The 144,179-nt window shown below is 45.8% G+C and overlaps 2 protein-coding genes, 3 long non-coding RNA genes and 1 pseudogene across 24 annotated transcripts; 4 read left to right on the forward strand and 2 right to left on the reverse strand.

Moving 5' to 3' along the window:
* Nucleotides 1-283: 283 nt before the first annotated feature.
* Nucleotides 284-6,194, forward strand: LOC144113860 (uncharacterized). Its single transcript, XR_013310892.1, has 2 exons — nucleotides 284-4,150; nucleotides 5,559-6,194. It is a non-coding gene; the product is annotated as an uncharacterized LOC144113860 (long non-coding RNA).
* Nucleotides 5,478-24,696, reverse strand: LOC144113855 (uncharacterized). 13 transcript variants are annotated; one of them, XM_077647211.1, is made up of 5 exons: nucleotides 24,405-24,696; nucleotides 11,761-11,826; nucleotides 11,406-11,538; nucleotides 9,970-10,172; nucleotides 5,478-9,422 (listed from the first exon to the last, which is right to left on the reverse strand). In XM_077647211.1, exons 2-5 carry the CDS (start codon nucleotides 11,770-11,772, stop codon nucleotides 9,405-9,407), a joined length of 366 nt encoding a protein of 121 aa, XP_077503337.1. In that variant the 5' UTR covers nucleotides 11,773-11,826; nucleotides 24,405-24,696; the 3' UTR covers nucleotides 5,478-9,404. The 13 variants fall into 13 exon arrangements, with proteins under 13 accessions (XP_077503337.1, XP_077503336.1, XP_077503328.1 ...); XM_077647210.1 differs by having other exon boundaries at nucleotides 24,428-24,695; XM_077647202.1 differs by having other exon boundaries at nucleotides 11,133-11,538; nucleotides 24,428-24,687.
* On the forward strand, nucleotides 6,281-8,411 carry LOC144114200 (uncharacterized; annotated as a pseudogene).
* On the forward strand, nucleotides 24,187-33,787 carry LOC144113853 (uncharacterized). 2 transcript variants are annotated; one of them, XM_077647197.1, is made up of 3 exons: nucleotides 24,187-24,326; nucleotides 25,264-25,311; nucleotides 25,370-33,787. In XM_077647197.1, exon 3 carries the CDS (start codon nucleotides 25,488-25,490, stop codon nucleotides 31,704-31,706), a length of 6,219 nt encoding a protein of 2,072 aa, XP_077503323.1. In that variant the 5' UTR covers nucleotides 24,187-24,326; nucleotides 25,264-25,311; nucleotides 25,370-25,487; the 3' UTR covers nucleotides 31,707-33,787. The 2 variants fall into 2 exon arrangements, with proteins under 2 accessions (XP_077503323.1, XP_077503324.1); XM_077647198.1 differs by lacking the exon at nucleotides 24,187-24,326 and adding an exon at nucleotides 24,943-25,080.
* Nucleotides 33,788-43,647: 9,860 nt separating this feature from the next.
* LOC144113861 (uncharacterized) lies at nucleotides 43,648-66,234 on the reverse strand. Of its 7 annotated transcripts, none has more exons than XR_013310898.1 (5): nucleotides 66,213-66,234; nucleotides 57,095-57,194; nucleotides 54,049-54,092; nucleotides 49,769-49,945; nucleotides 43,648-44,933 (listed from the first exon to the last, which is right to left on the reverse strand). It is a non-coding gene; the product is annotated as an uncharacterized LOC144113861 (long non-coding RNA). The 7 variants fall into 7 exon arrangements; XR_013310899.1 differs by having other exon boundaries at nucleotides 57,095-57,201; nucleotides 66,213-66,227; XR_013310893.1 differs by lacking the exon at nucleotides 66,213-66,234 and adding an exon at nucleotides 59,990-60,129.
* Nucleotides 66,235-98,957: 32,723 nt separating this feature from the next.
* LOC144113862 (uncharacterized) lies at nucleotides 98,958-103,956 on the forward strand. Its single transcript, XR_013310900.1, has 4 exons — nucleotides 98,958-99,440; nucleotides 100,383-100,444; nucleotides 100,811-101,028; nucleotides 101,297-103,956. It is a non-coding gene; the product is annotated as an uncharacterized LOC144113862 (long non-coding RNA).
* Nucleotides 103,957-144,179: the final 40,223 nt, after the last annotated feature.

Genomic DNA, 144,179 nt, shown 5'->3' on the forward strand with positions numbered 1-144,179 from the left:
GGATAGATAGATAGATAGATAGATAGATAGATAGATAGATAGATAGATAGATAGATAGATAGATAGATAGATAGATAGATAGATAGATAGATAGATAGATAGATAGATAGATAGATAGATAGACAGACAGACAGACAGACAGACAGACAGACAGACAGACGGACGGGTGGGTGGATGGATGGATGGATGGATGGATGGATGGATGGATGGATGGATGGATGGATGGATGGATGGATGGATGGATGGATGGATGGATGGATGGATGGATGGATAGATAGATACTTGAGGCCTTGCCCTTTGTAACGGGTGGGCACCACTAGGTTGGGCACCCGGACCAAAAACAAAAAACAAAAAAACAAGATGGAAGCGCACAAAGACAGAAAGATAAAACGCACAAAAAGGAAAAAAGAAGAAAAAACAAAAACACGCAAGGGCTAAAGTCAGGAGGTGGGGGGTTCGCTCATCGGCCTCGTTCACTTCCGACTCTGCGGTTTCGCGCTTTTATACACAGTGCTCCACCAAAGTGTTAGTCGACGCTTGGTTCGCAGCACCCCCTCGCTCTTGACCTTGGAGCTGTCTCCTTCGTCGTCCACTGCAGGACCGTGAAACACGAGCGCCTGTGGGAATGTGGTGCCCTCTGTCGGCATCGGATGGAGTCTGGCACGACATCACCAGGTGCTCGATGGTCTCCTCCGCGTCGCCACACGCTCGGCATATTGCTGCCTGTGCTTCAGATGTTGCATCGAAGCGACGGCGGTACACCAGTGTTCGCAGCGCTCCGGCACGGGCCTCACACAGCAATGCGCTACCCAGGCCGTTGTCAAAAATCTTTTCGGGTCCGATGCTGTTTTTGCACTCGCGGTACACAGCCAGTGTCGGTTTTTCCGCGAGCGCCTGCAGCCATTGGCGATTCTCTTTTTCCTGGACCCGTCTCCTTGCATCCTGTTTCCATGCGTTGCCGATTCGGCACTTATGGATGTCTGGAAAAGTCCATACTTGCCTTCTATCTTGTGAAGGCGCTTCACCTATGTAGTGCGTAGGCATGTCGCAGCGAGGTATTCAAAGACCCGCCTTGCCCATCGGTTGCGGCTCATGAACTGCAGTCGACCGCGGTACTCCAGCTTGCTGCAAGCCTCCATTGCCTCAAAACTAGACCATCCCAGGTCGCCTTGAATGGCTGCATTGGCCACCCGTCCATGACATCCGACTGCAGTGCGGCCGACCTCTGTTTGTCTGCGCTCTAACCAATTTCCGGTGGCTGATGGGAGGCAGACCACCGCGTTGGCGAATGTGAGTCCTGGCACGTGCGCGAGCTTCCAGAGGTCGCGGACTATGGTGTACTGGTGGCACCCCCACAGGCACCGACGTCGGAGGATGCATTGCGCTCGAAGTGCAGATTGACGGACCTTGGCCTCGTGCAGTCTGAACATGTCAGTCTCAGCACACAAATTTATGCCCAGGTATTTATACGATCTGTCGACTGTCAGGGTCTCTTCATTCAACATCAGCGATAGCTGATCAGTCGCCTCGCCTGCCAGCTGAACAACCTGGCATTTTCGCTGGTTGAACTTGATGCCAAGGCTTCGCAGCTACGCGGCACAAATGTCTAGCATTTTTTGGACATCCTCCGTGTTTTCTCCCATAATTACCAAATCATCAGCAAAGGCAAGACCCGGCAGTCGGCTGGAGTTGTCAATTCCTGTGGTGCTGTGCTTAAGGCCGAATCCCAGGTTTGCCTGCAGGAGTGCCTTTTCCAGTCCGGACACATACAGGAGGTAGAGGAGGGGAGACAATGGGCATCCATGCCGAAGCCCCCTGTGTACGTAGACCCGTTCCGAATGCACATTGCCAAAAACGGCTGTGACTACGTTTTCCCTGTACAACCTCTTTATCGTCTCGAGAAGTGGTGGTGCCATTCCCAGAGAACCAAGAGTTTCGTGGATGGATGGATGGATGGATGGATGGATGGATGGATGGATGGATGGATGGATGGATGGATGGATGGATGGATGGATGGATGGATGGATGGATACGCCTGAACCCTTTACATCGGGCGGTGGCTCAAGCCACCTAGCCATGTCTTGTGGAATTTTACTCCTGTCTTGCTGTCTTGCTCAAGCCACCAATCAGATAACCTTCGCTTGGTTACTTCTAACCTCTTAAAATCCACTTTCCCTTCACTATCCCTAAACCCCAATGTCTTGGGTAAGTCAGCCCCGCTGATTTCCACTGTAGGGTGAAGCCCTTTACAGAAAAGTATCAATTGTTCAGCCGTTTCCTCCTCCTCTCCGCACGCAATGCACAAAGTGTCTTATCTCCTGGTACCTGACTCCATACGTCTTAGTCCGCAAAACTCCAGTCCTGGCCTCAAACAACAAAGAGCTTCCCCTACAATTATCATAGGTATTTTCTTTGACAATTTCCTGTTTAAAGGTCCGGTATGTTCCCAGTGCCGATTTCGTCAGCATCCCTGTTTTCCGCAAAGCTCTGTTTCTTTAACCTTTTTCTTAACCGATAATTGCTGATTTGCCCCCTTACTGCTGTCCAGATATTTGCCTGTCAATTTTCTAGTTCGCTTTCTCCATTGGATGGATGGATGGATGGATGGATGGATGGATGGATGGATGGATGGATGGATGGATGGATGGATGGATGGATGGATGGATGGATGGATGGATGGATACAGCTGAACCCTTTACATCGGGCGGTGGCTCAAGCCACCTAGCCATGTCTTGTGGAATTTTACTCCTGTCTTGCTTTTAGCCACCAATCAGATAACCTTCGCTTGGTTACTTCTAACCTCTTAAAATCCACTTTCCCTTCACTATCCCTAAACCCCAATGCCTTGGGTAAGTCAGCCCCGCTGCTTTCCACTGTAGGGTGAAGCCCTTTACAGAAAAGTATCAATTGTTCAGCCGTTTCTTCCTCCTCTCCGCACGCAATGCACAAAGTGTCTTATCTCCTGGTACCTGACTCCATACGTCTTAGTCCGCAAAACTCCAGTCCTAGCCTCAAACAACAAAGAGCTTCCCCTACAATTATCATAGGTATTTTCTTTGACAATTTCCTGTTTAAAGGTCCGGTATGTTCCTAGTGCCGATTTCGTCAGCATCCCTGTTTTCCGCAAAGCTCTGTTTCTTTAACCTTTTTCTTAACCGATAATTGCTGATTTGCCCCCTTACTGCTGTCCACATATTTGCCTGTCAATTTTCTAGTTCGCTTTCTCCATTGGATGGATGGATGGATGGATGGATGGATGGATGGATGGATGGATGGATGGATGGATGGATGGATGGATGGATGGATGGATGGATGGATGGATGGATGGATGGATGGATGGATGGATGGATGGATACGGCTGAACCCTTTACATCGGGCGGTGGCTCAAGCCACCTAGCCATGTCTTGTGGAATTTTACTCCTGTCTTGCTTTTAGCCACCAATCAGATAACCTTCGCTTGGTTACTTCTAACCTCTTAAAATCCACTTTCCCTTCACTATCCCTAAACCCCAATGCCTTGGGTAAGTCAGCCCCGCTGCTTTCCACTGTAGGGTACGTGAAGCCCTTTACAGAAAAGTATCATTGTTCAGCCGTTTCCTCCTCCTCTCCGCACGCAATGCACAAAGTGTCTTATCTCCTGGTACCTGACTCTATACGTCTTAGTCCGCAAAACTCCAGTCCTGGCCTCAAACAACAAAGAGCTTCCCCTACAATTATCATAGGTATTTTCTTTGACAATTTCCTGTTTAAAGGTCCGGTATGTTCCCAGTGCCGATTTCGTCAGCATCCCTGTTTTCCGCAAAGCTCTCTCTGTTCCTTTTTCTTAACCAATAATTGCTGATTTGCCCCCTTACTGCTGTCCAGATATTTGCTTGTCAATTTCGTGTCAAATTTAGCGCCATCTGGCATGTGGCGCGCGAACTGCGGTGCCTTCGCCATTACTTGGGCTTACGCCTGCTGTACTGCGCTCGGGCCGCATTGAAAGGTACGGCGCCCAGCGTAGCCACAAGAAGCGCAATTTTCTTGTTTCTGTGTCCTAGACATCTTCCTTGACATTGGCTCTCTGCTCCAAGCTACAGTCGCGATGCCGGCATGCTGCTGTGTGCCCTTCTGCAGCCAGCGCTGCGTAAGAGACGCGCACGGAAACAAGGTGTGTATCCAGAGCACGGAGCGCATGAAACAGCTGCATGCTTGTTCCTTCTCGTCCGTGACCTGTTCGTTTTCACGTTAAAATAAATGGTGTAAGTATTGCAAGAGCAGCGAAAAGTTCCTTCTACCGTGTAGCCTTTCCGCTGTTTAGTGAGCACAAATATAAAGGTGCTACCTGCGGTGCACTCGAGCAGATGCATCGTTTCCGATGCTGGAGACTGTTTCGGCCCGACAGAAAATCAAAACGTTGCTCATACGCACTTCTTTTACATTCGCTAGCATCCGCGTCTCAACCATTCATAGTGAGTTCTTTGAGCGCGAGAAAAAGCACGACGATGTGGCGCGGCGAGGAGCGCCGTCGTTCTCTCCGTTGCGAACCTGCAGCAAACGACGCCGACATAAGCGGAGTGCAGCAGCTGCAGCGGTGTTTTCGTTGGGTCAGTGCCTGCGCACTCCGGCTTAGCAAACACTCCCGTAATCTGTCGCCTTGATCTGAAGTGAGCAAACCGCGAGTGATTTTGCACCGACGGCTAGGCGCACCGCATCTGCTGATCGAACGCCCGTACCCGGATCGACGCGCATTTCGCCCTGCAGTGCGCCTGCTCGTAGTCTAGTCCGCTCCAAGTGTTGTTAGCCTTCCTTTAACGGCAGTGCATTGATTTACTAAGTTAAGCTAAGTTTTGCAGCTCTGCCTCACAGTCACGGCAAAAGGAATATTTTCTCTACGGCAACTGCGCTGACCCAGTCCGGTCCGCTTGCTGAGGCGACGACAGATCATGGGGAGGAGCGCACAAACTGGAAGCCTTAAACAAAGCATAAGCGGCATGCATTTCTGGGCTACGGGCGAAATAGCGCGACAGCGCCGTTCATCGCTAGGGCCTTCGCTCGAAATTTCGTGTGCATAGAGCTCAGCCTTATTAGTGTGTTCAAAGTCGTCCCACTAGCTTAGCAGTAACTAACGGTACACGGGTGCGCTTAGGCACCTAACTCTGCTACCGCGCGACGGATAAACTTTTCCTGTGCATACGCATCCCCGGAGCTCTCTGCCAGACTGAAGCACATTCGCAGACAAAATATTATGGGCCACACTCTGTGGCTTCAACTCCACATTTATTAATGAACATGCGAAGGTTTTCTTCCTCTATGTGCAAGTGGACGTGACACTTGCAGAAGTATGAGACACTACATTAGTATTGCTAAATGGTGCTTAGACGAGCTTGATCGCACAAGCATGGTCCACATTATTTTGTCCAACTCTATGTACTGAAGAGGTGAAAATGTTCATTTTTCATTTCTTCACCTTGATGAATACACAAGAAGACATCTGATACGATTTTTCAAAGTGCATGTTTATTGATGCTTTTACATCTGCACCTTGACCAATTACTAAGTGGGCTGTACTCTTGCAGGTCTCTTTTCTAGGGTTGGTTCCCCACAAATCCTGGTTTGAAAAAAAAAAGAAAATGGATTGCCGCAATAAGGAGAGACGAGGGCAAGGAGTTCCGCATAAACAAGCACACAAAGGTGTGCTCAAAGCACTTCGCCGATGGTGACTTTTATGCAAACTGTGCTACCGGCACAAGGCGCCTCAAGGATGATGCAGTGCCAAGCATATTTAGTTTCGCACACAAGCAAAGAAAGGTGCAAAAGGAAGCCACCGAAAGAGCGTTGCGTGCAGAATGTTGCTGTGAATGGAGAAGTGACAACAGCCAGTGGAATGCGAGCAGACGACATTTGTGAACTTTCTGGAATGCCTCATGTACCAACAGCATGTCTGGATGCTGAAATGGACTTCAGCTCCTTGAAATCACAGCCGCCTCAATGTACACGGGATTGCACCGGACAAAAAGAAGCACAAGATCTGAGGCAATCACAACAGTGAAAAACGAGCTGAGTTATCGAAGAACAACTCCGACAGGCTCATGTCGAACTTCAAAGAGCTAAACAAAAAGCAAAAGAAAAGGAAGAAGAAATAAAATCAGTAAAAGAAGTGCTGTTTCGTACCAGCAGAGAACTGGAACTCACCAAAGCAACAGCAGAGAAGCTTGAAAAGAAAGCTGGAAGAGAGTTTCTATTGACCGATTAAAGCACAGTGATGATGACATGAGATTTTATAGCTGTCTGCCATCGTATGGAATGTTTAAAACAATTTGTTTTTTGTAATCCAGGGGAACAGGGAGAAAACATCAGACTCAAATCTTCATTACAAGCACACCCATCGCAGGCAGGTAGGCCAAGAAGCCTGGCAGTGGAAAAAGTTTTTCCTTTTTCTTGTAAGAATGCACCTTAGGCTTTTCGAAAAGGACCTTGCTGACAGGTTCTGTGTGTCAACTGCCACAGTATCAAGAATCTGTATTACCTGGGCCAGTTGCTTTCACTAAACTAACACAGATACCTCTGTGGATGTCAAAGGAACATGTTCAAAAGGAAATGCCACTTTCCGTCCAAGGAAAGTATTCTGCGACTCGAGTCATACTGGATGCAACAGAAATTATATGTCAGGCAGCCAGCTCACTTACACTGCAGTCGGCAACATTCTCATCGTACAAATCAGCGAACACCTTCAAAGGACTGATTGGCATCTCGCCCGATGGTACAGTGACCTTTGTCTCCAATTTGTTTTTAGGATCTATTTCTGACAAAGAATGTGTGAGCAAGAGTGGTTTCTTGGCCCTTCCTTTCAATGATGGTATGTCATGGGAGACAAAGGTTTCAAGATTGAAGAAATGCTCGAGACAATCAACGTGGCTTTGAATAACCCGCCTTTCCTCAGAAGAGGTCAGTTCAGTGAAGAGGAGATAAAAGAAACGGAAGAAATAGCATCCCTGCGGATACATGTTGAGCGACGAACACAGCGCATCAAAAGTTCTCATATCTTCGATAGGCTGGTACCGCTTTCTCTGGGCCCCATCATAAATGAAATGTGGATTGTATGTGCTATACAAACTACCAGTCTCCGCTGGTGCAACTACCTGATGTGTAAATGTTTGACAAATCTGCTCCTGCCATAATAAAAGGCAAGCTTTTCTCTCCATTTTCTAAGCCTTGATGTTATGTAGTATGTGACAGCAAATAAGTGATGCTTGAAAACTGACAATGGACTTTGTGAATAGGGTAGCTGTACAGCCCATTACCCATTTCCACACAACCATGACATTCTTTATTTACACAGACATGAAAGAGGAAGACAAAGACTACAGGATGCGATATACAGAATACAATGTGCACGCCAGAAAATTGAGTTATCAGTAAATGCACCATGCACCCAATACACATTACGACTTGACGAAGAACTGAGCAATATCAATGTCAGTGCTCGACTTCGTTATTCTCTCAGGTAAAGCAACAAGGTCTGAGTGGTCTCCTTCATCCCTTGTTGCTTGGCTACCAGAGAAGCACACTAAGGAAGTCTGGTGTGAAAAACCCAATTTGGCACACTAGCAGCTTTACGACATAACAGCACAACAATAAGCAAGAATAAATTGAAGGAGTAAGGTTGTAAAGACAGGCATATGAAGGTGGAAGTCACATCTGCCATAAAGAGAGGAATGAATGTCAGCAGTGACTTGTACACTCCAAACTGGTTGCTGGATATCCATCAAACCGACAGAACAAGTATTTGTGCACGCACGGGGCACCATTGAATATTTGTAGTGATTCCCGTGCATTTTCCAGTTTATTAAATATTTGTATGTATTTTCCAGTGTTCATTAAATATTGTGACATGCTTATCATCTCCTTTACATAACAAAAACTATTCTATTCCCTGCCACGTAAGACATGATGCCCCAAAGGAGTACAGACACAAACTTTAGTTTCTAGGCTTTCTTCATGGTTCGTAACACACTAGTAAATACAGACCATGCGGTATTTTCCAACTATTTCTGGCTGTTGAGGCAGGCTGCCTTTAGTGCTACAGTGAATGAAGATGACGAAGAAATTATGATGAAGTTTTCATGTCTCACAGGAGCTATACTTAACTCACACATGACAGAGGGGTAAAAAATTTAAAAAATTTGGAGTCTACCTTCCTTTAATGATATTGATACGGGCAGGCAAGCCAAATAACAGTACGACATGATGGCAGGCGAAATACAATTTTAATGGCTGTGTTGTAAGTGCCATCACTCAGTCCCGTGCCACTGCCCGCTTTTTCATTGTCGTCTTTTTAACAATATTGAGAGCAGAATCGTTGGTTTACAGGCACAAGGCATTCTTAAAGGTGTACTAAAGAGGAATCTGAACTCGTCTTTTTACCGCAGGAACTCTACACGTTCCGGGCATTCTTAGAAACTTCGAATTATTATCCTGGGCGGCCGATTGCCCTGATTAAATCGGGATAAACGTCCCAGCTCCCGCCTTTTTTTTTTTAACAACGCGGTAGGTAGGAGGAGTCAACCAACGCATCAACCAGTCCCGTGGCGGCTTGCCGCTCTGCCGTCGGTGGAGTGATACATAATTCAAAGAGCCCACATATATTTTTATTTCCGTGGGCCTAATTTGTGGTTATATTGCCTGTGACTGAATCTGTTTATTCACAGAAACCTAAAAAAACTAAATGAAAGTGAAGCCACCACTGGACTGGCTTAAAGGCACTCCACGAGTTGGTTGACTCCACCTACCTACCGCGTTCAGTTAAAAAAAAGACGGGAGCCGGGACGTTTCATCCGATTTAATTAGGGCAATCGGCCGCAAAGGATAATAATTCGAATCTTCTAAGAATGCCCGGAACGTGTAGATAGAGTTCCCGCGGTAAAAAGACAAGTTCAGATTTCTTTTTAGTGCATCTTTAAGGGCGTTTCGAGGCTATATATGGCAACAGCACAGTAAAAAAGAAATTGTCAAGTTTCTGTCTTGCAACAGCCCAATCTTCAGCAGAAAACTTGACACGGTCAATGATCAGGGGCCGATCAGAAAAAGAAAAAAAATCGGTCCAGGATATACCAGATAAAGCCATCCGGCCAAGGACCTGATAGTAGTAATCATGGCCACGGTCCAGCCTAAACGCACCCATGCTGTCCTTCTTGAGGCAGTGCCCATCCCCCATATCGTCGGGAGTTTTTCCCTTCAAACTGTATGGGCACTTCACCTCAAGAAGGCCATGTGAAGGAGTTTCGCACGGGTTGAAGATTAGACTGTCCGGTGAAGCTCCCAGCCATGGACACGAAGGGTCCACAACCAATCCGCTCCGAAGGGCCTCGACATCATGGTCCCTGGCTTTCATCACAGCCACGTACCGCTGCACAGCCGGCTGCTCATTCGTAATGCTGTACCTGCAATAACAGCATAAAAAAGGCAGGCACCTTCATCTCAAGAGGAACTTTCACTTAGAGCAGAGTTGGGTGTGCTCGCCTGGTCTACAGCAAATAAAGAACCGTTCGCATTGTATTGTAGGGCAGTCGGCTAATCAAAAAATGAAGATAAAGGAAAGAACACATACTGTTCTGAACCTGACTTGGTGCATATACACAGCAAAGAAGCAAATGTGGTGACACCATTTGACCTCTTTTTGAAAAGGTCTATAAAGGCAACGTTTTCTTTTTTTCAGACGTCCACATATTTTGCTGAAATTATGGTAAGCTCTCCAGGCAACGTTCTGCATGCCATGTCATATGCTCCACACTTGTTGATATTCATTCTTCAATTTCTGAGGGGGCAAAATTTTGACCTTTGGTCTTTCAAATAGTGATTAAATTTACCGCTTGTGGTCACCTGTTGAGCTATTCGACGTCCACATAGGAGGCTTCTCACCACTACCCATGACGCCATGTGTTGTTTGAAATTCATTTTCCGTACTTAGTAAAATAAGACCTCACTTACTGAACAGCCCTGACACGGGAAAGGTCTTTGTCTGCGGTCACGTTCTGCAGGCCTTTCTCTGTCCACGTAGGGCGCTTGACCGCAACCCCAAATGATGAAGCAGTCAATCGATGGACGTGGGCTCTCTTCCACATCTCGTTGCCAGACTGCTGCCTCGTGTTCTTTTCGTGGTTGATGGCCTCCTGGCTGGATACTTGCAAACCCTGGAAAGAAAACATATTTTATGTAGTTACTGATATGACAGCTGTTCACCTGTGTAACCTCTCGCCTCAGACTTACTTATATTGCCAAATTATGCATATTTTTAGCGCAACCAGGACAGGGACGCATAGAACAGAGATAAACACGACCACTCGCGTTTGTCTCTTTTCTTTGGTCCCTGTCCTTTTTGCGCTAAAGATGTGTATAATTTTTCACAAATCCAACTAGCCAAACATCTAACTCTTTTAAAGTATATTATATTGGCAGTGCTGTTTGCTATGGCTCTACCATTTTGTGCAGATAGCTTAAAAATTTCTCTAAAAAAAAAGACAACTTTTTCAGGCCCATATTACGCAAAGTGGTCTAGCAATCACACACGAAACTTTTTCTCGCCACCGAGGCAGTAGCCTGTATAAACAATTCGTTCAATATCTGAGTGACTATAATGATGCTCGAAGTCAAGGTTACTGTTCTGCAACTGAAATAATGAAATCGTTATAATGGACACCTGCTACTTAAACTACCAGCTGGTAGTTGTTGCTTTTTGTGTTCTTTTGTCATTCATAGGTGACCATCTATTTTTATTTCTTTCAGCACTTACGAAACAGACTGCTGTGCGGTTTGGGGCAGCTAGGTTTTCAACATGGAAGGTATGAAAGAAACAGCACGACACGGAAGCCACACTATAGTCGGATATAACTCAAGAAAAAAAGCAGCACTTCCCCTCAAATGACCCCCCCCCCCACACACACACACACACAAGCCGATGGTATCGACCAATTTTCATTGCAACGCGGCCAATCCGATTAAGTCATTGTTAACTGTCTTCCATCTGCCACTTCTCGCGATGACATTGAGGGAATGCCACCTAGAGCGTCTTCGGACTCATTGAGTCATGCAAAAGATGGATCAGCAGGCCATTTACTCGGTATCTTCAGCCTCCAGGTAAAACGTGCACATACCTTAAGGATGGCTGCTTCAGCGGCAGAGAAATCCCCATCTTGTATTTGCCACTTGCGACACGACTCATAAACAGTCGTGGTGGAGTCGGCATTTCTGCAGTGCCAGCATTTGTGCACACTATTTCTGGTGCCACATAACTTGAAATCCATGCGGCACGAGAGGCATCAAATACTGCAAAGCACTGCCGACTGGTGTTGGCCCAATTTTTGAAGCCGTTTCAACGAGTTGAGTGCTTTCAAGGTGTCTTGAAAATGGCGAAGGACACAGCTCACCAATGCTTGCCCCAAGTGTCCTTATTCTTGAAGAGAGGTCCTCAAATGGCTGGGCGTGCTGTCTTGCATCATAAAACCTGGTGGTGATCGGCTTTGAGAGGCCACCTTGTCGCACACTCCTCCAGTCCACAAACTGCAAAGGTAGCGGTGTAAGTGGGCTGCTACGAGGGCGCCTCCACTGCTGTGGCAGCTCGGTGCACGCTACTTCTGGTGGAGGTTCCTTACAGCCATTGCTCTTAAGTAGCAACACTAGCTTTAATGCGGCTGCAATGTGGCTACACACTCCACAGGCACCAGCTGGGCAATCGCATCTTGCAGACGCCACTGATCCACAGCTTTTCAAAGTAAGGCACACCTCATAGGGCATTGATGTGTTCTTCTGGCTCCGAAAACAAGTGCACTGACATGCACCTCATCAGGCCTGCAAAAAGGAAAAATTTCATGTCAACCATTTAGAGGAATTTTTGACCACTACAGCTCCATGCAACCTATTTGGTGAACTATAGACACGCCAAACAATTACATTCGCTTGAAACTGCATTACGATGACACGTGGAGCTCACAATATAGTTTTTTTTTTTCATGTACTAGTATCCTATGGTGCTCCTGCTACTCTTGTATGGCAGCAATGTCAATATACGTTTGTGGCGAGAGCCTCGTTCGCCAGACAGCATGAAACATGCTCTGAGCGTGCAGGTTCACCACAGAAGTGATTCTCGACAAAGGAAAACTAATTCTAAAGGATGTGCGGAGTCAAAGATATATATATATATATATATATATATATATATATATATATATATATATATATATATATATATATATATATATATATATATATATATATATATATATATATATATATCTCAAAGGGCAAAGCGGCTAGAGGTTTATGATGCTGCAGCGCGCCTTCCGTGACCGACGAGCGGCGCAGATAGGCGAGGCGTCTTGAGTTACCGAACACACGGCACCGGCGTGCTCGCGTCGCTTCCCTTTTGCTTCCTCTACACGCTTGTTCCAAGAGAACAGCCACGCAACACGCTTCAGTCATTGGCGCAGAACACTGTACAGACGCAGGCTTGTCTGGAGCGCCCGAACCGAGGCCCACGAAGCAAGAGATGAGAAATTTAAAAACAGGCGTTTTCACGGGTAATCCCAGCACGCAATCGCTGCAGCATAGCCAAACAAAGCATAAAAACAAAAGTGAAGTTCTCACACAAAGCAGCTGCGGTAAGATTTCTGGCTACTTGTGTAGCGCACCGATTCTGAGCTCTCTAGACCAGCGTGCAAACATCAACACGACTCAACACGAACATCAACACATCAACATTAAGTACGAGGTCGCGCTCGCATCGCATGTTCGCCCAACATGACGCCCGAGTTCAAGTCTGTGGATTAAAAAAAAGTTAAACACGCTGCGCTTATATTTTTCCTAGTGAGGAGACATACAGTATTGTGCGTTTTTATCGCTGACACTTTCAAAAATTTCCCCGCCTCATCCGCTGGCTCGTTTGCGGTGAAACTGCACACAGAGCTTGCGTATTATGGTCACTTTTGTATCGTAGGAAGTTTGACAACGGTACTTACTTAGTTGAGCCGTGCATGATGCGAAAACATAATCGTCTACGTAGAGATCGGCAACCAAAACCCGCACACGACGCTTTTTCGCTGAAGGGCGGCAGTGGCGCCATCTGTTTGCGGTAGCGCAAAGCGTCGCGACAAGGCCGTCGAGGAGAGCGTTGCAAGGAGCGCGGGCCGTTTGAATATGCCGTTCCTGTCGTTTCGTCTGCTTCTACTGAAGCGCTTACAACATTTTCGACTAATTAAGCGGAAAAATATCAGAACAAATGATTTAACGAGGCTTTACCTTTTAAAGAATATTGTTTGCAATGCTCGCTTCGGCGGCCTTGTCGTGACGGTTTCCACTGCCCAAAACAGATGGCGCCACTGCCGGTTCTCAGTGAGAAAGCGTCGTCTGCGGGTTTTGGTTTGCCGATCTCTCGTAGACGCTTACGTTTTCGCATCATGTGCGCCTGAACTAAGTAAGTACCATTGTCAAACTTGCTACGATACAAAAGTTACCATAATACGCAAGCTCTGCGTGCAGTTTCACCGCAAACGAGCCAGCGGTTGAGGCGGGGAAATTTTTGAAAGTGTCAGCGATAAAAACGCACAATACTGTATATGCTGCGGTTAGCAACTAAATTTAAACGCGTTCTCTGCCACTGACGTGCAGCGCGGACGCACTTCAGTGGTATGCACGGACGCAGCAGAAGCACCGAGAACGCGAATCTTTGCAAGTCCGCAAGAGAGGCACTAATACTGCACCTGCAGGATGACACGGCAACGCGCCCTGTCGACGGATCGCAGTAAGTCTCGCATACCAGCTTGTAGCTTCGCTGAGAGGTGCGGCCGGACGGACCGCGCACATCGTGGGCATCACAATAGGAGTCCAAAAGCCTTTCCGAAAATCCGCCCGGGATGACGGTCAGGTCCTTCGACCACTGCAAATTTTCCGCCATCGCTTTCACAAATGCAACCAAGGTATTGTAGACGCAACAAGGTGGAAACTGGTGCAATGGCTGAGTAGAGCCCCTGTGCGTCTTCTAGGTGCCCAAAATGTGGCGACGGCGCCGACGGAAGTTGCTGATGATACTTTTCTGTAAAGGGCTTCACCCTACAGTGGAAAGCAGCGGGGCTGACTTACCCAAGGCATTGGGGTTTAGGGAAAGTGGATTTTAAGAGGTTAGAAGTAACCAAGCGAAGGTTATCTGATTGGTGGCTAAAATCAAGACAGGAGTAAAATTTCACAAGGCATGGCTAGGTGGCTTGAGCCACCGCCCGATGCAAAGGGTTCAGCCGTATCCATCCATCCATCCATGATGACTGCCAAGTTGCCAGACTGAATTTTCTAAATGGTCTATTGTGGAAGGTACTCGCTTAATACCGGCATCTGTAACTTACATGCTCATAACAACTCATTGAAAACTGAGCATTTTGATATATTTGCCTGCCTGGTTGGGTTTGAAGACTTATAATAAACATTGCACATCGTGTTCGCACCCATGCTCTGAACACAAGAGGGGAGACCGCAATGCTGAATTTCTGGCCACCTGACGAGGCCGCACCCCCCCCCCCCCCCCCAGCCCCCAACGCTGTACCAACGCTCTTTCTTTACTTGTCGGTGGTGGTGATGGTGCCAGTGTCAAACGCCGGGCAGATAAGCGCGTACTTCAGAACCACGTGCGATGTAGTTTAAAGGAGTATACTCGGTACTGCAGAAATTTTGAGCCAAGCATATTCTTCTTAGAAAAATTGAAGAGCGAAGTCACGTACGATTAGTGATGTTGTTGTTAGCCTATCAAAAGATGGCACATACCCACTCTGGGGGATGTTATTGAAGTGTTATTGTTAGTGGTGTTATTGAAGGATATCAGCTCGCGCATATGTGATGTGCTTCGCTTTCTGCTGTGTCACCTGATCTGTTTGGTTTATCTGTGTTTGAAGTTTAAATTGGAAATAAATAAAAGGTTCGTATCACTTTCCAATGGCTGATGTGATGGCAATTTTGTAACCACAACTTTGGCTATTTTTTGGCTCTTAACTGTCTTGGCCTAGTTGCATGGCTGGCTATTTTTGGGCTACATTTTTTGTATACTTTGGCTATGCCACTCCGCGCTATCTGGCAACACTGCTTGGGCAGCGCTCGAAGGCCCTCGAAATCTCGATGGAGTTCCGCGCTGCTCCGTTGACTCGACAGACTGACTCGACGGCCATTGAAACTGCCTGTGTAGCAGCGCTCGATCGCCTTTGAGTCGATAGACTATGGGAGGGCCTTTGAAATGCCCGTCTGACAGGGGTATAAGTCGCAGAAATCAAGCGAGAGCGGAGCCATGCTGACCAATCACCCGTAATTTTTATATCACCACACAACAAAACTGGCTGCGCAGATAGGGTGCCACGATGCGCGCGGGGGGGAGCGTGCGCATCGAGGCGAACTATGCTGCTGATGATGACGATGCCGTGGTCATACCCTTTACAACGGGCGGAGCATTAAAAACGCCATCTCGCGGCTAAGCATTGTCCACAACGCTCAACTGGGCGAGCTAGAGTGGCGAAGAATGTGGCAGCACCATATGCTGTAAAAGTCTCGCTGAAAAACAAGATGCTTGTCAATAAATTTTCAGTTGCAAGTACCGCCCTGTGCTGTCGCCTGCCTCCGTGCTATGTCTGTTGCTGTTTTTAGCCGTTAGATTCGCCCCGCCACGCCGCACTAATCAGACTAAAACGGATGGGTACCGCTGGGCTACCGCGTAGCACACCTTAGCCTTCAGCGACGCTGTACTCTAGGCATGGCGACCAGTTGCCAGTGATGGTGTATCGGTTTAACGTCCCAAAGCGACTCAGGGCATGAGCGACGCTGCAGTGGAGGGCTGAGGATAATTTCGACCATCTGGGTTTTTTTAACCAGCACCGACATCGCACTGTACACGGGCCTCTGGCATTTCGCCTCCATCGAAATGCGACCGCCGCGGCAGGCACCGAACCCATCTTTCGGCTCAGCGGCCGAGCGCCAAAACCACTACGCAATCAGGGCGGCTTGCAAACCAAGTTCAACAGTGAAAGCAGCCATTAAAGCGCAAGCTCAGGCAGCGCACTCACGTGCTAATAGCGGGTGCGGCGACCCGTGCTCCGGCTGTCACCGAGTGTAATACGCATCGTTCAGTGCAAACCTTTGCAGCGGTAATGCATAACTACGAGGCGACAGCCTCAGCATATAATATGCTAAGAAACAGACGATCGGAGTGGCGAAGCAGCTTTCATGACATTTCAGTCAATTTTACCTCCTGTGTCCACGCAGCGGGAGACGTACACGTGGCATGCAGAGCCAAGTACCTTTGCATTCCTATTGTCTGGTAACATTCCCGAGTTTAGGGAGCGGAAAGAACTGGCTGCACAGTGGGTGCATAAATGTTAGACCCACGCCGTATGGCTCGTTATGCGTGAGTGTTCCAAGTCTCTCCAAGATCGGCGGAACTCTCCCTCCGACGGTTAGGACGCCCAACGGGAGACTGCCATGCGCAGCTCTCCACAAGGGTGTGGTAGCGCAAGTTCACGTCTTCAGCAGGAAATAATATTGGAGAAAATAAGCGCACCCAGCCTCTATGGATATTAGGGGAGCCATCAGCCCCCAGCATGGCGTGGCACTTGTGCATGCGTCGGCAACGTTATATGACCAACGTTCGGCTGGCCGCCGTCGTGCAATTAACCAGGCCGGAAAGTATGCCGTCGCCAGTGCACACTGATATATTTCCTCGTATTTGTGTACTGTGCGATGTCAGTGCACGTTAAAGAACCCCAGGTGGTCAAAATTCCCGGAGCCCTTCACTACGGCGCCCCTCATAGCCTGAGTCGCTTAAGGACGTTAAACCCCCATAAACCATAACCCATTTCCTCGTATTTGCATCCTGAAGGGGTGCCTCCCCGGAAGCTCGCGATCACCGAGAAAAGGTTATCAAAGCAACGGATGTCTATGCCACAGGAAGCCAACACTTTTTGCGCATTAGCAAATGACTGGGAGCAAACCAGCTCGGCTGCTATGTGGCCGAGAAAAGCGATCGCTCTTTTCAACATATCTACTCAAGGCTATCTCTGCGGGACACTGGACAACAATGGTTTCACAGATATAATAAGTCACCACGTCAAGAAAATGAGACCGGTGCCTAATACACTGACCCGCCGCGGTGGCTCAGTGGTTAGGGCGCTCGACTATACTGAGCCGGAGTTCCCGGGTTCGAACCCGACCGCGGCGGCTACGTTTTTATGGAGGAAAAACGCTAAGGTGCCCGTGTGCTGTGCGATGTCAGTGCACGTTAAAGATCCCCAGGTGGTCGAAATTATTCCGGAGCCCTCCACTACGGCACCTCTTTATTCCTTTCTTCTTTCACTCTCTCCTTTATCCCTTCCCTTACGGCGCGCTTCAGGTGTCCAAAGATATATGAGACAGATACTGCGCCATTTCCTTTCCCCCCAAAACCAATTATTATTGCCTGATACACTGCGGCGACGGATGTTTTAGCTTAGAGATGCAGCAACAGTGTCGTCAGGAAGATCAACCTGAAGTAAACACGCACGAGGCAGTGCATATGGATCGAGAGATGGTGTTTAAGGGTGCGTAGTCTGAAGCCTGGTGGACTTATAGAGTCGCTGAGACACGCGTTAAGCGATAAAAAACGGTGATCATGCGCGGTGAACTATTAGCATATGAAGCGCGATGTACGGTTCGGCAAACTCGCAACGGCAGGTTCAATCTGTGCTGCGCTGAGATGGGTGCTGGAGCCGTTTAAACGAGGCTGTTTAATCAACGCGCAAGCGGAGGTTAGACAGACGTAACTTTGAAGGTTCGCAAGCCGGGCTCCGTATCTTGGCCACTCGGATGCCTTACCACTGATGGAGCGGCTACCATGTTATCTCGACGGGTTCAGATGACAACAATAAGCTATTGTAAAATCTTAACCCGCAGCGAAGGCACAAGGTGGCGCGGTCGATGAAGGCGAAATGCAGAAACTCCCGAGTGTCTCGGCGCACGGTGAGAACCCCAGGTGGTCGAAATTAAAACCAGGGTCCTCCATCACCGCCGCCTTCAAGGCAGCCGTGTTTCCTCCACTACGGCGAGCCTCATAGCCCACCCGCGGCGTAGCTTTGACCCGTGAAAGTCATTATCCAATCACTAATCAACACCTGGCACGTAGAGACCTCAGGCAGAGTAGTAACCTCACTCGCCCCTTCACTATGAGCTGCAATACAAGCAGCCAACGCCAATGTCCGCAGCGCGAAAAGACGACATTCAAGATGAAGTGGGGGCGACAGGAGCACTGTTAGTCATGTTCCATCACTTGCAAGCAAGGCGCACGTGATAGCAGGCACGACCTGTGCATGCGCTGGCAGATGCGGTCAAGGCTCATCAAGAAATGCCACCTCGTCTCTGGTTAATTAGCGCCACGGAGGCCTGATTTGACGCGAGCTTCGCCGTGCAGATACTGTCTGCGAACTGCGCTGTGCTGCCACAGCAGACAGCTGTGCCAACCCGCGTATTGATCCGGGCCGACGCGCTGGGAATTCTTGGAGTCTGCCGTCGGTCGGCCGTGGGACACAGCGCAGCTGCACACACCCTTTCCTGTTTTCTTTGTTGCCTCGGGCGCTGTCACCACCGGTTATCGCGGCGGCCAGCTCGCGATAGCACACTCCGATCGGCGGCCAACCGTCGGGGGGGTCAGTGCGCCCCTGTCGCGCCGAGCAAAGGGCGCCCCTGCTGCGCGGCCAAACTCGCCAATCGATTGTGGCCCAAGAAGGAGTCATCGCAAGTCTCAGGCGGGGATTCCTGCCAGGACCGGTCGCCATGGCAACCTGACGTCAGAAGCGCGCCTCCGGGGCCAGCATGGCGCCCCGTCGAGGGCCTCTTCCCCAGCTGCTACCCTGAGCGCAAACTGGTTTCCTGCTCGGGCTGCAGCCGCCAGACCCGGAGCCGCTTTCCGGCCCATCACGTTCAATAAGGGGACCGCGAACCAAACCGCCGCTCTGAACACCCCATTTTCAGTGCGACGCAACAGCACAATTAGCCACCTGCAGCGCAGTGGCGCCTTGTGTCGGCGACAGTCAAACGCGAAGCCCAGCACTCGTTGGTGGCCGCTGGTCTCGTCGCGGAATGACGGACAAGAAGCACACAATGCGCACCGCAGCTCCACCCCACGGGCTTTGTGGCGCATTGTTTGTCCCCTGCCAGGGGCGTTCAGTCCGGTCAAGTATTTGCTCTAGACCCAGCTTTACTCAGTTTGCTAGTAAGACTCGTACGCTCATTGGAGAGCGCTGTAGTAAACAACAGTGCAGTTTTTAATAGGCACAGACGTTCACACACTGGTCTAGAGCGCTTGAATAGCGCGCTAATCTGCGGCAAATGACTGAACTCAATTTGGACGCGGCAACCCTCTAAAGGTAGCCTAGAAGATGCAGGACGCAATCATCTGCAACACCCCATTACATTTGCCACTGCCTCCTCAACTGGATATAGCATTTAAAGGCACTAAATGTAAACCACTATCCATACGAAAGTGCATGCACGATACTCTTTCGAGCCCTAGGCCACTTGTAAATGACGCAAGCATAATCAGCTGTGCACGTTCGCGAGTGTGCGAGCACTGTACGCTATTCCGACCGAGCACGAATCCAGCGCGGTGTGGCTGGCCTTCCGCTCCGAGATTTCCAAGCTGCCCTACAAGGCCGCCACACATTAATGAAATCAGGTGACCCGCCGCAGTGGCTCTGACGTTCGGCAGCTCATCCAAAGGTTGCTGGTTCGATCCAGGCCGCCGCGGCTGTATTTCGGGCCGAGGCCAAGTACAAAAACGTCGTGTGCTGTGCAATGGTCAACGCACGTTACAGAACCACCAGGTGGTTGTAAATTAATCGGAGCCCTCCACTACCGCGTCCTTCATAGCCCATGTGTCGAGTATTTTAATGAAACCAAGAAGCTAAACAGAACTCGTAAAATGAGCCTTCGAGAAGCGTGGCTTTTGCGTAAGCGATACCGTGGCCTGACTATGTAAATCGATGTGATCTCAACCGTCTGTTCTCCGGCTAATCATCCGCATATTAGACTCGGAATACAACGCTCAACGTCTTCACGTAGTGTTCACACGGGGAAAAATTCCAATCTGATCCTACGCAAAATAAAAAAAATACAAAGTTCGCATTTGAAAGACTGCTGGCGACTGGTCACACAAATACTTTCCGATGAGATTCATTCCCGCGCCGCGGCGGCTCGCGCAGCTGACGAAAGGCCGGGCGCCGCTGCTGCCAGGGCAGAGCAGCGCTTCCAAAGATGGCGGCAGCTCCCTCCCCGAGGCCAGGTGGGAGGCCGCGGCGCGCGTGCGGCAGATCATCTGGCCAAGGACGCCGCCTGCTTCCTCTTTCGAGCGCCGAGCAGGCCCCGGCTGGACAAGCCACGCGGCGGCGGCTGCAGCTATCGACCGGGGGATGTGTGCTCTCCGAGGAAGCCGCGAAAAGTGCCCGCGGTGTGGGGCGAAGCGACGCCACGTCAACAGACACACTGCATGCTTCTTGTGAATTTCTAGTCTGCATGTACGGTTTTGCAGGCGGCATGCTCAGTGCTGCAAGCGAGCTTCAAATTCCGGTGCGGAGAGGACTTACTGGCGGAAAGGGGGCGGCGATACGGAGGGAGGAGCGCGGGTACTCGTAACATCAATTCGAATGCCGCTGTTCCAGAAAAGCTCCCGAGTTGTGAGCTGAAGCCTACGCACTACCTTTATATGCCTATAGCTTATACGCTGTGATCGCAATGACTAACAGCACCGCTGTCCTGTGTATGCGGATTAACCGTCCGCACGCACAATTCTGTAGACGAAAGTTCGACACAATCGAACAGCGCGAATACACGGCCATGAAAAGAGCCATCTTCGCGCTAATCTTACCGAAACCAAAGCCGAATACGTCATTTCAACACGGCCCCAACCACTCCCATGAGAAAGTACCATCACATTTTCCACTACTTATAGCAACACCGCCTGTGTTTCAAAGCGTCCGGCCCTCGAACGATCACACGTTCATGGAATGCACAATACGCGCATATAGACACGAATAAAAACTCGCTCAGCTAGCTGACAATCTGCGAGCAAGCCGAGGGCTTCTAAAAAAAAAGGGGGGGGGGGGGGGGGTCGGTTCAATGCTGGCCTCGGGAATGCTGTTGCCAGCGGAACCAAGAAAATCGCAACGCACCGGTCACACCGTGTGTGAAAGGGCAACGCGTCTCGCCCGGCGCACGATCGAAGCAGCACGGGGTGCATCTAACAATGGCACCCCGCCGCCTTTTGGGGGGGGGGGGGGGGGGGGGGCATTCTCAGACGGCATATCGTGCCCGCCGCAAGTGAACTGCTAAGAAGCGGACGAACATGTGTCACTGCAGCTGCTCGACACTTGCGGTCGCCTAGCATGGTCGCCAGAGCGTCCTGCGGAGCCGCGCCCGCACGGGCGCCAACGCTAGCTGTTGCCGGGCGGCCCAGAAAAAACGTGCGCGGCCTCCTGCAGCATGGCGCGGAACACCGCCGCCATCACCATGCTGCTGCATCAGCCGGTCTCATAAAAACGGGGGCGGCATCTTACACTCGATAAGATAGTCGCCCATCTACACCCACCGGACCAGGGCTCTCCAAAACGCATGGGGGGGGGGGGGGGGGGGGGGGGCAAGGAAGAGAACACAGGAGAATGCTGGAGGGGGTGCAGGAAACACCCTTGCCCCCGACTCCCGCGCCCACTGCGGCTGTTCACGCTCACATTAAGCACGAACCCCTCGACCCCGGTCACTCAGTGAATGACAATGAAGCATGCCAATTATGCTTGCAGAGAGCAAATTCAGCAGCGAAAAATCGGTAACACTGGATTAGCAGAAATTGCTGCCGTTCAAACGGCACTGAAACTCGAAACGGGGCTGTATTAGAATGCAGGCAAGTCAGCGCTTGCAGCCGCTTCCCAGAGTGGAAGGACAAATAACGACGAAGTTTCTTGGCGGCCTTCCTGCCGAGACAGAAGCGAGAGCCGCAGAACGCCCCAGAGGCTCAAAATAAACGGCAGCTTAGCGCAGGGTATTCGGTCAATGGCGAAAAGCTTCAGCTGCTCCAGGCGGACCAAGTTGGTGATCCGTATTAATGAACAGCCACAGAAATAAACAGACGAAATGACGCTGCAGCCTGGGGGATATCTCGAATTGTAGGAACTACGAACTAGAGCCATTGTCAGGCGATTGCGTAGTAATCAGCAGGAACGATGCACGGATCACAACGGAGATTGTCGAGGCCACATAGATTTCGCTACGTTCGACCAAGAACTGCGCTATATCAATCGAGCGAAGCCAGCGGATTCATCAGCGGTCCGCACGATTTATACCAGCACGCAAACTAGTCTGCATGTAGTACGTCCTTCTCGGGTAACGATCTCCTCTCCTTTTTTTTATTTCCTATTTTGGCCATGAGTGATAAGCAGAAAGAACAGAATCCTGTCCGTGTCCTCCTTTTGCTTTTTCAGTAGAAGCGTTGGCCGATTTTTTTTTAGCGAAATTTATTGCAGCAGGGCATCAATAATTGGGTGAAGGTATGTGATCAAATATGTATCTAGCATTATGTAAAAAGCAGGAGCTCAACTCAGTTTACTGCGTCCGCGAGCATTCTAGCGCGATTGTTATGTTCAGTTCTTTCGTCTCGGAGATGCCACTCAGGCACACAAAAATTCTCCCGTACGCCACACTCAGTGCACGCCACAGCAAGGGATCCAAACCCTCCTTCATATGTCACTGACAGGCCGAATTCGAAAGACGGAAGGCCCCAAGTACTTGATATGATTCTTGAACTAAATGCTCACGCTGCGCAAGTGCGGTCATACAGGCAGTGCTCATAGCGGATAACAAAATTAAGAGCGCCGTAGAAGATTTGCAATACACTGTGAAACGAGCATCAATGGTGGCTCCATATCGTCCATATGATTTCGAAATGCACCACGTCTTAGCAGCGCTACAAGCAGATCATATGGCTACAGAAACTAACGCAAAGCATGGAACAGCAGAAAAAGCCGGCCTGCACAAAGCTAGAGGTCAGAGAAACAACAACAAAAAAAGATAAAAATGTGCCAGCCTAAAAACTTCCTTTCAGACCCCACTCTGTCCTCTTCGTTCCAGCTCATACATACACACGCAGGCTGCACTCTCAATTACACCCGCATGGTGGAATGAATTAGGTAAATATATCAGTTTCTCACATCAGAAACAAAACAGTTCAGCTACAAGAGCATGCCTAAACAAGCTGCTGCCACCTCAGCGGCTGAGCATTCTTTTGCTAATGTATGACCATACACTTGAAGAGGATTTTCACGATTAGACAATCACTACATAATAAATTTAACTCAAGTTATATGCCTGTGCTAGTAATCGTACTAAACTGCAAATGATTATGCGCAACCTCCGTCATAACTGTGGCTCAAATGGGTCAAGGTCACTACGTTTATAACTCCGTAAATGATACATTAGTGGTACCACTGCAAAAAAAAAAAAAAACATCCTTGTGAATAACACATCGTATGTACGTACGTACATACATCACGTTCAATAATCATTAATGAAGGTATGTATGCCAAGTAGGCCAGATATTAAAAGACTAATACACAGCATGCAAACGTCAGGCAGCATCAATTTACTTGCATGTTTGCTCGCTCCCGAGGTATTCGTAATGTGTGTTTGCTTAGTTTGTTTGTTTATTTTTATTTCCCCCTTTCAGAGGTCTTTCAACACTACAGTGGCCAATCGGCCCGCCTGTACGTCAGCTCACTGTCTTCACGGAGCTCAGCAATGACTACACTTCCCGGGGTCAGCGCTGATATATACAGGTCACTGTTGTTATTTACAATTGACCAAAACGCCAGGAAACACGCGTCAAAACAGGCTATGCAAGCGCGAAAGCATTACGGAGACGGACGGACGGAGACACCCACGTCTGCTGGCAGAGCCTCATGCGGAGCAGCCACAAGCACTAGGGCCGCTAGCAGGGCTGACCAGGAGAAGCGTCACGTGATCCTGCCAGAGCTACCAGAGCGGCAGCGCAGAGCGGAGTCAGGCCGGGCCCACAGCGGATCCTCGGACAGGTCGCTGCTAGCGATACGCACGCTTGCGTCGCGGAGGTTCGTTCACTCAGCGTCAAGAATATATACGGTGCGACTGGCTCACTAACAACACAAGAACCCTGCAGCCATCCGTTGGAAGTGCCGAAGATTCCTGCACTGTTGGCAAAGGCCAACATGGCGCCTCGGGCCTTGTCTGGCCAGCTACAAAAGTGACGCCGCTGCTCGCATTGACACCGGAATCAGGTGAGCGGTCCTTTCAGTCATTAGTGCACAGTTCAGAACTGAAAGTGGTAGCTACGCAGAGCGACCGTCAGTTCGTACCAATGTGTAGCCATGGTACCCACCGGTGCCGTGTACCGGAGGACGTCTGTGCTCGTCCGATCTTTGCGCTGGACGGGGAACCATGTTGGGAGGGCCGCCGAGTGATACCGACATGCCGTCCCGCTGCGGCACTGTGACACGTTGACGCTACGGGCATGTCCGTTGTCGAAGCATTACAGAATGTAATCGGAAGCGAGGAGCTGTACCGGGGCCACTATGAAGCTGCAAATCCGCCTTGGTGCATCGGCGAGAGGAGCTTGACGCTGTAGCGGGCAACACTGAGCGAGCTGCTACAGTTTTCTTTGTTTTTTGTTTCGTATTGTCGCTCGCGGCGATGGCGATCCGCCGGGGTTGGTCGGGAGCAGCTCTTTGCATCGGCAAGCGGTAGCAGACAACGTTGGACTCTGGGAGCATGCTCGGTACTCTTAAATAATGCGCCGTGAATGCGGCAAGCGTTTGCAAGCGCGTGCTGCAGCACTTTCAGTGATTTTTCGGCGTGGATTAACACAGCACGCAGCGGCTTCAGCGAGCGCACGTTCTGTCCGCGTCCGGATGGTCCAAGCAGCCTGCGTCCATGTCCATAACCACACCGCGCAGACCGGTGGTCTGTATATCGCTTCCGAGAAAAACAGTACCGCATGGCCATTGTCCGCTGCACTGCTGTGCTCATGAAACAGTAGGTTCATTCTCTGATAAGATAACGTAGCAGTCCTTGTGGCCTGCTGTGGGATATTTCGAGCCGTGGATGGGCATGCCTTCACCATTCGCGAATGATGCTGTGTGACTGAACTTAAATAATGAACTGCATTTTATTATTTCTTCTCCCTCCCCCCCCCCCCTTTTTTTCCTCTTATTGCAGTCCAAATTCAAGACTTGCTGGATTATGGAGCTCATCGTGAGATAAGCTGTGAGTCTTTACACTGGAAGTGGTTGACTTGTGCCTGACCTACCTGGCGTCCTTACAGGGTTGCAGAACACATCTTGCTGGCTGTTGTATCGTGAAGTGCAAGCCTGGCTGCACCAACAGTGAAGTTGACTGCTTTGTCCTATGTTGCTGTGGTTGGAGACAGGACAGCAAGCGACATGAAGCCTGGGTTCCTCACCATGCCTAGTTATAGGTGTGAAAGCTGCACGTTTGTTGGAAAGAACAGAAAACACCTAGCGAACCATGTAGCCTTAAACCACAGCAGCCGCGTGTATAGGTGCAGCCTTTGTGCGTTTGTTACTCGCTACCAGGCCAACTTTTACCGGCACAGACGGAGTATCCACAAGCTTAATAGTGCTAACGTTTGTGAAATGTGCGGCCAGCTGTGTGACAACCAAGATGAGCTTGTGGCGCATACGTCTAATGAACACCCGCAGTTCTTGGATGTGCTGCTGAGGAAGCTGGAAGCCAAGAGAGTGCGCTATGCGAAGTATGCTGCAAAAATGAACATGGAAGATGGAGACACTGCCCGTGCATCTGCTGAAAAAATAGTTGCAAACAACCTTGAGCCAGAATTGGTCACGGGTGATGTTAGTGATCAGATTCACCTGCAAAATGGTGTTCCTGAAGAGCAGAATGAAAGTGTTGAACAGTCAAAAAAGAGGCCTCGCGAGAGTTCGCCACCTGTGTCTAACAAAAAAGGGCGTACAGGAAGACGAACCTATACCTGTGCTGAATGCGACTTGGTAACCAAATGGCCACGAGAATTTCTCAGCCATAGGAGAGACGTTCATGGGGATCGCATTAGCATTCATGAATGCCCTTTTTGTGAGTATGCTTCCAAACAGCCACAGAAACTACAGAGGCACTGCAATATTGTCCACAAGGAGGAGATGTATGGTGAAAAGTCGCGGCATTTGGTCAAAACAGGACCACCTGCATCATCACCAGCCCCTTCTGCTGAAATCAAAGTGCACATTCAAGAGAAAGTGTTTAAGTGCAGCAGTTGTAACTTCCATGCAAAGAGCAAAATTCATGTGGAAGAACATGAAAAAACAGTGCATCTGAAGCGGCGGTTCTATCGTTGCCAGCAGTGTGGCTATGTGTGCCACGAAAAAGGTCGTTACACTCGCCATATGCGTTTTCACAGTTTACCAAAAATCAAATGCCAGTTCTGCAACTTCCAGACCTGCTACAAATGGAACATGGATCGGCACCTCAAGTACCATACTTCAGGTGGTGAGTTCCGTTGCAACAAGTGCGGTTTCATGACCATGTCTCGTAAAAGCCTTACTGCCCATTGCTTGCACCACCACAATGAACTTTTGAAGGATGCTACAGATAGTGAGGGAGAAAACACTGAGCTTGAAAATGTGGATGATGATGAGGACAGACTCATGATTGACGAAGATGCTGCTGAGGACTCCACCTCACCACCGCCACTCAAAATGACTCTGAAGCGAACTGGAGAGATTGCTGTGGTAGAAAACAGTGAAGGGACAATGCGGAAATGTCAATATTGTCCTCAGCAAGTCCTGTGGCCATCGGAGCTTAAACGACATGAGGCAACTCATTTTAAAATGAATAAGAAGCATGGATGCCCACTTTGTCATATTCGTTTTGACCAGCTTGATCACCTTGAGCATCATGTAATGCTAGACCACCAAGAAGAGGCGAGTGATAAAAGCAGTAGTGATGCTGTTGCTACTGGGACGACAAGTGCACCAATCATTATAGAGCTGGGCAAGAGTGATGATTCCACTTCCCGTGCTAACTATTCTGGCTCTACCCAAGCACTTGACATCTCTATCAAGAGCAAGCAGCCCATGCATGTTTGCCAACGCTGTGGCTATACTACGAGATGGATTTCAGAACTGAGAAAGCATGAGTTAATCCATGGAAACTTGAAACCCTTCAAGTGCACCTACTGCTCCTACACAAGCCGTTGGAAAGGTGACATGACGCGCCATGTTTTCCGAATGCACAAGGAGAACACTGGTGCAGCTGACACTAATTCCAATGAAGATCCAGAACATGCTAAGTCCAGCCATGTCTTGCGCTTCTTGCTGTCGCAACCTAAAAATGCTGATCATGACTATGACTCCAAGGCTGCAGAACCGTCCCTCAGCAAGGATAGTGAGGCATTGAGTGGGAAGTTTCTTCCAAAGCCTCCTGAAAGTCAGTGTTCATTCCAAGTTCCTGTGGGAATACCCAGGATCGTTCAGAAATACAAGTGTCCACAGTGTTCATTTCTGACCCGAACAGCATCGCGCTTTCATGTCCATATGATACAGCACCTCAATAAAAGACCCTTCATGTGCTCAGTTTGCAACTATCGCTCCAACTGGCAATGGGATGTCAACAAGCATATCAAAAGCAAGTCTGGCAATGACCCAAAGCACAAGAAGGCCGAGTTGGTAGTTATGGATGAAACCGGCTTCAAGAATTATGCTAAGTACAAGATTCATCTTGTGGATGTAGAGGAATCCTCAAAAGGTGACAAAGTTCTTCAGCCCGCACAGCCTTCCAGGCTGAATCAAGAGGAAGTGCAACTGATTCGTCCTGATGAGACTGAGAACATAGTGGTAACACCTGATATACTCTATGGAGACCAAGATTACCAGGATGATTTAGGAGCTCCTATCCCTGAATCAAGTTCTAACCAGCAGGTTCTATATTGTGGCCACTGCAACTTCAATCACACTGAACGCAAAGCAGTTCTGTCACATTTGGGCTCGCATGCGTCAGTGAAACCCTATCGTTGCCGTCTTTGCAACTTTGTTTCAAAGTGGTACCACATTGTCCTGATGCATGTCAGACATCGACATAACACAGGTCCAAAACACATAGAAAGTAATGTTTCTTTCGTAGAAGAAGGCAACACATTTCGTTTGAAAGAAGAAGAAGAACCTGCTGTACCTCCTGCACCGCAGAACGCTGAGCCAAAGATTTTCAAATGTAATACGTGTCCTTACCGATGCTCAAAGGTATGCCACATGGAGTTTCACATGAAGCAGCATGTGCCTAAAGAAGGGGCCATTTACAAGTGCAAGTATTGCCCATACTATGCCAATGTCAAAAAGACTTTGTCCCGTCACATGAAGCTGCACAAAGAAGAGCAACAGCCAGCCACAGAAGTCCTTCCTCGCTTGCTTGTGAAGGCAGATATGAAGAAACATGCTTGTGAGCATTGTCCATACACCTCTGATAATAAAACTCAGTACCTGTACCACAAGCAGTTCCATCGGCCCAACAAGAACGCCCCTCACAAATGCACCCATTGCAATTATTGGTCAACCCACAGCCACCTGATGGCCCAGCACCAAAAGATACACAGATCTGCAGATGGGAGGCCACTGGACGGGGCGCCATATAGTGGTGGAATCCAGACAATGACAACAATGGTGAATGGCACTGCCCACCGCATGTTCAAATGTCGATTCTGTCCCCTGACCAACAAGCGCAGGGCTAATGTGAAGATTCATGAACGCATGCATACTGCATCAAAGGGGGCCAAATTCCAGTGTGTTCTTTGTAGCTACCGATGCAACAACACTGGGGTTCTCGCCAGCCACATGAAGCTCCACAAAGCAGATAACCCATCGCTGGACTTGAGCCGTATGAAGACATTTTGTGAAAATCTCAATGCACTGCCTTCCAGGCCAGCAGTTGCCAAAAAGAGTGTTCCTGAGTCAGCAGCTGCAGCTGCACAGAGGTCAGAGATCTCGGCATTAAAGGACAAGCTGAAGACACCATCACGCAAGAAGATATTCAGCTACTTTTGTGACAAATGCCCTGCCATGTTCAAAAGCCACACTGACTTGGACACGCATAAGACTTACCACAATTCTGCTCACCTGTATCCATGTCACCTATGTGACTACAGAGCCAGACACAAGCCTCATCTGCACAAGCACCTTCTTGTCCATACACCAGAATATGCAGAACGCCAAAATGGCTTTACATTAGCTGAGATTCGCAGCCAAGATCGCAGCCAGCAGCCAGAGTCTGCCACCCCTCCTGCTGCTCCAGCTGCTGCTGATCAGATGTTACTTCTGGAGAAAGCCGAGACTCGTGCCTTTGTGGATGCTGGCTCTCAGAGCATGGGAGTCCAGTTGCATCGCTGCATTCGCTGCCCTGCAGCTTTTCAGAAAGCAGCAACGCTGGAGTATCACCTAAGTCTGCATGGTAGTGCTGGTGTCTATGCCTGCCACTTCTGCAACTATGCGGCCAACAGCGCAGCCAATGTTAGCGCACACACGCACCTTCACTACCGAGGTGCACTGAAGCAGAAACAACCTCCCAAGATGTTTCGCTGCGACAAATGCCCTGCATCATTTTCGAAGTACAATCGCTTTGAAAGTCACCTTACCCTTCATGGACGCAATGAACGATTTCGTTGCTCACACTGTGACTACTCTGTCAAGTTTGCAGCAAATCTCGTCAAGCATCGTAAGCTCCATGAAGTCCTTGTGCCCGAGTCGAAGCAGCCGAAAGTAGAGCCTCCTGCACCACTTACAGTTACAAGCACTCCTCAGCCACTTGAAAATGGCTCTGAGCCAAGTACTGCTGTGCCTTTGTCAGACAGTGCACCAAATGCTGCCACACCAGCAGTTGTTGAAGAAAAGCGTGTGTACATCTGCAGCAAATGTCCGTACGCATTCCATCGGCGTGAGACTGTTGTGAATCATCTTCAGCGCCACGGTACTTCAGAAGGACTGTGCTGTACTTTTTGCGATTACCGGTCAGTACACATGTCAACTTTACGAGACCATACAAGGTGTCATTTTCAGCCAATGCGTCACTACAAGCCTCAGGCTTATATGAAATGTGATTCGTTGGAGATTTGGAGTACTGCCAGTGATGGCACCAGGACACTGGTGTTTCGAGATGATGGAGATGAAAAGTATTTCCCTGAACTTGATGACTGTGATGATGCCGGTGAGGATGACACATTATCGAGCCCTGCTTCCACACCAGCCTCCTCTGGATCGTGTTCAGCTTCAACAGCTTCCAGCTCTCCTCAGCTACAATTGAACAATAAAGATCTCGAGCCTGCAGTTTTGAAGTCTGTCAAGCTTGAGACAGATGATGTGGTTCTAGCAAGCAAGGAAACGCTCGAGGAATTGGTGAGCAATGTTGTTGTGCTCAACGATGAAAAAGAAGAAATGCCTCCTGGTTGCAAGACGCAAGTAGTCAATATTGTAGTTTTAGATGGCACCAAGCAGTTGAATGAGGTTGGAGAAGTTGCACAAGCAGAACACAAGTCTGAAAGTGAAACTGACTTTAAAGATGATGGGGAGAGTGCACAGGATTTGTTCAATCGTATTTGCAATCCTGATTCCATGGAATACGAAGATTTGGAAGATGAGAAGGATGTGTACTGTGAAACACTCAGTGAAGATCCAGATGTTGCTGATGAAGTTGAATGTGAAACTGTGGAGGAGGATTCGATAGAGCCTGAAGCACTTGCAGCAGATGCTGATCCCATGCTGAAAGCTCCCAGTAAGCATGCTGGGCACACTGAATTTTTGGATATCACTGAAGCAGCTGATTGTGAAGTGTCTGCAGAGTGCAAGGGTATGTTTCTGCACAGTGTAGAGTGTGAAAGTGAACATATGACAGCAGATGTTCCTGATGGTGTAGCAACTTCATCTTTGGTCACTGATAAAAGCCTTGCAGCAGTAATAGAAACAGGCGTAACTTCTGAAAGTGATATTTCTTGTCAAGTAAAGAAATTCGAAGAGAGCAAGCCTGTGTGCTCAAGAATTGATTCAGAGGATCATCCAGTAGCAACATTTCTCAATGACAGCCCATGTGTTGGTCTAAAAGAAGCAGCTGTATCAAATTTGGCCAATAATTTTGAGCTGAAAGATTGTGGCGTTGAGGTTGCAGGGTACAATTTAGAGCCTGACACATGTAGCCGAGCTAAAACACAGGATGTCCATGATGATTTCTCTCAGCCTAATGTTCTGCAAAGCAGCTCAGGGTGCAGTTATATGCCAGTAAGCCAAGGTGTTATCAGCATAACTGTTTGTAAAAGCAGTGAAGATTCTTGTACAGCTGAAAATGATTGCACTCAGGATGGGGAAGGTACTCAAGTACTACACAGTGTGTCGTCAAGCTTGGGCGCCGATGCACATTGCCAGAGAGCAGTGGAAGAAATTGAAGCTGACGAGATCAGCAAGTGCAGATCAGACCCTGATGCAATGTCCTGCATTGTGCCAGACGATGTAGTTGAGATTGAAATTGGCTCATCACTGCCCACCATTAAAGCGGATCCTGGTGGTGATACTGTACTTGTACCGCAAGAGGTATTTGAAATGCAGTCTCCTACAGGGCTTCAGCGTAGCATTCTTGTCCCAGAGCTAGACTAAGAATGAAGAATTAAACATTTGTACAGGGCACTCCTACATCAGTGTTCCAGGTGTGCTGTTTGCAGATGTGTAATGTATCTGTGGAAGGGGAATTGCAGTGATCTTGCAAGGCATGTACGTTTTGTGTAGTAGTGCAGATTATGTGCAATGCTTTGTCACTTTACTGCCCTTTTTTTTTTCATTGTTGGCAAGATTTCATGCATTTTTTTCCTTTAGCACATTGAAGGAAGCGTGCACACTTTTTCTGAACATTTTATTATAGTGAAAAGTTAGTATTTTTTATCACGGTAAATATTTAGTGAAGCATTTTTTTGGCCTATTGTGCACAAATACAGTAATTTGTTGTTCAGTAACATTGTTTTGATGTTTTATAGTTCAGTTATGTGTGGCGGGATCACATTGTGTTGCACATTATCAGTTTGTTTTATATAGCATTGTTTTGGCCTTTTTATATGTGAAGTCTTTTTTGACACGTACATGCATGAAGGAAATGCATCCTTCAGTCTGGTCCTCTTTTTGGACCTTCACTCTGTGTTTACTCTCATCCTTGTATTTATATAACATTGTTTTGCTTTTTTATATGTTTTAGTGCTCATTGTCGTATACATTTATTGTGTGTATGTACAGAACAGTTTTGTAGTTACTGATTGTGTTGTGCCACAGCTCCTTTTGTAAGTTAATAACTTACTCTTTAATTTTCTGCAGCAAGTACGCTCTTTCATACTTCTTCATAGCACTGTGCCTCTTTGCATTTTAAAGTTGAATTGTGTAGCAATTTCTTTGTATGTTTCAAATGTTGAATTGGACAGTAACCTGCATATTTATCTTGATACCTATCAGAAGTTTTCTTCTGTACTACTAGCTTGTTTGTGCTTGAATTTCACAAACATTCATTTTCAAGCTCTACTTTGCATCGTAAGGCATTTTGTGTGGTACTTGCCTACTTTGTGTGGTAGAGTTGGGAAGCTCAGTCAGCCGAGTGAACTGGTGTTGCAGACTTTGGGGTGGGGAACAGAAGCTGCGAAGACTAGCGGCACTGTCGTTACAAGCAGTTGCCAGACCTTGCCAACAACAATAGTTTTCCATTCCCTGCTGTGTGAATCAATCTTGTACCCATTTCAAATGCATTACTGTTCAAAGCAGACCTCAATATGTGATCTATTCCGGAAGTTTGAAAGCGAACAAACTAGTGATATAGAAGGCAGAATTTACGATAGGTGTCAAGATGGATTTATTATGTAATACCCATTTCTTATTGTTTGTAGATTCAAAGTGCTTCTTTACAGCATCACTTCATAGTTATTCAATGTGCCACATCTCTCCCATATGTGCAGAAGCTGAATCCTGTTTTTTTTCCCTATTTATCTTCAGAGCACTTTTTTAAAAGCACTGTGCTGTACAACAGCTTAGCCTAACAAAATTGTCAACAGTACGACTGGAGACCTTCAGCCTCTTGAGCTTGCAAGTTTTTTTCTAGTCAAGTTGACCATATCTGGTATGTAGTAACAGGACTATGACATGAAACTTGTGGTTGTGGGTTAATGTGTGCGTTTGGTGCACAGTGTGTACATTTAAATATGCAGTTTGTACCCGAAGCATTCTGAATCTGCCCCCTTCCCGTTTTCTTTATTTAATCACCCTTATTTTGCTGTAGTGTTGACTGTAACAGCTGCCTGTCTTTATGTTGGTATTATAGGTACACCATAATACATGCACTGTATGTATAGTTATTACTGGCCTTGTGTGCACAGTGAGTGTACATGGGTATATGTGTAGCAGCGTTTCAAGTGAAAGATGGACCATTTGTTTTAGTCAACAGTTGTTGATTTATTACCTCACTTGATTTGTGCTTGCATCTAATAGCATGAAAAACTAAAGAGAGCAGCATAATTGCTTAAGATGTCACAAGTGCTGATGAACTTTAGTTTGGTGGCAGAAAGGACCTTGCCACTTTCAAGGGCTCAATATTTCATGGTGAAGCTGGTTCAACCAAATTTTTTGTGAAGACCAAAAACCTTGTAGACAAACTGTCACGACTGTGTGTTTCACAATTGATAATAAAGGCATCTTATTTCTTTTTATGTCACTTCGTGCAAAATATTGTAGCTTGGTACATAGGCAGCTTTCAGAGAGCATGCATTGATGTGACGTCCTTGTGTGCTTGGTGAGAGTTTACTGCGCTGCTGCCGCTAATGTTGCTGCTGGTAGTGCCGCATGCTTCTTGGAGAAGGATGTGCAGTTAACTGTGCAATACTTTTCACTATCTAAATTTACTGTTTCGATATTTGACCTGCCCACAGGCATGCAATTTCAATAATGTGCATTCATTTATATGCATGAACAGGTGCTGGCAGCAATTTTCATGGCTTGAATTCTGGAAGAAAGCTGAACTTCCTGGTAGCCAAATATGCAGCAGGGATACAGAGGGTGCTTTCTGCAATTGAGTGCGCAACCTGATTAGTGCACCTCTTAGCTACAGGATGTGTAACAAGAATAAGGAAATCCAGCTTTATTTGTGGCTTTTTCGTTGTGCAAACTTCTGGGGCTGCAAATAAGTCATCAGGTATAAATACACTGAGCATGTTGAGGCATGGACTCTGTGCATGCACTATGCAGCGAAATTTGGCGCATTTGTGCATGCATTATTACTGGTAGTGTCAAGCATGAGGCTGTCATGTCACCAGATTCCTTTTAGAAGACACGACTTACTGGGAGTGCAGTGTGTGCTGTGTTCACGTATGTCTGCAGGTGTGTGTAAAATTGGATAAACAAATAAGCAGTGTAGAAGCGGTAAACTGCAAGAATAAAGAAATCTGCCAGTGGGCTTACCTAGCCACTATTTGAATACTTCTGTAAAATATACTGCCACACAAATTTGGTCAGTGCTTTGTTTTTGGGTGCACAATTGGGTGTGCATGATTACTGCTAAACCCATCAAGGTGGGTTGTACACAATTGTGTAACTTCAAACTTGCAGCTCTTTCTTAGTATGTGTGCTCTACCTAGCACAAACTTCTCTGTTTCAGGCTAATTTAGCATCCTTCATCTAACAAAAAACTTTCCAAATATTCCTCAAAACAGTGAGCATGGTAGAATATCCACCACCATTTTCTTGCAGACAGATTTAACCCCCTGTACTAATCTCAATCTATTTCCTGAATTTCATGCCTTATGCATTTCTTCAAAATGGAAAATTTTAGAATTCTTCGGATAGCAGTTTCATAAACTTGTTTTATTTAGGGTTTCAAACAATTTTGAATGTTTGCAAGAAAGTTTGTATGCATGTGCAAAAAATTGACTACTGGCCTTTTCCTTTAGAAAACTGAAGTATGTTTTCTTGAGGCGTGGATATTCTATTGAGGTGGAAAAATTCTGATTTTGAATCGGAATCACGAATTGCTCTTGAAAAGCATGAAAGGTGCTGTCAGGTTTCACTGTGGGTAAAACACTACTTAGTACCTAGGGTGCCAGTCCATCTATAGTTGCCAAAAGTAGGTGTGAGCATGAAATGCTTTGCAGTTTTTAACTTTACACCACAATGATGCTGTGCTAAAGACACTACGCTGTGGTAGCTTAGCATCACCTGGCACTGTGCTAATGCGTCGTATCATTAGTATACTACAGGAGCTACCACGCCTATGCCGCTCGGTGGCTTTTGAGATATCAAGGTGACCAGATGCAGCTCGGTGTCTCAAAAGCCCATATAAGTAGTGTGGCTTCTGCCAAAAAATAGCCCAATGAACGCAGAAGTGTTTGTCAATTTGGTGGACAGTTTTGGTTAAAATTCCATGCTTATTGAAAAGTGCATGACCTGGAAACAAGGATGTGCTAATATATGTGCAAATTATGATGACCAAAATATTTTCAAAACGATTGAATTTGACTGAGCATTGGTTAGGACATCTAAATGTAAAATAAAAATGTGCCTTGTTACTCAAGCGTGCCTAAATCCAGAGACTGCGCTTAACCCTTTGACACGCTATGTACACAATTGTGTACAAAGCAAACCCGCAGCTTTTCTTGAGAGTGATTGCACCTAGCAGTGATTTGTTTATTTCAGATGAATTTTGCATCTTTCATGTGGTAAACGGTTGTTTTTTATGCTATAATAGGGATTTCAGTAAATAAAATTTCGCAAAACAGTGAGCACGGTAACACGTCATCCACCATTTTTGTGAAGACATATTTTGCCACCAATAGTAAGATCACTTTTTTTACACAATTTAAAAAATAATGTGCACATTTGAAACAGAAATTATTGCCACGATCCTTCGGGTGTTTACTTGATAGGTCATAGCATTTTGATGGCACTATTTTCATCAATTATGACACTTTGTATGAAAGCTTGCACATCCCTGCAGTAAAATAACTACTAGTATTTAGTGCTGGAAAACTAACAAATGATCTTTTTTAATGCCCGAATACACTATTTAGGCAGGAAAATGTTTCTTTTCAATGAAACAAAAAATGGCGTTTCAAAGGGTTAAGCCTGAGAACAGACTTGAGCAGTTGTAGAAAAGCTGCTTGAAAGTGACAGCTGCATCTATATGACTGGTTGTCTTTTGAACCGAAAACTTCACTACGCTAGGTAGCGAAGCCACTCTTCACGTGTCGTTAAATTTGAGCCAGAGGTCATGCTTTCGCAGGGTTGAGGTGTCCATCGAGATCTCGGAGCTAATGTGCCCTTTCCTTTCGTCAAATATGTTTCCTTCCCTCAAAACACATGCCTTCGCATTCCTCCACGTAAGCAGACTTAAGTACCCTCAGCTGCGTTTCGCCTCCATCGATACGCGGCCGCCGCGGTCGGGTTCGAAGACCGGGTACTCCGGCTCAGTAGACGAGCATCTTAACCAATGAGCCATCGCGGCGGGTATCTATCCAGTGTGTGGAATGCACTGAACGTTACAGACGCCAAGCTGCGTCTGTTTGCCTGGCACACTGCAGCTTTCGCTCTCTAACCAGGTTCACCGGTTTAACCGCGCCCAATTTTTCTGGTAACACACTTTTGAACACATGTACATAAGAATCGGTACTTGGAGTCAGTTGCACAGTGACATGATTGTCAATTAAAGAGCAAGCTCTGTATTTATTTGAATTACGCTTCTTCTACTGAATCAGTAAATGTTAAAAGCCTCCTAGAGAGTGAAAGTATGTTTTCAATGCCTAAATTACATCGATGCTAGCACTAGCTGGAAAGGCGCGACTGTGTGCACAGGATAGATGCAGCTACTGGGCTGCAACTTCTGGATAAGATTAGAAATACAAACATCCTAAGATTACGAGGGTGCTGTTGCAGGCTAGTCGGTTTGACAGGATTAACACCAGTGCCTGTGTTGTACGTTCCTCTCTTCTTCCCGTGTTTGCACTGTTCCCTTTTCAGCAGCATCCTAAGAACCATGACAAGTACCAAGAATTTTACTACAGATAACAAAAAAGCCCAAGTCCACTTATAAATGAAAGGGGCCATTCTGCCTGGCCTCCTTCAAGGTTATATTGCAGATCTGTAACTTGTTCACAGTCGTTTTACAACTCTAGATCGAAGTGGCAGATGCCCCTCAAACGAGGCCCTCCAGCGAATGGTGTCGACCGATTTTCATGACTCCGCGGTTAATCTGATTAAGCCATGGTTAATCCCTTTTAATTTGCCACCCCCTCTGATGTCTCACTAGCATGTCCTAGGGGATAATACATTGTCATGAGAATCGGTCCGCACCATTGGCTGGAGGGCCTCCTTTGAGGGGCACTTGCTGCATTGTTCTCGAGTTTTATCCAACTATAGTGGACTGTTTTTGCATACTTATTTTTGATAACCTCAAATTGTTTCTTATACATGGTTAGCCCCAGTGTCTAACCTAACCCACTCTGAACCAATATGGGTAATGGGAGAGGAGTTGGACCCACTGTCACTATTCTTGAACTGCCCATAAACATGTGACGACAGTTAACGTGCACAGTATGTACTCGGCATGGCCATGAATGTCTTGATCAAAAGGTACTTTCCTGTGTTATGCAGGGATTGTACAAATTGGTTAATAATAGTTATAATTGATTATGAGGAAAGAGAAAGTGCATTAACTGGTTCGCTCAGGGTGAGGACCAAAACTGCACTCAGGAGAGGGAGAAAGAGCCACTTCTGCATTAATTTCCACCTGGTGTTTTTAGCACGTGACCCGGGGGGGTCACTTCATTTATTCATGCTCTGGAGCCACGCATCCTGGGTAAAAGGATGAAGATATGGGCCAGATTTTAATGCGAGGCCTAAGAAGGACTATCTCACAGTAAAATTTGTCCTATGGCCTCATCCTGTGGCCCGGTATTTGTGGCTGCACAGCTTGAATAAATGACGAGATCCACCGGTGTCCACGACGGTGTGAACCTGTTAATGTGGGCTGACATTGCAATTCACAAATTGTTTAGAAAGCTGAGGAAAAGGCTGTGCACGCAATTTTTAGCTCGCGGCCATAATTTAATTACTTGATCAGGCAAAGTGGTCTGCTGCTAGAATACTGAGAAACATTGAAATCATATATTTGCTGCCATCAGCTAGCCAATTTCATGTAAAATGTTTCCCTAATTTCAAGGCCACATAAGGTTTCTTTACATAACTGTCCAGCCATACCACACAAAATTGCCAATATATTGCAGTGGTACCATTAATTGCAAGAAGTAATAAATTCAAATCTTTTATTATTCAATTATGTCTTGAAATGAACTTACTAACAACATGTACAGCACTTAATGTTGCATGGAGGCGAAATTCTAGAGGCTCGTGTACTGTGCGATGTCAGTGCACGTTAAAGAACCTCAGGCGGTTGAAATTTCCAGAGCCCTTCACTACGGCGTCCCTCATAAATGCCCATAAGCCAAACCAAACAATGTTGCTATTTAAAGCATGCCTACAATGACCATTTTCTGGATTTAGTGTCTGCAACATTGTTTTGTTGATTGTATACCCTGATCCTTGTCTTATTTATTCCAGAAATCAGTGTGAATACCCTGTAATGGTCTGGTTACAAGACTGCAGAAATTGCAAATAAAATAAGAAGTGTTGTCATCATTCCTTTAAACCTAGATAACCCTCTGTGCGTCAAAGCTGTTTGGAACATCAGGAAACTACCGCATGCTTAAGACAGTCAATTTAACAAAAGAACAAGCTTTGCAGAAAGAACAAACCATAAGCACATGACACATTGTGTGAAAGGACAGAATGAGGCTATCATGGCAGTGTCATTTCGAAAATAAATGTAATGTGGTAGTGCTTTTTTGGAAGTGCATTTCTGCGATTTCAGCAGAAGCAAGATGCAGAGAAGACAAGAGCAATGAAACTTCAAGCTGCTACAGCTTGCTGATATACAACATTTTAAATAGCTTTGGGGGAGACTTTTGCATAGTGCCTACCTAGAATACTGTAGAACTCCACTGTTATGTTTCTTGTTGCTTTATTTTATCACTTTTGTTGTGCAGCCAGGCTTTGTCTAGCTGCATTATTCAGACTTCCATGAAGTGAAATTTCTGTTCCTTCGTCATTCATCATTACAACTTAGTATTTTTTTATTTTTTGTAGCATGCAGGTCTTGAAAATACACTTGCATACAAGGAAAGTTGCAAAGGTCCATTCACTTTGATGCTAAGAATATTATGGCTCATTTTTCAGTGTTTCTTAACCAATATTCTAGCAGCTTGTTCCCGAATTTTGTAGGTTTGTAGTTGATCACACAAACATGATGCTAGTGTTGCTACTGTGCAGTTTCCTGATGGCAATGAACATGTGGTCATGCTTTACTATTTGCCATGAGGCTTTTGAGTTCTGAAAGCATTATGAAGCTGCATGCTGTCTTAGTGATGAAGCTGTCTTAGTGATGAAGCACCAGCTCGAAGAACTACTGACAGGTGGTTTGCTAAGTCAGAGATTACCTCTGACGATTGAAGAAGACCTCGGAGACTGACGATTGTAAACATCAAGCTTTGTTTGAAGCAGTTACCCGGGTCAAGAAAACTGCAATAAACACCCACAAAGCAGCCCCAAAAGGCTTGAAAAAATAATCATGATTGCAAAAAGAGGCCTCTATTTAGTCTGCGCCACAGAATTTGACTACACGAAAAAGTCTTCTCACTGCAGCGAGAATGCTGGTTGGTTGGTTAATGGGATTTAATGTCCCAAAGCGACTCAGGCTATGAGGGACACCATAGTGGAGGGCTTCCGAAAATTTTGACCACCTGGGGCTCTTCAACTTGCACCGACACCACACAGTACATGTGCCTCTATCATTTTACCTCCATCAAAGTGTGACTGCATCAGCTGGAATCGAACCCTCGTCTTTTGGGTCTGCAGCCGAGCATTATTAGCTGCGGGCTGCCGCAGTGGTTGCAGAGAAAAGGCGTTTGATAGAGGAAGAGATTGATGCTTGAATGCAATATGCAAAGAACTCCCTAAAAAAGCTGTGGAAAGTCACCAAATCTCAGAGAATATTGTAAATGGTGGTGAAGCCTTCTTCTTCACATTGGACCAAAAAGGCCAAAGCACACAGTATGTTTTGTTAAAATAAAGAATAGTTACTGCAAAAAAGCATGAAGGGTACAGTTCCCGAGCTAGGGGATATTCAAGAGCACAGACCTTTGGGTGAGTTGGTGCATTGCAGTCATGTACAAGCGCAAAAAACAGGAACAAAGAAGGACTGGACAACACGAGCGCTTTGTTGTCCAGTCCTTCTTTGTCAGTTTTTTGCGCTTGTTCATGATTGTAGGGGATATTGGCTTATGCTTTATTTTATGCTTCACCCAGAATCAAATTGTGACCACAATTTCACTACAAGAATGAGAGGCCATCACATTCAACATTTATTCAACAAAGTGCGTTGGAGGTTTTTTAGCAGCTGATAGGCCATTTGAAAACAAAGTACAGCCAATGGCTCTCACCATGACAACATGCTTCCCCATTGTTACATCGCCAGCTACTCAGCAGCAGGCACGCAGACACAGCTGGTGGCTAATGAACGTTTATTCTGGCAGCGCAGGCCAACATTTAAGCATAGGTGGAGAGGGAGAGAAGAGCAGAAAACGGCCATCACTCGAGCCATCCACAGAAACACAAAAGGGGGAAAGGAGGGCGGGGGGGTGAAAGATGCGCTGTTTGCAACACCCATCAAGTCACATGACTCTCTTCATCGCCTCCTCTGGGGCCAGTCTTCTACACTGCCTAACCTATTTATCTGATCTAGCCGATTGTGAATTGCAACACTTCCAAAGAAAGGAGTCCATCATGTGTGTGAATGCCTTTGAAAGCTAAGGAGATGCCATTTGAGCAGAAATCAAGGTAAGAAAAGACAGGTCTATGTTTTCAGGCGTTTTGTACAGCAACTCAACCATTTCCAAAAGTTCATTGATGTTAGTTACAATTATGCAAAGAAATGAAAAATAAACAAGCTCTTAAGGGAAATGACACATGATGCCAATTTTGCTCATTTTTCGAAACTATCCTCAGTGAAAAAAGCAAGTATAAAGATTTGAATTTCATTACACTATTTTTTCAGGCTGATAGTCTGTGCTAGGGTCATTATCAGGTGGTAATCACTATATAATTGCTTACCTGAAGGCAAGTATTCATACTGCAAAAAAGAGAGCCATTCCAAACCTTCACAGCTTTCTTCTTTCAGGCGTGTCTTCCAGCAGTTTCACAGCTCGAAAAAGAAACTCGAAGCTACCGTTTTCTTTTCCCCAAGACATGCATCGCTACTGTGGCTTTGAATAACTTGGAACACAATTTTCTTCATTTATCATTTTCATGCAACATCAGTGCCTGTGCACAAACAACACTCTAGCACTTAAGCTCGCTGCATCACAATGAAATCACAATGAAATTTGGTACAGGTATGCTTACTATATGCAGAATGCAGCTTGCTATTTTTATTGCAATTTGTAGCTGTGAAGGGGACTCAATTTTGTTACAGCCATTACAGTCTCATCAAAAAGAGACATTCCAACATGAACTTGTGGGCGAGTTGGTCAGACATAGTATCATGTGAAGCAGCACAACTGCCACAAGGCCAAGAAGAGACAAAGGGACAAACACAGCGCATGCATCGTGCCTCGTGCCACTTGTGCTGCTTCACTGAGACATTCTGAAGAGGAGCAATTTTTTTTTTAATTTTGAAATTTTTTCTCACTGCATAAAAGGAATCATAGTGAGCAAAATGTAAAATTTTTCAGTGCTGTCGTATGTATATACTGGTGACAAATAGGTGCATATAAACAACCCTATATTTGAAATTCTTGAGTTGAAAAAATTGAGCAAAAGGCAGGCAAAAATGGACAACACGTTTAAAAAAAAACTGGCAAAGATCTCTCAGTTGTGAAATTTTCAGTCACCTGGCACCAATATAAACAAAAATGTTTTGTTCTGGAGCATGTCCTCTTAAATCCATTTCAGAACTCCATACAATTCCATTTCCATGTGCATTTCGAATGTTGTTGCTAACTGCCATCACACATTTCTTGCCCCTTTCAGTAAAACGCAGATCGGGGTGTATTAGCACAGCATCTTAGTATTGTGTCGCTTTACCAAAGGTATCAATCTGATGCCTTGCCACCACATCAAGCACTACCACAAGCTGGCCAATGCTGTTGTCCCTTCCAAAGGACACCTGCAAGTTTGAGAGACTGTTTTCGTGCAAACGAAAACTCTGCGATGCCATCAAGGAAATGAAAATACTGCAAAAGCAGCACGGTAATGTATCAAAAGCAGCATGGGTTCAAAGGAATTTTCTTGGTAGATCTTGTGTGCAGCAATTCTGCACAGCTTATGTTCCTTTCACCAAGAGCCACAAACTATTTCAAAGATTCTAACTGCACGCGAAATATTAGCTCTAATAGCAACTGTGTTCTGCAACATCTATGCAGTTTACAACAAAGCAACAACTAACTGACACTGCAACTGGAGAAGAAGTGAAAAGTGCTCCCCTGCAAAGCAGAAGCATAAGAACACTACTTGAACCAATGAATGCCTTTCATATGCAGTACTAGTGCACAGTAAGCCACAAACATAATGAAAAAGAAAACTTCGAAACAGAAATAAATTCTATCAGTTTTTGTGTATACACTTACACCGAGACTGCTACACTACAAATTCCACCGGATGATGGCAGCAGACGGGTGTCCACAGTTGCTGGTTATGCTATCTTTCATAGCTCATCCAGAAAATCAAGCATCAATTAAGCATCTTATGTCCTGCAGCAATAATTGTTTATGAATAAAACTTTGTTTTGATAACCCCTCAAAAAATCCAAGTTATGCAAAACTTTCTGAATAAACCTAATTTTCAAGGAAAAAAATAACTGGCAGTTTAACATTGCTAAGCACGAAATACTGTGTCAAAGCATGGTTTTTTTGCAGGTGGAAGCCATTGCCACTTACCTCAAAGTGCGACCCAGGTGTCCACTGACCCATGGAGCCACTTATGTACCTTTCCTTTCCTCAAATCAACAGCCTAAACCTTCTGCTGGTTTTGAGAAAAGGAAAAGTACATAACTGCCTAAATTTACAGGTGGATGCCACCAACTACTCACAGCGCAATTGAGGTGTCCACTGACCCGGTGAGCTAATAGTTACACTTGCTACACAGAGGCTTCACACACATGCACAGACACGCAACACTGAAACCCGGTGACTGCAGCTAGAAGTGCTTTGGCACTAAAAATTTGCACTTATACCCCTTAAACTTAAAAAATATTATAAAAACTGAAAACTAAGGTTCCTACATCCAGGTTGTCAATCTTTGCAATACAATTAACAGCATGACATTTACAATTTCTCAGTAGAAAAAAGCTGTTACATAAAAGAAATGGATTACTTTTTATACTGTGGTGTATTATGAGAACTGCATGTATGGTGTAGATAAAGTACTCCTACGAATCATGTATGTTTGCTTACAATGCAGACAAAGGATATCAGAATACTGGCACTACCAGCTGAGAAATTTTATTTCATTTCTTTACAGAAAGAGATTACAGAAAACACTGCGCTTCATACACTACAGACCATTTCATCGGTCCAGGGGTAACCCATGGGAGAGAGAGACCAGCACAGACACTAATGTTGATTCGTCTCCCTACTGTGCTTGCCAACCTCTCCCGCAAGGATTTCGCCTTGCTCTATCGAGAACAAGCCTACACCTCTCTCTGGTGTGTGTGCAGCAAGCAAGATGGCAGCACTACACATGAAGAGATCTAATAAGTGAGAGCTCTACAAGACATTGTGCAGCAACATTTCTAAAAATTGGGAAATAGTCAATGATGCAAACGGCACCAAATTACTGGGAGCCTTTCAGTAAAGCTGTGAATAAACAAGAGGTGATACCAATTGTCTGCCTAAAAACTGTTCCACTCACAAGCAGTCAGCAACAAAACAAAAAATTCTAGAATGTTTATATTTTATTCAGTCAGCCTTGCAGTGGGCAGAGGTGTTGAAGCAAGGAGGTTACAGTGCTGAAGGTACATCCTTATTAAGACAGCACTCTTGCATATCTGTCAACCATCTATATTGTGCAATCATTTTGACAAACGAGGAGTTCATGTAACCGATAGTCCTGACATTGTCACAGGAAATAGAGCGAGTCCAGCATAAACTAGTTCGCATATTTTATGACTTAAACATTGGTAGGCAATATTTTTTTGATTATGACTCACTACTCTGTCATCTGCACCTTCTTTCTTTGGCTGCACACAGAGAAAAATGGGATATTGCTCTTTATAAGGAGCTGCACAGTAAAACTGAACGCCTTGAAATAGTATCAGCAGCTTTTATCAGAACGCCTTCACATACAGGCTTGGGACTACAAGCTGCTATTTACCCTAGATGCACTAGCCATGGTAATCCTATCAACAGTCCTCTGTCAGTACAACTCTAAGTACACAAGTTGCGATATTTTTTACCCAATTTGTTATAATGACTTTGCTCACGTGTGCACTGAATTGCTTTTTCCTTCGATGCCTGACTTGAGGTGGCTGCCTCTTATAATATTACATTTCAATTGCCATCTTTCTTTGTGTACATACTGTGTCCAGCGTGTCATCCATCTTCTTCTTCTCTGTATTGCAGCACTCTTTATTTAGGGTATTTATGCTTACAGCACCCTGCTGCTGCTATCATGCTACTATGTGTGCCCTGTTGGTAAGGTTCCCAAACACAAGCTGTCCTCTTTTAGTGATGTGCACCATCCTTGAAGGCTGCCATGCTGTTGGCGGGCATGTAAAAAAAGACCAAGAAATAAATAAATAAAATTCAGCACAGAAACTTAAGACTGCTTACGTGTGAGAATGTGAAAGCATTATATGCAGAACTGCACAAAGTTGATGAATAGATTAGTTTTCCGCATGCTTCCGATGCTGCCGTGCCCAGTGACTGCGAAGCCAGTGCGAGGCCCAATTATAGCTTGACTGCACTGTGCCGCCAGCTGGAGTCCCGGCGGACAGTACTCTGCGCATATTGACATAGAATGATGATGCAGGCACTGGAAAGGGTCAGACGCTGGTGGGGGAAAATCTTGACCCACATATCCAAGCAATGCATGGTGGTCATGCGCAGATGCATTGACCACAATGACGTGGCACCTAAATGTAATTCAGTGCCAAGTCAAAAAATGTTCCGACATGCTCCGAATTTCATGCCATGTATAGCAACAAACGGCAGACGGCAGCTTTTGTGCTAATGGGACATATAATGATTTTGCATTAATAAACAGCACTCACAAATCTTAAAACTGTGGTGCATGCACCTAGAAACATGCTAGGGGCTGTTTTAGATACCCATCTGTAATAATACCAGGCAATGGTTCCCACTTGTGCTTTCCTTTCATAGCAACTCGCTGTTTGTCCCATATTATTCCGAGATATATCAGGCGACGCAGTTCAGCATTTTTTAATGCAGGAATGTGTTATACATTTAATTATGTTTTCACTTTCCTGTGTCCGGAAATTTTTGTTTGTTCAAATGCCTGTCTGCCCAAACTCACCATAATAACAGTAAAGAGCATCCATGTCTCTATAAGTGTACACTATTACCATGTACAGCATACCCTGCATGCATGGCAGCACGGGTGGGAGGTTAGTGTGTCCACACTTTATCTAGGTGAGCTTGGAAGATGAAAAAGAGGAAGGAAAACAAAATTAAGAAGCAGATGACAGCCTTATTATAGGATGCATGGGCTTCTAAGGGAGCTCCCAGAGGAAGAAGAAGAGCAGAAGAAAGGCAGAATGACCCATCATGTCTGCACTTTTGTCCAAGCGAACTGGAAGACAGGAAATAGTACCTCTATTATCCAGGTGGGCTTGGAAGGTGGAGAACACAAGGAATAAGAAATAAAAGGCAAAGGAGATAAAGATAGCCTTGACAGAATAAAAGGGCTGTCATGGGAGCTCCCGTAAGGAGGACACTCGCTGTGGTGGATCACTGTTTATGGTGCTTTGCTAAGCCCAAGGACACTGAGTCCCAGTGGTGGCAGCCGTGTTTTGGTGGAGGTGAAACACAAGACACCCTTGGGTTGTGCAGTGCCAGCGCATGTTAAAGAACCCAAGCTGGTTGAAATTGTTCTGGAGCCCTCCATCATGGTGCCTCTTTCTCTCTCCTTTCAATCCCTCCTGCATCCCTTCCATCAAGGAAATATTAGTTGAGGTGTTGATGAGAGTGAGACATCACTGAAAATTTCCTTTCCTGAAAAACCAATTTTCCCATAAGGTGAATAGATTGTTGACATAATCATTATCTTAAGAACATTAAATGCATTTGTGCATTAGTCTAGTCTGGTATTTACCCAAAAAGACAACTAAAAGTTTTTTTTCAATGTGCTTAGTGAGCAGCCTGTATGAGGGGTCCCAGACAGTACAGCCACATCACAAAACAGGTCAATATTTTGTAATTTAGCATGTGACCATCTCAAATCCCGCTGAATTTCATTGCTCTGCTAGCCTTAACCCTTTCGGGCCCAGTGATTCAAATTGGAATCACCAAACTTAGGGGCCACCAGTCTTGAATTTAGCAAGAATGTCCTGCTGTTTTTGCGGCAGTTCCAACACTTAGCAATTCATCTAAATATTTTAGCAGCCTTTCACCCAGCTGACGTATGCTACTAGGTAGGAGAGAGATATAGGAACTGCATATGCTTTGCTGTCACTAATTGCCTGGTGCCACATCCTCCCCTGCACCATGCAGAAAAAAAAAAAAAACATTTTTGTTTTTCTATAATTTCGTGGAGTGGCACAAGTAAGCCTCACGCTACTCTTTCAAAATAAATTCTTTCGGCTAAGCACATTTACAAGTGTTAAAATATTTTGCGAATAACAATTATTCCACATGGAATCACTGGGACCTGGAGGCCCTATTGTAGAATAATCAGCGCGGTCATATTTGAGATACTTGAGACTGTTTGTGTCATGTAAATGTCGCCTCTTTCGCAGTCTATATGTAACAACAGACGTTTTTTCTGGAGAAGATGTACACGTTCAGCGCAAGCACTTTTCATATGGGAAGGAAGAAGTTTCAAGAGCAGCCCACCAGATGTGCTGAGGTGTCAATTCATCCGATGATGAAGAAATAGCATTTATCGCACGTAGATCAGGCCCAACAACAACCCAAAGGCAAGGCATAACACAAAAGCCATCTAGCTTTCAACCTCCGAAAAGCCGACCAACTCGCCCAACAGTTTTGTGCGACCAAAAAAGTCACCACAGAAAAATCCGGATTGTGAACGCAGCACGATACCGCTGAACAAGGCAGAAATCATGAATAGAAACCCCCAGTGAAAGGAGCATCTTCAGCGTAGGAATTCTTCAAACACTTCTGCATCGACTCAATCTTTCAGACTTTCGCATTGCAAATTTTAAGTCTTTACAGTAAGTAGATGCTGTGAGCTCGAGGCTGGAAATCTGGATACTGGCAGCTTGGTTGCCCTGCCTATTACACGGCATGTCTCAAAAGAACCAGTGCTTGTCTTCAACAAACTCAAGAATACCGCTTACATAGGAACACATACCGGCCCACACACACTGAGAAAATAACAGAGGTACAAGCTGTGTGTCATGTGATTCTCGTGTATTATTGGTAAGAACTGTGGAACCTTCTACTCCAGCAGAGACTAGTGTAGTTTCAAAGCAGATATGCGATTTATTTCAATTTTCAGTGAAATGACAAAAACTAAGCATTTCACACCCCCTAAGTTCCAGTGATTCCATTTGATATCATGCAAAAAAAACTTATAGGAACTGGCAAAACTGATTTTCTCATATTTTAGAATTATCTTCCTCCTGAACATGCTAGTTTTTGGATATCGATTTTCTCTACTGAACAGTTTGGGCTGGAAAGGGTTAACAACCAGGCCGTTAACATGCGAGTTTCAAAAACAATCAGAGAGTATGCGCTAATCTTAAATAAAATAACTCACCATAATTAAAATTGTACAGGAATGCAACACCTTTTTTTTTTTTTTCAGGTAAAGCAGGTGTGCACATAATTTTTAACATTTGGATTCACCTTCGAAGTAGAACACCGAGACTGAAAACAAAGTTAATCTCTCTGAATGTGTGGAATGACGAAGTTACTGCTAATTTTTTGACACACAACAAAATTGTTACTGAATAACTATACACCGAATATAAAACTACTCCTCAGATAGCTAATATAACCAAAAACAAAATAAAAAATGAGCCGTATGGGACTACTGATATATATGGCATGTAACGCATATATAAGTGCTATGCAGAAATATGTGTGCACGCGTGCGTGTGTCGCAATAAACACAAAGTGAGTTGTGCAAGACACCCCCTGGATGAGAACATGCTATATGCTATTCTGCTGCTAACTGTAAAGCATTCTTTGCTGTATGACTCCTTATTGTTGTACATAAAATACGCTCAAAGATTTTTAGTGCTACTGATGTTAATGATATTGGTTCGTAATTAATGGAATCTTTTTTGCAGCCACCTTTGTAAACAGGAACAACACAAGAAACTGCCCACACTTATGATAAAAATACCAGTAGCTAATGACTATTTAAAAAATTTTATAGCCCAGTTCAAGCAGTCTTTGTCAAGTGGAGATCCAAACTGGTCGCTCATTGTGGTTGCTGATACCAAGGTCGCAGGCTCGATCCCAGCCGCAAAGGCTGCATTTTGATGGAGGCAAAATGCAAAAATGCCCATGTGCTGTACGATTTCAACGCATGTTAAAGAAACCCAAGTGGTAAAAATTAATCTCGAGACCTCAACTACAGTGCCCCTCATAGCCCACGTGTCGCTTCGGGATGTTAAACTTCACACAACATACCAGATGTTTAACACTATACTATACCAGTTGAACAATGGTACCAATGGGACCCCAATTTGCACTATCGTATCCAGAGGGTTTTACCTGTTCCATTCAATTGGTCTTTTCCACTGAACTTATTGTATGCAGTGAAAAATCAAAATTGACAAAAATTTTAAACATACACTGCTGGCTCATATTTTGCAGGGATGCAGATTGTATAGAATACTTAGCGCTGGAGTCTGTAAGCAATGCCTGTAGCTGTATGCGCTGGAAAGGGTCCCATATATGAGATGCCAACACTCTTCGTATGCAGTATCTTTATGTGAGGACACATGGGTCTGTGCAGAAGACTCCTACAATACATGGCAGACAATTTTGTGGGCAGTGCTACCCCAGCAGTGAAAGGTAGAAAACAAGAAGGTGCAGCTGCATGCAAATGCTCCCTTCAACTACTAATATGATAAGCTGAATCCAAGGCAAGGGCAATGCCTTTAAGGTGGAAACTGAAGGTGCATTTTAAAATCAAAAATGTTATGGCAAATGTGGTATGCCTCACTCTGCCTGACATAACACAGTAACAGCTCTCCCATGTCGTACAGTAAACTAAATGATGATGTCTACTATGCACTACAATAGTGAGCATCTACATAAACATGAAAGTCTGCACTATCTTTTTTGGCCAACTGTACATGTATGCAGCTAGTACTTATTTTGCAAATGAAGCAATTGTAGCATCTGAAAAACAAAATTAATAGCACTGACAATTCTTACCTTGAAAAGGTCAATACAGTACAATACGCGAATTGGCCTGAGACTTCTAACAGTCCTAATGCTCAATGTCGTGGCCTTCAGTCTTACAACACAGACTCGGGTGCAACGTTCTTGCCAGTGCAGCATGTACAGCAGTTGACACACGCAGCAGCCAGTTGCCAGTTGGCAAGGATGCACCTGAAAATACAAGAAAATTAGAAAGAGATGCATAACATGCTATACTGAAAACATGCCCACGAGTTGCATCACTTAGGGCTCCCGATTACTCAAATCAGCCAGAGGTTAATAACATGCAGATCAGCCTCCAGCTGAACTAGACACTGCAGCCATGAATCCAACCAGTGACCTTAGAAATTGACACACTAAGTTTTAACAGATATGCAACCATGAAAGGCGAGAGAGTACTCGATCTGGAGGCACAAAAGCACATTTTGAAAGACCACCAACAGAAAATGCGCTACACTAGTTTCAGGCTTCAGAACTTTTCTTTTTCTTTCCATCAAACTCAAAAAAACGTGAAATCATGATGTCCCTCACAATGTAATCAATCTTTTTGGGCATGGATGACCTTTTCACCTGTCTGAGTTCGGCCCAGCATAAATTCCAAGTTTATGAGACCATGCACATCACTGCTACTTGTGCACATTACATCATTTACTGCATTGTAATTTTTATTTAATAAAAGCTTAGGGCAGCGTCTACGTCATCTTATTACTATGTGAAAAAACAATATTGTCTACAATGTACCAGCACCACAATTTATTGAAAGCACGTTTCCAAAGAATACTGCCATGGAGCCTTTATATTTTGCACTTAAACTCCCAAGGCATGCACTTCAACAAAAAGGGCTGGCAGAAGCAAATCTGTGTTCTGAAAGTTAGGGCGGCAGTATTTCCTCTTATTTTTATTTAGCGATTTACTATCAGCCCAATAATAGCGTACCTATGAGTGGCATCATATATCTAGGGGTTGGAAGCCTCGTTTTTTATTTTTTTTAATTCAGAGGATTGTTTTTGGTGTTTTTCAAAACGAAAAATTTTTTTTCTTCAGCGAATATTACTTCCCAAGGAAGAAGCTTGACCGCACAAGCGAAGCACAAATATTGACTGTCTGATTTAAAGCTTCATAAGAAAGCAACAAATGTTAGAGGCACAAATAGGACGGGCATAAAAGCGACATTATGTAGTATAGCTACTCAAAGAGATGTAAAAGCAACAAGATCTTAGTAATGAAAAGACCAATAAAGTGTTCATATGGTTCGTGTTTTATAGAGGTTTAACGTTCCAAAGCGACTCAGGCTATGAGGGACGCCGTAGTGGAGGGCTCTGGATAATTTTGACCACCTGGAGTTCTTTGATGTGCTCTGACATCGCAAAGTACACAGGCCTCTAGAATCTGACCTCCATCGAAATTTGACCGCCATGGCCGGGATTGAACCCACGTCTTTCAGGTCAGCAGCCGAACGCCGTAACCACTTAGCCACCTTGGTGGTTCTAAAGTGTTCATATAGCAATGAACACCCACATAAAGCATCCTCTCTATTTATTCAGCTGGATCGGTTGTTTCTATTGCATTGTTTCTAAGGCCGTGGGCTAACATACCAAAAAAAAAAAAGATGGCACACCATAACGCAGTTCGTGCCTAAGCATCATTCCCCTTCCAGCACTTGTGATAAGGCAAGCCAAGGAAGGCCCCAGAGGAAAAAATATGCATCAACTTTAGTAATTTGATCAATTGATCAGTCCAGCATCTTTTATTTTATAGTTTATTTAGTTTATTCAGAAATAATTGCAAATGCTATGTTTATAAAAAAGGTTACAAAAAGAGGTCCCAAAGTTTGGCACTGTAGTGGGACCTCTAAATAATGCACGAGTACAATAAATACAAGAAATATAAGGTGCTGCCTAACTAAAAAAATTCAGGGGGGCACTTTGTTGATGTAAAGTGCGGTAAGGCGAAAAGCCTTTAGAGCAGTGTTCCTGCTTGTGTCACTGATGTGTGGTTAGGATGTTGATTAAGTACACAACTGTTTTTGAATCTTAAATGCTGGAAACATTGGAGGGTGTTTGGGAGGCATCCTTCTGATTCGACGCCTTTCTGCAAACACTCTCCCACGTCCTTACACCGGACATATATTACTCTGGGCAGAGAAAAAAGAAAGAAAAATAATGTTGCCCAGCCGGACATATATTAGTGTGAGCAGAGAAAAAAAAGAAAGAAAAATAATGTTGCCCAGCCCGCAAGAACTACATATGCATTCGCAGGAAGTAGCGTAGTCATTAGCATGCTTGGCTGCGGAACGGAAGAATGGTGACATGACTTGAGACCGGACATGACCTGAGACCGGACAACGTCATGGCCGCAAGTATGAGCCATTAAAGGCTTTCGCCTTAAAAATTATGCAGGTCATCTTTACAGAATAAGCACGATAGTGACTTTGCACCAAAGAATAAAAAAAAATCAGTTGAAAAAGGAAATTACCATTAGCAAGAATTGTTGTCGGCTAGTTGGTTATCTTGTAAAACCGTAAAGAATTGCGCTGAAAACACGCCACAAAGAAAGACACACAGACAGGATAAATACAAGACAGTTGTGCTGACCCGGTCTGTGTGTTTTTCTTTGTGTCGTGTTCTTAGTTCAATTCCTCATGGCTTTACAAGAAATTACCATAAACAATAAAACATAACTACGAACATAACAATGCCAAACAAATGCAAGTCAAAAAGCAAAACCAAAGTACAAGCTTGCAATATATGAAGTGATTTTTTTGACGTTTACATATTTTTATTTTAAAAAGACTCGACGATTATGGTACTCCCTAATACAAAATTTCAGGGCGGCTTGATTTTGCAATATATTGTGGCAGAAAACTTGGACGACGTTTATACTGCCCCTAACAGTGCAATGCAAAGCATTTGCAACTTTGTCACACACGGCCTCTAAACAATCGCACCAAACGAATGCTCCTCAGTGGTCCAGAGTGGCACCTTGCAGACCTTGCCTGGTTGCGGTGTCCACTTCAGTGTTTGCTGTTTCCTGTGAGAACATGTTGCAACATGCTTGTCTCACTGCTTTGAGGATGCTGACGCCACAAAGGATGCGTCTTTGGTTCGAGCGGGCCGCGAGGTGTCATACAGAGTAGTGTATGCCCGTTCCCATGACAAATGGTGTGGTCTCCACAAACAGCCCTCATAGACGCCCACGTATGTGCTGGTTGACAGTTAGACTGTCGACTCATGGCTGACTTGCGTTGTGACTAACAGTTTTGTGGCAGACCTTACGCTGATTCAAACAATCAGCCATGCACTTGTTCGACAGTTAAGGGGCCCACAATCTTTGTGCGGAGTCACCTCACTTGGGCAAGGCAGTGCATCTTTTTTCACAAAACCTCCAATGTATGATGCCTGAAATAGACGGGTTGCAGGAGTATCTGCTTGCTACCGCATCCACTGCAGTCGCTTTTGCACAGATGGTTGCGGTGCATGTTCTAAGCATGACGGCTATCTACAAACGCATTTAGGAAGTCGTTACGCAACCCTCGGTTAAAGTGTGCAGCCCCTCTTGCCAGCCACCGCTGTGCCCTCCTCCTCCACTTCCCACCTAATGCTTCTGCCTTTCTCTCTTCAAGCACTACCACTTAAATCACCTTTCCATTCTCGCCCCACCTAACTTCATCCTTCACCGTGCTCTTCGCCTTGCTATATAGCTCTGCCTCTGCCAGTCACATCAACAACGACGACAATGACAAGCAAGCCTAAGAGCTATATTCTAAAACTGCTAGAGGAATGTCAGTGCGGTCTGCACATGTGGATTGTACAGCAAGGCAGACACTATGTACCTGATCTGGATCAATAATTAAATGATTAATAACTAAATTTATGTAATCAAGTTTAATTTTAGAGGCAAGGTCATGTTTTGAAGTTGAAGGTTGTTGACCTTGAAGTTGAGCTGTTTTAAAAATTTTTTAATCGGAAATGTGGCTTGAAATGAATTTCAAAAACATCCACCTGAAGGCTCCTTGAGCTGGCTTTCCTGCATGTCATATTTACAAAATGGCATCGCTGCACGTGGCATCATCACCAAATCAAGTTAACTTCTTTTACACAGTCAAATACACGAACAGCATCTATATTTGATGCACAAAAAATGTATGTGATGCCATTTTATAAATATGCAATGCAAGAAAGCCAATTCAATGAGCTTTCAAATGCGCTTTTTTTTTTGACGTTCAGTATTTCGAACCACACTGCCAATAAGGAATATTTAAAAACAGGGCTCACCTTTAATGTTGTCAGCCTTCAATTTCGAAATATGGCCTTGCCTCCTAAAATCAAAAAAGATAATATTTGTTAGGTAATTTTAATGGATTGCCTTATTGTTGATCCAAATCAAGTTTTATCAGCAACGAATGAAATGCAAACAAGAAAATTGCGGTAGCAAAACAAAAACACAAATATATTAGCTCCTGGAAAGGAAATACAAGAAATGCTGATTAACACATATTGAGTAACATTTCTTTGTGCTTTAGAAGTTCAATTAACCTTGGTTAGTATTGAGCTTCCTCTGGCTAAGAGCCTCTTAGTTTCCTGTTCATGTCTCAGTTGTCTTCACATTTCATTTCTTGCTAATAGTACACAATGTGCACCTTACTGTACAATCCACCAGCACAAACAGCACTGATGTACCTATTGGTTTTTAAAATGAAATCTGCAAATGTTAAAAAAATCACCCTGTGTATATATGATAGGTTTTCAATGTCTTTCAAACAACGACGAGGCTTCTATGGTGTTTTATGATATGACTCTGTTAAACACAGAAAACAAGCTGAAGAAAAACTTAACTCCCGTATTACAACAAAACTTTGCAGGCCTTTAACAATGTGAATTGAGCTACGGCTTCCAACATGTTGATGGCAGATGCAACTTTGTTTTCAATGAAGAAAATTGCCAAGGACACAGCAGATCTTAGATAAGTTTATCAAGCTTTAACTTGTAGAAACTTGCCTCTGCTGTCGCCATGGAAACGGGCAGTATAAGAAGTACCCCAAGTGCCACCTATGTGTATGAGAAGTTCTCCTCGAGGTTGCGATTTAATATACACTCAGGGTTGTTAAGAGGAGTGCTGCAACTAGGTCCCCGCTAGTCCCTAGCTGCCTCAGGCTGCATAGGTGTGCAAGTTGGTCACAAAGGTCCTAATCATTTGAGATCTTTCTCAGTCCTTGAAAGCATGATAGATATCACTGCACAGCCTTTAAAGGGGCTCTGAAACGCCTTCTGAGGAGAGCACATTAACTCACTTAATCACTGCACTGTGCTGCCATGAAAACCAGAGCCAAATAATACTCTTCTACATGCAGCAGACGACCCACAATCACGCTTAAAAGTTGGAGAGCCCTTCCCGGCGACTTTTTCATGCTCGCACCCTCCTCCGTCCCCCGCATCTGCGTAGACAATGTGAGAGGTGGCCATTGGTTAGTTTCTTCCAGACGTCAGGCAGCTACCGTGGCCGCGGCCAATAAGCCACTTAGCTCCACCGGGTCGGGAAGCTTCGCTCCCAGAGGGGGGGGGGGGCGGCGAAGGAGCGCCTACCTTCCAGTGTGCAAAAAGTGACGAGAGGAAAGGGGAAGGCGCGAAGACGCTGAAATTCAAATTTTAACTACAGATAACTCAGCTTCTACAAAGCGCATTTAAAAAAAATCCTTGCTGGACACTATTCGTGAAGCGGCGTGCTTCAATATCCCAGGCATGCCGCAACTTTATTAGAGACCCCTTCACAGCCCCTTTAACAAACACTGCTCTTTCTGAAAGTTTTGTGTAGTCATCAAGAAAACCTCAGATATTTCCGTGCTTCTTCATCTGCATGAAGCAAACATGACAAAATTATTTTTGAAAAGTAGTTGTGTGAATTTAATTAAACTACTTTAACCAATTACTGCTAAAATATATATATTAAAATTACTCCCAGGAAGCAATGCGATCGCACTTAAATTGCATGCTTATTTTCGTGCATACAAAAAAACCTAAGCAGAGCAAACGAAACATCAAACTCTCTCTAGATGTCATGCACACATTCCCTTGTCTTCCCGCCAGATTCTGTCCCAGCCAACTATTTCGTCACCACTCATCTTTCCTATAGCACGGGTGATTACAAAGGTAAGAAAACGGAAGAAAACAAAGAAAACAGAAAGCACAGGTGCAAACGCTTCGCTTTCACTGTGCTCAAGGCCGAAAAGAGCAGCAATACCTTGCTGCCCAGAGCTGTGTGCGGCATTTAAAGGCTCCGAAGCAGGTTACTGATTGCTTCGGTGTCTCAGAAATCACCTTGGCAGCTATCGCTCGGTAATGGCCACTCCAGTGGCATCACTAACTGATTCAAACTCGATGACATGTTTTCGGACCAGATCCTCGGGTGGTTGGGAAAGCCAACCATGCCAGAATCCGGTCCCTGTATATGAATCTTGCCGTTAGTCATGTTGAAGAAGCACATTGTAGTAAAGATGAATTCCATGTGGCTGATGTCCGACATACAGTCCAATATGATGAATACTTAGCAGCTTTCAACCTTTGTGATGTGCTTGACCACACCACAAAGGTCATGCCAAATATTTCATTCCAATTTGTTTTTCAGCACTAGTGATCTGTTACATCTCGGCACAGCACATGCCTGAAGTGCTCTTTCATGACCTCGTCATATTAACCTAGAAGTTCAACTAATCCCAGAAAGTTTACAGTTTTCTGCGAAAAGATGGTCTGAAGAACCATAAAATACCATGCAGCGCTTTGATAGAAAAATTGTTACTCCAATAAGGCACTCTAAGACGCCCTTCCAGCATTCCTTTCCCTATGTCATGATGAGATCGTGTTCCTTGTAAGTGGAATCACTTTGCATAATTCTCAGACTTGCCTCTGGCCAAATTTGAAGAGAAATGAAATAATTATTTGACTTTTTGTGGCTTTCAAGAATCTGTGCTATGTGCCTCCAGTCACTGGATCCAGTGGTTGCCAATGATGATTTGGAAGTCCTGTCATAGAGCCTGGAGCAAAAATAGAATACTTCATCTGCATATGCAGAATAAAAGACCAGCACCGCTTCAGAAGTTCACCGTTATCAAGGTGCCTTTCATGAAATCTAGTAGATAAATGACGGCTGTGCTAACCTAGAAGTACTTGCATGCTGTCCTTGTCTATGTCTGCAAGCACTTGAGCTGGGGCAGATTTAAAAGGCGGGGAAGTGGGGAGGGGATTTTACACAGCAAAACCATGCTCAGCTCCATTGTTTTGATGAAAAATACATGAGAAGCATGCCGACTGATGGCCGGTTACTCACCGGTTTCCTCAAAATGGGTACAAGCTTTGCCCCGGCCTGGTGCTCGGCTTGCTAGGGTTGCATGGCTTGGCAAAGGAGCCTGCGCCTCCAAACCCCGTCCCTGTGGGCTTGGAAAAAGAGACAGCGCTAAGAGACAAACAAATCCAATCCAACAATCCAACAGTTCGAAAGAGAACCATGTATTTCTCCACGAACCATATATTTTGCCCACCCCCCCCAAGGCCGGCACTGCAAAACACAGTACACAACAAAACTGAAACTGAACAGAAGTGCAACGTACTCCTTCCATTACAGAGCTAGAATGGTTAGCATGTAAGTGATGTTATTATTTAGTTTTAAAGAGTGTCATACTTTCCGGTCTATAACTCAAATCCTATAGTAAACAGCAGTTTTTCCGAAAAAAATCACACAAGTCAAACCTGTGTGTAAGACACACTTGTTCATTTGATAACTGCTATAAAAACGTGCCAATGATCTCTTCATCAGAGAGTGCGACGAAAATACATGCTTGCAACAGCTTCCGTGAGCAAGCGATCCTCGAGCTCTGATGAGTGTGCCATCTTCCCGTGGCCTGCCTTTTCTGCTGGCTTCATTGACTGGAGCACTATTATGGGTTTGCACCGGTCTTGGATAATTGTTTTGCTCAAATCGAACAGTCTCCCTGATGACCGGTTCCCATTCTCCAGTGCACATGCCACGGCACACAGCTTCAATTTTTCATCACAGTATCTTCGCCTTGAAGACCGTGTCATGTAGAGCAAGAGCATTGTGCGCAAAGCCATACAGATGTGACAACAAAAACTAAAGCTTTCAAGAATACCGGTGGAGTAGATGCGACAGCGGCACAAAGCACAAACCGCCGCCGCATTCAGTCCAGTTGCAAGATTAAGTGATTGTACCTGTAGGATAACACGTTAAAAATACAGTTTTAGCACAGTGCGAGCTGTGTTTCACTACTGTGAACCGCTTCCGTGGGAGCTATCTGCGCATGCAGAGGTGACTCTTCCAGAGCTTTTCAGCAGCGCAGGGGACAGAGGACGTGACAAGAGCACAGACACGGCACTGTCAGTCAGCGCCGTGTCTGTGCACTTGTCACATCCTTTGTCCCCTACGCTGCTGAAAAACCATGTCACACCAACTTGCCCAAGCTTCTACAGTGTCTTCCAGAGCGCACACCTGAAAGTGTACAGGTGCAGATGGATCCCCACTGTAGCAGATCGCACTGTGGTAAAACTTTCAATATTTTTTTCTTCTTTTACACATAGTTACTGAGAACGGCAAAAGATGGCGTGTCATTTTCTTTTCCTGCAGCTCAAAAATTCTGCAAACATCTAAATGCAATGAGTAATAAGACTAGGCTAGAGCAAAGGTTTATTGTTACAGATAAGGGTATTCGACTAGAAGGGGATGAAGCGGATGAAGGGATGAAGATAGAGCGAAGGCTTAGGCAAGGATGTCCTCTGTCTCCTTTGTTGTTCATGTTGTACCTGCAAGGGTTGGAGACCAAGCTAGAGAGGAGCGGACTAGGCTTCAACCTTTCTTTTTTCAAGCAAGGAGAATGGATTAAACAGTCATTACCGGGACTAATATACACCGATGATGTAGTGCTAATGGCTGATAACAAGGAAGACTTGCAGAAGTTGATAGACATATGTGGTACTGAGGGAGATAGATTAGGTTTCAAGTTAGTAAGGAAAAATGTGCTGTCATGATATTTAATGATGAGGGCGGCTAGCATAGAATACAGGAATTCACGCTAGAGGTAGTGGATGAGTACAGGTATCTTGGGGTGTGGATAAATAACGGTGTTGAGTATCTGACAGAGCATGAAAAATATGTAATGAATAAAGCTAGTAGGAATGCAGCTGTCATGAAAAATAGGGCACTGTGGAATTACAATAGGTATGAGGTGGTAAGAGGGATCTGGAAAGCGGTGATGGTTCCTAGTCTGACTTACAGCAATGCGGTCCTGTACACAAGACCAGATGTTCAAGCAAGGTTAAAAACCAAACAACTCGGCGTAGGGAGGCTAGCTTTGGGAGCACATGGCAATACACCAAATCAGGGGGTACAGGGTGATATGGGATGGGCATCTTTCGAGAGCAGAGAGGCTAGCAGTAAGATAGCATTTGAGGAACGATTGAGAAAGATGGAGGAAAAGCAGTGGGCTAGGAAAGTTTTCAGATACCTGTATACAAGGAATGTTGGCACGAAATGGAGAAAGCAAACTAGAAAATTGACAAGCAAATACCTGGACAGCAGTAGGGGGGCAAATCAGCAATTATCGGTTAAGAAAAAGGTTAAAGAAACAGAGAGAGCTCTGTGGAAAACAGGGATGCTGACGAAATCGGCACTGGGAACATACAGGATCTTTAAGCAGGAAATTGTCAAAGAAAATATCTATGTTAATTGTAGGGGAAGCTCTTTGTTGTTTGAGGCCAGGACGGGAGTTTTACGGACTAAGACATAAAGAGTCAGGTACCACGAGATAGAAATGTTGTGCATTGCGTGCGGAGAGGAGGAGGAAACGGCTGAACACTTGATACTTTTCTGTATCCCTACAATGGAATACAATTTTCCCTACAATGGAAAGCAGCGGGGCTGATTTATCCAGGGCATTGGGGTTTAAGGACTGTGAAGGGAAAGTAGATTTTAAGCGGGTAGAAGTAACCAAGCGAAGGTTATCTGATCGGTGGCTAAATTAAAGGCAAGAGTAAAATTTCATAAGTCATGGCTAGGTGGCTTGAGCCACCGTCCGATTTAAAGGGTTCAGCCGTATCCACCCAACCATCAATCCTGTATATAAGTCACACCGCTGTAGCATCAAGGAGGTTATATAAAAACTGTTTTTGTATAACCTCCTTGTGTAGCACCAATGCCTCCTGAAGAACATGCCTGAAGAGTCTCCTCGATTTCAAGGCCCCGAAATCGCCTCGACATTGCGCAGACTGGCCGCTAGGCGGCGCTAAAAATTGTTCAATGGCATTACAGACATTATCGGGGACTAATATACGCGGACGATATAGTGATAATGGCTGACAACAAGGAAGACCTGCAGAAGTTGTTAGACATATGCAGTACAGAGGGAGATAGATTAGGCTTCAAGTATAGTAAGGAAAAATCTGCAGTCATGATATCCATCCATGATATCTATTCATCCATCCATGGCTGGGAGACTGTGATGCACGGCGCCCGATCATGCTGTTTCATCCCTTTTTTAGGCTCTGAGCAACAAATTTTATTTTTAATGACAAAAAACATGTTTTTGAATGTCTCAGAGTGTAGCAAATGCTTAATAAGTCTGAGATGACTTCCACACAATACTGAAAGAGGATCATCAGTTTCGATTTCGAAATCTGAAAGCGTGCTGTGCACGCCGTTCTATCATACTGTTGAGACCTTTTGTCTGCTCCATAACGAGGAAATTTTGGGGATTTACAACAAAATAAACATGTTCGAAACAGCCATATTGCAACAAGTGCTTGAAGTGGCTAGAAATTGCGCAAAATAAGTATTTACACTGCATGATGCATGGTTGTATAGATGCCTTGCACGTGTCGTCACTTCCGGCCACATCAACAGCTAGCGGCCATGCTGCCGAACCATTCGCTTCGTCCGCGCGCGTGCGTCCGCTCCGTAGACCCGTGACACCGGACCGCTCCCGAGACGCTTTGAATTGTTCTTACATATTCGGACGCGATGCCTCCTCCTCAGAGGAATGAGCCGTTCAGTGCGAGTTATTTCTCTGAACTGGTTGGATCTGTGCGCGTACGCTATGAAGGAAAAGTGCAAATGTGCGACGGTAGGGACCCGTACACGCTGAGACTGGGTGTTGATACAACGATGGACGCTGATGTGTTACCTGCAGTGACTCACGGGAATATCGCGAACTATTTAGTGTACTCCTCTAGTTTTGTTACATTAGAAGAAATGAAAGCATGTAAATCATTAGAGGCGCATAACTATTTCACCAGCGGGTAGGTGAGAAGCCTATCTGCGGTGCGCCTACAAGACGAGAAGGTGCTTCTGCTCGCAGAGGTAAGCTCAAGGAACCTTTCTGGCATGTTTCACAGTGAGCATACGCAAAAAAATGACCATTGGAATTTATGCAAATGAAAAATAAACCGTGCTTCTGCCTGTGGCGGCAGCGCTTAGTGACAGGAAAATTTCAGACGTCTGCGTAGGGAAATTTGCGGAGCATGGCGATTAGTAGAAGTTTCACTGGAAAAAATGCAGTGATGAAGAAGATAAACTATGCCTCTCCGCTTACAATGCTGGAGCACTGAAAATTTGTTCTGTCCGAGACCACTTTGTCTGGTGTGCATATGCCCATTTTGTGCAAACAAAAAATATGCACTGTTATGTACAACTTCACAACATTTTCGCAGGTCAACCATTCCCAACGGCTCAGCGACCACCCACTTAAAGCCTGGATCTTATGCAAGACAAATGGCACTGTGCTTGTTGCCCATTGCGCCTGCATGGCAGGTACAGGCGAGACATGCTCGCATGTTGGAGCTTGTCTCTTTGCTGCGGAAACTGCAGTGCGTACCAGGAACTCAGTTTCATGCACCCAGAAAGAAATCATCTGGCTGCCAGCCTATGTTGAAAAGGTGCAGTTTAAACGGCTGAGAGATATCAGCTTCACTTCGTCGAGAGGGCGTAAAGAGCAGACTGATGGCACACGTGCTGAATGTCAGCAGAAGAGGAGGAGGTTGGAAATCCCAGGACCTTCTCCAGAAGAGTTGAACGCACTTTATGATGACATCGGAAAAGATGGTGCAGTGCCAGCGCTTTTTTCTGTGCTTGATGATTGATGTGATGTGTTCCAGGAACCAGTTAAAAAGCCAGCAGCACGCCTAAGAAATCTGTTCACTGACGATGCGTTAGGCGACAGCTACGACGTGCTCGTGAACAAAGCAAGAGAGCTCATGTCTTTAACCATTTCAGAGGGCACTGTAAAGGAAGTAGAGTCATTAACGAAGCAGCAGAGTGACTCTCCACATTGGTTCCTTTACAGAGCGGGAAGAATAACTGCTTCTTTAATGAAGAAAGCATGCCACACTAAAGTAGCAAATCCTAGTGTGTCCCTAATCAAAGAGATTTGCTATCCAGAAGCCCAAACTATGAAAGTGCCAGCTATCATGTGGGGTAGGAATCATGAGAAGGATGCCTTAGCAGCTTATGCAAATAGTGAAGGCACAAAACATGACAATTTCAAATTGTTTAAGTCAGGCCTGCACATCAGCACTAGGTACCCTTTTGCTGGGGCTACACCAGATGCTCTGGTCTCGTGTAGCTGCTGCGGAAAAGGTGTGGCAGAGTTTAAATGCCCATACGTGCTTAGGAATGCAACTGCATTCATTGATGAAAACACGTGCCTGACTGAAGTTAATGGGATCATGCAGCTTCAGAAAAGCCATGCATATTATTATAAAGTGCAGAGACAGATGGCTGTGTGCCAAGTGAAGTATTGTGACTGTAGTTTGGGCACGGAGTTTTCACATAGAACGCATCAAGTGGGATGAAGATTTCTGTGAAAACATCTTCTCAATTTCAGAAAGGTTCTTTGTGAATGCAGTGCTCCCTGAACTGTATGCCAAGTATTTCACCAGGCAGAAGGACAGCGTTGGCACAACTGCATTGTGTAAACAGGCGTATTGTTATTGTAATGGACCAGAGACTGGCAAAATGGTTGCTTGTGACAGTGAAGCCTGCGTGTACAAATGGTTCCATTTTTCTTGCGTCGGACTGACCTGAGCACCTAAAACTAAGCAGTGGTACTGCCCACAGTGCAGAGGAGGTGAAGAGAAACAGCGTGCTTAATTTTGGTTTTATTGCATAGGGTAGTGGTGGTAGCAGATGCTTCAGTGTGCTTCAAACTGCGTCCAACTTCTATGCATCTCTACAGCGGATGTTTAGTTCTCCTTTCCTCTGTAATACATATGTGTACTGTTATCATAAAAGCTCAGTGCATTATAACCTGTGCCCAGTTGCACTTCCCATGTGTTGCTTTGTTTGGGAAATACTGTCTGTCTGGGTTTATGGAGCTGTTGATAGCAGATCAGTGCAAGCCTAACCATACCAGTACCGTACAACAGTTGCTGTCTATAAGTGTTTTGAAACTGCAGCCAAAACAAGCAAATATGTAGCTTCGTAGCCTTTCACTTCCTTGCATCAAAGAGCTACCCACTGATTCCGCAACTCCATGTACGGTACGAAAAGGGCAGGTATGATACATTAACACATGTTTGCTTTGAACTTTGAGCATTGTTCTTGACAGTATAACTTGTCATATCCTAAGCATCCTTTAACATGCACCGAACAGCAAACAGGGTTTTTAGTGCATTAGCCCACTCAACATTCTTGACAGTACAACTCGTCATACCCGAGGTTTTTTTTAACGTGCACTGAACAGCACACGGGCATTTTTTGTGTATTATCCATGCCAACCACTGGCATCCAACTGTTCAGTTGACCCAAAGTCTGCGTAATAAAAAGCTTTGAAGTCTTGCACGAGCTTGGCTACCACTCTGAGCAGAACCTATTGAACTCATTGAAGTTTTCACATATGAACTGTACACACATGACAATGTTTGACGATTGAATGGTTTATTACAAATACACAAATGCAAATACGGAAAGAAAGGAATGTTTGAGGATGAAGTAGTTTATTACAAATACAAAAATGTAAATACAGAAGGAAAGGGTACTTGTTGGTCATGGCAACTGCTAAAATTAATTCTAAACACCTGATCTGCAGCTGACAAAAATATAAGGGCAGGGAAGAACCACATATACCACCAGAAATCAGTATACACATGCATTCCTCGTACAAAATGCAAACCATACCAAACCAGAGCATTATAGTGTGCTGTACTTGCTTACGCCCACACCTCTAAACGTAGGCACAGTGATAACAAAAGTTTGTAGGATGCCAAATTCCAGAAAAATTTAGTTTTGTGTATTGAGGCAAAAAGCATGAGGAAATATGTATGCTCCATACCATGAGAAAATATCATTTGATTGGCTAGTGAGAGAAGGCACAAATAAATTATTTTCTGCTAATCTGCATCCCACAAACTTCTCTGTCCATGACCACATTCTTGCACTCGTGCATAAATCCCCAGTTATGGTGGGCACCCATCAACAGATTCGGGCACATTCTCTTTGCTCGGTTCCTTCAATGCTGCGACAATCGAAGGGCATAAATTGGACAGTGCGCAGCACACAGTCACAATTTTGTCGAGTGGAGTGATGCTGTCACCTTGTCGACATGTCACATAGTCAATCGGAAGGACAGACTTCAGCAGCAGAAACTTGTTCCTTATGAGTCCAATTACTCTTTCCACGTGAATACGTACATTAGCAAGCTTCCTTGTGCTTTCCACTTCTGCAGCCGACAGCTGTTTCTTGCCTTTTGTGTATGCTGGCAGATGTAGCCGGGCACGGTAGAAACCAACACTGTCTGCGACGTTAAACCCTCGATCTGCTAGAACAACGTCTCCAGGAAGCAAGTTGTCTAGGAGCCCGCAGTGTTCCGTGATATGTTTGTCACTTACTCGGCCTCCCCAGCCCTCCGAGATGAACGTGACAATACCCTGTGGGGCAATCCCTATCAAGTACTTTGCAGTGTTGCTGCCCTTGTAAGTCGACCACGTTTCACTCCTCGGCAAATATGAGGACGGTCTCTCAATCTTGATTTCAAAACAATCTATGATGACGGCCACATCACTGCCGAATGAATCATAGAATGCTTGCGGCATGGTGCGCTGCAGCGCACTTCGTTCGGGCCACATAACTTGAGACTTCAAGCGGCAGTGAGCTACATGAAGCCATTTGTCAAAAATGCGTGAGACAGTAGATTCAGACACATTGAATCTGAAGGCCAGGTCAGCATTCTGAAGATTTAGCTTGATCTTCATCAGGAAGAGCACAAATTCTTGAAACTTTGCCAGGCTGTTGTTCACACTGTGTGAAACAAATGGCTCTAGCATTTTGAAAATTGCAAGAAGCGTTGCGAAGCTTGCAATCCCTGTGTAGAATACTACCTTGGGCTCTGAACTTCTCAATGATTCTTCGGTCATCTCAAGCTGCACCTTTTCGGAACGTGTAGTGTACACGCAGTCGTTGAGTCTGATGCATTCTTGTTCTAATGCCCCTAGTGTCGCTCATGCCCATGTCTGTCTGCACATAAACACCTGGAAGAGAACGTTCGTCGTTTAGCGGTCGTGTGAAAGAAAGAGCCAGACTGCAGAACGACCGCGTAATTATTTCTTAAGTTAAGGCTATGACTGCATGGTGCAAGGCCGACTCACCTGTTTCTTCTCCGGCGGCGTCGACCTCCTCGGCCTGATGCGGCGATGGGGGAACATCGGGCACGGGTGCGGCGACGCCGCACGGCTCTTCCGACCCGGTCATCTCGGTCTCGGCACATCGTTTTCGCTGCCGTCGTTGCTGGCTGCGATCGTGGCGATCCGAGCCGACTGGCCTAGTGCTGTAACCGAGATGCAATGACGGGGCCCAGTCTGGGTTCGTGTTGTCAAACAAATCGGCTGGCGCCCCTGCAAATCAAAATCAGGTTTCAGTCCTTGCTTCCCACGTTTTCACTAACATTTACTTCACGGCACAAGCCTCTTACCTGTGGTAAAGTGCGCTCCGCACACACGAAAGTTGGGGTTGTCCGGGTCCAAGTCGGCTCGCTTAATTCGTGACAGCCACAGTGTGCGCCGATTTGTACTAAGCGTCTTTGAACGCTCGCACTTGTCTGCTATGATCCTCGGAATTCGGTAGAAATTTGTGTTCGTCGGCTTCTTCTTTCTCCTTGAGCTGTCGCTACGGTTTGAGCAGCCAACTATAGCGCACAAAACCATACTGAAGCTGTGGAGAGACGCAGACAAAAACGGCGCGAGCTGACAAATGCTTCCACACCGGCGGTAAGCTACGAGCGGAAAAGCGGCGGTGGTTCGACAGCATGGCCGACTGGCATACGATGGACACCGGATGTGACGTCGGTGCAAGGCAGCCAATGGCAAGAAATCAACTACTTCGATCCGACAAGCAAAAAGGGAAAATAATCCATGAAATAGAATAAGAACAGGAGGAAGTCCGGAATTACCTGAGCTCTCAAATGTAGAGGTACCCGTGGGAAAGGAGGACTGCATGGCGCTCAATGGATGGAAGCCGGCGACGTCGCGATAACCTGCCTGGGGAGTCGTTGGCCCGCAAGGGGCACATCCCTCATATCTAATTGTTCTTACAACATTGCGAAGCGCGCGTCTGTTACAATCTTGCTGCGGAGCATTGCGAGAGATGTTTAGATCGGGTGAAGCAGATCTTGGAGGGCACAGCCTGCGCTGTTTCTGGTCATTTTTCCGACGATCGAGCTTTCGCCGAACGGTGCCTCCTTGAATAACATTGACAAATTTCAAATAAACCCATGCCCCTCTTCTCTATTCTTTCCACAAGAAACACAGCTCACTAGGTTCCTGTGTGATGCACTCGCGCCTTTGGGAGTAACACAGCAGGCCTGACTGACCGGATTTCTCCCAATGACAAGCAGTGCGTGCGTTGATGAATGACAACTGGAACAATCAGGGGAGTATCAGACATGGCGAGCGACGTACGTGTGAATATAAAAAAAAAACTGCACTTGAAGGCACAGACACGTGCACACAAGGCAAAATAGCATGCGTCGCGGTGTGATGAAGGCATCAGAAATCGTTTCTTACTGCCGTTTCAAGAATTTTCGGGAAAGAGCGAGCTAGGTTTCTTGTTGTACATCTTCGCAACTGCGTTCTTGTCTGTTATGTCAAGTGCATGGTTTGTCAGCAACGGTTTGATGAACTTCTTGCATATACGTATAATATGCAGCAGTGCTTCCATATGTGGCCGCTATCCTTGTTCTCACAGGTCACGACACAAACCCGCGATTTTATTCGCACTATAGTTGTGGAGCAAGCATGCAGTGGCCTTTGAAGATGCGTTCGTTGTTTGAGCATTTTATCGACGAACTTCTTGAGGCCATGTAACACTCTTCGGAGCGCTGACGTCGGGTAAAGAGTCCACCCCTGTCTTGGTGGGCAGTCAAACTGTCTACAGTATATAGCATTTCCTTGGCTGGAAATGCAAGCTACAAACTGCAGAATAATTTGATGTTGTACTTGGCTGCCAGTTTTTTCCTATAATTACCGTGAGCCGTCTTTCCCGTAGTTCTAATTCGGCAGGAATTTCATTGAACGAAACGCCGGGCTTCTTGTTTCGCTGACTAAACATGCAAAACGGAGCGCAACAGCAACGCATTTTCGCTTGTTACTCCCTCTAGCAACTGCAGTCATCGTCGTGTCACTTGTCAAACGATAACACTAAATACACCACACAAACAATATGAGAAACAGCGCACCAGAAGGCATACTTTTTGCTGCAATGGCAGCCACAAGAAAATTCTGTGCTGCTTGCGTGTCGTCTGCTAGAGGGCCATCTGACACCTTGCATCTGACAGGGGCGGACGCACGCTCCCGGCTCGGTGGACATGGCCGTCGGAGGTGGACGCTTTTCTGGGAGCTGCGACTACGTCCGAAGCTAAGTGCTTTTGTATTTGCGCTTGTATACATGCTGTCGGGCGGTAGTTTTAGACTGAGTTAAGGGTAGGGAGGCCAGCGGAGGTGTGTGAGAATAATTTTTGGCGGGCTTTTACGTTGCGCGGTGCCGAGGGCTATCTGCACAGGAATTTTGGCGGGCTTTCACAAGGCGTAGTCGGCCGGGCGATGGGTCGGCAAGCTAGGAAAGTTAAGGTGGACGGGGACGGGGAGTTAGTACAGTGCCAGGAGTGCGACCGTTGGTGTTATTTAGATGATACTGGGTTCAGTAGCTTAGCCGAGGCGGATGAGGCTAGCTTCGCGTGTAAGATGTGTAAGCGGTTCGAGGCCGCCGTTCATACGTTAAGAGGGGAATGGGAAGCTGGGTTTAATGTACTTAGTGCGGACCTGAAGGTAGAACGAGAGGCACGGATTAAGCTGGAAGCTCAGGTCGCCGATTTGATTAAAAAGGAGGAGGATAATGCCGCCCTGTTGAAGCGAATTGTGGGCGAGATGAAAGAAGAGCGGGAAAAGCGGACCCAGCTAGAAAAACAGGTTGAAGCGCTCAGGTCGCGGCCGGCTGGGCACCCCTGGAGTTCGGAGAAGTGTCAGGTGGAGGACGAGGCTCGCCGATCCTACAGTGCTGTAGCGCAGCGAGCATTGAGTGAGAAAAATGAGAAAGAGATGAAAGAGGTTAAAGCGGGCATGGAGACTCGCGACAATAGCGTACAGCGGTAGGAGAGTCCGCTAGAGCGATCCGGAGGCCAACAGATGGAGTTAGGAAGCGAACGGTTAGGGCGCAGGAGGGTGCTGGTGGTCGGGGACTCGAACGTGGCGAGGGTTGAGGCAGGCGTTCTGACGGCAGTGAAGGCAGACAGGCGGGTGCAAGTGGAGGCTCAGTCGGGGAAGTGCATGGTGGATGCAATGGCCAAAGCCCGGGAGGTGGTGGTGGGCAGCATGGATGGCAAACACCTTGTCGTTATCTATGCTGGTCTCAATGATGTGCTGCAGGGGAGGAGCCAGAATCTTGAGACGCAGTTGGAGGTGGGGATGCGTAGGCTTAGAGAGGCCTCTGAGAGTGTGCATGTGACCATATGCACAATCCCAGAGGTCCAGAGGCAGGCTCGCGAAACGGAAAGGAGGGTCGTTGAGGCTAACCGGGTAATTAGGCTATTGAGTCGACGACTAAGATACGGGGTGATGGAAGTCAACAGGGAAGTGTACGAGGTTAGGCCCCACCCTTTTGCACAGGATGGCATCCACTACGGTGGTGCCACTGGCAAGAGTGTGGGTAGTAGGATAGGTCGCCAGGCAACAGCTTTTTTGGGGGGACCCAGAGCTCTGAAGGAACCAGTGTGATCAAAAGGACAATGGAACCATAGGGGAAGAAAGAGACGCAAGCGCCAGGGCCAAGTTAATTCAGATATAGGTTTCATTAACATGCAAGGTGGCAGGAATAGACTGAAATGGGAGGAAATAGAAGAACAGTTAAGGCAGGAGGAATTAATTAATGGTATATGGTTTAGTGGAAACACATCTTAGAGACATGGAGCAACCACCCTGTAACCCAGACTACGCATGGGAATATTGCAATAGAACAGAAGGCAGCAGAAAGGGAGGTGGAATTGGGGCATTCATTCATAAAAGTATGAATTTTCTAAGGGTTAGACTGGGATGCAAGGAACATTTATGGCTAAAAGGAACAGTGGCAGGCAAGCAAACACTCCTTGGCTTTGTATACCTGTGGACAGGGACTAATGCCAAAGAGGAAAACAGGAAAATGTTAGAATGTATTGCAAGCGACATTGATGAGCTAGGAGGACAGGGCGAGATAATTATATTAGGCGACATGAATGCACACATAGAAGACCTGGATGGGTACACAGATTCGACAGGAAGCATGCTGCAGGACATGTGTGACAGGCATGATTTAGTTGTATGCAACAGCACCGAGAAGTGTGAAGGGCTCATAACATGGGAGGCGGGGAGTCTGCACTCGACGATAGATTAGGCACTAATGTCACAGAGGATGTATATAGATTAGGGGTAATGAACATAGATGAAGATGGTTCCAGAAGTCTAGGTAGTGACCACAAGCGTATCAAGTTGAGCTTCAGAAGAAAAAGCACTGTAGGACTGAAGCGAGATGAACAATCAGGGGGAATTTTTACTCAGAAAAGCAATTGGAAGCAGCAGCCAAACAAATCGAGAAAGTAATTTTTGTGGATAGTGAAACAGAATGGACTTATACCAAATTAACTCGATTACTGGAGCTAGAGCTAGCTAAGGTGCGAGTAAAGCTAAAAGGGAAAAGATGCAAACCCAAGAGTTGGTGGGATGAGGAGGTCAAGAGGGCAATAGAAAAGCGCCAGGAAGCGTCCAGGGAACACAGATATTCCAAGAAGAGGGGGGAACCAAAACCCGAAGTAGACAGAAAATGGGATACCTTCATAAAGTGTAGAAGGGACGCATTCTATTTGATTAATGAGAAAATTAGAAGAAAGGGTGCCCAATGGATGTCAAAAGTAAATAAAAAGGATAGAAAAGCGGCCCAAAAATTCTGGAAACATCTAAATGCAATGAGTAATAAAACTAGGCTAGAACAAAGGTTTATTGTTACAGATGAGGGTATTCGACTAGAAGGGGTTGAAGCAATAAAACACATAGGAACAAGGATGATGGAAAAATTTTCAGCAAAGCACGTGGTACATAATTTATCGAAGGAGGATAGACCGGTTACAGCAATAGCTTCACTTGAGCAAGGAGAGTGGGAAAGGGCAGAGAAGAAGGTTCCTAGTGGCACATCAACAGGACCAGATGGTATCCCGATTATGTTGATAAAGAAGTTAGGACCAAAATCCAAGCAAACATTAATACAGGTAGTGAACAAAATGATAGTGGATGAGAAAGTCCCCGATGAATGGCGATTAAGTAGAATGAACATGATATATAAGGGAAAGGGGGACAAAGCAGACGTAAGTAACTATCGTCCCATAACAGTGACATCTGTGGTTTACAGGGTGGTGATGCAGATTATAAAGGATAGACTGCAGGCTTGGGTGGAGAACGAGGGGGGTGTTAGGGGAACTACAGAATGGGTTCCGGAAACAAAGGAGGTTGGAGGACAATCTATTTTCATTGACATAGTGTATAGAAATTGCGGAAAAGGAACACAGGCCCTTATGGCTAGCATTTCTGGATATTAGGGGAGCCTATGACAACGTTACTCAGGAGCATTTGTGGGACATACTGGGCACATTGGATGTGGAAAATGGAGTAGTTAATCTTTTAAAAGATGTATATAGAGGTAACAGAGTGCTCATAAAATGGGAAAAAAATGTATCAGGGCCTGTAGAGATACAGCAGGGGCTTAGGCAAGGATGTCCTCTGTCCCCTTTGTTGTTCATGTTCACGTATAGAGTCAGGTACCATGAGATAGACACTTTGTGCATTGCGTGCGGAGAGGAGGAGGAAACGGCTGAACACTTGATACTTTTCTGTAAAGGGCTTCACCCTACAGTGGAAAGCAGCGGGGCTGACTTATCCAAGGCATTGGGGTTTAGGGATAATGAAGGGAAAGTGGATTTTAAGAGGTTAGAAGTAACCAAGCGAATGTTATCTGATTGGTGGCTAAAAGCAAGACAGGAGTAAAATTTCACAAGACATGGCTAGGTGGCTTGAGCCACCGCCCGATTTAAAGGGTTCAGCCGTATCCATCCATCCATCCATCCAGAAAAACCCCTGCCGCTTCGTTCTTCAGAGGGCATTGGTAGCCGGTCGGCGTAAAGGGCGCGCGATCGTGTTGCACGTGAGTAATTTGTTCTATATTTGGTATGCACATACTGAGTGATTGCCTGTTACCTGACACTCGGCATTCCGTTGCCAACTTCCTTGCGCCCGAATATTTTGTGTTAGCAGATAACCCAGGACTAGCACGGAGCCCGCTTGCCCGGCAGTGGACCCAAAGGCCCGGAGGGAAAGACTCATCTGTTTTATCGTAAGTTCTGCTCAAAAGCTCTGTGCAGGTCTGCGGAAAAGAGCGAGCGCTGAGCATATTTTTATATCTTTTGTCAACCCAGCCCAACGTAACTTATGGTCATGTAAAACATGCATAATTACCAGCTTTTGCATGCTCCCAAAAAAGGCGGGAAACTTTTGACAACAGTCCAGTTGAACCACGACCGGCTTTATTGCTGCCTTTATTGCTAATAAAGCCGGTACGTCGCGAGTTGAACACACTGTTTGTGCGATGAGTTTTATACGCGGTCCGATTTTTTGTGGCCCCGCGGCTGGGAAAGTCTGTAGAGTGTTGACTTAATTGCACTTTACAATTGTGTGCTGCTGTTACAATTCGCTTTCTAAAACATGTGCAAAAATTGTGGCGAGATAAGCGATTACGCTTTGGTGTCTGCAGAGCGAAACATGTTCTTCTTTTAAATTCATATTTCTTTCAGAAAACAGTACTTGAAAAACTGGCAGGCAGTTTTCTGGTATGCATGGGCCTTCCGGATTCCTGCTTCAAGTCCGGCGTTCACTTGCTAGCGCAGAGGCTGAACAAATGGGACGTTAAAATGCTGAAGCAGCAAAGGCTTTAAGGCGCCACAAGGTGAGCCCTCCACCTTTGTGAGAATTTTAAAATGAGTGCTGTGCTACCTGCATCGAACATCGGTTTTACGTGGGGAATGTGTTTGGACCCAGATGGCCAACTAGCATGGAGCGCATGAGGCAACTGGAAAAGCAAGCGCCCTTTTAAGGCCTCTAATCTTAAGACCTTTTTACAGCTGATGCTGTAAAGAGGCCTTAAAGAGATTAACATTGTGGACAATGTGCTTGATGTCCTTTGACTGTTTAGAAGCTTGTGAGGCGCATAAAGCTCACAAGGCACTGTTGCAGTGTGTGACAAGTCATTGTGGTGATATTAGAAGACATAGTACAGCACTATGGGACAGAGAAAAGGAGCACACAGGATAAGCGCTCGTCCTGTGTGCTCCTTTTCTTTGTCCCGTTGTGCTGCGCTATATCTTCTAATATGCTATACCAACAAGCCCAAACTACCACTTTGTTAAGTGGTGGCCATGATAGGTTTCTTTGATTTGGCTGCACTCTCTGCACTAGTTCGGTGAAGTTCCGCGGTGGCGCCGGCAGCGTGCAGCGTCAGTTCAGACAGTTCAAATGCAGCTTGGCACTGGCCGCTTCCAAAACGAATGGTCGAGTGCAGGGCCGATAGTCTGATAGCCTTGCTGTCGTCACGAAATTGCAGCCAACTGCATGCCACCAACACCAACAACCACCAAAATCCTGAAACACTTGAAAGAATTTTCAAGCAGCAAATCGCAAAGAAGTCTTACCATGAACCTGCTCTAGGAAATCGTCATTTCACAGGGAAAAAAAAACTTTTGCATGTATACACACAGGCGACTTACGAATTAGCGCTGAAATGCTGCCCATGCGACTCGGCTTGACCACTTAGGTTTTCATTATGACGCCTCAAACAGTCACTCACCTCCTCCATGTTTAGGTTGAAGAGGCAGAGAAGGTATGGCACGTGTTATTTAATGAAATGATGACAGTTATATGCTGAAAGGTTATGGTTTATGGGGGTTTAACATCCCAAAGCGACTCAGGCTATGAGGGACGCTGTAGTGAATTGCTCCGGAAATTTCGATCACCTGGTGTTTTTTAAGGGAGCATAGATACCTAACTTTTGGGCACATGGTTTCTTCTTTTTAATGTAATGACGCCACTGCGGTGGCTCAGTGGTTATGGGGCTCGGCTGCTGACCCGAAGGACATGGGTTCGATCCCGGCCGAGGGGGTCGAATTTTGATGGAGGTGAAATTCTAGAGGCCCGTGTACTGTGCGATGTCAGTGTTTGTTAAAGAATCCCAGGTGGTCGAAATTTCCGGAGCCCTTCACTACAGTGTTCCTCATAGCCTGAGTCACTTTGAAACGTTAAATCCCCATAAACCAAACCAATCTATTTTGTAATGAGGTGTAAGGCATTATTATACACGGATTACCACGTGGTATGCTCCTACAGCTGCTAAACAATTTATAACTGAATTTCTTTCTCGTGCTGTTTCAGTTTCAACAACTGAACGATGACTGTGACCTCAAAGAGAGGTTGTAGGTAATGTGAGGCGTGAAAAACTGCAACATAATTGGTGCTTCTACATTTGTTGTCATTCCTCCTCTTGAGGAAGGCTGGCTTCAGCACTGCAGTAAATTAAAATTATAAAGCAGCAATTTTATTGCAGTTTTTCTATGCCTCTAATGACCTAAAACCTCTTTGACGTCACAGCTCTCATTCGGCTGTTGAAACCGAAACGTCATGACAGAAAAATTCAATTATAAATTACTTAGCGGTCGTAGGCGAATACCACATTGTGATTCATCCATTGTAGTGTCTTCCGCTTCATTATAAAGAAGAAATTATGCCACCAAAATTAGGTCTCTATGCTCCCTTAACGTGCACTGACATTGCACAGTACACGGGCCCCTAGAATTTTGCCTCCATCAAAATTCTAGAGGCCCGTGTACTGTGATGTCATTGCATGGTAAAGAACCCCAGGTGGTCGAAATTTCCAGAGCCCTTCACTATGGCGTCCCTCATAGCCTGAGTCACTTTGGGACGTTAAACCCTCCATAAACCACAAACCTTTCTACAAAGAACTGTCATCATTTCATTAATTAACTAGTGCCATACCTTCTCCGCTTCTTCGACCTACACATGGGCACTGCCGTATCCCTGCACCGCAGCTGCACTTCCATTTCGGCAAGTGCAAGCCAGCCTAGAACTCGTGCTGCACTTCTTGAACTAGTGCAGAAAGTGCAACCAAATGGAAGAGACCTTATGATTATGTGGCTATATTTCCTTTGCATTGGGTGGGCAACAGTTTTTTTGTCCTAGCCATTACATAGAAAGAAGAAACAAAAAGGAAACGTGGAAACATTCACTATTAAGACAACAGCTTTCACCTGCAGACCCCAAATGAACAAAGCCTGCCTGTATAGTGAACAAAGCAACTAGGCTGTCACGGATCTAGCAAATTATAATTTTGAAAGTGGACCTCCTGCTGTGAAACAGGGAACGTTTGTTCCCCTAGAGACAGGCAGTGGCGAGAGGCGAGAAGCCGCAGACGAATGTAGGTAGGACAGGTAGCTGAACGAGGAAGTAGTTCCCATAATTGAAGAATACATGGAAAGACAAGTACAAGACATGTTTATGTTCTTCCTTTTATGTTTGTCATTTTGTTTTCACAATTTAGGAGCAGATGTTTGTCGTAGTTTCACTTTTTGAGGAAAATGCGTAGGGGGTTGTTCTTCATCTTGAGACATGCAGCCCAAAAGACAGAGCACAGGAATGACTCACACAACATTAGTGTTTGCGTTTTGTTCGTACTGTTCTGTGTGCTCACACCCCTTGCCCCCAAATGAGGCATTGACATGATCTTACGTGGTGCTATGCTGGTAAAGGATGTGTGCTGCATGCATATGGGTGTGTGGCATTCAGATTCAAGCACCAACACACGGCTTCTAGTTAAGTAGGAATTATGGGAGCAAAAAAACCTCGAGGATGTAGATGAATAGTTTAGCTCTTCAGTTTGCCTTTTCTGAAAAATTCTGTGGCAGGAGGTTTTAATACATGTCAGCCCACTCCTCATGTAATACTCCCTTGTGGGCCTTTTAGGTACAAATAGATAAATAAAAAGTAGTGCCCTTTCAAACAGTATAATTTGCAGCTTTGGTGCAAGATTTTCGGTGGCCCCTTCAGGGAGTGTTTGCCCAGAGCTTGTAGTGATTGCTTAATGTCACTTGGTCCCAAGAACCAGACAGTTAACCAATTGCTCGTGTGCCTCTTGATGAGAAAATCGGAGAGGTCAAAATGACAATTTACCGTAGCTGTGAACAGTAATGACCTGGATGTATTGCCGAAGAGAAATGAGGTCATCTACTTGACAGTGGTAAGAATTTTGGGTTGGTTAGAGCATAGATGGCTTAACATCATCTTCCATATCTTAATAGATGTGGCATTGTTGGCATGTGTAATTAAAAATTTGCTTCGACGTGTGTGGCTGGTGAGCTGTCAGCTCGGGCATGACAAAGTTGTAAGCTCAACCAGAAGTACCTGTGCTGTTTGGGCTCAGGGCAAGAGCTTTGAGCGAGGCCACTGCACTACCTCACTGTTGCACATTTGGCTTTCGTGGTGCTCCAACTTCCTCCTTCCCCCACCTCTGTTAGGAATGTCGCCATGGGGCCGAGCGAAAGTGGTGGGGTGTAATTGGAGCAGTGGCGTGGCCATAAGGTCCATCCGAACAGCACTGCGTAGGACTTGTTTGCTGGATTGGCCCCGCAGTCAGAACAAAGGTGAGTTATGAGTGGGTCACTGTGGAAAAAGACAGTAGAGCAGCGGAAAACATACCATGAATGGTGGAGAGCTATAGTTTGGAGGCAACCTCTGATGCCTGCGTTTCCGTTGTGGTCAAAGTTATCTGTGAGACCATCAAGGGTAGCACCTGTTCTGAACGCATCGCATAGCAATAGATCAGAACTTCGGTTTTATAGTTGGCTCATGGGCGTATGAGTGCAGGAGGTGTAGAATCGGTTCAGATTTCACATTGAGACGCATCAAATTCAGCAACCTTAGTACTCATGGGTACAGTAAAACCTCGTTAAGGCATACCTCGTGGCACTGCAGAAAAACTATGTGCAAAGCGGCAATATTGTCACGAAGACGACGAAGCTGGCAGTGATGTGGGAATGGAAAGGTCGCATTATAGGCGAGTGGCCATTAAAATCATCTCACTGCCATCATTCATCGCTGCTTATTATTCGGCTGGTCGCTATGTAACATTTGGTGTGAGATGCGGGGTATCATCCCCATCCTGGTCCTGGAGCTTCAGAGTCCTCCGCCTGCCGTGATCGTCAGCCGTGTACATCTGGTTCGCTCCGCCCGGCTGTGCCCCAGCCCGCTGGACCTGAACCGACCTCGCCGCTCACCCCAGCCCGGCCCCCGCCCTGACCACATGGCATGTTGACATGACTACGCTGCGGCGACCCGAGACGCCGCCCACACGTGAGGACACCGCCCCCCTGCCCATGCCATTCGGTGCGTCCAAGGGCTTCGGCCGTTGGCTCCTGGAAGCTTCGTGGACCAGGATTCATTCACACATATCTTTCATCGTGGCGGCCAGCACTTCCCCCCATGCCATTTCTGTTGTACCGTCCTCTGAACCCACCTCCACTGAGCGCGTCTCTCCGTCGGTGTCTTTTTCTATTCACTATCGGGATGATCGCTCGGCAGCTCCGGGTAGCGTCATGAAAACGACAAAGCTGGCAGTGGCGCGGGAACAGAAAGGTTGCGCTATAGGCGAGCGGCCATTAAAATCATCTCACTGCCATCGTTCATCGCCGCTTATTATTTGGCTGGTCGCCACGTAACAATATGCCCAAACTGAAAGCAGCCTGAGTATATCCGTTGACCTGGTAAAAGATGATACCTGAGGCATTTCAAAGAATGCGCAGGTGAAACCTTTTAATCACATGGCTACTAGCGCAGCCTCGAAGGCATATAAGCCAGGTCCCGGGTCCCAGCTGCTCTATTAATAATGCGCAGGCGAAACCTTTTAATCACATAGCTACGAATGCAGCCTCGAAGGCATGTAAGCCAGGTCCCGTGTCCCAGCTGCTCTATTAGGCTGTATTTGAGTGAACAAACAAGTGTCTAGCACGCATGCAGTTTTTTCCAACAGTACGGGTTTAGCTGTCTTCAGCTTCCATGTAGGCATCACTTTCATTGGATGGCGTTTTGCCAATGATGGAAACAACAGTGTCAATACCAAACTGTGCTGAAGAAGTCTTGGACTGCAGTGTCTAATACATCACCAATCATGCAAAAAAATGAGTCTCCTCAATGCCTCCTCTGCAACAAAATACCTCCTGTAAACAGGAGGTATTTAGGAATACCTGCTCTATTCCGAGGCCTGGATTGGGAACAGTTGGGGATAAGAGTTAATGGTGAACACCTTAGTAATCTGCGATTCGCAGGTGATATTGCTATGTCGCTCAGGAGATGAACTGCAAAGCAATATCGGTGAGCAGAATGGTGGGTCTAAAGAATTAAAGGAGTATAGACACCTAACTTTCGGGTGCTTGCTTTTTGTTTGTAATGATGCGCAAGGCGTTGTTATACATGGATTACCACCTGGTATTCTCCTATAACCACTAAATAATTTATAATAGCATTTCTTTCTCGTGCTGTTTCGGTCTCAGTTTCAACAGCCGAATGAGGACTGTGACGCCAACGTGTGCCTACAGGTCACGTGAGGAATGAAAAAACTGCAATATAATCGCTGCTTGCTTCCACATTAGTTGTCATTCCTGCTCTTGAGGAAGGCTGGCTCCAGCACTGCAGTAAATTATAACGATGAAGCAGCGATTATATATGCGTTTTTCTATGCCTCACGTGACACAAAAGTACTCTTTGACGTCGCAGCCATTGTTCGGCTGTTGGAACCGAAGCAGCATGACGGAAAAAATTGTAAATTATTTAGCGGTGGTGGGCAAATATTACATGGTGATTCATGCGCAGTAGTATTTTCCACATCATTGTAGAGAAGAAAACATACCACCACAATTACGTGCCTATACTCCTTTAACATGAAGAAAACCAAATGGAAAATGCTCTTGGCCATTCCCTCCATGCAAATGCTGTGTGGTGTATAATATTGTTACGTGGTGGCTGGCCGAAGAGTGATGCGCGATGAACGATGGCAGAGATATGATTTGCATGGAGGGAATGGCCAAAAAGTGCTCTGTAGCAAGTGCTCTGTACCGCACCACTGCCAGCTTTGTCGTCTTCGTCACAATATTCCTTTTTCTCATGAACATTGTCACATGTAGGAAACTGGGTGGCGTATCATCGTTTGCGTAAGAACTTAAGGGCACTGACAAGTTCCCTAGGCAGCCGCTGACCACACACCATACATGGCAAAATTACTTTAGAAAAGTAATTAAATTTCATTACTAATTTCGTAGAAATCTCACAGCAGTAATAATTAAATTACATTACAAATTACTGCTCTCAAAAAGTAATGACATGACACTACAATTACCTGCCTTAAGTAATGAAAATTACTTCTTAGTTTTGATGCTAAAATGTTGCGCGTTGGTCATAGTTTGTGCAAAATTTCTGGTTTTTTGTTTGCACCGCCAGTGAGCTTGAAAATGGGCATTGGAAATTTTTCCCCTCTTTAGTCAATTTGAACCGCCAGTTTGCTGATGTAGATGGTCTTTCTCATATCACTCTTCAATCAGAAGTACATAATTCAATGTGTAATATTGTCCAACCATCCTGATCTTGAAGAATTTGTCATCCACGTAAACAGCGGGAGTACATTGACTGCTTATCCTCGCATCATCCCAGAAGTGCACAGGGGTACAGAGAAGCTGCCAATTCTACTGATGTTCAATTGATTTGTTCTGAAGGCAAGTTGGTGGAAATAAATTGCATGTCGCTGGGAGGCTGTTGCCTGTGTTGCTCTTGAGTTAGAAATAGGGCCTCACATGAGGCCACAAAAACCCGACAACTCACGACAAACTTTCTTAGACGTTGTGGGGTTGAATTGGGGAGATAATAAATACGTTCTCCCCACTTAATCGCGGCTGACACGGTTCAAAGTCGCCCGGACCCCACCCCGTGATCGTGTACGCTACCGAGCGCACGCCAGCCACGGCGGGCCTTGCTCTGAGGGAACAAAGGAACGACACATTGGCTGACACAAACAGGCATTTATTGCTATTGCAACAATAACGCCAGCTAGCAACAAGGTACGCTAATGAATCAAGGTCGTCCAACTCACCAGCAAGGTTCCGATCGAATGTTCGCCCACGCTAGGGCAAGGGATACTCGCACCCCTGGGCGGGACGAGTACGGGAGCCAGTCTCCGCGCCGCTTCCTCGCCCCGCCGGGGAAGAGCGGAGCCGCAAGCGACACGTCCGCTCGTGCCGACGATCCCAGCCGAAGAGCCCCATGCCCCCTCTCCCGTGCGCGGGCTTCAGCAGTCTCCTGCGCAGCGACGCTGGCGCCCTTTCTTGCCAGTTAATGGAACTGACAAGGGAATGCGTTCCTCCTCGAGGTGAGACTGCTGCTGCACGGTGCCTCGCGGGAAAGCAAACACAGGGGGCTGCAGGGCAGGTCATCACAACGTGTCAGTTGAGACTTCTTGTCAGTGCGGTGACGTCAAAGTACTTGCTCAAGCACTCGCAGTGCGTCTGCACGAAGGTGCCAGATGGCATGCCTTGGTCATGGAGCTCTCCTGGTGGCCATGCAGTGCGTTTGTGTGAGACCGCATGCAGTGCAGGAAGATGCGTAGCAGTCCTGTGACTAATATGCAGACTCTTCACCAAGGCAGTGCTGACGCCTGCGCGCACATCACCTCTCATCCGTGTGCGCCGCTTCCCTGGGGTACTGGCTATTACTGCTTGCTTTTAAGGCACAAGCCTTAAGTGGCACATTAACGTCAATGTCCAGGATAAGTGGTCCATAACCCACAGTGACATCATCAGCAAAGAGAAAAATTTCTGCTGAGGGTGCAGAGAATTGAACCAACGGCCTTCAGATTGCGAGGCGATCGCGCAACCTATGGGCCATAAAACCGCGTTCCTTCTTGGCGAGTAATGATTCATTTAATGTATGTGTTGCCCTATGACTGTATGCTAATGAGTCGGTGTGTCTTTAGAAAGGAAGGAAACAATATAAATTAAAAAGTGAATGTTTTTCGCCTTCAAAGCATGGAAGTAGTCTCTAGACCCCTCCGTAATTTATTCTTGCTTTGGGTCCCCGCAGGGGGGCGTCTGCAGCTTGCAGGCGTCGGTGAGTGGCGACACCGCGGGTTCCCGAGCATCCGCAGGGACATCCCCGCAGGGAGATGATGGTGAACCGTGCATCACCACGGACCTGAGCACCCGCGCTTCGCCGTGCGTGGCATTGCCGTATCCGGGGAAAAGGGGATCCTGGTGGTTGAGCTGATGCCGAGTGTTTGGACCTTTAAGGCCCCTTGGCGGAGGCAACACACCACTTTGGCCCCAGCTTCCTGTAGATGGCACCTCCGGCCTGACCCGACCGGGGGAAATCAGCAGTCGCCTTTTCCTGTCCTGCCCTCCATCTTTCACTTTCCTATCTCTTTCTTACAACTTTCCTGTCCCCTCCTCCTTTCTCGGTTTTTTTCACTTTTCATAGGCGGCGAGGGCTAACCATGTGTGGCTGACAACCCTGTGTTATGCCGTATTAGGTTATAGTGGCGGTGTATAGCTGGATTGGGCAGGGCTTTTTAAAGGCGCCTGTCCCATCCCCATGTTGGGCTCCGTGGTGGGCGGCTAGCACCGCTGCCGAACACAAAACTTTTCTTATGGCTCCCCCCCTTTCAAAACCTGATCGCTCTCATAAAAGAGTGCGGACCGAAGATATAACTATTCAATGCTTCAGGAAAACGAAGGAATCATTTCCAAAATTTCATGTCCTCCATAGTGAGGAAACAGAAAAAACTGCAAGAACTATGTCCCCATTCTTAGTCTCAAAATGTCTGACTGATGCCATCGGTCCAGGCTACAAACTGTCAAAAATGCCCAATGGTGACCTACTACTTGGAACTAAAAGACATCGTCCAATACTCCAAACTTTCTAACCAAGTGCAAATTGGGGACAACATTGTGTCTATCACTGCACACCGATCCTTGAACACCGTCCGTGGTGTGATTTCTGAAACAGATTTTATCCACCTCACTGAGGAAGAGATGCTGGAAGGCCTCAAGGACCAAAACGTCATAAACGTACACCGTATAAAGATAAGAAAAGAGGACAAAGAAATACCAACGAAACACATAGTCCTCACGTTCAACTGCAGCACACTTCCAGAGTCCATAGAAGCAGGCTATTTGAAAATAAATGTACGCCATTACATTCCAAATCCACGAAGGTGTTTCAATTGTCAAAGATATGGACACGGGTCACAGAGTTGTCATGGCCACAAAACGTGCGCTAAATGTGCCTCAAAAGACCATGCTTCCGATAACTGTGAAGGAGCAGCATTTCGCTGCGCAAACTGCGGAGATGATCACCCAGCATATTCAAGGTCATGTCAAACATGGAAAAATGAAAAAGATATCATTACAATGAAAACAAAACATCACATTCAAGGAAGCGAGATGACTCTTCCACGCGAAGAACAATTTCACCTTCTCCACAAAAACAACCTTTGCTGATGTGGTGCGCAGGGGCGGTGCGCCACACGGCACTCCGGCATCTGCCAAGGCCACACTCAGTGAGCCTATGGCAGAGCCACCCACACCCCAGGCAGAGACATCGAAAGCTGCAATGCCATCCCCAAAGCAGGGAGATCCATCCAATGGGTCGGCCTCCCGCAGGACTTCCCCCTAATGGGGGAGGCCTAAAAATCGGACATCCGCGGCTTCGCGGTCCTCCAGCACCTCTCTTGAGGTGACGGATATAACTCCCAGTCCGTCTGCTTTGAAGCGGCGGAACAGCTTTCTCGAGCGAAAAAAAGGCAGACCCCTAATTACGGGCCCAGAAAAGTAAATTCCTTCTGCTAAATTCCCACTCAACAACACAAACATGACTTTTGTGATTCAATGGAACTGTCGAGGATTACTGAGAAACTACAGTGACGTAACACATATTTTAGGGTCAATATTGCCCATTGCTGTGTGCCTTCAGGAGACCAATCTTGGTCCGCAACATGTGAATATCTTAAAACACTATAAAACTTATCGACACGATCGCGAGCAGTCAAATACTCTCGGGTGGTGTCGCAGTTGTCATTCAAAGCGGCGTCCCTGCACAAGAAATTAAACTCAACACAAAACTTGAGGCAGTTGCAGTTAGCGTCGTTACCTACAAAACAATAACAGTATGTTCTGTATATCTTCCCCCGCACATCACATTAACAATCGAAGATTTAGAAGGCCTGATTGATCAACTGCCGGAGCCATATCTGGTAGTTGGGGATTTTAACACTTACTCCCCTTTTTGGGGAAGTGAGCGCTGCGACTCTAGGGGGCAAACAATCGAAGATTTTATCCTCTCAAATAACATCTGTCTTTTAAATACAGGAAAAGCAACTTATTGTTGCCCAAGCTCGGCAAAAATGAGCTTTCTCGATTTAGCTTTCGCATCACCATCGCTTTTTAACGATTTTAAATGGGATGTTTTAAATGACCCTCTGGGAAGTGATCACCTACCTATAATCATCAGCCTCTCATCGTCTACTGCAGTCATCCCCACAAGACCACGGCGCTGGAAACTTCACCTCGCTGACTGGTCACTTTTTACAGCAAGTGCCACACTCCACACTAGAAAAAGAATTTTGTGAAGATCTCAGCATAGACGAAATTAATATAAAGTTTACTACATGCATAATATCGGCCGCTACACTAGCCATACCACAAACAACAGGACTCGTACACAAAAAACAAAGTATGGTGGACACAAGAGTGCACATTGGCAAAAAAACAACGAAATAAAGCTTGGGGCTCTCTGCGTCGGTATCCCACAGCGGAGAACTTGATTGCCTTTAAGAGGGCCAAGGCCAGAGCGCGATTCGTTCGGAGAAATGCCGAGAAATCCTCGTGGCAGAAATATGTGTCCTCAATAAACAGCTCAATAACCTCACAAAAATGTGGGAAAAGGTTCGAAGATTCAGTAGTGACCATACCTCTTTCACACTTCCTCTATTGACTACACCCGGGACACAAACATCAATAGAAGAACAGGCCAACATACTAGGTGAGCATTTTGCTGAAGTTTCCAGTTCGTCCAATTACACAAACACGTTCCAGAAGTACAAAGCAATAGCAGAAAAACAAAAACTTCCATTTGCAGCAGGTATGCACGAGGACTACAATCAACCCATCACACTCCAGGAATTGATTAGGGTATTATCTTCTGGTAAAAAGACAGCAACAGGCCCAGATAATGTGCATTACGCAATGCTTGCCCATCTCTCTGAGGCTGCCGGGCAGGCATTGTTGAAATTCTTTAACAAAATATGGGCAACTGCGAATATACCTGAGGAGTGGAAGAAAGGAATAATAGTACCTTTTCTGAAACCTGGAAAACCACCAGCAAGTCCTAACAATTACAGACCGATAGCCCTCACCAGCTGCATTGCTAAATCTTTCGAAAGCATAGTAAACATTAGACTGACCTTCACACTTGAATCTCGTCGACTCTTAGATTTATATCAATGTGGATTTAAGAAAGAATGCTCGACCACTGATCACCTTGTCCGCCTAGAAAACACCATCCGGGAGGCGTTCATCCGCAAACAGCACTGTATCGGGGTCTTCTTCGATTTGGTGAAGGCCTATGATACCACGTGGAAGTTCGGCATCCTCCATGACCTAGCGGAGCTAGGGATCCGCGGCAGGATGCTGAACTGCTTGAACGACTTCCTGACCAACCGCACATTCAGAGTCCGTCTAGGAGCAACTCTGTCAATGACATTCACCCAAGAGAATGGCGTACCCCAGGGATGCATTTTAAGTACGACACTCTTCATAGTAAAAATGAATTCTTTGGCCAAAGTAATACCCAAGTCCGTAATGTATTCAGTTTATGTAGATGACCTACAGATAGCATACACTTCTTCCAGCATACTGTCCTGCGAGAGGCAAATACAAATCACACTAAATAAACTGGCTGCTTGGGCAGAGAAAAATGGATTCAAATTCTCTCCTCAGAAAACAGTAGCTGTTTTGTTCTCATTACGACGAGGCCTACAGGTCGATCCCAATCTGTGCTTGAATCAAACCACACTGCCAGTCAAACAGGAACATAAATTTTTAGGCGTCACTTTTGACAAGAAACTTACATTTCTACCGCACATTAACAACCTTAAAAAGAAAGCATCCCAAGCCCTCAATGTATTAAAGGTACTCTCGCGAAAACGGTGGGGGTCCGATAGAGCATGCCTATTACAAATATACCGCTCTCTGGTGCGCTCCAAGCTGGACTATGGGTGCATAGTATATGGTTCAGCAAGAGCATCCTATTTGAAACAACTGGACCCTGTTCATAATCTTGGTCTGCGCTTATCAACTGGAGCATATAGAACATCCCCGGTAAATAATCTTTATGTTGAAGCTAATAAGCCCACACTAGAGGATAGAAGAGTCACACTTACATGCACGTACATCCTAAAAACCCGTTCTCTTCCTAAGCATCTCTGCTATCCCATTGTTACCAAGTGCCCATCTAGAAGATTATTCAATAATAAACCACATTTTATCAGGCCACTAATAATGCGCTTTGAGGATAAATGTGAAGAGTTAGCAGTGCTGGACGCCCTACCGAATATTGCACAAAGACATGAATATCTGCCACCATGGTACAGCCTTCCTACGGTGTGTGACTTCACACTGACACACGTAAACAAAGAGCAAATGCCACACGAGCACATACTGCAAGAGTTCTTTGTCTTACAAGAAAAATATGACACCTACACTGAATTTTACACTGATGGCTCAAAAACAGAAAGTCATGTCGGAAGTGCAGTAATTCAAGGAAAAAATGAAAAAATGATACGATTACCACTGTATGCATCGGTATTTACTGCGGAGTGTTATGCCATCTTTGTAGCCGTGGAACAAATAGTAAAACAAAACAAAAAAATAGCATCATTTACACTGATTCACTGAGTGTGCTCAAAGAGCTGCACTCTACAAATGCTGCTGAACCCATAATAGGAAAAATCATACATAACATAGTTAAAATCACAAAGCAAAAACATAACATTATATTCTGCTGGGTTCCTAGCCATGTTGGAATTTTAGGTAATGAGAGAGCAGATGCTTGTGCAGCGCAAGCTCGAATTGGTCATATAAAACAAGTTAACATACCACAGAGGGATTTTTCTAATTTACTACACAGTAAACTCGGGAATAAGTGGCAGGTTGCATAGAAAGAACAGACAAACAACAAACTACATTCTATAAAACCTGTTTTGGGAGAATGGAGATCATCTAAACACCAGGAACGTTTTACAGAAGTTATTTTGTGTTGACTACGCATTGGACACACACACCTTACACACAACTTCTTACTGATAAAAAAAGACAAACCTTTCTGCGAAATGTGTAGCGATGAACTCACGGTAAACCACATTGTGTGCACAAAACTGGAACAACTGAGGAAAAAATATTTCACAACATTGTACAATGAATACATCCCACTACAACCCATTTACTTTTGGGTGATCAAGCACTGGTTGATTTTTCAAGCATTTTTAAGTTTCTCAGAGAAGCCAATGTTTTAAACAAACTTTAGATATAAAAAGCGTAACCTTTAACAAAAGCTCTAACCGTGTGTTTGGCGCATCACAGCCTCAGTTGCTTTTGCGCCATTAAAATCAATATAACTATCTTGCTTTGGGAGTCGCCGTGGTGGCTCATTGGTTATATGGTGCTCGGCTGCTGACCCGAAAGACTGGTTTGATCCCTACCGCGGCAGTCACTTATTGGTGGAGGTGAAATGCTATAGGCCCGTGTACTGTGCGATGTCAGTGCACGTTAAAGAACCCCAGGTGGTCAAAAATCCCGGAGCCCTTCACTATGGCGTCCCTCATAGCCCGAGTCGATTGCTTTGGGACATTAAACCCCCATAAACTGCATCTTTGCTTTGTAGATGCTCATATCCATCCATAAATGCGAGGCCAAAGCATGGCAGATACGAGGAGAACCATGGACTCGGGTTTAAAAAAAAAAAAAAAAGGATGGGCTTCTGCCGCACGGGGCGGATTTAGGGTTGCTTAACAGCGGAGCTTATCTCTGATCCTTCAAGGCAACAGTTTGGTCGAAGACCCTTTTCCCAAGAATCTCGCCCTAGATGAGCCGAGCACCATGCCGTACCCATTAAAAAACCGGTGGGTACCCGGCGGCACTGGGAATCGAACACAGCACCTCCCGAATGTGAGGTGGATGCTCTGCCACAAGGTCGCGCTTCGGTGCTATGATCTTCGCCAAAAGGCTGAGAAATGAAAAGCCGAAAGATTGTCGTTCGGCAGCTTGCAAAGTCAAGCTGTCATGTTTTTTCCTGAACACAGTTGTGGCTCAGACAAATTGTACCATTCTACATGATTTCTCCTCACTCATTGAGATGCTCAACAAGCTTTAGGATGTGATAAATGATGAGGAGGAATAAAATATTTGTGTGAAATGTTTCTTTTCATCACTGCATTTTGTGGAAGCATTTTTGTATTGTAATTTAAAATATCTGTTTTAATATTTGAACTACTCGAAAATAAAGCATATCGCAGTACTGGCCATCATTTCAAAAGGCCCTGGTATGCACAGCATGTGTACGAGAGCAGATGATGCAGTGGTCCCTGTGTCACTACTTTTGGAGCCCACGTGACCAGGGTTGCTGTTCTTCCTCGGGAGTGACGTCATAATGCACCCCGACACTCAGAAACCAAAATTGCTCAGTATAAATAATGCGATAATATTTAATGCGTATATTTGAACTGTGGGGCACGTATCACGCGCCTAGTGGGAGTATGCAATGTTTGAAACTAAGAACACTCCAACCAAAAATTTGATGTCTCTGCCCCTTTAAGGTTTTGGGCTTAGCATATGGAGCTTGTGACCTCCTCTGTGCCAGCATCAGAAGCCTTTCAGAAACCCTTTCATTGTTTGTCTTGACTATTTTCATTCATTCTTGGTCTCTGCCTTGTACACACTTTTTGTGTGTGGTTTCTCCGGCACATCTTGAACAATGTTCCTTTTATCCTTTTTTTTTTGAGAATCTTTCTAATGTCCATACACAGACCCACTACAGGAGTGCCTGGGCTGCTGCTATTGTCTGTTGGGAGATGCCCTTATCTTTTCTCTCTCATATGCATTCCATTTTTTTGTGTATTTGTGTGTGGGTTTCTCTTAGTGGTTTATTAGTTGCATTTTATTGTTCTGAGCTTGCATACTTTTTTCTCTTTTCATAGCATCCAACCCTGTGTATGACTGACACTAGTGGAGGGACTGCAGCGGCCGACCTTGCATGGCGCGGCATTCTCTGGTCCCAGGCACCTATTCCCTGTTCCAGGCTACTGGCTCAAGAGTGTGCCCACAAGTCTGCACCTTGGCCTTCAAGCAGAGTCGTATTAGGCCCACGTCGGCCAGGACATCCGTGCCAAATAAAGTATTCTCACCGACACGCCTTGTCAGTAATTAATGAAGCGTATGAATAATTAACAACTTCGTTGGCCCTATGGAAAAACCGTGTTACAAAGCAGTTTTTTTAAGGCCATACCCAGCCACCACATTGTTTCCTCTGAGTAACCTACTCATCTTTGCGGCAAGTGCTTGCCGTGTGTCGCATCACAGTCTGAAGTGTTGCTGCAGAACCGCATATTGCCTTCCTGTTTATGCCATTGCAGCAGAAAATGCTCCACAAAGCTAATGAGGAAAAGAAATTTCACCAACATACTGCTTTGAGACAACTGCTAAATGGCTGCTGAAGCCCACTGAAAATGTAAATCATGTAATGAACAGGATGTTTGTGGGCACTGCACGTGTCTACATTTAATGCATAGGAGGGGCCAGTTTCAACTTTTTTACAGGTGGGTAGCGCGTTTTCTAATTGCATCACCACTGAGTGTGAGATGCTTGTACCCATGCCACCACCTCACTCAGCACTTGAGCATTGACAGTGCTAGGGAAGCTCTTGCTGAACTTTGTAATCTGGGGGCCCTTTGAATTGAGTGTTCCTTGTAGGTATTTTACGAAGGCAAGGTAACTATCCTAGCAGTGCTACTGGGATTGAAACTTGCTGCAAACGAGGCGGATTCTGTAGCACTGGGCCCTTGCTGGCAGTTTGTGAAATTGGTATTACCCGAAACTGCACTGTAAAAGAGCATAAAGAAAACGATGTCTTCCACAGTAATTCATGTCATGCAACATGACATGCAAACCATCACATGACCAGCTTTTCCATTGTCTTCAGGTTCAAGACATCTGCCAGTTTCTATACGGTAGCTTCAGCCGGTTGCACTGGAAAACTACATTTCTCTTGAAGGCAATTTTTTAGCAGGAATTGGGGTAAACCTGGTTTTAATGATTTATGCTTCGGGTGCACAAACTGGGTAATATCGGGCTTTAACTGCTAACAAGAGGCCCTAAATATTTGCTAAATTTGATCTATAGTCTTCTGTTACTATTGTGAGCTATCTTTCCTCAAGCAGAACAGTGGCCTAGCTGAGCTAGGTGGCTGAGTGAATTCGCATCACCTGTTGTCAGATTAATTTTTTTCTTGTTCTAACTTTTCTCAGCTGCTGAGGGCCATTATTGCCAGAGAGGTATGTAAGGTACGTGTGTACTGTACACAGAAAGGGAAATCGCTTAATTCAAACCTGCGCTACTTACAAACTGGCACTTCGTTCCCGTCAAAATCGCGTATTTCAGTGCGACAAAGCTGCCGGTAATATAAGCATACGCAATGGCCGTACAGCTGATTTGTCCTGACCGATGAAGCATGGCAATGCAGCGTGCTGCATGCGGCCATCGTGGAGAACCACTCGTCTACTACCCCTGTCACACGGTGCTTTCGAAGTGCAGTTTCTCTCCCCAGCTGCGCTCCTGTTCCTGTCACGACGTGGGACCAGTTTATTTTAGCGTATGCTGGGCCGATCGAGTGGAATCTATGAGGCGCCGCTATTAATGCTGTCAGTGCTGATGAGCAGACGTCGCATAAGAATGAAAAGACCCGTACCAACCCGTCTGGTCGGGATCTCTTTATTCCGAACTTTGCGTAAAGACCTATTTTTCGGTCCCCTTACCCTTCCTTTCTAATCAGCATAGTTTGAACAAATTTTCGGTCGCTTAATAGTTTGAAGTATCAAGGCGTCGAATGCCTGACCATTGGTGCATGGCCATATATATATTTCCCATCCATGACGCGCGCACAATTTGTCCCTAAACATAATGACCCTCGGATATATTAAATTCATCTTCGAAAGACTTGTCGCAAATCTCAAAAGTTTATTATAGCGACAAATTTATATATAAGACTGCTCAAAGGGAGCATGGCTACAAAACCACCACCGCACACACGCGTCCACTATATCATGGCGCTCTTAATTCAGTTCCGATAGATTGAGCTATAAAAGCGAGCACAAAACAACGAGAGTTCACTGTGTGAGCGTGTGTTGGAGGAAGGATCACGCATAAAAGGTTTTACGCACTGATCATGGTGCTTGCATGCGGCACAGCGATATCGATATGAGATGGAATTCCGCAGCTGGCGCTTCTAGCCCTCGCAATGAAAAGAGGCAGGATTGGTTTTTCCCTTTGCAAAACAAACATCCAGTAGAACCCCGCTGTCACATTCACGGTTGCTGCGTTTTTCCCGGTGCTACGTTTTTTTTTTCATATGAGCCAGATATAGTTCAGCTGCCAAAGAAGCCCCTACAACTGAAACTCGATCGCCTATATCTGCTACATAATGCAATTGTTGCATAATTCCCTTGTCGTACGTCGCGAAAGTCATCTCACTATGGTAGTTTACATCGTCCCGGAATTCGTCCAATGTGCGCGTAATGGCGACGCCGGCCAGAAAAAGCGAGACTATACATTTACTCTATATAGGTGCTTGTTCGCCGCTGCGTTCGGCGACTTCTGGAAGGAAGCACCCAGGCCAACGCCAACACACTTACAGACCATGTGATTTTTTGTGCGCCTGTTGGCACAGTAACATTGCCGCTGCGACGCGAGCGCGAACGACCCAAAGCACAAAAACGAAACTATGCCGCGGCAGACGGCACAAGCAGCGCTGTACAAAATGTGGTTGCGTGGGTTGGCTCCGACAATTTTCTTTCTGCCATCCGCTTTATTGTCACCTAGAGCTTAAAATACACAATTTCTAGATTCCAAACGGCGATGATTCTAGGGGATTAATGCGGCCACCGCGATAACAGTGAAGAAGCGCGCGCACACGTACAGCATCTTCGCACGCTCTAGGTATGCTCCCTCTTCACTGCTAAATCCCTTCCACAGACAGCTGCTCAGGCTAACCGAGACTCATCGCAGTGCGTTTCTGAAGCTTTGCGCATGCAGAACGATCGTGAGAACCACACAGCCTTGCTAATTGCAGAGAAGCATATGGTGCATATGTCACAATAATCAAAAACTGCAGGCAACGCTGCACATATTTTTTCACGCTAAACATTCGGCTACTACGTTTCCTGGCTGTTCTGTTTTGTTTTTTTAGCGGTCCCATGAAAGACGCGATGGCAATGTTCTGTTGCATTCAATGCTTTGGTGCATTTAACAATTATATATGAACACGAGTGCACACTCAACTCTCACTTTAGGTTGTACATGCAGCCCAAAAATTGAACTTCATATTGTCTCTGGAACTTTAAATAAAATAAGTAATGTTTTGCTGTATATCTAATGAGATCAAATCATATTTGGAATACCAAATTTCATCTAAAAGATTCAGCACATTAGCATACCAAAAAATATCATATTTAGATATCAGGTGTACATGGCCCATAGGGCCATCCTCTCCCAGATGCACACAAATCACGTACATCACCACCTGGACGATATGACCACAGATATCACACATGCCCAAGAATGCTGATTCCATGGCTGCAGCTAAGATTTTCGGTCAGAAGAATGGGTAACAGGACGAGCTGATGCAAGTTGATTACTTGCAACAGAGTAATAATCACTAGAGAAATGCATCCCAGTATGTGCACTCACAATTGCAGCTGAACTAGTTTTTATTGCTATGTGAAATATGTAGTAGTTACGGAAGGAGAAAATAAGTAAGGCATGTATTGCACAGAACAAAAAAATAAATGCCATTCAGCAGGTGCATGTGAGAGTTTTCAGTTGCAACATGTATATATATGCCGAGCCTAATTTACCTTCTAGAAGGTACCCTACATGCTATAATCACTCAAAAATTTATGGTCTATAGTGTGTTTCTCCCAAGACGGGTTAATTTTTAAATAGATTTTTTTGTGGTAAAAGAGTACGTCAAAATAAACTAACGTGTTATTTAACCATCAGGCTGATAATCTAATATATGATTTAATTTTTTATCAGTTACAGTAATGTGCCTTATTTATTGAAAGATTAATTATAGCTGACCGTGATATCTGCATCAGTTTTTAGATTTTCAAAATATGATTCTCATTGTGGCTGCAGCCCAATGAGTTTACGGTGCCCAAATGGGTGAAACCACATGGGCCAGAAGGGCGTGCAGCCACACCTACAAGTGCGTACCCAGCTATTTCCTCTAGCAGTTCCCGCCACGGGCACTAAAGTGTATACACTTTATTCCCTGTTGCTGTTTTTCCAAGTTCAGCCAGTGTCAAAGGAGATCTCTTTAAGGGCTATTCCTTATAAAAGAATAACAAATCAAAACTAGAACACATCTCGCACAGAAAGATTACAGCAGAAGCCTTAACACTGCTGCAATGCATGCCTGCAGGCTTTTGACTGGTACCAACTGAATATGTAGACAGTTTAATCTGACATATCCGAGCTGAGACCACATAGAACCCTGTGGTTTCTATAGCTGGATACCATTGGAAATCTGCCATGCTTGTGAAGTTGACCTACTGTTGGTCCAAGACAGAAGCATTCAGCTTCTATTAAGTCGCTAACTGGAACTATTTTCCGTTATGTTTCAGGTGCACCTAAGTTTTGATTATAGTTTCACTTAGTTCCAGCTGGAACAATGCTTTGGAAGAGAAGGTGTGCCATCACATATTAGCAACCAACTGTGATTCTTTGTTTAAAACTGTGGCCAACAGGTTTCTGGTTGAGACTGGGTGATCTTGGTTCATATGAGCTGCACCTATGCCAAATTGTAAATTTATTATGTAAATACAGATGGCAATTACCCAGTTAAGGCAAACTATATATCACCTTAACTAGCTGATATATCTTCTCGACCGCAGAAAAAATAGGTTCAAAGCTCCTTCAAGTAAGTGCTGTAGCAATATAGGACCCATTTCACTTTCAATGAAAGGTATGGTATTTTTATCAAGTCGAAAGATACAGTAGGGATTAAACTGTAATGCGGGACATAGGTCATTTGATTACTTGGGCATCACAAAGCTGAACTTTTCTCATTAAATAGAAGTAGAAATAATTTGCTTATTATTAAGATGTCAGGTTGAAAGCTCTTGACATTTGTTCTTACCAAAGCTGCTGAGGCGAGAAAACTATGCAATGCATACATTGTACCACATTAAAGGTGAAGCATGGAAGAATATACATCAGGTGAACCTGTGCTCAGTGCAAAAATGATCCAGACAGCACAAAAAGTGCCAGTAGCCCCTGTAGAAGAATTTAAATGCCCAGATTGCAGTATAGATCAATCGTAAATCAATATGTTCAGAACAATTCTTGCGTACAAAGTTTCAAATCAGGCCATTTATTGAACAGAACAAAATAAAATGTACTTCACTCATCCTGTCTATACATTGATGAAAAGGCATGATATGCCTGACAATGTACCAAACCTCTTTCCTATTCGTCTCCCAGTCTGACAATTGTAGATATATCAGATAAGGCAGACTACATAATTACTGCAACAGGAAGCAAAAGAAGAATGAAAAGAAGCAAAAGGTACCAGAAACAATTATCCCGGGCACAACAAATAGTTTTTTTTTTCTTTTTGAAACATTGCAGTCAAACTGATCATAGTGCACTCACAGTGGGAATGTGATTTTGCAAGAAGTGTGCTATCAAGTAGAATTGCTTTTACATGAAATGGTTTGTAATGTGCCATGGTTAAACATTTTCAGCCTCACCTTATCTATGCTCTTTCCGAAGATGCCGTGTGGGAAAGGCACTTTCATTTACCTTCCACACGCACATGCACATGCACACAGACAACGGCGCCTTTTTCACTGCCAGAAGACTGCAAGTGGTAATGCAGTAAAAATTGAAGATTAATACAGCAATTTCAGTTGCACCTTCAGGCTGTGCACAGATGTCACAGTAAAGAGCTCATTGGGTGACCCATCAAAGTTGTCAGGCACATATAAGCCAGCGTGTTGCCTTCCTGAGCCTAGCTAAACTTTGAAGTTTTACAACTCTCGATGAGAAGTGAATTTTTTTAAGAAGTTTGATATCTAAAAGCGCTGATGAGTAACTGTTTGTAAAAAAGACAATGGAAAGATGCAAGACCTAGAAACAGGAAAATGCGAGTAATTGATGACATAAGATAGCTATTAAAAACACATTTCAAACATTCTTCAAGCTATATTGTCCACATGGAAATATATCTGGCAACGGTGCTTGCAATCGTTACTTGTGAGTTCAAAAAATGAATTGGGATATATATTAGTATGACATGAGAGAACACAGTCTTTAAACATGCGATCATTGCATGATAAAATGTAGGGCTTATTCTAGTGCTCAGCTCATGAAAAGCTGAACGTCACTGCACAAGTGGAAGTAAGTAAATGTTGTAAAACAGAAAAAAAAAAGACTGACATTAGTGTTCAAAACTGCATGGTAAAAAAAAAAAGAAGAAAACAGGCAAAAATTTATAGTAAAGCAAAAAAAAAATCAATATTCAGTCATGACAAATTTGGCGTGAAAGGACATTTGTAATGTTTAAAACATTTTGGCATCCTAATATCTCTTCCAGATTTCAGCAAGAATTGTGGAGAATTTTAGAATATGCAGTAAAATAATATTATTTTGATCCAAATTTTTTCATTTTTTCATTTTCTTGGCATGGAGTGTCTGTGGACATGCTGACTGAGTACTCTGTCGGGGTGTATCGGCCCCTCTGCAACGTGACAATTTGATTAATGTGGTCTAGATTTTAATCAGGACATGTGTGAATGACAATGATGGTTATGTGCTAAGGTTCATCCCTTATATAGCATTTGCCTTTCGGTCTCAAATAAACAGTTGGAAGTCTGCGCCTGTGTTGTCGTGTTTGTTCCTGTTCTGTCGTGTCTAATTCACGCAGTACTACCCTTTTTTCTGCAATGAACCAACTAGCCCGCAAGAACGTTCTACTTTTGATCCATGTTTAATATTAGTCCTTGCTGCTTTGCCAATGCCAAAGACTGATAAAATTTTTCTCAAAACTTGTAATATCTATAAGTACAGTTTGAAACACTTTACATATAAAATGATCATACCTCTGAATTGTCAAGTTAAGATTTTAGTGCATCGCCAAAGGTGTCTACTACTCATATTAATAAGAGAACAAGAGCTGCATTACAACTATCCAACATTAAAATAATCATTAAACAGCAAAATCAAATGGCCCCAGTTGAAGGATGCATTGTGCTTCTGTAAGTTCCAGTGGTTCCCGTTAAGCTGGTCCCAAGACATGATCACAGCTCTTTTAACAGCGGTTCAACAAACCTTAACAGAAGCACAAAGTTAGTGTACAAAGCGCCATGAAATTGTGGCTGGCCATGCGCATGTCGAGGACCTCATTCCAATAGCAAGTATCATACATAAATATCGACACAGTAGCAACATTTATTACAATGCACAAAAGCTTTTCCTTGATGCCAACCAATATGAATCTGCCAATTTTGACTATCTTTGTGACACTTATGGCAAAGTGAAACGTGCCTTCACAATTACTTCTGCTTATATGCATATCTTACAATGTAACTTATTATTGAGAAAGTAATTGGCTTAGATCTGAAGAAAGCATATCAGTCTGAGCAGTTAAGACACACAAACAAGGAATGAAAATACGATAAATAAGCTGCAACAAACAAAATTATTTCATAATGAGACTGAGCACTCGTGTCTCGTGGTCTTCCTATGTGGTGTTGTTCCCTTGTCTAGAATCTAGCGCTTCCCAGTCTCAGTATGCACAACCAACTAGCCCCCTACAAAGCTTTACTGGCAATTTATTTCCTGCTCATATTATTATGCTATTATACCCAGTATCCTAATCTTTTAAAAGAAGTTCAGTCTCACAGGCAAGTGAATGTGCTTTAAGGGGGGGGGGGGGGTCATAGTCTATTGAAGTGCTATCTAGCATGACCTACTGACAGAACTATCCCCACAGAACACCACTGCAGTACACCAATTGTCTGGAATGTTTTTTCTACCATCCGTGCTTTCTGCCAACACAATAAGTGCGTGGATTCAGGCAGGACAGCTTAAGAGAAGTGGTACAAAAAGGATTCCGAACCTGCTGGCGAACCTGCTTTTTGACGTCAGTTGTGGAATATATTGTGGGGGAAGGGCACAACTGCGGTTAGCTTAGGTGCATAGGGCACCCTTTGTCGGTTGTGGAGTTCCCACTTTGCGTTAAAGGTAGAATGAAACTTGGGTCACTGACCATGCCGAACACGTTGATTTACATTTCGGAACCCTTACAAGTTTCTTGTTCACAATGAAGGACCGATCATGAAAGAAAAAGCTTATGTAGCCTTAACTAATTGGCGCAATGACTTTGCATAGGCCTGGTGAAGGCTTCCCTTTGTTCTGTTGAGTGTATTCAGCATGGTCTGCAGTATTAAGGATTCCAGGTCCAGCCACACTTACGAATTTCTTTCAGTGGCAACGATTTCCACATTATCGCAAGCAATTTCACGCCCTGTTTGCGCATGTTCTGCCACAGCACTTGAGGCTGCTTGATTCCTGCCGAAATCATTGCAGTGCTCTTAGCCGCCTTGGTAGATTTCCTGTCTCCCCAATGTAGACTGATTTACAATCGTTGCAGGGTATCTTGTAAACGATTCCAGGAACTTCGAACGAGGCAGAACATCTTTAACATTTGCAAGATCCTCGTGCAATTTAATAGTTAGCACGTGGGCAATATTCACCTAGTGCCTTTCGAAGACTCGTGCCCTTCGCTTATATCTACAATGTACAGGGCTGTCCACCCTTAGTATGAATACAATGGATCGATGGATGGATAAGGCTGAACTCTTTAAATTGTGCGGTGGTTCAAGCCACCTAGCCATGACTTGTGAAATTCTACACTTGTCTTGACTTTAACCACCAATCAGATAACTTTCACTTGGTTACTTCTATCCGCTTAAAATCTACTTTCCCTTCACCGTCCTTAAACCGCATTGAAAAAAACAGCCTCGCTGCTTACCACTACAGGGTGAAGCCCTTTACAGAGAAGTATCAAGTGTTCAGCCGTTTCCTCCTCCTCTCCGCACGCAATGCACAACATTTCTATCTCGTGGTACCTGACTCTATATGTCTTAGTCCGTAAAACTCCCGTCCTGGCCTCAAACAACAAAGAGCGTCCCCTACAATTAACATAGATATTTTCTTTGACAATTTCCTGCTTAAAGATCCTGTATGTTCCCAGTGCCGATTTCGTCAGCATCCCTGTTTTCCACAGAGCTCTCTCTGTTTCTTTAACCTTTTTCTTAACCGATAATTGCTGATTTGCCCCCCTACTGCTGTCCAGGTATTTGCTTGTCAATTTTCTAGTTTGCTTTCTCCATTTCGTGCCAACATTCCTTATATACAGGTATCTGAAAACTTTCCTAGCCCACTGCTTTTCCTCCATCTTTCTCAATCGTTCCTCAAATGCTATCTTACTGCTAGCCTCTCTGCTCTCGAAAGACGCCCATCTCATATCACCCTGTACCCCCTGATTTGGTGTATCTCCATGTGCTCCCAAAGCTAGCCTCCCTACGCCACGTTGTTTGGTTTTTAACCTTGCTTGAACATCTGGTCTTGTGTACAGGACCGCATTGCTGAAAGTCAGACTAGGAACCATCACCCCTTTCCAGATCCCTCTTACCACTTCATACCTATTGTAATTCCACAGTGCCCTATTTTTCAAGACAGCTGCATTCCTACTAGCTTTATTCATTCACCGTTTCATCACCCCTTTATTCACCGTTATTTATCCACATCCCAAAATACTTGTACTCATCCACGACTTCTAGTGTGAACTCTTGTATTCTATGCTGGCCGCCCTCATCATTAAATATCATGACAGCAGATTTTTCCTTACTAAACTTCAAACCCAATCTCCCTCTGTACCACAGATGGTAATCAACTTCTGCAAATCTTCCTTATTGTCAGCCATTAGCACTACATCATCCGCGTACATTAGTCCCGGTAATGACTGTTTAATCCATTCTCCTTGCTTGAAAAAAGAAGGGTTGAAGCCTAGTCCGCTCCTCTCTAGTTTGGTATCTAACCCTTGCAGGTACAACATGAACAACAAAGGAGACAGAGGACATCCTTGCTTAAGCCCCCGCTGTATGTCTATAGGCCCCGACACATTTTTTTCCCATTTTATAAGCACTCTGTTACCTTTATATATATCTTTTAAAAGATTAATTACTTCATCTTCCACATCCAATGTGCCCAGTATGTCCCACAAATCCTCTTTAACATTGCCGTAGTCTCGCATGATATCCAGAAATGCTAGCCATAGGGGCCTGTGTTCCTTTTCAGCAATCTCTATATAATGCGTGAATGAAAACAGATTGTCCTAGCTCCAACCTCCTCTGTTTCCGGAACCCATTGTGTAGCTCCCCTAGCACCCCCTCGTTCTCCACCCAAGCCTGCAGTCTGTCCTTTATAATCTGCATCACCACCCTATAAACCACACACTTGACTGTTATTGGACGGTATTTGCTTATGTCAGCTTTGTCCCCCTTTCCCCTATATATCATGTTCATTCTACTTGATCGCCATTCATTGGGGGCTTTGCCATCCACTATCATTTTGTTCACTAACTCTATTAATGTTTGCTTGGATTTCGGTCCTAGCTTCTTTATTAACATAATCGGAATACCATCTGGTCCTGTCGACGTGCCACTAGCAGCCTTCTTCTCTTGTCGTAACGCGAGCGCATGGTTGCGCTCTCTGGAGGGCCACTGCGTCCGACACGGCCGCACATCAAAGCGAAGCGCCACGCCCAGGTCCAACTTCTGCGCCACTCGGCTGCGATGAGTGGCCGTGTCGGACGCAGTGGTCCTCCAGAGAGCGCAACCATGCGCTCGCGTGTTCAGGGTGGACGACCCTGTACGTATGGGACCGCTGCTCGCTTCGACCGACGAATACCTCGGGGACTGCAGAACCACCGTGCCTGATCGTATTTCTGACCATTGCCACACGTTGTAAAGAATTCACATTACTAACTTGCCTATACTCTGCGCAAATCAGGACGAAAGCTCGGTACGGATGAGCGCACATATGCCCACTCGACCAACCCATAAATTACGCGAAATGAAAGCGTATTTTCATACGGTCAATTACGACAAGATTTTCCTGAGAAAGCTTCGAAAAGACTCATTTTTCTGGAGCACCTTCGAAGGCACAGGCACTACACAAGTGCGAGCACACAGACCACACAAGCGTCCTTTCACAACGAATGTGCCACACCACACGTCCAGAGCATCCAGAGGCCGACCAAAAAAGCAAGTGATGCAAAACGCCCGCGCCCGCACGACCGCGATCCACAAATCGCAAATGACGCCAAGCCAATCTATAATCCATGGGTGAAAATAAGTCATGGCTAGGTGGCTTGAGCCACCACCCGATTTAAAGGGCTCAACCGTATCCATCCGTCCATTCTATCCATCCCACGGCTAGTTCCTGCTTTTTTACGCGTCGTCTGTAACAGCGCCTCCGTTGTCTGAAATCAAGGTTCTGTTCGGTTGTCCTAAGTGCGCGGAGAACACTTATCGAAGCCAGTGAAGGCCACGGGTCTCCAGAAAGGAACCTGCAAGAAACGTCGGGCCCGAAAATCGACGAAGACAACTTGAGGTAAGCCTGTGTTATTGGTTTAAAGATGCCATATGCCAAGTATATGATTGCGGTTCCGTTTATTCTGCTTTAGGAAATACAAGACGACCACGAAGCACGGTTTATTGGGTAAAATCAACTTTTTTGGCCATATAAATGTGTGGCACAAATGATTCAGTTGGGAATGAGCAAGAAGCAAGCAAGGTGGTTGGGCGCACACTAACAACCTTGCATGTTTTCGTTCGTTCTTGGCTGTGCTGTAAGTTGCCGCAGCGCAGCACGCGCATATGTTCCTGTAAAAACATATTAGCCCGAACCCAGAGCAAAGGTTTTTCCCTGTTATTCCATGCTTTCGAAAAACGGAACAGAGTATTGCTTGTTCATTTAATTTCTTAATTCTGCCTGCTATCCTTTATTCCCGCTGCCCCAGCTCGGGTGCTTTAGTATCGATGGCAGATGCCGGGGCTAGCAAAAATCTTTTCCTTCCTTTTTATTATTATTTTAATAAAAACCACTTACTGCTACTAGTATTGCCTGTTTGTTTTCCCCGCTGTGTTCGCTGCTGCAATTCTCTGTGCGGGAACTCTAGTTTTGAAATGGCGCCAACGCGAAGAATATTGAGTGAGCAAGAGCTAATCATAATAGAGTTTATGGAGAGCCATCCGCTCTTGGCTCGGGCTTCTGCCGACCTAACAAACTCATACACAGCTGTTGAAAAGCGCGAGCTGTGGAACCAGCTCGCGTCGAATGTCAACAACGAGGGGCCGGCCGTTTAAAAACATGTCTGTGCCTTGCGCCTTACAAGCACTGTTTATTTCATCTGTGATTTATTTTAGTCTAAGAGGAGGTGCAGGAATGCAGAAACTAGTCGTTGAGCATCATTGATTGCTTCTCTTTTACTAGTGCTCTTTTATTTTCATGGTTTGCCAGTACCAATCAGCCGCACCTTTTACCCTGTTACAGCAGAGGAGATGACCGGGGAGCCTCAGCAAGTTGTCGACAAGACACACTGAGCCCCACAGACCGTGAGTTGGCTTGCCATTATTCAAGCTCCATACTACCCTCCCTGGCAGCTGCTTGAAAGTAATAGCACTATCCTTTCTGGCAGCATTTGCAGCAGTAGTTGAATAACTGCAGTGATTTTGCACTATTCACAAAACTGTCTCTCTCTGGCTTTGCCACGCTGTGCAGAATGTTTTATTTCTCTTGCAGTGAGGCTTTGACATCTCCTAGTAGTATAGCAAATGTGCACATGAAATATGCTACAACAATGCTGTCCGAGATTGCTGTCCTGTATATTTATGTCAAGTCCTCTAATACATTGTACCAAATGCTTTGGTTATTCCACCACATGACGCATCGCATGATGAGCACATTTTCTTTCCTGACAGTTACACCGGTGCCCTCGCCGCAGCCCTCACAGCAGCACACACCAGAGCCCCCACTGCAGCCCTCACCGCGTGCCACGCCTAGCCTTCTTGGGAAGCGACGGTGAGACGATGAGGCCGATGAGGTGCTGCGCCAGACGCTGCATGAATCGCGTCGTTTGGCAGACCTTACTGACGCCCGGAACTGCCAGGACGCTGCGTTTCAGCAGAGCATGCTGGAAGTGTGTACTCACTGCACACACTGCACTTTTCACAGTAGAAGCTGTCACCTTAAGCATAAATATCAGTGCTCTCATTTGAGCACCTCTACTTCTGTTTTGACGCCTCTTTTGGGCCGTGGTTGGGACAGATGAGTTTATGGAACTGACATGAGTCTTCTGCAACCATACTTTGTCCAAAATAGCTCAGCACCTGACCTTTTACATAAAAAGCGAGATCCCAATATTGGTTGTCACTAATAATTTTTAATTGGAGCTGTTTTACATGCAGGCCATACGGGAGGTGGCAGATGCTGTGCGGGCATCAAATGGGCAACAAGAGCTGCTCATCTGGAACGGGAACCTACTGACGCTGATCTTACAACAGCAACTTGAGCCACCTGCGCCGCATTGAATTGTTCATTTTTATTTGCATTATTTGTGTGTTTTTATATTTATGAAAAACAGTTTCATATGTTTATATTTATTGAAGAACATTAGTTACTTGTCTGCCAGATGCAGACACATTGAACTATTTTTAGTTTGCATATTAAAATTTTTGTTTTGTGTTTATTTTTATTTACATTGTTTGCTTCTCTGCCAGTTGCAAAGACCTACCATTTTTAGTTTGTTTTTTTGAAGTGCTGTTTTATGTTTGTTTTTATTTACATTATTTGCTTCTTTGCATTGTTTCTGTTTTTCTTCCAAGATGACCTCTGCCATGTGCTATAGCATCATTTTTTTATTTCTTGTTAGCTCTGCAGGCCCAGACACTTCACACACTTTATTTTCTTCCAGTTATGTATTTTAAGCTCTGCGAGGTGTGGAAGCCTCCTACACTGTTTTTATTTTCCATTTCAATTGTTTACTTGTAGCTATGGCAGCTGCACAAGGTGCAATTTCTAGTGCTTGTTTTCTTTCATTTGCAAGTGCAATATGTGGCACAAAGTGTTCTGAAGTGACTGTAGCTACGAGGGCCGTCATAATATGGGGATTCTGGATATATTTTGAACACTTCGATTTTGTGCCTGTTAAGTTTACTCGCATGTTCCTGAATCATTTTTTTTTCCGCATTACTTTTCCTGCTTTTCCGTACAGTGTTCATTGTGTGCATGTTCTATCCTCAAGGGACACGAGGAAAAATGAGGCTTGCCAGCATTCGTCCAAAGTCACTTCTGAACTGGTGTTGAATGCAGGCAAAAAATATTTGAGGGACGCTTGAGCTCCGCCTTTAAAGGTATGATGCAACAATGTTAATTGCTCTCGTTTGTGGGTCCCTTTACAACTTCAAACGTAGCCATGTTGGCATCATCGTCTGTGATACTTGTGTGTCTTGTACACGTGCATGCAAGACTTAGACGGAAAGCAAAGAAAACATTGGACGAGCGCTCGTCCTGTGTTTCCTCTGCTTTCCGGCTATGTCTTTCGCACTGTTCGCCCTTAAAAATGTACAGCCAACTCGCCCGTTTGGCCACAGTGTAAGATACAACTGTTTTTGTGCAATCTCTGCGCAGCACTCGACAAGGCATATGCGAATCACTGTTGATGTTACATGCTTTTGTTTCCCTGCTGTGTTTTACAGTTGGGGAAACTGGTATGAACAGCTGTGGCAAAAAAAATTGTGACCACTGAATAAATGTGGTGCAAAAACAAACGCTTTACTGGTGCCTTGCAGTCTCCACACTACACTTTTTCCTCGTGCACATTCATCAAACACGTAGTGACCGCAAGCAACTGTATGGCTAAATGGGCAGGTCGACGTAAGCAACGGCGAAAGACTGTGTACAAGGATGCATTTCAATTGTTGGACGAGCTGTTTCGGCGTGTATTTCGACTTGAGAAGGAGAAAGTGCAGTAGCTGTGCGGCAAGCTTGCTGATGCACTGAAAGGCATACTGGTGAACACTGTCGGTGGAGCAGTAGCTGGTGTGTGCACTTGATATCTTGCCACTGGAGGCTTTCAAGCACACTTAAGAAAAAGTATTTTAGAAATGCTGGAATGTGGCTACCTGTGGTCAAGGGCATCATATCACACGGGCTCACGCACTAACACAAGGCAATGGCACTGCCTGTAGCAAGAGTGGCTGCGACAACTCTCCACGCAAGCACAGTGAGTCATTGCAGCCACAGCTGCCAGATGGTGTATAGCTTACTGCCGGTGGCTGCTGCTGCTGCCGCTGTCGCCGCACCATCTGCAGGTGTGCTTGCCTCTGCGGACGAGTTGTGCCAAAGAGGCCAATGGTACGGCCTCGCATGGCTCTACCACGCAGGTAGGTCATGCAGGATCCTGTCCCCGGCAAGCAGAGGTGGCCCATTGTTGTCAGGGTCATCGGTAGTGGCATCTTCGTCTGTTGCCAGGGCTTCCTTTAGACAGACGTTGTGCAACGCAGCACACGTTGCAATGATGACCACCGCCCAGTCCGGCTTGTAGTGGAGTGTCCGGTACCTTTGAAGGCACCGGAAGCGGCTTTACACATCGCATTGAGGAATGTGCTGCGTTGTATTGACCTTCTGCAGTGTTTGCACCAGGATGCCCTGACACTGGTGTGAGCAGCCACGGCTCTAGTGGATATCCTCTGTCTCCTGCACGACCAAAATTTGCAGTGAAGTGTGTAGTTGTCTATGTAATAAATGATTCATACCAAGCAGCCCAAAGCCAGAATGCTGAACCAGAATTCATTGGCATGCAGAAGAGTCATGACTAAGGGGTACCTCTGTAAGTGCAGCCTTCAAGCTTAATGATGTACTGTGATATCCCACACAACACTAGCGATGTGCACACCTCTTTTGCCTTGGTGTTTTACGCTTGAAATACGATTCACTTTTTAGTAATGTGTCTTGTGCCTCTGCTTCGCTAGTAACAGTAAATACACAAAAATAAATACGATACAACATACTGTTACATGTCTTCCATGTTATAACCCGCCTCATTCAGGATTGAGCAACTGCGCAGTACTGTAGCTTGTATTACTCACTGCTGTGAAATATTTTTGGAACGTCCACACTCCACTGCTTTTTCTGGCCTCTACTACAACCGCTCGCACTTCAAATTAGATTTTCTCAGCTTCCATGTTTTTCTGCCAACGTAACTAGCCTTATGGACGTTTTTATTATGTTTTTATGGTGCAATTTCAATTAATCTTGTACTGTTGAATTCAGAAAGAACTAAACTGTGGAGCTATGCTATTTTTTCTGGCTCAGTCGAACATTACAAATTTTGTGAACCATAATTTCAATGAACTATATTTCATAATTATGGTTCTTGGACATAACTGGAACATTTTGTGATGATGTACCTCAAAAATAGTATAACTCGCATAGCTCCTGATGGCAGGTCCTTGGCTACAGCTTCATTTTAACCGAAATCAAAAAATGTTGAGTGTCTTAATTACCCGTAGAATTTAGCTAATTAGGCTTCAGTTATTTTCCTATAATATGAAACAAATTGAGATATACTGAAACTAATTGTATTTTTGAAAACAGGAAGAAGAAACACATAAGCACACCCGAATTCATTACGCTATCTCAAATAATAAAAATTTTCATTGCAAGACCGGCATGTCTCCTTAAAGCTGACAACGAACCTTCGAGATACGGCGTGCAAAGTAACCACAACCACCTCGAACAATCAGAATCGGTTTCACGTGGATGCAGTCATTTGAGATAAATCTGATTGCCTCTTGCATCACAAAGCATTAAAGCCGCATGCCAGCAGCTTTGAGGAATGAACAAACAGCCATTACAAAGCTTTGCGTCACTACCCCCTTCTTAAAGAAGCATCGACCCGATGCTTTACATCAAAAAGAAATGGCTTTATGGTTTTATAGAGTTTAGCATCCCAAAGCGGCTCAGGCTATGAGGGGCGCCGTAATGGAGTGCTCCGAATAATTTCGACCACCTGACATTGCATAATATACGAGCCTCTAGCATTTTGCCTCCAGCGAAATGCGACCGCCATGGCCGGGATCGAACCCGCGTCTTGCGGGCAGCAGCCGAGCACCATAACCACTGAGCCACCACGGTAGCTCTCGAAAAAAAAATATGGGCACAAATAACATTGGGAACACAAACACAGTGCCCATTAGCGCATATAATAAGACTTTAGGTGCACAACATGTATAACTTCTGGGCATGCATGGTGCCACTGTGATGCTGTCATTCTGTTGGAAGCCATCTTTGTAGTCAAGCTCTCCAAGTAGACAAATGGCCTTGTACAGGCCGAAGCAATGGCACAGAAGCTTAAGTCCGCGGCAGCGAATGGCCATATTCACACCCGTGCACAGTCACTCAGCTTGTATTCCGCATGGCGTTGGCGTAGGTTGCAGCATCAATCGTCAGTACGCTGCTGCTCTTTAATATGCAGCCAGGCCAGGCATCGTGCTTTCTTCAGTGCGCTGTAGGTAGGCGGTGGCGATGTCGAGTTTATTTTCTTCAGTTAATTCAGTAACGTTGGGCAGAATGGTGCCAAGTATAGTCGTGGCCTCCGCCATGGACGAGCCTGAATGGCTTTTGCCTCAGTGTAGCAGGTTAGGCAGTAGGTCGCTACGATGATCCCTTTGTTTCCAGATGACTACTGTGGTAAAGGGCCACGGCAAGCAGGTCCATGCCGATCTGTTGAAAGAACCTTGGTGAGGGTTCAATAGGGTGCAGGAGCCCTGCTGGCCGGGTTGGTGACATCTTTCTTTGCTGACAATCTCAACAGGTTTTACGAACATAATGGCCAGCAGAATTTATCTTAATGCAGTGAAAATTGTGGGTGCACCCGAGGTGCTAGCCATTGGTTGATCGCGGGAAGCGATCAGAATTCCTTCTCGCAGACTGTTGGGAACGAGGAGGAGGTGTGCGATTATGTTGAGGGTGAAGTTCTTCATGACACTGGTGCTGCGCGTTTGTGGTTGTGGTTGAGCACTGCGTCAGTGCACCGAAGAGCCCTGCCAGTGAGAGTGGACAGTGCGCATCATCACCGCACATGCTGCACTTCACAGCCTCTGTTTGGATGCGCCCATGTCAGCAAAAAGTGCAGGCGACACTGCCACTGACCCATATAACAACGGGCCACCTCTAAATGGTGGCTACCTCATAGAGATAGGATCACTCCTCACCTACCTCCTGGGAAGAACAATGCGCTACTGTATTTTCAGCCTCTGTAGCACGACCCGTCTTCAGAGGCAGGCGTACCTAGGGATGGTGCAGCGACAGTTGCGGTGGAAATTCTACCGTCTAGTGATGACTTACCATGCTGGCTTGGAGAGTCATATCAGCCACTGTTCCTGTTGCCACTGTCATTGCCTCATGTCAGTGCACAACACACATCTGCAAGTGTGTGAGCAACTGTGTGATGTGGTTGTGCCCTTGGCCAACCTATGTGCGGCCAGAAGCCTGCAGTGACAAACAAGTGCCCCCATCGGCTGCCACTTCATTGGCAGTGTGCTTGCCAGTTTACCTCCCAGTCGCTCAGCAGCGTGTTGCACATTCTCTTCCTGCAGGTGGAAAAGCTGTTGAAAAGCTCGCCCATTATGTGAAAAGCATCATTGTGCACCCTCTTTTGCCAATGCTTATGTCGGCCCACCTGCCCCTTCTCTGCTATCTCCTTCCAGCTTGGTGGAGAGCCTGTGGTCATTACCCATGTGACGAACATGCATCAACCAAAAGTTTAGTGCTGGAATAAGGCACGAAATATTTGTTATGCTTGTTGCAATCAAAAAGCAACGCCAAAGGTTTTTTTAGTGCATCATACATTCAGTAAGCACATTTATTTTTTTTTAGGTACAGCATTTCACACGAGTGTTTCTATTGCAGAAGAGGCACTGCACATACAAGCATACTTTACCTTGATGTACAATTACCATATGGCATATTCAAGTGCAATTAAGAAAAAAATTTCAGTTCAAAGCGCTTGTTTTCATACAGAGGGGCTACCTGTACAATAAATACTGCATGGTACAGTGTACATAATGCATTTCAGGACTTGAAGACATTTTGGCACATATAAGATGAGTAAATACCAAAGCTAAGCTTTTAGATTGATGGTATGTGGCTAGGTGTTTCACTCAGTGCTAAAAGCTGTACCTACTGCAAGGAGACCGCTGTACAACAATGCACAGGAAATATTTTAAGGTGCAGTGGCTACAATGACTGCTGAATGACTAGAACATCTTCACTGATAGACAAAGATGTGTAAACACCACGGACACATCATCAAGGAGATGGTGTGTGAGTAGAGGTTATTTTACAATAATAAAACATGCAACACCATGACTGGGAATGCTCTACAGCTCTAAGAATACAAGGCAAGCTCCACTATGGGAAATTTTGAGCACTTGCTTATTGCCCCATAAGTGACACCTAGCTTGGTTTGTGATAACACTAGGCTATGAAGTTTTGTCCATGATTACACAAGACAGTTATAATGCCAAATGGCCAGACAAACTCCTTATGCTATCGCATAATATGTGTGACAAGTGTAACTGTTTTTAAGCTACTTTTCCTCTAGGTATTTAATATCCTAGTCATTTTAAACTTACTTTTATTACATTGCTGTCATTTGCTTTAACTTTCTAAAAAAAAATTAATCATGTGCTTAACAGTGGCTTGCATTTGATGCTTATTTTCAGTTGATGCGGAAAAAGTAACACTGCTCCCCGCATGTATGCTTGTTTCAGAAAATACTTATTTCTAGCCTGTGCTTGTGCCATGCTGTGTTCTTGTTACCTCCTGCACCAGCCCCCTATTTAAGAATAGCACAGTCACCTATTAAAGAAAAATGATAGTGCAAATGTTAAGAGACAGCAGAAAAACAAAACTTAATTAGCTGCACATCCACATTCCAAGGCAGGGTAAGAACCAGAAAGACACAGCAGAAAATGGGCTGCAGTCAGTCACAGGCTTTTGGAAATTTGCTTGCCTTAAGAAGCCACATCTGACGCAGGGCAAGGCATTGTAAATAGAGATAAATGGGAGAGGACAGTCCTGGTACCGGATGTGACCCATCTGATAATGAAGACCAACTAGTCCGTATGCCAATTCTGCAATATACAGTCAGCATTAACTTTCAAGCATTGATCCTTTTTACGCTCCTTCGTTTTCATTCATAAGCAGTGTTCATGCGTGGTATCACAACAACACTGTTCCAAGAGTAAAAAGAAATGATGTGCTAGAGATGGGATTCAATTATATGTAAGAATTTTTTTCATTGCCAATTAACTAAAACTAATTCATAAATGCTTTTATTTGTCCCAGCACTGAGCGATGTGCTCACAGTTAGCTTAAAAGCTCAGAAGTTGCATTGTTTCTTTTTTTACTTACCAATGAAGAGAAAGCTGACAGACATCCTAAAAGCACCCAATTCAAGTCAGTGCACCTTACAATGCGCTAATTGGCATGTAAGGTAAACTATTGAAGTTAACAACCTTTTACTCTACATAAAGTATATATATATGAAGTATATATATGGTTTTGGTATACGAATAAAAAGATAATTGATCATAATCATAATCAGAAACACAGCCACTGCGGTGGCTCAGTGGTTATGGTGCTCGGCTGCTGACATACCCTAAAGGTGCGGGTTCGATCCTGGCTGCGGCGGTCGCATTTCGATGGAGGTGAAATGCTAGAGGTCCATGTACTGTGCGATGTCAGCGCACGTAAAAGAAGCTCAGGCAGTTGAAAATTTTCCGGAGCCCTCCACTGCGGCGTCCCATAGCCTGAGTCGCTTTGGGACGTTAAACATGAACCATAAATAGAGGCACAATATTGATTTCTATGTGCCACATCAACAGGGTGAAAAATGTTCCACTGTGGAAAGAGTCTTACTGAGTGTTAGTGTGAAGTAACACATTACGTCACACTGATGCGTGTAGCTTCATAGACCGTCATTGTTACATATGTATCAAGTTCAGTACTCTCCTTGCTAATTCTGCTCTTCCATGTTCACCTTTACTGCTATACATTCTTTTGCCATGCTGGTTTCATTTGATGTATAATCGAGTGAAACCTTCAGAAAATGTGACTTTGCCTCTGTGGTAATGCAGTGACGAAGCCATTCGGCTGCACAAACTATGTTACATGCTTGATTCCTTGTGAGAGGAGACTATTTCTGATGCAGACTAAGTACAAAAACTAAACTCCGCGCACATTATTTCAAATCACTTGAAACAACTCCAAACAGTTGAAATAAATCCAAGGTACTGCACTATACCGTGTCTTATCACCGAGACTCGGTTGGCTTAGAATACACCATAACTTCATTATATTATTGTCAGATTTTACATGCATTTTAACGCAGACGTGTCTGTTATGGCATTTTAATATAAAAAACGCACCAGTTCTGCAGCCTAAGTGCTGCTGGAAGTTAGGAAGAAGCCACTGTACTCCCACGTTGTCATATTTTCAGAAATTGTGTAACAACAAGGGCACTCTAAGCAGCCCTCTACATTCTAAATTAGCTTTCTACTCCCAGTGGACAAATAACTCAAGTTTCTCAAAAAGCTCAAATGTCCAACGAATAAGGTCAGGGGGCGGGTGCCGCCGCCTCAGATGCAGGCTGGAAGGTCTTGGGCCCCAGCAGCCTCTTCAGCCAGTTGGACTTGAAAATAGAATGCTGCAGTTTGCCAAAGTGAATCTGCAAGCAAATTGAAATATAAACAAACAAAATAAATGATCACTGATGTGGCACAACAGCTATTGAAACAGTATTGCACAAAACGGGTCTCCTTCATGAGAATGTGGCTCAGATGAGGGTGCTGAAAGTGACTGAATTCCTGCACAACTTGTCAAAAAGCATAAACAGAGATGCAAGTCCTGGTTGTGAAGGCCTTTGAACAGCACCTTTAGTATAAAACCTTAACTTGATTGGGATTCTGCGTGTTGCTGGCTTTCTACATAGGGCACAAATAACCCACGAGATTGACATGCATTGGCTGTCAATTTCACCAATGTGCAACTAAAATAAAAAAAAGGTGCCTTCCACCACTAACGTACCTTGCACAGCAAACGTACACTATGTTCGAAAGCTGATGGGAGAACTGAACAATTGTTTGCGTAAAGGTTGGAAATAATTTAACACAACTACAAAAGGGCCACTTTTGTTTACCCAGCTAGCTAGCCAACCTTGAAATTCAAAGGTACAAATTAATGAGTGAATGATAAGAGATAAAAGAAATCTACGCATGACAAAAGCAGAGGTTGGCAGGTGGACATACTCAATAGAGTTTACCTTCCTAATCAAGGTCTACAACTGAACTGTCGCATAGATTATACTGTTTACATATTATTCATCATTGGTGCATACAGTCTTAACAAGTTCCAGACTTTCTTCTAGTGAATGAAAAATTACTCCTAATGCAAATAAGCTTACTGTTTCTTTTTCCTTTACTATCAGAGCACTTATAATTCTGTTGTAATGACAAAAATGTAAAATTTTTCTTGCGTTGTATCTAAAAACTCACTGGACGATTTCAATACTCAGTAATGTGAATTTTCACTGCAGCTGTTGAGGTAATTTAATTTTGCAATATAGTGAGGCAAAATTTCAGAAAGATATATACGGTATTGTGCGTTTTTGTCGTGAAGACTTTCAAAAGTTTCCCCGCCTCAACCGCTGGCTCATTTGCAGTGAAAGTGCACACAGAGCTTGCGTATTATTGTAACTTTTTTATCGTAGCAAGTTTGACAACGGTACTTACTCAGTAGAGCCGTGCATGATGCGAAAACGCAATCGTCTACGTATAGAGATCGGAGAACCAAAACCCGCAGACGACGTATTTTCGCTAAATAGATAGATAGATACTTGAGGCCTTGCCCTTTGTAACGGGTGGGCACCACTAGGTTGAATACCCGGACCAAAAACAAAAACAAAAAAAAACAAGAAGATGGAAGCGCACAAAAAAAATAAAACGCACAAAAAAGAAAAAAAAGGGTGGCTTTGGCGCCATCTGTTTTCGGCAGTCAAAAGCGTTACGACAAGGCTGCCGAGGCAAGCGTTGCAAGAAGTGCGGGCCCTTTGAATATGCCGTTCCGGCCGTTTCGTCGGCTTCAACTGAAGCGCTTACTACATTTTCGGCTAATTGAGCAGAAAAAATAGCAGAACAACTAATTTAACGAGGCTTTACCTTTCAAAAATTATTGTTTGCAACGCTCGCCTCGGCGGCCTTGTTGTGACGCTTTCCACTGCCGAAAACAGATGGCGCTAGTGCCACCATTCAGCGAAAAAACGTCGTCTGCGGGTTTTGGTTCGCAGATCTCTACGTAGACAATTACGTTGTCGCATCATGCACGGCTCAACTCAGTAAGTACCGTTGTCAAACTTGCTACGATACAAAAGTTACCATCATATGCAAGCTCTGTGTGCAGTTTCACCGCAAATGAGCCAGCGGTTGAGGCGGGGAAATTTTTGAAAGTCTTCACGATAAAAACGCACAATACGGTATGTACAGTAATAAGGCCACTCTATTTTCCACGCATACTAGTGTGGAAGATGAGGCATGTAACAACCAAACTTGAATAGCAAAGTTTCAAGTATGATTTCGCGCAAAGCCAAGTGCTGATTCAGTGTTAAAAGCATTCAAGTGATGAGTACATGAATAAGTAGAAAAACTGCATAGTCAAACTGGTATTGTGAACACTGAAGCGCTGGCAGACGACGGACGAAGGGAGGACGAGAAACACAGTGCGCTGAACTAACAACTTTAATATCAAATACTCAAATATCAAATAACTTTAATACCAAGATTAGCCAGTGATTACAGGGTGCATGCGCAATTCAAAGCAAAAAAAAAAGCGAAAAAGCAGGGGCAGCGCGCAGGTGCATTTTGAACCCACACCATGCAGAAACAAGCGCTTCAGTGTTCACAATGTGAAACCAACTCGCCCAGCAACACACCCTGCTCAAACTGCTAGCTACGCTTTGATGTTGGTGGCCTTAATTCCATGACCTCACAATGAAAATTCGCAGTTCGGATGATGCACACGGGGTTGTGTATAGATCACCAAGGACGAGCGCGACCTTCCTGCTAATTACCACTTCGTGTCCACCATCATCTTGAGCAAAGTTTAAGATCATAAACACAGCGGAGTCAGCCATGATGCAAGTGTTGTTGCTCAATGATGTCCTCAAGTGGACAGACGAAGACTTCAACATGAAACTGACGATTGCAGCAGTGTTCTACCAACAGGCTGCTGCTGTGCATCTGGGAGTACTTAATTTTTTGCTGCAGCTCTCCTTTATAGCAAAGAAAGTTCCAGTAGACATGCATTCAGCTACGCAATTAAAAGCAGTTCCGATGGCTTCTTGGAGTGCTTGACGAACTTTTTCTTGAGATGACACATGTAATTTTCAGCAGAAAATGCTCTAAAGTTATCAAGTGGACCATACTCGACATCAGAGTGCCTCAGGTTTTGAAATGAATCAGACAAGGAGGTCTTTTCTATATTTGCAGTGTTTCAGTCTGAAGGAATCATTACTGCTACATACAAAATGAGCAAATGACTGTACATCTTTCAGGACTACACATCTCTGAGTATATAGATGGGCCAAAGAAGGCGTGTAGCCAGGGGGAGTGTTTCGCTGTCAGAACACCCCCGAAATTTTCTGAGCGTTGCATTCCCCCTCCTTTCAGCCCCTTTTCCCCCGTGCTATTCACACTGCATCTATATATTAAAATGCAAAAATGAAAAATAAGACGAATGTCGGTTTGTTGACAAAATATATGTTCCTGTTCTAACAGGAAGCATATAAGATAGTGTAGAAAATAGTCACTCATCGCACGATGTAAGGCACTCATTTTAATTGTTGGTACAGTTGACCCAATAACGCATAGCTTTTTACATTAGCCTACTTTTCTTTCCTTTGCATTGTCCTCAAATGATCATAAACTAGCGCGAAAATAAAAAAAAATGCATTTCTTTAGTGCATCTGCATCCGGGCGCAGGTTCAGATGCATGGGGAAGAAGCTTTGACAAATGCCAATTCGTTCGCAGCTGCTGACTTTATTGTAGAGCAGAAGGTTTTGTGTTGCATATTACGAGAAAATATTGTAAATATTTGTGATTTTTCGCACAAATGTTTTTTTTTGTGAAAAAAATAAATGTCCTTTACGAAGTCCTCGGAGTCCTGTGTGCACTCATATTATGCAGATATTACAGTGAACGAAACAACTATTCCCTTCGGATTTATTACAGCAGAAAAATGACTAAGATATTATTTTGGTGCAGGCTCTCCTTTTTGTTTTGTTTTTTGCCGGCAGCATATAACACCTCCCGAAAAATATTACTGGCTATACGCCACTGGGCCAAAGTAAAGAAGAAAGCAATGTATCTCGGTTGCTCCACCTGTCAATCTCTCTCAAAGCCTGTGGCTTGCGAGCTAAACTCCTCACATTGAATGTCCGCTAGCACCGGCAGTAGTCTTGAAATTCTTAGTCAGAGAAGATAACAGATCTATATGCCAATGAACTTTGCATCCAAAGCGATATTAGTTTTTTTTTTTGGTCACTCTGATACATATACCAAATGCATATATAATCTAATGAAATTGAGAAACTAGGCGAGTTGGAGGTGTGGTGAGAGGGGCACGTCTGCAACATGGTGCGCTTCCTGGGCTTTCTGGGCAAATTCAGAGTCCTCAATGGAGTCTCGATCGTCTCCTGGAACACCACTCCTCCATCTATATCAGGGGTGGCCAAACTGCAGCTCGCGTGCCACATGCGGCTCCTCGCGGGTCCAAGTGCGGCTGACATCTGTACCTCCCCCCTCCCATTTCTGCCTCTTCCCTTATGTTCTAGAAGACAGGCACACGCAGGCAGTTGGCGCCATCCTTCAGATTCACTGTATTACCAGCTTTGTTGCAAAAAATATACAAGCCGCGCCCCCTTTATATTGCAGCACTTCACTAAAAAGATTATTTTTATGGCTCTTTGCAAATGCCTGTCTGGCCGCTTCTGATCTATATGTACCCTTTCCTGCCGGCACTCTCCACATCCACAATACCCCGAGAGACGGTACTCGACGAGAATGAAACCACCGGCTGGTGCATCACACGTACACAAATCCCTTGGCAATTATTTAGATGGGCCTGTCATCAACTCGGACCCCTTTAATCAAAAGCACAAGCAGATCACAGAATGGCCCAGAAAGTTCGCCAACGATGCAGGTTTCTGGTAGCCGTGGTCCGACAAAGAAAACACCAGCACCCGAGACGTCGTCTGCCGTGGCAAGAATCGGCCACAACTGGCTCAGAGCTTTTAGTGAGCGCAAGGCCATAAAAAAAAAAAAGCCCGACGTAATTATCCGGGAGTTGTATTGGGAAATTGGCCAAAGAAACTTCACGGGCGCCACTCTTCGACGTCGAAGCGCGAACGTACGAACTCCCAGCACAGGTTCGTATCCGAGACAAATGCGGTGTTTTCAGAAAGTCTACGAAGCACTTCTGCGCTTTCACGACAGAGGCGAAGAAACCGCGGTATGAGCAACGCTTTGTTTGCATGCATGCCCAGTTCACAGAGTTAATATGCCCAGTTCACCGGTAGTCGCACCATTTGGGGCACACTATACCTAATGATTCGTCACAAATGTTCACTGCAAATGTTCACCCCACTCCCCTGTGCAATGCTTCGGCGATTGAGGGTATTGTAAGTAAATAAATAAATAAATAAATAAATAAATAAATAAAGTTTCGTCGGGGAGCTGACAGCTAGGTCGCTCACACTTCGTTCGCTGTGATCCGGCTGATGACTCACTTGTACGCTCCGGTTAATGAGCTGGCTGCATATGTGTTGGAGGAGTTGGCAACGGTTCTCTCGGCACCAGTACGGGTCACGCCACTTGCTGAAGGTGCGGCAATGTGAACTACAATGTTCTGTTGACTCACTGAAGGAGGGCTCGTTTACTAAAATCCTATCTTCTTCAATGCAGCACCATGTGTAATCGATAGCGCTTTGACTGCAGTGACAGGACGTCAATGACTTTTTTTTCCTTCCCAGGGTCGCGGTCTACAGTTCCACAAACTCGAGCAAAATAAAGAACACTTACTTTTGCAAGAGAAAGAGCTGTCAAAGTTTAGGAATACAGTGCACACTTCGCCGACAGCAACGCCAGATGGCAAACAACAAAATTAAAAAAGACAGCAACAGTCTAGAAATTTTACAACACATAAACGCTTTGTAGGTTCACTTAAAAATTATAAGCATTATAACTAAACACTTTTGCTCATGACATTTGTTTGAGCATGATTTGCATGATGATTTGCATCCACGATTCCACGAGAGATCAAACTGCCCAAAAAATTAACTTTTTAATTTTCTCGATTTAATTACATGTGCACACATTATTCAGTACTAGGCCAATAGTGAATTTTGTTTTGTGAAAATGCTAATATTTCAGGACAAAAAAAATAAAAGCGACGTCGTGACGACGAGCTCTCCATCACGGTCTGGTCAACGTTGGTCTGGTGACAATGTGCCAAAGCCAGAGTTTTCGTGGTTTTTGCCTCCATCTCCACTAGTTTGGTTCATGGTTTAGGGGGTTTAACGTCCTAAAGCGACTCAGACTATGAGAGACGTCGTAGTGGAGGGCTCCAGGTAATTTCGACCACCTTGGGTTCTTTAACGTGCACTGACATCGCACAGCACACGGGCCTCTAGAAGTTCGCCTCCATCGAAATTCGACCGCCGCGGCCGGGATCGAACCCGCGTCTTTCGGGCCAGCAGCCGAGCGCCATAACCACTCAGCCACCTAGGCGGCTCCATCTCCACTAGTTGACTGGATGCCGCGTTCCCGCTGTCACGGCGAACGCAAAGGGGTAAGTGAAGCCACCAGAAGTCGAATGTCTGCTTTGTATTTCAATGCAAAAAGTCGCATTTTCTGTCATTTCGTTCGCTGTTTTCTGCGTTGTTCCCGTGTAATATCTGCTGTTGTATCAAAGGAATAAGAGAGCTGAACGCGAGAAATGTCAGCATCGTTGGGAGAACCCTGTAATTTCAGAGAAACCGAGGCAAACAGACATTTTTTTTTTTTATTCGAGAAGTGTGTCATGACTCATGAGGCATAAGTTGAAAAAGGAAGGGGGGAGGGGGGAGGTGAGGAATGCACGAGATTGAAAGTTAAAAGAAGGAGTGAAGACCCGTTGCGCTGAGGTAGTCGCAGAGGTTGTTGATGAAACGGTCAAACAGATATGCAGGTTTCACCCTGCCGCGGTAAAGGCAAGGAAAGGGTACGTGCATAATACGTGCATAATACGTAGTGTATACACTACGTTCTTGTCTCGTCAATGAGCACTAGTGGAATGACGATGAGGCTATGGTTATCTTACAATTAAAACCGAATTTTCGCGTAGCAAGGAAAAGGCGAACGATGGCGGAAATCCTTGCTGACACTCGATCGTACCTCGAAGAGCGGCTCGTTACACCGCTGCTGCAGTTTCAGTTTCGAGTTGCAGGGCCCAGAAGTCAATCGATCTCATCGATGGCTGGTGATGTTTATCGCTTAACCTAACTCCATAGCACAGCCACGTTTGTACAGCTGCACGTATACAAAGAAGCACCGAAAACAGTTTTGGGCCTAGTAATTATGATATTTAGAGATTCACAGCGTGAGAGAAACGACTTCTCGCGTGCCTTTTTCGATGTGCACAGCGCGAGAGAAATTGTGGACGAGAAAGAGGAACGGAGGACAAGCGCTGTTAGAATGAAGTCAAGCACACCAAGCATCACTAATAAAAGCCCATTCAGACACGTACAATACAAAACAGTACGCGATACACTACGTTGTAAAAGCAGTAATATATGCCTTTCGGAGGCGCTGATATGTGAACGAGAACACCGCGGTTGGCACCTCACCAGACAGTAGCCGAGCCCTCGCTCCGGTTTTATCGAAACATAATTCGATAAAGGTGCCTGGTGTAGGTTTCCACCTATTATTTCTTATATTTACTCCTAATTGATGGTATTACTCGGGCTTAGAACGCGGGAACATGCATCACAATAAAGCGCAGCGTTGGTAACGCTAAGGCGCCCATGTGCTGTGCGATGTCAGTGCACGTTAAAGATCCCCAGGTGGTCGAAATTATTCCGGAGCCCTCCACTGCGGCACATCTCTCTTGCTTTCTTCTTTCACTCCCTCCTCTATCCCTTCCCTTACGGCGCGGTTCAGGTGTCCAAAGATATATGAGACAGATACTGAGCCATTTCCTTTCCTCAAAAACCGATTATTATTATTATTATTATTATTATTATTATTATTATTATTATTATTATTATTATTATTATTATTATTATTATTATTATTATTATTACTACTACTACTACTACAAGCTAGCCTTGCCTAGCTTGTCTGCGCTGTGGCGGCTACCGACGTGGCGAAGGCATACGGCAATGTGTTACACGTCAAGATCTTTGACAACATGAAACGTATGGGCATTCCCCTACAGATCATACGGAACCCAATTTGTCGAGCATGGTATGTTTGTTCATTTTCCAGCCGCCAAGAACAAAAAAAGCAAAAGCCAATTTTCATCATAGGCACGTGGCAATCATCTTTTCATAAATCTTGCTAATTGTGGGCGTTAGCGAGATATGCCGAAAATATTGATTGTAGGCTTGCGGGAAAGGCATTGGGGCCACCACCGAGTGTTTGTACTCAAGAGGAGTTTCTCCTCCTTGCCATAACTGATTTATTACGTCAAAAAGGCTGTCAACTGCGTCTCGAATAGGACAAATTGCCGGGCTAGTTGGTAATGATCTATTCTTGCTGACAGCGCGTTAAAGCACAGGGACAGAAGAAACACAGAGGACGACGTCACAGGCTGCGTCTCCTTCTAAGTTCTTGAACACCTCATAAGTAATATTGTCATGTAAGCGCCGTTCAGCCATTCGCTTCTTCGATAGCAGCGAATAACTCTAATTCGGTAAATGGTAACGTTATCCCCGTTTTATCAACCGCGTCCTTTGTCGGTGGACGGACATCGGCATATTGTTCGGCGCCGGGAAATGTGCATGAATCGGGAATAAAAGGTCTGAAGCGCCTGATCTACAAACTCCCCTGAGCTGAGTCTAATACTCTCTGCATGATATTCGATCTGCCGACCCTTTTCCATGCCGCGAAAAGTCCTCCAGGTGGCCCCGTTGGTCGTTACTGAGCCCAAACAACTGCACCAGCCGTACCACCTTTTATGAGCCAGCTGCTTTTCATACTCCGCGTGTCTGTGCCATCGCTCGGTTCACCTAAGTTTTTCTTTGAACGTCTTCAGGATGCAGAACAGCCTAGCTGTATCTCCCCCTGTTTTCGACGTCCCAAAGTTGTAGAAGGTAAGGGTTGGGAATTGGCTGATCTACCGTTCACTGTCGCTGTAATGGCGTGATCCTTGTGAACTGTTTGAAGGGTGGGCACAGGAGTATTCGGGCTAACTGCACGAGTTGCAGTATCCTGCCGTACACCATCCCAACGTGTTACAGAAAATTTTCTTCGAATTTTCTTCGTTTGTCCCAAATTAAAGCCTATGCTAATGGTGGTATGGTCACTACCCCATGCATCTAATTCTGCCTGCCATTAGATACTTCCAAAGGCTGACTTCCCGGATCCGACGCGGCTGCTTACTTCCGGTGGTTTCACTTTTCGTATGCTTTTTGTGCTTCATAGCGGAAGGAAAGCGGGCTCCCGATACGCCCAAAGTAATCTGGTAACGTTGGATACGCCATCCAGCCCCCTAGTGGAGATCAGTGATTTTTGTGCGCAGCTCAAATTTGCAACTTTGCAATGGCGTAAGATTCGAGATGACGGATATATTTTAAGTGCTAAAAGTGCAGATAAGAAAGAATATGTCATGCTCATTTCGGCCATTGTGAGGAAGTTTTCGCCTCTTACAAAAAAAAAAAATCTAAAACGGCCCGTCTTAAATGAGGCTGTTTTAAAGATATTTTTCTCCAGAAATATTGAGCACACCTTCTTCAAACTTGCAGAATAGATAAGCATCTAGGTGCTTCAAAAGTCTACCGACTTTCATTGTTATTTAATGGAGGGAAGTGCAAGAGGCATTGCCCCAGGTCTAGTATTTTGTCTAAAATCGAAGGAAAAAAGAAGTTGGGCTGAGGCTTAGCAAAAGTGTTAAGCCTGGATATCTCGAAGCGAAAAGCGTTTAGCAAGGCGTGCCTCTCGTGATTCTGGCGTTTCAGCCGCATGTCTAGCCTTGCACTTTTCATATCTTCGCTGCTTTTGAACCAACTCCCACGCTACCACTTCTGGGTCTTCTTCTCCTTCCATGGCGAAAGGTCCGACGACGGAGGCAGCGCGCGGCGGCCACCTGCGCTCCGCGTGACGTCACTCGGTTTCACGGTCAGACGACGGAGTCAGCGCGCGGTGGCTACGACGGCTGCGGCAGCAGCAACCACCTGCGCTCCGCGTGACGTCACTCGGTTTCGCGCATGCGCAGCTGTGGCAAATCTGTAGTGTGGCTCACGCGAAGCCCGGTGTTGACGAGCCCAGTGAAGCCTTTCGCTTCACAACCAATCCCCAATTTTTGAAACTTCTGAAACAAGTCTCTAGAAGGAGGCAAAAAAGAATACGAAATAACATGTTGCACTATATTGTTTCCAACAGAGTTATGCTAGCTAAAGCCAATAGCAACTCAAAGCATCGGCTGGAGCACCCAACACTCTCTCCGCTGCTTCCCCCCCCCTCCCCCCGAAATCCCAAGACAGCCCTATTCGCCTTTTCCGTCGAGAGTGGTATTTTCACGGACAAACACCGATCTGTGACATAAGTAGGATTCGATGGCGTCGCTATAGCCGGGTGCGGGTAACATCTGGGTGTAAGGCCTTTAGGAATGCATACACACAAAAAAATAATGTAATTTTCTGAGAGCAAAGTGCATCTACGATGCCGCGCGTGTCACTTTGTCTTTCCACTCCGGGCATACTCTGGCTAATTTCCTTTTCTCGCGTTTTATTTAAAAATATATTTGGGTTTCTTTTTTAGCCGTTATTATTTTGGCTGGTTCAAGCATGTGATAGCTACGCTGAAGCAGGCATTCCCTCAACTTATCTACTATTTTGTTTAAGCTTTGGCATATCGGAATGAGGATTTGTAAAACATGTCTGGCAAGCACATACTGGGATGATGTAAAAATACATTGACTTTTAAATGGCGTTGTGCACTTCCACGTTCCTTTCTATAGGATGCAGTCGGCTTTTTTTTTTTTTGAAAGACAACCTCGTACGTGCACTGTGCATTCAGAAAACTGCGTTGAAAGCTTTTATTTACATGCATTCCTAAGGGCCGCACTTCCAGTTGTCACCCACACCCTACGATTGCGGCGCCACCGAATTCCAGCTGCTTACATCACAGATCGGTGTTTATCCGTAAAAAATGTAACTGGGTATGCTCTTCCCTGACGGAAAAGGTCTCAGTCTTGGGATTTGGGGAAAATTTAGAGCAGCGGAGGGCGTGTTTGCTGCTTCTGCCCCTTCATTTAGGCGCTCCTGCCGATGCTCGAGAGGCTATAGGTTTGAGCTAGGATAACATTGTTGGAAACAATATAAGGCAAAAAGTTATTTGGTGTCTTTTTCGCCTCCTTCTAGAGACTTGTTTCAGAAGTTTTAAGAAAAATTCAGGATGAGGCTTTTTGCCGCGGCCGGCAACATTCCTTTCCTTCCATTTTTTATTTATTTATTTTTAAATAAACCACTACTACTACTTTTTCTTTGATTTTTTAATAACACGTCTGAACGCCAGAATTAGGGTAATGTTTCTTGCGCTTCGCTGCACTCGATTCGTACGTCTTTGCTAAGTTGAGAAATTGAGTTGTGCGTGAATTAAAACGCTGTCTCTGCCAGGACGTCGTTTATAATATTCTTTCTCCCGGAATAATAACGTTTTCACAAAACGAAATTCACTATTACCCTACTGAATAATGTGTGCATAATATATCAGATAAGCGAGAAATTTCAAAATTTGATGTATTGAGGTAGTTTGATCTCTCGTGGAATTACCTAGCTGGTAGTTGTCACTGAAACTACGGAAATTGCGAGTGCATGGGAAAAACATTTCATGCACGGAATAAATCAAGGTTAGTTAAGTGGGCCCTCATCTCAGGAGCCCATTGACTTTTGCCGCCGCTCTTGCCCGGTTCACCAGCGAAAGCTGGTCCTCCGAATGTGAGCTGCACAGCGCCGCCTCCTAATCCCCAGTTGTTGGGCAGTTGATTCTCGCAAGATCTGGATTGTTCTGGCATTTCCATTCCATGTGGTTTAAGTTAGCCACTTCATCGCAGAAGGAGCAATGCCGATCGGCGATCGTACAAATTTGGGAACATATATTGCCGAATTTGGCTGGGTTGATAGAAGTATGCTTGATTGTAATTTCTGTGGGATGACCCCTTGCTCCTTCGACAGGTCTTTTTTTCTTTTGCCGCCATATAATAAAATTTAAACGCTCCTACGTCAATTTATCCATCGGCTGATGGTCATGGCACGTCACAGTTCAGAAGCAATCCATAGGTGCAGACGTATCTCTGAAGCCTAGATTTTGGGGGCCTTCGGCGGAGGGCTGTGGGGAAGGGGATGCCGCGCACTCATAGGGTTTAGTCAACAACATCCGCTTCTTCCACCCTAGCTGCAGTGTCAAGGCGAGGTTAAGGTTAGTTGCAGCGTTTTCTTGTTTTTTTTTAGCACCGGTGCGCAAGAACTAAATTTAGATTCCACGCGCCTGTTGCTGAGCAGCCTGGCCGCCCTCGCCACCTGTCGGTGCGCGGCGACGGCGTGTGCACACTGCAGCGAAGCAGCAAAAGCGGGCAGCCTCAGAGGCAGCCTACGTGCGCGCGCTGATAGTGAAAAGACGCTGGCCTCGGCCAAAGACTCGCCGACACTTCCAAGGTGTTTCCTTTCAGTGCTCGCTGGGCTGAGCGGCGTCTGGTGGGCACGCGTTTCACATTAGGCTGGCGCGCATTAAGGCATCCGTCGGTGCCTCAAGGTTACAGGCACCGCATTAGTTCTGTGCGAGTAGCTGGCGGGGCTAGCGCAGTGCATGCAGCGATGACGCCTCCGAGCAGACACAGCGCAGAGACAACAGTTGCGTACGCGACACCTGCTATCCGGAAGCTAAACATTCGAAACCTAAACAGCCAGAGGCGGTGAGGTCGACTCTGCCCAGATAAAGGCAGTCTACTCACGGAAGGAGGCACGCTTCTCATCTGCCCTGCACATGCACGGGGTTGCAAGCAGGTAACTCCGTGAAGCGGCAGAGCTCTTCTGGTTAGCTTGAGTGGAGAGGGAACACAAGACCATGAAAAAATGACGTATCTTTTTTCATATGGTATCACAATTGAATGACTACAGACTCCTAATTTTATTGCATGCTTTCTTCTTTCAAATGGTGCGTTAGGCCATGGAATACATGGGTAACAACGTGGTATTCGCCTATACGACCGCTAAATATTTTATAATTGAATTTCTTCTCCCGTGCTGCTTCAGTTTCAACAGAGCTATGGCTGTGACGTACAGCTGACTTTAAGTCACTTGAGGCAGGGAAAAACTGCAATATAAACCCCGATGTGTAATTTTACCTCATCATCATCATCATCATCATCAGCCTTACTACACCCACTGCAGGGCAAAGGCCTCTCCCATGTCTCTCCAATTAACCCTATCCTTTGCCAGCTGCATCCACCCTTTGCCTGCAAACTTCTTAATCTCATCCGCCCACCTAACCTTCTGCCGCCCCTTGCTACGCTTACTTTCTCTTGGAACCCACTCCGTTACCCTTAAAGACCAGCGGTTATCCTGCCTTCGCATTACATGCCCTGCCCAAGCCCATTTCTTTCTCTTGATTTCGACTAGGATGTCATTAACCCGTGTTTGTTCCCTCACCCACTCTGCCCGCTTCCGATCTCTTAACGTTACACCTATCATTTTTCTTTCCATGGCTCGCTGCGTTGTCCTTAACTTAAGCTGAACTCTTTTCGTTAGCCTCCACGTTTCTGCCCCGTAGGTGAGTACCGGTAAGATCATGCTGTTGTACACTTTCCTCTTGAGGGAAATTGGTAAACTGCCACTCATGATCTGCGAGAATTTGCCATATGCGCTCCACCCCATTCTTATCCTTCTAGTTATCTCCCTCTCATGATCAGGATCAGCTGTCACTACCTGCCCTAAGTAGACGTATTCCGGCACAATTTCTAGGCTCTCGCTGCCAGCTCAACTCTTTAAAGAGATGTAGTCGGATACAACTCAAGAACGAAGCCGCTTTTCCTCGTCAAACGACCCCCTTCCAGCCAATGCCGTCGGCAACTGGTTCTCATGAGTCTGCTAGCGTGACAATGCAGAGAGTGACATGACAATGCGTGGAGGGGACTATCCCCGACCATGGAGGGAGGGACTATCTTTTTTCATATTGCCGTGTTTTTTTTTTGTGCCTCACGTGACCTAAAGGTCAGATACACGTCACAACCATCGTTCGGTTGACTAAACCGAAACAGCATGAGAGAAGAAATCTAATTATAAATTATTTAGCGGTCGTAGGCGAATACCACGAGGTACCCGATGTATATCAATGTCTAACACATCGTTTGAAAGAAGAAAACATGGAAGCAAAAATATAGTGTCCTATAGTCCTTTAAGACATGCAAGTTAGCATAACATCAGGTAATTAGGTACAAAATAATTTAAAGGTAATCGAAAATACGTGACGTTGAAATTTATTCATTCCTTGCGTTACGGTCACAAGATCACAGGGCTCGAAGCCCGCATACATTCTGTCAATTAGTGCTGTATGTCCCCCACCCCCCTTTTCATGGCTTAAACCATATGTCATCACGGTCTTCTTAATCGTATTCAAAACCCTGCCCCAAGTCACTATCAAGAAGAACTCAAGTTGGGGCCGAGAGCAGTTACCTCGTCTTACACCGAAGCAGTTAAACGAAGCACGCACAGTGGACGTGGCGGGTGGTTTAGTTAGGTACCTCAACGAAGGTTTTGCTGTTGAGTCTGCAGTTTTTTTTTTTTTCGTTCTCCCAGGTTGATTAATTAGTAAATTGTAATTAGCTAGCTTTTTAAGTATTGCCTTTAGGGACAAAGTGTCAATGCAGACGATGTAGGTCGCCTTGAAAAACGAATGGATGAAATAATTGCACCAAGTTGCCATATAAGCAGTTTTTTTTCCTCGACCTTAAAAGAAAGCCCGCGAAATACAAAAGCTACCACATGACAGCTGCTGGCGCATACCAGATGTATCAGGGAAGATTTTCAAAAATTTTCAAAAATAGGTTTTTTGGGGTAAAAATATGGCTTTTGCGGCATATATAGTATTACTAGTGTTGGCGGACACCGGAAAGCCGGTGAACTGTCTTAAGTAGTAAGCTGGTTAACAAATTTCTGATAGCTTTTTAACTATCACAGGAAACTGGTTGCGATTAGAAATTTGTAGCCGGTCGTTATCAATAGCCATATCAGTTTTTAGAATTTCGAAAAGTCGATTACCCTCGCCGCTGTGGCTCGACAAAATTTCGCTGCATCGTGCGAAAATACACGCGCTTTCGAAAGCATGCAGGCAAAGCAACCCCTCCAGCGCTAGTAAATAGTCGAATATGCAAATTTTGTCGAGCCACAGCGCCAAGGGTAATCGCGCTTTCGAAATTTTAAAAGCAGATATGGCTATTAATAACGACCGGCTAGAAATCTCTGATTTCAATTAGGAGCCTAACTCTACCAGTTAAAGAGCTAATTGTTAAAAGTGAGTTAACCAGCTTACTACTTATAACGATTCGCCGGCTTTCTGGTGTCCGCCAACACTGGTAATACTATGCCGAAAAAGCCATATTTTTATCCCAAAAAGCCTATTTTTGAAAAATTTTGAAAGTGTTCGATGAAACACCCGGTATATCTCGCCCTGTACGCACGCGAAGCCCCATCGGCGGCAGAGCTCCAGAGAAGGGCGAATTTCGTTCTTTGGGATGCATCTTGGATATAGTGTACTAGAAGGGCCTTCTAGTACACTCTATCTTGGGACTCAAAATAGCACGGCTATCACGTGTTAGGTTTTGTATTTTATAGGCTATATTTTAAGACCCGCATTGACACTTCCGCAATGGCACTTTATTCCTGCCACCGATATTTGAAATGTTAGCTGATAAGTCTTTGCTCCTTAGTTATCTCCAGAACGAAAAAAATACTTCTGTCTAGGGGAGAGAGAGAGAGAGAAAACCTTATTTTAACGCAATATTAAGCGTCAAGGATGTCTAGGGCAAGGGTAACCAAGGCCAACTGGTCCGTCAGCAGATCCAAGCGCGCAACGTTGCAACGGGGCTGGAGAAAAGGCTTTGTTCTAAATAAGCATAGGGTACAAGACAATTCGGGCAAGCTGGGAAGTGTTGGATACGGTAGAGATAAGAAAGGGCAGGAGTAGGGAGTGTATTTAGGTGGGTCTTCTTCAAGCTGTTCGTACAGCGCTTAGAACAGGTGGTCATCCAGACACCTGCTGGAAAATATGATTTGATTTGTATGCGTCCAAGAATGCGTAGTTGAGTGGTGGTGAGAGATTTGTCCGGAACAGGAAGTGTACGAAGAGTTTCTCTAATGTTGTCATAGTGAAGATTTGTTTTATGCAGTGGAGAGTAGTGTTCCACGTGGGTGGATAAGGCCAGGGAATCCCAGGCACATGGTGTTGAAGTTCGCGGGCGAGGCGACGCATCACCTCATTGCCTGGGATTCCAGCGTAACCGGGAATTCACCTCAGTGTGACAGTGGGGGAACGTTGTTTGGTGAGAGCTGTTTGCAGGTCATCCCACAGTTGTGCAGGAATCCGGCCCGTATGAATTAACCGTGTAGCCTGCATTGAATCGGTATCCTGGAGGATTAGGGGGTGCTAGGAAGAGGTCCTGAAAAGTGTTGATTATCGGGGGGTCTCTTGTATGGCTGTCCAAGGGGGATCAGTGTAAGGTCCAAGGGTGTGTGTCACTACATGGTTGCCAGTCGCAACTGAATAAGCAGCTGCTCCAACGTAAGTTCGTGATGCGTCTGTGTATACGATCGACGGGTCAATAGGATGAACGCGATTGGTAACGCGAGCAGAACGTCTGCCTGGGTAGGCATCGACTGAATGGGGGCGATTCGGAGGTTATCTGGGAGCGGGGTAGGAGTGGTAGTGATAGGGAGGCCAATAGGTTTAAGAGCAACTTGTTGTAGTATCCAATGTCCCTGTTTTATGCTATAAAGACGCACCATTTGCCTGGCACGATGTTGCTGTATGAGGTCTCCCAGGGGCAAGAACAGCTAGCCCCGTAGAGTATAGGCGCTCAGTGGACGTAGTACGTACGGGAACGTTAAGGGCAGTCTTGTACAGTGTGTGAAACGCAACCTCAATCTGATGTCTTTGACGAAGGTTAGAGTGAGATATGGCTCTGTATATAGAATTTTGCTTGTGGCTAATGCGTGTACTAACTGCCTGACTTGACCATCGCGCCGACTAGATGCGTAAGCTGATGGCAAACTTTATCGATTGTAGTGCCATTGGCCTGATTAGATGACTCGTGGATGTGAAGTCCAAGAATCCGGCAGGACGATGCGCGAGGGATGGGGTGATTCGCCACTCTGGGAGTGATGAGATGATAATGTGTCAAGATAACTAGTGACGGCATCGATACCTTGCTGGCCGCCGCGGTGGCTCAGTGGTTATATGGTGCTCGGCTGCTGACCCGACAGACGCGGGCTCGATCCCGGCCGCGGGGGTCGCATTTCGATGGAGGCGAAATGCTAGAGTCCCGTGTATTGTGCGATGTCAGTGCACGTAAAAAAAAAAACCGCAGGTGGTTCAAAAAACCCCCTCCACTACTGTCTCCCTCATAGCCCGAGTCGCTTTGGGACGTAAAACCCTATAAAGCAAAGCTATACCTTGCTGTAAGGCCTCCACTGTCCCAGGAGGCCCAGAGGTGCACCAAAGAGTAAGATCGTCTGCTTACAATGCGTGTTTGAGGTTTGGGACAGATGCTAGAATACGAGGTAGGGGGAGCCATTCTGAGGTTAACAATTGGAGTGGACACTTGAGCTCCGCCTTTTAAGTATGATTCGATAGCGTAATGGGTTAATTCCCATATATGCAGAAGGTCATTCTGTACCTTAAATTTATAGCTGCCTGGGAGTACTCATAGCCCTCCTGGTGCAGTGGTGCAGCGGATAAGCGATGCACCACTGCCCTGCGATGGCAGGTGCTGCCACCGGTGGGGCTTGTGCGACCCAGGTTGCTCTTCCCGAGCGACCAATCATTAATTTGGCTGCCGTCTGCCACGGTGGGCAGTTCTCTCACTATCCGGTGGGCAGGTTGTGATGACGCCGCAAGGTCACGTGACCTAGGTGGCCCAGCTGCCTCGGCTAGGTTGCTCTCATGGGGACCACCTGCCAGAGTTGCGCTCGTGATTTTTCGCTCACAACGCCGACAGAGTATTTTCTGGGGAACGGGGCCTTTAACGATATCGCGTTGAAAGAGTGGGTGAAAGAATTGCGCCTTGTGGAGTACCACGCGTGAGGTGCATGCCGACCCACCGGGTTCCAATAGAGGCACAGCAGCCTCCACTTCCATCGCCGTGGCAAAAAGGGAGCGGCGCCTCCCTGATTATAGCACAAATTACCAAAAAACTGCAGAGACGTGAAGGCAGCGTTCTCGACCTTTGGAGGCTTGTCGTTGATTCTATAGGCTCTTTACTGTTGCTCCAACGCCGTCGCAAGCGCTCTTGCCATGAGAGGTTGCGGAAAAATTCCGCTCAGCTCAGGTTCCTCTCATTGAATGAGCGCTAGCAAGAAACATCTGACTGCGAAGGATGCTCCTGAGGCGCCCATATTCGCTCTTCCCGATGCCATCTATGGAGTCAGTGGATGCTGCTTTCGCATACCGCTGCTCGTGTAAACAAAACAGCATTCCGAGTGGAGCCGCGGCCGTGCTCTGCAGAGCTGTAGCAGCACGGGGCAACTGTGGCCGCTGGTGCGGCACTCAACTTGGAAAATTTATTTGTCGCGTAAAACAAGAAAAGCGCCGATAAAAATATCTGTGCGAAATTACAATGAAACTAGCTATCAAGCAGGCCACATTTCATATTTTTTATTAGGAATACCTCTGTATGAAATTTATAGGAATACCTCTGTATGATATTTAATTCTGCTATATTATAGTCTTATTAATTAAAATAATGCATACGTTATAGAGGGCCGCTGAATAACTTTGCATTGCCCATGAATGTCGCGTAAGAGTGTCACAGAAGGGGCGGCATCTTTTAAATCACTTATGCTTATATAAAACTGATTTGTCTCCGTTTGTTTAAACATAGTGTGTCGATGTAGCCTCTATATGTTGTTGGGGATGGGGCTCCAACCCCATCGCAGGCCACCAGTGTTGGGGATGCGCTTCAACGCCACCGGCGCCACCAGAGTTGGAGGCGGAGAGGCCCTTGAGTAGGCTGACTCGTTCAGTCCCGCAGGTGTCTCCGAATGACGTTGTCGGACTCCGTTAAGGGGGGAAACTGTACAGTAGGGTTTATTTACATTTTTACAAGCGTGAGAATCAAAAGTGGAGATCTCTCCGAATGGAGCATCTTAAGGGAGGATGATCTTCACTGCACTCGCTGTCGAGTTTTATAACGTTCTTCGCCCCTAAATTCCCTAGGTTGAGGACGCCCTCGCCGTGGTGGGAGGGGCCTGAAGCTTTCATTCACGCACACAAACTCACACCACCGCACATAGGGACGCGCCCCCGTCACATGTCGAGCGTGGGAAAGAGGAGGATATGCCGTCGGGTTCACGTCGACTGTGGAAGGCGACGTTATCTGGCCAGTGGAAGGTTCCCACGCGCTGCTGACACCTGTTCTTCGTTAGATGTCAGCCGAAGCGCCAGGATATATATATATATATATATATATATATATATATAGATCGCACGGTCTGGTCGAGAAGCCGAGAGGGGTCGTTTCGTCCTCTGCGATGCCTGAGGAGATTGCGGACAATGACCGCCGCTGTACTCGGCACGCCGTCTTCCATCGGGAACGAGGTGTTCCCTCAACATAGTCACGACAATTGGGGAAGATCACTGCCGCTCGCCCGCTGCGGTCTTTCATTCCTCAGCTCTCTCGGGTCACATAATTCAACCGGGCGACGCTTGCTAACTGTAACCAGCTGACACCTGGGCCCACTCCGCGTGGTCCTTGGCTGCAAGCGGGGGAGCGGTCACCGTCGCGTCGCTCGAAGCCACCCGAAGAAGCATATGCCAGAAGGCGAAACTTTCCGTCGCCGTTGCTAATCCAGACGGGCTGTCGCCGTTCGTAACAGTGCCTATGGAAGAGCACGGGTACGTGCACGCTGTTTCAGTTGTAGCTTCTCCTAGTGGTGCAACCCCTTCGCATGCGGGGGCGTACGTGCTGCTTGTTCTGTCTTTCTCTTATTTTTTCCCAGCTCAAGGTCACCCCTACTACTGCCAAATAATAATAATAATTGGTTTTGGGGGAAAGGAAATGGCCCAGTATCTGTCTCATATATCGTTGGACACCTGAATCGCACTGTAAGGGGAAGGGATAAAGGAGGGAGTGAAAGAAGAAAGGAAGTGAGAGGTTCCGTAGTGGAGGGCTCCGGAATAATTTCGACCACCTGGGGATCTTTAACGTGCACTGACATCGCACAGCACACGGACGCCAAAGCCTTGAGCTGCTTTTGTGTATTCGTAAATTTTTTCTACTTCAAGATGGCGGCCACACAGTGTCAAAGTGTGGGTGCCTACGTGATTCCCTTTTTGTGTGTGAACTACTTGGTGTGTGTGTGTGTGTGTGTGTGTGTGTGTGTGTGTGTGTGTGTGTGTGTGTGTGTGTGTGTGTGTGTGTGTGTGTGTGTGTGTGTGTGTGTGTGTGTGTGTGTGTGTGTGTGTGTGTGTGTGTGTGTGTGTGTGTGTGTGTGTGTGTGTGTGTGTGTGTGTGTGTGTGTGTGTGTGTGTGTGTGTGTGTGTGTGTGTGTGTGTGTGTGTGTGTGTGTGTGTGTGTGTGTGTGTGTGTGTGTGTGTGTTTACACCGAGTTCTGCGTCTGCTAGCGACCTCAGCCTTAAAAAAGGGGGCCGAATGGGCACGAGCTTCAGTGCGCTCCGCGGAGGGAAAGCCGCCGCACCGCATCCTTCTTAAATCAGTGTGTTTAATGCGATGTGGATTTTTCCGCAGTCAGCGGTAACTGTCTTGTACTACTGTCCATTCCTCTCCTGTTAAAGCTGTCGTGTTCCTCGTATCGATGCTAGCCGCCGCGGTGGCTGAGTGGTTACGGCGCTCGGCTGCCGGCCCGAAAGACGTGGGTTCGATCCCGGCCGCGGCGGTCGAATTTCGATGGAGGCGAAATTCTAGAGGCCCGTGTGCTGTGCGATGTCAGTGCACGTAAAAGAACCCCAGGTGGTCGAAACTTCCGGAGCCCTTCACTACGGCGTCCCTCATAGCCTGAGTCGCTTTGGGACGTCAAACCCCCATAAACCATAAGCCAATCGTATCGATGCTATAAACGTTGTTTTGTTGCTGTTACCTCTTAAAGGGACTATGCAACGAATAAAAAGTCACTTGTAAATGCTTTAAATGCTTAGAAATGATGCTAAGCAGCATTCACAGAAAGTATGAGTCTTCGGAACTAAGCCGGCAATTAATTATGAACTTTTAAAAACCGTGTTTTTTAAAATTCGCGGGCCGATTAGTGTACTCGCAGTGACCGATTTTGGAGCTAAAATCGTGGAACAAAGACGTCACTGTACCTTGACGTCGCCAGGCCACCACACGCTCTCATTCGCTGGAGCCACGGCAGCCACGACGTGACGCGCACACTTCCGGTAGCCGTGAAAATCGTCTGCTCGTGCCACCGCGCGACCCTCTCGGGCAAGCGAGCCAGGGCATTGCCTTCGCGCATATGGTTTCAATTTTCCTCTGCCGCCTCCTTCTGTCGGGAGTTCCGGAGCCACTCGCACGGCTCTTCGTGCGCACGCATAGGGCTCGATGCCCATCGCGGCCGTAAAAGCGAGCAGTCGCGTCTCGAGGTCCGGGTTTATTACTGCTAATAGCCACAGGTGACAAGCAAAGAAACCCGACGCGCGCCGCAATCCAGGAAGGCGAAGAGACCGGAGAGATGCCGCCACGCCGCCGACGCTGCTGCTGGGGGGCTAGGATCGAGCGACAACCGGAAGTTGCAAAATAAACGTCATCTGATGACGTATTGAAAGGCGGGGCCCAGTCCCAGACCTGTTTTCTTTATTTTTGTCTGGTGCCCAGCGTGTACGAGTTGAGGGGGGAGAGGAGGAGCGTAATTTTTAATCGTCTATATCTTCGTTGTTATTGATGCTAGCTTAAAAATTCTTGCACTGGGGTGACGAGTGATGAAATGCCTATCTCTCGTCTGCTTTACGCAATCTCAATTAATTTATTGCATAGTCCCTTTAACACGCCTCTGTCTCATTCACTTCGTTTGCTTACCAGCTACGCCGGGCACCGAACGGCCAGCCCCTTATTGTCATGACTCGGTGATGACCGCGCGTGTTCATGGAACCCGTGACGTATTTTTTTAAAATTGCGAAAATGATGCATTTTCGGCCAATATACCCACCATGGTGGCTCAGTGGTTAGGACGCCCGGCTACTGAGCCGGAGTTCCCGGGTTCGAATCCGACCGCTGCAGCCGCGTTTCGATGGAGGCGAAACGCAAAGACGCCCGTGTGCTGTGCAATGTCCCAGATTCCCAGGTGGTCGAAATTATTCCGGAACCCTCCACTAGGGCACCTCTTTCTTTCTTCTCCCTTGCTCCCTTTCCTCACGGCGCGGTTCGGGTGACCACCGCGACATATGTGAGACAATTTTCCTTTCCTCAAAAACGAATTTTCAAAAACCAATTTGTAATTTGGGCTAATATAATGAACTAAAAGAACTAAAAAACTATGTACTGAAATGAAAATTTCTTGATATGCGATAGAAAACCACAATGCATATGCATTATCTATATAAAGCTTTCTAGCGGAAAAGTAAAATATTTGATTTTTGTAATTTTTTAATGACCTTGACAAAATAGCGCAGACAAGGACGAGGAAGGAATACGACGAATGAGACCTAATTTTGCATTCGCCCGAAAAATTGAAAGGGCTGTCTTATGACAGGGAAATTCCCCTCGCCCCCCCCCACACACACAAAGTTAAGGGTTATTACTTGTGGCGGTTCCATAAAGTGCCACAAATTTTACTGAAGAAATCGGAGGGGGTCGAGCGCAAACTAGGCCGCGTTTGGCAGAGAATGAAAATGAAGGAGAGAAAACGTACGGTGGCGTCATTCCGCTCGCCCAGTCCGTGCACGCTGCGATCATCGGAATGAAAGTAAGGCGGCCAGCGGTGATCTCGAAGCTGATATGGGTTGAGTTGTCGAGTGACGGGGCGCATAGGGTGGTTAGGAACGAAGCTGCGAACCCGGCGCACGCGTCAGCAGCTCGTCGCAGGCACAACAGACGTGTCGGACTGTATCAAGAGCCACACGGTCCCGTGTTTGCGTTTCATACCGGCTCGATAGCACAGCCTCTCCGAAAGTAACCAGGCAATTAACCCCTAAAGACACGGAGTTGATTTTTCCTCTCGATCTTGTAGAGAGAAATAGGGCGATGGTGATGGTTAAAGGATGCTTGTCATCTTGCAGATTCGATATCGCTCAATCACGTTGCTCGAGGGCACTTCTGGAGAGGCTAACTTTATATTGACAATTAATAAAACAAAGAAAGATACAGGCAAGGAGAAAAGTTATTTACATTTGACTGACTCGTAGTGTTACCTGACGAAACCAGCCCTCGGTTCCGCCGAAACAGCCGGTTTTAAATCATATGTCCCCATCCTCCATAGAGACAATAACCAATTGGGTAAGTTCACAAACATCCGCCCCAATAAATCATTCGGGAAAAGAAAAAATAACCAATCAACGATTCGGGAAAAGAAAACATTGCCACTCAGTGATTGGGGAAAGAAGATAAGTCATCTCGACCAACACTGTACGATTATGCACACTCTTCACCATCGATATTTCAGAGTAGCCCCCTTTCCTCCCGCGAGCTTCGCTAACGCTTTCGCTTTCCCACGAGTGCGGGTTGTTTTTAACCCTGGTGAACCCAGTTTCGAGGAAAGGACATCTCCGAGGCCCATCTGTTTAGTGCGGTCGCTCACAAACTGTCTCCATGCACAGTAGCCGGGCGGACACAAAGCACGCCTCTCGCGTGTCCCTTCCCCGTGCACGAGGGCTGAGGTTGACTCGGGCTAACGAGTGGTCATTGTTCATGTCTGCACGCTAGCGAGGCAATGTCTCGTTGACCGCGCCTTAGGCCATCAACGAGCGCCACCAGCGAGATCGGGGGAGCCGAACAACGGAGGATTTCGAGAATACGGGAAAGGTGAAACCTTTCCAGGAGCGTTTACGTCGGGTCGCACCCCACTGTGCACGTTCTTAGGACGAGGCGGACGCACGCGGGGCGGAGACGAGCCATCATATATAGCGCTACGAACTTCACTCGCGGGTTCTCCTCACCTTACACAGATTCAGAGCATCAGGGTGTCATATAAGTGCTCCGCACGGGTGATGGCATATTCCAATCGGCGATCCGCGGAGCAAAGCCCTCGCGAACGAACGGAAAATCCGTCTCGGTCAATACAGGCTTTACAGCGCCGCATCATGGGGGCTGGCATCTTTGATCGCGTGATCACGCCGCCATTACACGCCTCCTGACTGCTCGGCGCGCGCCTCTTGCGACGGCTGCTGCACCTGATGGCTCGGTTCCGACAGGCAGTGTTTCGGCTGATGCGGTTGTAAAGGAGTGGGCAGAAGACACTACGGTTTGTCCAAAGCTTGAAAGATTATGTGATAGCCCTAATTTGATCATTTTAGGGGTTTAAACGTGATTGGGGTTCATGTCGCGGAGAGCCGCTCAGCTCTCCCTCTTCGAGCCAAGGGATGGATCGCCCGAATGCTTGTTTTTGCATCTGCTGAAGGCTTTGCTGAATATTTTTATTGTTATTGTCCAAAACGGCAGGGTTTAATGCCCCTGCGGCAGCGCAGCTAGGTCGTTGTGTTGTGTACATGCATGCAGACACCGCTCTAAAACGCTCACATACCCATCGTACGCATTTGTTTACAACCTGTTAGCGGTGCTTAGGGAACCTAAAATATTTTCTGCTGGTTTGTTAAATACAGAAAGGCGACAAAAATAAATAGACGCACAAATGTTAGCTATTATGGTAGCAGATGCATAAAGCAGTCTTCACGAGCTGGCATGCAATCGTTTCGAAGGATTCCGCGATATTATTGTTAGAACGCGCGCATGGAAACGCGTTAATACTACACGAAGTTCACAATTATGTCAGCCTCACATATAAAATTGTGGTATGCTCTACGCTCGATATGCAGACATGAAAATGCTCGAGGCCTGGTTGGTGGTAAGTAATCAGCTTCACTCTGAGCGCTGGCCTGCGGAGTCACTTTTAGTGACTGTCTGGCATGAACCGCGAGGAAGCGACAACCACCTAGCACACCAGCCGTAACGCAAATGCTTTATTCCGAATATAGTCCACGAAAACCGCGCTACTTGGAGTGAAGCTCAACAGCAGCACCAAGACGTCATGTAATACACTGACTGACGGTAAGCGTTGTCCGCTCGCGCGGTTGTGCACTGCATAATCTGCAGTAGTGGTATGTATATAGAAGCGTAAGTCGTCCTTCTTTTCAGTCCCTAATTCGTCCTCGGGCGCTCCTGTTACTATAATGGCCGCACACCTTAACTTACGAGCAATGGCCGGGGTCTCGCTACGCACGCGGACGCAACTGCACAGCATCTGATAGCACAAAATGACGGTTTCGGTGGCGGAACAGCTTTTTCATGTGGCTATGTTGTGCACTTACCCTCGCAGATTTTGCACGATCATAACCTTCTTTTCTATATTGGCTATGTAGCGCTGGCGAACGTGTTTATTGCGTTCGCCCGTTCGGAAAGGTTGCGTGACGTACGGGCGTGAACAGGGGCAGTATACGAAATTGTACAGCTCGGTTCCGTGATGATCGCAAACGATCGCATCCCGCACCTTTAACTCTCTGTCGCTATTCTTGCAACCCACAACACAGCATGTATTTCCTCTGCCTTTCCACATCTTCGCAGAAAGTACACATTCGGCAGCCACCCGCGATATTTCCACTGCTGCATCGAGGCGTGCACGCTGGCGACTTACGAGGCCCGTAATGGCGCCGTGTTCTTGTGGCGCCATCTGGTCTTATACAGAAGAATCGCGCGGGGGTTCAAATCCAAATCGCTGATTGAAGCACGCTCTTCGGTTCGCGGAGAATAAAAAATGGGCTCCGTATCGCGGATTGGAAATTTGAATACGACATAGAAACAAACTTACTTTTGGAAAAGACGGTGCATGCAACAAGGAAGGCATTCAGAAAAACGTAACTAGATTATGAACCCGAAATCATGTCCTTCTAGCTGGAAACCATTCAATCCCGCGTCATCTGGTTTCAGCTGGAAAAGGCTATTTCCAGCTGGAGCATGCTACCGAAATCGCGTCCAGCTAGAATGTTCTTGCTACCAGCTGGACAATTTTAACTTCCAGTGAGCTCCAGCTGGAATACGACATAGAAACAAACTTACTCTTTGGCAAAGAACTACTTTTGGAAAAGACGGTGCATGCAACAAGGAAGGCATTCAGAAAAACGTAACTAGATTATGAACCCGAAATCGTATCCTTCTAGGTGGAAACCATTCAATCCCACGTCTTCTGCTTTCAGCTGGAAAAGGCTATTTCCAGCTGGAGCATGCTACCGACATCGCGCCCAGCTGGAATGTTTATGCTACCAGCTGGACAATTTTCACTTCCAGTGAGCTCCAGCTGGAATTAGCGTCCCTGTCTTCGTGTGGGAGTGCAATATATAACAACTAGCTGCCGCGCAAGCACCGTCGGTCTATCCCTATAGCGCTAGATTTGATTTGTTCTTGTAATTCACGATATAGGTCACGATAATGTCTCTATGTGTGCGTTACAATTTATTATTTGCATCACCCTGCATGAACTCATAGCCAGAAGTATCGCCAATAAGGTACCAGGCATGCTGGTTGATTATTGTTTGCAGAGCGCCATGAGCATATAAAAAATGCATACTTTTCATTTCCTTCATAACAACAGCCCTGTAACTATCTGGCGTATAGTATGTTTTAATTGCGCTACAATTACCGCAGCCAGCTTTGAGGGCGCCGCCAAGTTTCGCTCATCCCGCATATTTTCACAGGCCACCGTCACAAGTTACACGCCGTGTTTAACTGGCACCCCGTTAAATTTGGACGTTCGCCACTTCGCGCTCTGTCGGCGATTGCTTCTGAGCAAACGGCACTGAACCCTGAACCGCGTAGCCCGAGACAACTCAAGTCGACGCAGGAGCGTGCCGCAGCAGTGCAGTAACGCCAGTGGAGCGGAGTCCCCTCCGTTATCGAATTCCTTCCTTTCGAACAGGCGCCCAGACCGCCAGAGCTGGGTCACGCGCGAGGCTAGAAAGTAAAATGTTGCTCGGGGACCACTCCGCCCAGACGCTAGACGTGCTGCCGCACCTTTTCTCGGTCATACGGGGGAAACGGGCCCGCTCCACGCCGATAACGTAGCCTGCCCTACCGTATGCGTGCCGCCGGTTTGTGAAAGCGGGGAGAGGGGGGGCTCGCATTGGTAATTCTGCGGTTTACAAGACAAGCGAAGCAAGAAAAGAAGTAAGTAAAGATACGTAAAAACCAGAGCTGAATTAGATCGTATCATTCGCGCGCTCACTACAGAAGTGAGCGCACACACAGCGGGCGTGCACCAGCTGAACTTGCGCAGGTTGGCTGGAGCGGTTTGTGACGCGTTTGTTCCCTTTTTGCTTGTTTGTTTTGGTCCATTTCATTCGCCGGAGTCCTCGTGTGGAGCATGTGGCATGTTGTTCGCTGGCATAGTAGCGCTTAGGAAAATTGCTCGCTATGAGCTACAGGCAGTGCTTGAAGTCTGGCTACATAGAAGGGGGGGGGGGGGTCTTTAGTGATTCGAGCACAGCTGGATTGGAAAATAAAAGAGAGAGACAGAAAGCGTGTAGCGCCCTGTTTTACACACCGTGTTATACAAAGGGGAGAAATCATTTTTAAAGGTGTTTTTTTCCCCTCAATTTATGACTCAGACATGCAACAAGCGGTACCCACGCTGTACCAGTGTGCTCGTTATTGCTGTTTGTTGTTGCTGTGTAGCCTTGGAGCTCAGCGGCCAGCTGTGGACTGACTCGAGTGGGAGGGCACGAGTTTCTCTTTTTCTTCCAGTCTTTGCGTAGTGCTTCGAAATGATAGAGAAGATATGTTCCGACCACAACGGACAAGAAGAATAAAAATAGGTGCCAGCTTCGGATTCATATGTAGTCTCTATATTCTAGCACAGGGGGGTCTTTCCTTGTGAATACTGCTCGGGGAGGGGAGGGGGGGGGGGAGACCCACCGAAACCCCACTATATTTTAAGCCCTGGCAACAGGCACGCGACATAAGACAAACGGGTCTGTGCACGTCGACAGATCTAATGAAGGCGCGTCGACAAAATAAATCCGTTTTCGCTCATTCTTCACGCCCCCGACGCGTTTGTGATTTACATTGAAGAGATTCAGCATAGCAGAGACGTACAGTCCCCGTCAAAAGTATACAGCCCAAAGAGTTTGCTTGAGAGGCCTGCAGCATGTCTCGTTGTGCACCCTCAGCGACCGCAACCTTTGGAAAGAGGAATGGCTTAACAGCTGTATGGGGAGCCCCGCTCAACAAAGGAGCAAACCCCTTGGGCTGTATGCGATTACCGTATGCCTGCTGAGCACCTGCCCCTGCGCGTGCTTAGTTGACATAAGGCCCACTGTCTGCCGCGTGTCCGCCTAGCCGTTCCCTTTGTCCATTCCTTCTCTGTCTCAAGTACGCCTGCTGGCACAAGGGCGTCCGCTTGAAGACGAATACAGTTCCACAGGAGTGAGCCGCCGGAGGAAGTGGCTCAGTGAACGACAGACGCCGCACGTAGTCAGTCCTTGGGGGCGTCATCCGCCGACCCTGGGAGGGCTTGGCGTGGCTGCGCCGCACCCCGGCCATCCGGCGGATGATGCCTCTTTCCGTCCGCATTTGAGCACACGCTGCGGAGGTTGCAGACCTATGACCTTTATTTGCAGCCAGCCCAGACGAGGACGCGGCGATGGCGCGTCGTCAGGGCTTTCTCTCCGCCTCCGTTATTCCTGTTTTTTTTTTCTTTCGTTAGAAATATCTGCTGTAGCGGAATATCTGCATATACCTTATATGCCATCTATCTACTCTCTCCCGTGTCCTCCCATGGGTCTTGGGAAGAAGGAAGCAAATGGAGAGGATGTAAACGCTGCCGGCACTGGCGCGCTTCACACATGCGTGAGCAAAGAAGTTTGGCCCTGCGACGTGCCACCGGAGCGGCAGATGACAACGCTGCGCGCTGCACGCGCCAGTCGCTCGGTGCGATTACGCCACTGCGGTGGTGTCACTTGTGCTCATCTTTTTTTTCTCACGCCTGTCTCCATGTTTACTTGCGCGTCTAAAGCAGATGCTATGCGCCTGCGGTAAAAAATAGGAAAAAAAGTATGGTGGAGAGGAGGCAATAGTTGAGCGGCTACACTCTTTCTATCCCTCCTTGTTGACAATGTTGCAGGCACACGCACGCAAGCATGGTGGAAGCCGGCCAAAAGGACAATCAACAGAGAAGACACGCTGGCTCCTCGTGTCCTGCCAGGAGCTAGGGTGTGCCCTGTCCGCCTTCTTTTCTTGCTCATTGTCCTTTTGGCTGGCTACCACCATGAAAACCTACCAACTCGCCGAGCACGCAGTGTTATGTTGCACGCAAGCGTGCACAGAGAAAAAAAACCTCCTTTTTGACAAGCACTTCAAATAATTGTCGTCCTGTCAGTGGAGCCTTTTGTTTTAGTTTATAATAAGGACAGTGACACTGAAATGATGCCAGCTTCGGCATTTGACCCACGCGGATTTCCGCTATATGGTACGTGGCACTGCCCATACCGGCATTCTCTCCTCTTACATCATGGAGTGCAGCCTGGATACACACAGGTTGCAGATGGAGACCACCAACCGAGGCTCGGAGGCCAGTATTGAAAAAAAAAAAACGTCTTAACCGCCGCCACATTGTATTGGATGGAAGTTTTGATCCCTTGCCGCACGTCGCATCGCGAGGGGCGACGACAAAAATCGGCACGTTCACGGATGATGACAGAAAATACGGTTCAAGCTGAATAGCTCGAGCTATGGCTGCAGTTTATCCGGAGCCCTCCCTTCGTGGTCCACGGTACTGTAATTGGGACAGAAAGCATAGAAGGAAAGTTTTGTCCCCGAGAGGAGTGATTCTGCAGAGGTGCTGTGCCCTCCGCACATTGCTTAAAGGGGCTGTGAAGGGGGCTCTAATAACCTTGCGCAATGCCTTGGATGTTGATGCACGCCGCTTCACGAATAGTGTCCAGCAAGGATTTTCTTAAGTGCGCTTTGTAGAAGCTGAGTTATCTGTAGTTAAAATTTGAATTTCGCCGTCTTCGCGCCTTTCCCTCTCCTTTCGTCACTTTTTGCGCGCTGGAAGGTAGGCGTTCCTTCGCCGACCCCCCTCTGGGAGCGGAGCTTCCCGACCCGCCGGAGCTAAGCGCCTTATTGGCCGCGTCCACGGTAGCTGCCTGACGTCTGAGAGAATCTAACCAATGGCCACCTCTCACCTTGTCTACGCAGACACGGGGGACGGAGGAGGGTGCGAACATGAAAAAGTCGCCGGGAAGAGCTCGCCAACTTTGACGCGTGATTGTGGGTCGTCTGCTGCGTGTAGAAGAGTGTTATTTGGCTCTAGTTTTCATGGCAACACACTGCAGTGATTAAGTGAGTTAATGTGCTCTCCTCGGAAGGCGGTTCACAGCCCCTTTAAGATCGCATAGATATCTGAACACTGCAAGCGCCAGCATTGGTGTACTTGCTGGTCTGACACCACGGCTCTCAGTTTCACGCGAGCAGAAGGCAGCCCTGACATAGAGCATGGATCGAGACCACGCACAGCGCAATGATTCAGATCGTGAGAAAACTGACGTGGCTGGAAGCGACTGGATGACCGTTAGAGCTGGGCTTCCTATTGCTGGTTCCTAAAAATGGCTGTTTGGACACCTGCAATATATGAGTGCAGTGCGTATATTAGCAGTCATCTTTGAGAAACTGCGAAATACGGTGAAAATGAGTCAAAACGCACTCGCGCCTCCATCTCGGCACAGCCATTCTCCTCGTCCCATGTCTTCTTCCCTGGTTATGCAACGGGCAAATGCAAGCATTTCATTGGTCCACCACATGGCATTGCTCCCCCGGTGATCTGTGCGCTGCCCGTTAGCGTTTCTGCGAGCCGTGCGCACTTCGCAGTTATTTCAACTCGTTGGTTCGTTTGTTTCTGTGGGCGGCGCAGTTATACTGCGCGCTCGCTGGCCTACCTTATCGACAGTGACTGCAAGCACGAGCACCGTCTGAAACATGTATACAAGCGCATTGCCGTGCTCTTTAGCTCTGCTTCTGTGATAATTGTGTTTTAGCATGGCCAGATTCGCACACCGGCGGCAAGGGAACGCCCACGTCTACCACGACGTAAGCATGGAGTATGAGGTTTGCCGAGTTTTTGCCCATCCCCTAGAGGCGAAGACAAAGAATAATATGGATTACGTGGCCTATTCGTGAGAGAGGAACAGTGTGGAGAGGGCTTGCAGCTGACAGAATGTGTGGCTTAACTGCTTCATTTAGAGTTGGTTTGGTTGGTTTATGGGTTTAGCGTCCCAAAGCGACTCAGGCTATGAGGGACGCCGTAGTGAAGGGCTCCGGAAATTTCGACCACCTGGGGTTCTTTTACGTGCACGGACATCGCACAGTACACGGGCCTCTAGAAGTAGTACGCCTCCATCGCAATTCGACCGCCGCGGCCGGGATCGAACACGCGTCTTTCGGGCCAGCAGCCGAACGCCATAACCACTCAGCCACCGCGGCGGCTACTTCATTTAGAGTCACGAAAAAATTTTGAGGCAGCGAATTTTTTTGCACGATGCGACAAATATTGCAATGTCTGAGCACATGAGAACGAAGGCTACAATAAAAAATCTGACTGCGCGCAGCGTGTGCTGTCCTTGTGCGTTCGTTAGCTAATTGCTCTCGTCTGAGTTATTTTCTTATTCCGTATAGTCTCATCTCGCCTTGCAAACTTTTATAAAAAATATTCTGAAGCGTGTAATACTCCCTCAGTGTTCCTTAAAACCCATGAGGGTATGCAGCAAAGCAAATGTCACTGACACCGGTGAGAAGGGCAGCTTAGCGAAACCTTTAAAGTACATAGACAAATGAAGACATTCAGAAGCAGGGAAAAATATGGGGCCGTTTTGTACTCGGAAACGTGCGAACAGTAGATGAAACAAGATCGTTTTTTTCCCCGCGCGTCACCTCAGTTTAAAGTAATTAAAGTGCCAGGGTGGAAGGGAATGGGAAGGGCCCGTTTCTGGCTGAGGCATTCGTCCCGTAGGTGATCGACCTCACCATAAAAGCCTTCGAGGCGTGCACTACGACCTGGCTGGCAGTGAAGTCATGGGCTGAGCTAGCCTACGAGATCGCGGTAGTTGTCCACGTGATGCTCCCTATCCAGATGAAGGGTGGTAATTTGGGCCTGCTGGTTTATCACAGAAAAGAAAAAATATGCCGCGCAAAAAACGCATGGACGACAGAAGAAAGACAAATACAGTGCTGTGTTTGTCTTTCTTCTGTCGTCTATGCGTTTTTTGCGCTGCATATTTTCATTTCCATATTCAGCCACAGTGCGAAACCATCAAAGAAGCTTTTAATCTATTAAATTTTGTCTAAGTTCAAATCAGAGTTTTAATCCACTGTGATCAGGTAGATATGTCCGCCAGTTCTTGCCGCGATCAATGGGAGCGCGACTTTTTGACCTCTTTGTGACTGTTTTGAGATCGCGACCTTTCCGCAATTCGGCCCCAATGTATTCTAATCGGCGGCTGCGTTTTTATGGAGGAAAAACGCTAAGGCGCCCGTGTGCTGTGCGATGTCAGTGCACGTTCAAGATCCCCAGGTGGTCGAAATTATTCCGGAGCCCTCCACTACGGCACCTCTCTATTCTTCCTTTCTTCTTTCACTCCCTCCTTTATTCCTTCCCTTACGGTGCGGTTCAGGTGTCCAACGATATATGAGAGAGATACTGCGCCATTTCCTTTCCCCAAAAACCAATTATTATTATTATTATTATTATTATTATTATTATTATTATTATTATTATTATTATTATTATTATTATTATTATTATTATCGCAGTAATAAAGGATGAAAAAATGCTTTTGTACATGTATTGCAACTTTCAAGCAGCAAACGTCTTCCAAGACATAGAATTGACTGCCAAGAACCCAAGGGCGGATTTATAGGGCACGGATCGAAGGGGCGGTTAGGGGGCGAGGGGTCCCATTTGAACCATGCATTTCTTCGTGTTTTTGTTGTCAAAAAATATGGTTCAGCTTAGTTTTTTTTAAAGAAAAGGTAAAGAAATAAAAGTTCGCCCCAAATTTCTGCGAGCCATTATGCGAAAATTTACCCACGAATAAGTGTTTGCAAATAAAAATCGAAAAAGGAAATGAAATTCGAATATCCAATGAAAAAAGCTAAAAATGCTACATCCATCTCGTAAAGCCCCATTGACATGGACCGTTAAATCACCAATGATGTGCGAGGCATATTTTTTTTTTCATCAAAACACTGAATAAGATGAACACGTAAGGTACGAGAACGGCTTTAATGACATAAACCTCACGATAGAAATAATAAACTGTGCAATCCGACCCGGGCAGATCAGCCAGTGAAATTATTTTTTCTAACGGAAACAACAAAACACAAATGCATGCCTTCAGACAGAAGTCGTATTTTTACCAACCATACAGAAAGCATGTTTTGGTAAAGACAGGGCTACTGTCGAAGTTGTGAGAGCTGGGCACTGCCCGTGGGCTAGTGGTGGGGAAAACAAAAAAAACAAAGAAAACAACTTAAGATCATTGCCGATGGCGCCTACACGCCAAATATCATCCGTAAATGGCTTACCGGCCCTCGCTTGCATCAAGGGGGCAATATTGACGTTGTGAAGTGCCCGTACTGTGGCTGTATGTGTCGTGCGGACCTGTACCACCTAGTATGGCATTGTTCAGAGTTCCGCAAAGGACGCGACGACCTGGTTTTCCCACCGATGGCGAGGAATTTCGTGCATTGACCAGAGCCGGAGCGAACGGCATATTGGAAGATATTGGCAAATATGCTAAGTGGCCTCTACAAAGCAGTGTAAAGCGTGGCTAGACCACCCATGCCGTCCCTTCATGTATCAATAGACCTCTATTTTCCCTTCCTTAACAACCCAATTCTCCAACAAAGGGCCTCGAGCCTCCCTTTCTAAATAAGCGGCTTATTCATTCATTCATTCATTCATTCATTCATTCATTCATAGACAAAGCTGGAGCAGTCGCCGATGTAGCATGTAAGGCCAATCTGCCTGCCAATTAGCACTATCACCACCATCCAGCAGCACATAAAAAAGGTAGAAAGGGGAAACATTTAACTGAATAGCTCTTTGAATACTTGGATATACATAGGAAAGGCAGGAGGGAGCAAATTTGCTGCGCGAAATATTGGAATATTCACTCACTTTCCGCGGCGGCAGCGTTTCGATGGAGGCGAAACGCTAAGGAGCCCGTGTGCTGTGCGATGTCGGTGCACGTTAAGGATCCCCAGGTGGTCGAAATTATTGCGGAGCCCTGCACTACAGCACCTCTTTCTTCCTTTCTTCTCTTAGTCCCTCCTTTATCCCTTCTCTTACGGCGCGGTGTCAGGTGTCCGCCGATATGCGAGACAGATACTGCGGCATTTCCTTTCCCTTAAAACCAATTTTCATTTAATTTTCACTTTCGCTGTATACAAAGCGCTAGCATCACATCCTGCCACCTGTGCTGTCTGTGGAATGCACTGACATATGCATTGCAACTGCATTTATTTAGGTGCATGTAAATCTCGTAGGAATTAAGGGGCGGAAGCGATATATAGCAGCCGAACTCGTTCCGGATGCTCCAGTTGTATGCAAG

This window comes from Amblyomma americanum, chromosome 1 (assembly GCF_052857255.1).
Source record: "Amblyomma americanum isolate KBUSLIRL-KWMA chromosome 1, ASM5285725v1, whole genome shotgun sequence".
NCBI lineage: Eukaryota > Metazoa > Arthropoda > Arachnida > Ixodida > Ixodidae > Amblyomma > Amblyomma americanum.

Coding starts and splice junctions, on each gene's coding strand:
- LOC144113855 (XM_077647206.1), bottom strand. CDS start 11,282: ATGGATTTCAAGTTATGTGGCACCAGAAATAGTGTGCACAAATGCTGG. Junction 10,173..11,132: donor CTGAAGCAGCCATCCTTAAG/GTATGTGCACGT, acceptor TTTTCTTTCCAG/GGTTTGCAAGTATCCAGCCA. Junction 9,423..9,969: donor TCCCGTGTCAGGGCTGTTCA/GTAAGTGAGGTC, acceptor CTGTTATTGCAG/GTACAGCATTACGAATGAGC.
- LOC144113853 (XM_077647197.1), top strand. CDS start 25,488: ATGAAGCCTGGGTTCCTCACCATGCCTAGTTATAGGTGTGAAAGCTGC.